Source organism: Larimichthys crocea, chromosome XV, assembly GCF_000972845.2.
Source record: "Larimichthys crocea isolate SSNF chromosome XV, L_crocea_2.0, whole genome shotgun sequence".
Lineage (NCBI taxonomy): Eukaryota > Metazoa > Chordata > Actinopteri > Sciaenidae > Larimichthys > Larimichthys crocea.
Window position 1 is genome coordinate 11,770,743 of NC_040025.1, and position 140,688 is coordinate 11,911,430.

At 42.1% G+C, this 140,688-nt stretch overlaps 16 protein-coding genes across 26 annotated transcripts in view; 4 read left to right on the forward strand and 12 right to left on the reverse strand.

Annotated features, from left to right (window-relative positions):
- Positions 1–634, reverse strand: part of LOC104923868 (V-type proton ATPase subunit S1) — a 6,598-nt gene extending 5,964 nt beyond the window's left edge. Inside the window, exon 1 of the mRNA XM_010737059.3 lies at positions 441–634. Coding sequence (XP_010735361.3) covers positions 441–562 — 122 coding nt within the window. The 5' untranslated portion in view covers positions 563–634. The remainder of the gene's footprint in view (positions 1–440) is intronic.
- An 828-nt stretch (positions 635–1,462) lies between these two features.
- Positions 1,463–8,191, forward strand: gdi1 (GDP dissociation inhibitor 1). The gene is made up of 11 exons (XM_010737061.3): positions 1,463–1,842; positions 2,656–2,763; positions 2,987–3,086; positions 3,253–3,387; positions 3,474–3,672; positions 3,934–4,065; positions 4,173–4,272; positions 4,389–4,560; positions 4,850–4,994; positions 5,107–5,161; positions 5,849–8,191. Exons 1-11 carry the CDS (start codon positions 1,798–1,800, stop codon positions 5,999–6,001), a joined length of 1,344 nt encoding a protein of 447 aa, XP_010735363.1. The 5' UTR covers positions 1,463–1,797; the 3' UTR covers positions 6,002–8,191.
- A 205-nt stretch (positions 8,192–8,396) lies between these two features.
- itih6 (inter-alpha-trypsin inhibitor heavy chain family member 6) lies at positions 8,397–18,949 on the reverse strand. Its single transcript, XM_019268796.2, has 17 exons — positions 18,290–18,949; positions 17,280–17,315; positions 16,426–16,580; positions 14,816–14,926; positions 14,468–14,715; positions 14,147–14,316; positions 13,955–14,071; positions 13,658–13,829; positions 11,937–13,565; positions 11,783–11,809; positions 11,647–11,664; positions 11,491–11,538; positions 11,356–11,385; positions 11,176–11,220; positions 10,972–11,085; positions 10,508–10,891; positions 8,397–9,699 (listed from the first exon to the last, which is right to left on the reverse strand). Exons 1-17 carry the CDS (start codon positions 18,401–18,403, stop codon positions 9,446–9,448), a joined length of 3,672 nt encoding a protein of 1,223 aa, XP_019124341.2. The 5' UTR covers positions 18,404–18,949; the 3' UTR covers positions 8,397–9,445.
- Positions 18,950–19,041: 92 nt separating this feature from the next.
- pfkfb1 (6-phosphofructo-2-kinase/fructose-2,6-biphosphatase 1) lies at positions 19,042–28,959 on the reverse strand. Of its 2 annotated transcripts, none has more exons than XM_019268798.2 (14): positions 28,821–28,959; positions 24,536–24,661; positions 24,361–24,457; positions 24,199–24,265; positions 23,859–23,933; positions 23,447–23,503; positions 23,234–23,355; positions 22,936–23,143; positions 22,706–22,852; positions 22,459–22,563; positions 21,150–21,279; positions 20,977–21,039; positions 20,818–20,882; positions 19,042–19,644 (listed from the first exon to the last, which is right to left on the reverse strand). In XM_019268798.2, the coding sequence occupies exons 1-14, from the start codon at positions 28,927–28,929 to the stop codon at positions 19,585–19,587; spliced, it is 1,431 nt and encodes a 476-aa protein (XP_019124343.1). In that variant the 5' UTR covers positions 28,930–28,959; the 3' UTR covers positions 19,042–19,584. The 2 variants fall into 2 exon arrangements, with proteins under 2 accessions (XP_019124343.1, XP_019124342.1); XM_019268797.2 differs by lacking the exon at positions 28,821–28,959 and adding an exon at positions 25,787–26,311.
- Positions 28,960–33,821: 4,862 nt separating this feature from the next.
- LOC104923871 (P2Y purinoceptor 1-like) lies at positions 33,822–36,007 on the reverse strand. The gene has a single exon (XM_019268785.2). The coding sequence runs from the start codon at positions 35,916–35,918 to the stop codon at positions 34,932–34,934; it is 987 nt and encodes a 328-aa protein (XP_019124330.2). The 5' UTR covers positions 35,919–36,007; the 3' UTR covers positions 33,822–34,931.
- Positions 36,008–37,291: 1,284 nt separating this feature from the next.
- On the reverse strand, positions 37,292–38,305 carry LOC104923884 (P2Y purinoceptor 1). The gene has a single exon (XM_019268788.2). The coding sequence runs from the start codon at positions 38,303–38,305 to the stop codon at positions 37,310–37,312; it is 996 nt and encodes a 331-aa protein (XP_019124333.1). The 3' UTR covers positions 37,292–37,309.
- A 3,712-nt stretch (positions 38,306–42,017) lies between these two features.
- Positions 42,018–45,913, forward strand: LOC109140825 (UDP-glucuronosyltransferase 2A1-like). Its single transcript, XM_027288853.1, has 2 exons — positions 42,018–42,189; positions 44,091–45,913. Exon 2 carries the CDS (start codon positions 44,093–44,095, stop codon positions 45,701–45,703), a length of 1,611 nt encoding a protein of 536 aa, XP_027144654.1. The 5' UTR covers positions 42,018–42,189; positions 44,091–44,092; the 3' UTR covers positions 45,704–45,913.
- Positions 45,914–48,244: 2,331 nt separating this feature from the next.
- On the forward strand, positions 48,245–55,090 carry LOC104923888 (UDP-glucuronosyltransferase 2B33-like). Of its 3 annotated transcripts, none has more exons than XM_027288852.1 (2): positions 48,245–48,373; positions 51,761–55,090. In XM_027288852.1, the coding sequence occupies exons 1-2, from the start codon at positions 48,356–48,358 to the stop codon at positions 53,237–53,239; spliced, it is 1,497 nt and encodes a 498-aa protein (XP_027144653.1). In that variant the 5' UTR covers positions 48,245–48,355; the 3' UTR covers positions 53,240–55,090. The 3 variants fall into 3 exon arrangements, with proteins under 3 accessions (XP_027144653.1, XP_027144650.1, XP_027144651.1); XM_027288849.1 differs by lacking the exon at positions 48,245–48,373 and adding an exon at positions 49,807–49,879 and having other exon boundaries at positions 51,627–55,090; XM_027288850.1 differs by lacking the exon at positions 48,245–48,373 and adding an exon at positions 49,918–50,046 and having other exon boundaries at positions 51,627–55,090.
- A 4,206-nt stretch (positions 55,091–59,296) lies between these two features.
- On the reverse strand, positions 59,297–60,563 carry LOC104923889 (P2Y purinoceptor 1). The gene has a single exon (XM_019268792.2). It carries the CDS (start codon positions 60,377–60,379, stop codon positions 59,411–59,413), a length of 969 nt encoding a protein of 322 aa, XP_019124337.2. The 5' UTR covers positions 60,380–60,563; the 3' UTR covers positions 59,297–59,410.
- Positions 60,564–61,266: 703 nt separating this feature from the next.
- On the reverse strand, positions 61,267–63,771 carry LOC113747767 (P2Y purinoceptor 1-like). Its single transcript, XM_027288856.1, has one exon. It carries the CDS (start codon positions 62,340–62,342, stop codon positions 61,374–61,376), a length of 969 nt encoding a protein of 322 aa, XP_027144657.1. The 5' UTR covers positions 62,343–63,771; the 3' UTR covers positions 61,267–61,373.
- Positions 63,772–65,608: 1,837 nt separating this feature from the next.
- Positions 65,609–67,942, reverse strand: LOC113747766 (P2Y purinoceptor 1-like). The gene has a single exon (XM_027288855.1). The coding sequence runs from the start codon at positions 66,705–66,707 to the stop codon at positions 65,739–65,741; it is 969 nt and encodes a 322-aa protein (XP_027144656.1). The 5' UTR covers positions 66,708–67,942; the 3' UTR covers positions 65,609–65,738.
- An 85-nt stretch (positions 67,943–68,027) lies between these two features.
- Positions 68,028–73,732, reverse strand: ccn5 (cellular communication network factor 5). Its single transcript, XM_010737066.3, has 5 exons — positions 73,431–73,732; positions 72,349–72,565; positions 71,614–71,862; positions 70,019–70,260; positions 68,028–69,442 (listed from the first exon to the last, which is right to left on the reverse strand). The coding sequence occupies exons 1-5, from the start codon at positions 73,491–73,493 to the stop codon at positions 69,155–69,157; spliced, it is 1,059 nt and encodes a 352-aa protein (XP_010735368.2). The 5' UTR covers positions 73,494–73,732; the 3' UTR covers positions 68,028–69,154.
- Positions 73,733–88,497: 14,765 nt separating this feature from the next.
- ada (adenosine deaminase) lies at positions 88,498–103,603 on the forward strand. Its single transcript, XM_010737067.3, has 11 exons — positions 88,498–88,642; positions 92,316–92,377; positions 92,981–93,103; positions 94,874–95,017; positions 95,104–95,219; positions 97,592–97,716; positions 100,038–100,109; positions 100,552–100,653; positions 100,858–100,925; positions 101,048–101,177; positions 102,798–103,603. Exons 1-11 carry the CDS (start codon positions 88,499–88,501, stop codon positions 102,900–102,902), a joined length of 1,191 nt encoding a protein of 396 aa, XP_010735369.2. The 5' UTR covers position 88,498; the 3' UTR covers positions 102,903–103,603.
- Positions 103,604–104,736: 1,133 nt separating this feature from the next.
- Positions 104,737–127,037, reverse strand: pkig (protein kinase (cAMP-dependent, catalytic) inhibitor gamma). 6 transcript variants are annotated; one of them, XR_003463876.1, is made up of 4 exons: positions 107,586–107,746; positions 107,310–107,491; positions 105,376–105,721; positions 104,737–104,962 (listed from the first exon to the last, which is right to left on the reverse strand). XR_003463876.1 is itself a non-coding variant. In XM_010737068.3 (3 exons), exons 2-3 carry the CDS (start codon positions 107,461–107,463, stop codon positions 105,639–105,641), a joined length of 237 nt encoding a protein of 78 aa, XP_010735370.1. In that variant the 5' UTR covers positions 107,464–107,491; positions 126,615–127,037; the 3' UTR covers positions 104,997–105,638. The 6 variants fall into 6 exon arrangements, 4 of the variants coding, with proteins under 4 accessions (XP_010735370.1, XP_019108531.1, XP_019108530.1 ...); XR_003463875.1 differs by having other exon boundaries at positions 104,737–104,966; XM_010737068.3 differs by lacking the exons at positions 104,737–104,962; positions 107,586–107,746 and adding an exon at positions 126,615–127,037 and having other exon boundaries at positions 104,997–105,721.
- A 2,638-nt stretch (positions 127,038–129,675) lies between these two features.
- On the reverse strand, positions 129,676–135,784 carry ttpal (tocopherol (alpha) transfer protein-like). Of its 3 annotated transcripts, none has more exons than XM_019252987.2 (6): positions 135,688–135,784; positions 134,722–134,960; positions 133,217–133,460; positions 132,815–133,008; positions 132,389–132,499; positions 129,676–131,307 (listed from the first exon to the last, which is right to left on the reverse strand). In XM_019252987.2, exons 1-6 carry the CDS (start codon positions 135,725–135,727, stop codon positions 131,029–131,031), a joined length of 1,107 nt encoding a protein of 368 aa, XP_019108532.1. In that variant the 5' UTR covers positions 135,728–135,784; the 3' UTR covers positions 129,676–131,028. The 3 variants fall into 3 exon arrangements, with proteins under 3 accessions (XP_019108532.1, XP_027144655.1, XP_019108533.1); XM_027288854.1 differs by lacking the exon at positions 135,688–135,784 and adding an exon at positions 135,559–135,681; XM_019252988.2 differs by lacking the exon at positions 135,688–135,784 and adding an exon at positions 135,539–135,681.
- Positions 135,785–138,584: 2,800 nt separating this feature from the next.
- Positions 138,585–140,688, reverse strand: part of hnf4a (hepatocyte nuclear factor 4, alpha) — a 4,743-nt gene continuing 2,639 nt past the window's right edge. Inside the window, exons 6-10 of the mRNA XM_010737072.3 lie at positions 140,160–140,247; positions 139,914–140,066; positions 139,587–139,823; positions 139,377–139,499; positions 138,585–138,989 (exon numbers count right to left, since the gene is read on the reverse strand). Of these exons, the coding sequence (XP_010735374.1) occupies positions 138,847–138,989; positions 139,377–139,499; positions 139,587–139,823; positions 139,914–140,066; positions 140,160–140,247 (744 nt within the window). The 3' untranslated portion in view covers positions 138,585–138,846. The remainder of the gene's footprint in view (positions 138,990–139,376; positions 139,500–139,586; positions 139,824–139,913; positions 140,067–140,159; positions 140,248–140,688) is intronic.

Here is a 140,688-nt window from a genome sequence, read left to right on the forward strand (position 1 = left end):
TTCCCATCTGTTTAACACCAGACATATGTTAAAGACCCTAGTGTTCCTGCTTTCTGTCTGTTTCACGGCCTGTGGCATAAATATGTCGGAGTAACGATAATACCTCATTAAAAAAAGGTGCAAATCAGTTAAATTATTATATTTAAGACACTAAAAGATGAGTATGACTGATCAAAAGAGGCAACGCGCGCAAACAAGATGAAAATACGCAAAGTTGGCGACTTTCACAGCGTCAGAAACAACGGAGCTTCTCCAAGTCTGAATAAACATTTATATATATTATATATTATTATAAATCTCTTCTTTTGTTTGTTTTTAGACCATTTAGAGCTGCGAGTTAGTGTTAGCCACGAGCTAAGCTAAGCTAGTGTTAGCATTAGCTGTCTGAGTGTTTTCCTGTCAAAAAATCAAAATAAATAATAACAAACAAAACATTTTACCCGTCGCTGGACCACATTACGAGTGGCACCTGAGCGGTGGAGCTCCCCGCGGCGAACAAAGCGGAGAAAAAGGCGACAAACGCCGAAAACCGGACTCGACTCGGGCACCTGGATCCAGCCATTTTCCGCAAAGAGACGAGCTGCTTCTGGCTCTGCGCGCGTCACGTGACTCCAATCAGCTGACAGTCATGTGCAAACACAAGGAAAGATAAAAAAAAAAAAAAGGGGCTTCCTGCTTCTTTCATTCCACCCACAGCTGCCCCTTTTTTTTTTTAAATACCCCGACACTGCCTCACCTTTGCCCCCCCAAACACAAACAACCCGTGCGTAATTATCTCCAGGTTTGGACACGAGCGCGGCACAACCCGTGCGTAATTATCTCCAGGTTTGGACACGAGCGCGGCCTTTCCTGTCCGCTGAAGTTTAAAGTGTGTGAGCGCAACGACAGCCGCTATAATAACACACCAGATCAACAATGCATGCGTTATAAGCACGTATAAGTGATAATACAGCTGTGCGTCATGCGTGGATGACAGGTACAGGTGCAGCTGTCCATGGTGCTGACGCACAGGTGCAGCTTTACGCGTCAGATCATGACGTTTATATCGAGTTTAATATAAAAACAAGCGAGTTTATTTGTTGTTTGTTTGTTTGTTTGTTTGTTTGTTGCGTGCAAGTGAAAGCAACTCCCCATCCACACACACACACACACACACACACACACACACACACACAGCTGTGGTGGCGGAGGGATACACCCTGCCTTGCCTTGCCTTGCCTGCATCCACGCAACGCTGCGCCTACAAACTGGAAACGAAGGATAGAAAAAACAAAATAAGACTTTTGGATGAATAAATGTTTTTAAAAAAATGTTAAAACTGCGAGACAAACTTTAAAACTCAGCGTGTGTGTGTGTGTAAAGCCAAGGGTTTCATATTACAGCTGGCTTTTCTGTTTGTGTCCATTGTGTGTGTGTCTGTGTGTGTGTGTGTGGCAGTATGATAGGAAGAGAGAGAGAGAGGGAAGGAGGATGCGCACTATTTGTCGACGCGCACTGACATTGTTCTAGAGTGCTCCACGATCAGGGCCATCTTTGGTCGTCCTCGCCGGTGACAGTGTGGACAGTGGATTGCATTTGGTCATTAAAGCCTAATGATTAATAAATAATATACTTTTTCTTTAAACGCGCCGGTTTGCAGCACTTTGAGAGACAAGGGGAGACCAGAGCAACCCGCGACCCGGTTTATTTTCTGTGGACTCACTGAGGCTGTTCTTCCCTTCAACACCCTTCATTTTCTTTAAAGCAAAAAAAAAAGAAAAAAAAAAGAGGGCGAGACGGGAGAGGCGGTGATACAACATGGATGAGGAATATGATGTGATCGTTTTGGGCACCGGACTCACAGTAAGTGTTTTTTATTCTGCACGGATATGATTATTCGGCTCCTGCAGGCCTGCGATCCTCTGATGGGAGGAAAGCCTCCCTGCATCCTTGTGACATTTGAGAATTGTCATAACAGACTCGCTTTGTTTAAAATAAAGAAAACACAGCCCAGTCGACCTCTTTGTGCGTCAAATCAAACTAACCATGCTTGAGAACGGAGTTTTTCTTGTTTTTAATTCCTTGGATATTCCACCACAGCCGGCTCAGTGTTGTGTTACACCCTGTAGCATCTTTTAGGCGTAACCCCAGTGTGTGTCATGGTCCTCTTTGCATAGACAGGCCTCCATCCTGAGGGTTGGCGCAGGCCTGAGCACGGGGTTTATTCAATGACATGAGCCGCAGTTTCCACTTCACTTATCACACCCCGATGCGGCAGAAAACACGCCGGGTGCGTTTTATTTGGCACTAATCGTGCGTAAAAGTCGACATTTTTGTAGTTTTATGAAAGGTATCAAATATCATGTCGTCACCGCATAGTCGGAATAAATCGGGTTTCATCATTGTGTGATGTTGTTGTGTGGATTTTACGTCATAATCATGCTAATTATCATGATTCTGATTATTATTATTATTACAGTAGGGTGAAACGAGGTAGTGCGCATGCGTGTGTCGATCCTTCTCTCCTCCCTGCAGCCTTCTCTCAACTTCCCTTTATTGTTTCTATGAAACCTCTCTTCCCTAACTCACTTTTATTTGGCGTGCATTCATTTCAGATTGATTTCAGATCGTTATTGAAATGCTCATGCCCGGTGTTCAATCTTATGTCTTATGCAGGAATGCATTCTGTCCGGGATCATGTCTGTGAATGGGAAAAAGGTCCTGCACATGGACAGGAACCCTTACTATGGAGGCGAGAGCTCTTCCATCACCCCTCTGGAGGAGGTAAAGTAAAGGGCTCCTGGGATCTATAAAAGCAATCAATATATTTTATGCCCCTCAGTACATCTCATTTTACGTCCAGTGCCATTGTGCATCAGCTGCCGGTTTTTATTGTCTTTATTCGCTCAGCGCCGTATCCTTCACAATGCTTCAGGTTCTGTCAGCTTCATAGATTTCGGGGCTCGCAAGATTGAGTTTCTGTTTCCTGTTCTCCTCCCCCCGACAGCTGTACAAGCGCTTCAATCTTCCAGACACTCCGCCCGAGTCCATGGGCAGAGGAAGGGACTGGAACGTTGACCTCATCCCCAAGTTTCTCATGGCCAATGGTCAGTTCATCGTCACTGAATTTTAATAAAAGAATATATCACCATGAAACTCTCTGGCACAGGAGATAATTGTGATGATAATTAGTATTCCTGATGAGGCCCAGGATTATATCAAGACAGAATTCTGATGGCAAATAGTAACAGACCTTTGTCTGCGGGATTGCAGGTCAGCTTGTGAAGATGCTGCTATACACAGAGGTGACACGATACCTGGACTTTAAGGTAGTGGAGGGAAGCTTTGTCTACAAAGGAGGAAAGATCTACAAGGTGCCGTCGACCGAGACTGAGGCGCTAGCTTCAAGTAAGTCGACCAAATGTGTCTAATCACAGTGAAACAGCTTATTAAATCAGCGTACTGCAACATGAAGCCTTTGTTTGAATGTCCAGATCTGATGGGAATGTTTGAGAAGCGAAGGTTTCGGAAGTTCTTAGTCTTTGTGGCCAACTTCGATGAGAATGACCCCAAGACCTTTGAGGGCGTGGACCCCAAAACCACAACGATGAGGGATGTTTACAAGAAGTTTGACCTCGGCCAGGATGTCATTGACTTCACCGGCCACGCCCTGGCCCTCTACAGGACAGATGAGTAAGGACAAGAGAGAAAGTCGGAAAAGTTTAGCTTGATTTCACTGCTGCATTTGTGAATTTGACTAAGGAATATATGCATTAATACAAGATTAATAATGATTTAATGTTAGCTACTGAGTCCCTGATGTCACATACTTTCAATTCTTCTGAAACTGTCCACCAGGTTTGACTTTGACCAGGTTTTATGTGGACTAAAGCTGTAAATCCACACAGACTTCTTATTTACTGTTGTCCTCTGCTGTTTCCGTCTCTCCTTCAGCTATCTTGATGTCCCCTGTTTGGAGACAGTCAATCGTATCAAGCTGTACAGCGAGTCTCTGGCTCGATATGGGAAGAGCCCCTACCTCTACCCCCTGTATGGTCTGGGAGAGCTGCCGCAGGGATTTGCCAGGTCTTTTTTTTAATACATTTGTATCTCTAGTTTCTAGATTACTTGTCTTTAATCGTAAAAAAACAGAAACCCACTCCATGATTTAACTCATATACTTGTCATTTTAGATTGAGTGCAATCTACGGAGGTACCTACATGCTGAACAAACCAGTGGATGAGATTGTGATGGAAGGTGGCCATGTGGTTGGAGTGAAGTCTGAGGGCGAGGTACAGCCAAGCTGATTTATCGCCCGTCATTATACAAATTCAACAAACTCATTTAGTCTATCGTTCACACACTCACTCATTCATTCGTTCGTTCGTTCTCGTTCTTCGCGCTACAGGTGGCTCGTTGTAAGCAGCTCATCTGCGACCCCAGCTACATCCCAGACCGCGTCCGTAAGGCCGGTCAGGTGATCCGCGTGATCTGCGTCCTCAGCCACCCCATCAAAAACACCAACGACGCCAACTCCTGCCAGATCATCATTCCTCAGAATCAGGTTAACCGCAACTCAGGTGAGCATCGTTTGTAGATTTAATAGATCAGCTGAATGTTAAAAAGTAAAAGTGAGATCAATTGTGAAGATTCTGCTAAATGGTTTGATTTGAAGTGCAGGAGATAACAAGCAGAGCTCGTAGGTTACAAATGAAGTTGAAGGTCTATAACTAGGAATATGTCAGTGTTGTGTTAACAGCTTGTTTCTGCTGCCCCCAAGTGGCCAAAAAAGAAAAATCATTGGATGCAGATTCCAGGTGACTCGACTTGACTCAACCTCCTCTTAAACCCTTCTATCAATTTTTCCAGACATCTACGTGTGCATGATCTCCTATGCTCACAACGTGGCAGCCCAGGGGAAGTACATTGCCATCGTCAGCACCACAGTGGAAACCAGCGAGCCCGAGGCTGAGATCGAGCCGGCTCTGGAGCTGCTCGAGCCCATCGACCAAAAGTCAGCATTTTCAATATGTCATGCTTTTATGGCTTCACAAATCAGCACGCCATGAAGCTAAAACCTTTTTAGGAACTTTGTTTATTGAGCTGTTTGTTTGTTTTTTTGACAGGTTTGTGGCTATTAGTGACCTTTATGAGCCCACGGATGACGGTACTGAGAGCCAGGTGAGAAATCTCTTTCCCTCAACAACATTTCAACTATAAAAAGATTCTTCCTGGGGAAAACTTTTGTATTTTGTATGATCCTCAGAGCAAGTTTGCTCAGTCCAGTGTGGTCCAGACTAGAAATATCTCAACTATTACATGAGTTCTTTGAGCAGACGTTCATGGTCCCAACAGGATGTACCCCGACCTTTCCTGTAGCACCACCACAAGTTTGTCAAGTGTGGTTCAGAGGGAAATATCTTGACCATCAATGGACATATTTACAGGAATTTTTCTGTACACATGCACAGGTCCTAGAGGATGAATTATCATTACTTTAGTGATCCTCTGACTTTTCTTCTAGCGCCACCAACTGTTCAAAGTTTTCACTTTTTCAATGAAATAGTTTGACTTTTACTGGATTGTTCCAGACGAATCCAGACTTTGAAGATCTCTTGATTTTTTTAAATCTTGCACCACCATGGTGTTAACAAGTTGAGTTAAATAGCTCGACATTTTTCAAAACAATGACATCTCCACCAGCCTCAGCTTTGCTTTAAGAGTTATTTGCTTGCAGTAGTATGCTTAAGTGACACAATGAGCATGGTAAACATTACCTGTCGTACATCAGCAGGTTAGCGTTGTCACTGTGAACGTTTCACGCACCTGGCTGTCGATCCTCAGTCCTGTTATTTCATGTCTCCCCAGGTCTTCGCCTCAAGGTCCTACGATGCCACCACTCACTTCGAGACCACTTGCAACGACATCAAGGACATCTACAAACGTATGACCGGGAGCGACTTTGACTTTGAGAACATGAAGCGCAAACAGAACGATGTGTTTGGGGAGGATGAGCAGTGAGCGGGTTAGAGAGGGGGCTTCCGAGAGAGGGCGGGGCTGGGAGAGGAGGCGGGGGTGAAAAAGGGGCAAAAGAGGCGGCGGCGGCGGCAGAGCCTGCGGTAGAGGTCAACGGGCTGTCCTGAGCAGTCCTTTAAAAAAACTAAACAACACAAGCAGGTGGGGGAGTGTGTGTGCCGTGGCGGAGAGAGGCCTGCCTGCCCCTCGGCCGTTTGCCTCCTTTTCCTTACGTCCCTCTCTCTCTTGACACGTTAAAAAAAAAACACATAAACGCTCACAAAACACACAAATACACACACACACACACTGTTCAAATACTCACACTCCTTCTCTCTGTCACCGAAAAGCAGGGTTGATACGGCCTCTCATTCCATTGTAGAAATTTACAGTATAATCATGTCTTAACTATTATCATTAGAGGTGAATTTATTACTTGTCGTCGGCGATTTTCAAAGCATCTCATCCTTTTCTGTGACGTCTCGTATCAGAGGTCGGGTGGACGGAAGATCGATGAGCTCTGACATGAGAGATCTGTAATGGCTTAGTGTAGAATCCTCTGGATGGGTCGCCTCCAGTTGACATGCATGCATCTTTTACACACAGTAGTATTGTACATAGACTTCAAAAAGACACTGCTGTATGAAGGCTGGACCATTCCCACGTATCGCTCCTGTCAACCCTGCTTTCACTTTTCTCTTACTTGGTCTTTTACCTGTGTTAACTTCAACAACAACAAAAAAAAACAAAGAAAAAAAAAAAAAAAAAAAAAAAAACCCCGCCCTGTTTTTTTTTTTTTTTTTTTTGGCAAAAATCTGTTGGTCGGGCAAAACAATGTGATGACAAATTACATATAAATGGGCTGTTCTGTCACTTTGCAATGCTGTTGTGTTCCCTGGCAAAGCTAACCAGTGGCTATTAACTGTCTCCTCCCTCCCTCCCTCCTTCACCCCCCCCACACATCCGAAAAAAAAAAAAAATCTTCGTTTATCTCTGTTGTGTGATGTCGATTTTTTTTTTTTTGAATTTGAGTAGTTTACTTTCTAACATTTTAAATTATTGAAGAGTTTTATTTCTATATACTCGGTGCACATTTCACTGGCTGAAGTTATGAAGTTTACAGATCTGTGGTTTGAAAAAAACAAAAACAAACTGTGGTCTTCAAAAGTTTGAACATTGAATTTAAAAAGGGAATGTCAAGGAGAGGACTTTTCTAGTGTCAGGGCGAGGTTTTCTAAGGCGAAGTGTTCGGGAACGATTGATGAGATGATGATGGAAGACGGAGCTGATAATCGTTGAGATGCGAGGAAGTGTGCCACGGGGGTAAACGAATGTATGCAGGGGAGGAATGTTTTGAGATTGGACGTTTTGGAAAGTTTCACTTTTGAGTGAAGACGAGTGAAGACTGAAATTTCGGCTCATAGTGAAAAGCACCAGGTTGTGTCTCGGTTGTTTCAACCCTTGTGTATGTCGTTTAGATAAGTCACTCCCTTAGGGACTAAACCCTATGAAAAAATAGTTGTTAATAGAGGGGAAAGCTGGATACACTCCCATAACTTTAAATGACTTTGTAGCATAGTGAAAGGTATGAAGCCACAGTTCTAGGTGCCGCCCCACGAGAAAGAACCAAGAAGCTTTTTCATTTTTGTTTTTGGTTTTAGCCTTAATTTGGGGTTAAATATTCGGGCCCTTTAAGAAAAATCAGCTTCGTTTAAACTAACCGTTAGTGGAAGGTCAGTCTTGTGCCAAAAATGGTGTTGCTGTTATTGGCAAAAACTCGCTGACGACGTTTGGTAGCTCGTATGTTGCTCTGCAGATCTGACTTGAATACTATAGAGAAGGGATATTGTTTTCTCCCACGGCGGGGGCTGTCATTGTACACCTGAGGCAGTTCCTCATATCTCTGCAGTGCACACACTCGACTCTTTCACAGCCAGATTTGATCTGCGGCTCGGCGACGACAGGCGGATGAGCCGCTCTCATCGTTTTCACTTTATCCACCAGGACAAATCCCTTAACAACTCTAAACAAAGTCATCGCGTGTTTGGGGTGTTGACGTGTCTTCTTGTTATGCTCTTTATTTATTTGAATTTCACTGACGTATATTGTGGAACGGTTTATGTCAAATGCTGAATATGCTATGCTATTAGTTTATGCTCTGATGATAAAATGGGTTTCGTTTTTCTTTCGTTCTTTTTTTTTAAAGTGATGCACACCCAAATTCTTAGTTTTTTGTTTGTTATTTGCTGTGTCATGTGTTCTGATCATTCCAGTGCTGCATCATGATTTAATATGATTATTAGCATTCCTAAGAAACAGGTTTTGACGGAAGGATAACTAGACAGCTAGTGTATTCACGACAGTTTTCACACTGTGCATCATTCGACGTTGTGTGTGGTTCTTCATCCTGGAAACATGTTACCTGATTAAAACTGGAATACTGTCTACTCTTTGAACATAGATATATTTACTCTCCTGCCCTTCCCCAACATCAAATACTGTTCTCTCTCTCTCTCTCTCTTATCTTTTTTTTTTATTTATTGAAAACAAAAAGCCTCATGTGTGGTTGTACTGTTTTAATTTCCATACAGTTTGGCCTTCGGTAAAACCACTATTGACAATATCCCTTTTGAAATTGACAAAAAGAAATAGGCTGAGTAGTAGAAAACTTACTGTCCTTGTTTGATCACTAGTACGTGAACAATGCCTAATGTCTTGTGTAACAAATAAAATGAATTAAACTATGAATGAAATGATAGAAAAATAAAAAGCACATGGCAAACCTGGAAAGACCCTGATTTTGTTTTTCTTTTTGAAGCTGTAGATTATCTATACATACATACAATAATATTTTATATACACTTGTACTAAAAAAATACAACTTACAGAGTGATACAGTTTTAATAATTACAGATGATTCTGAAGTAGAAGAATCTATAATTTCACGACGAAATACATACGAATAATCTGATAAATATCTTCGAACTTCTGAACAGATTTCGTTTTTTGTTTTTTTTTGCGAGACATTTTCGGAGCGAGCGTTTAACTGCTGCAGCACAAAATGGACATGTTGTTGCGGTTGCCATGCGAACAGGAGAACATTGCGTCTCTGTCACAGATAAAGAGCACAGAGCTTGAATCCAATTCAGTTTCATTAATGGAGAGAACAGCAGCATCATTCAGCCCGTCACTGTATCTGTCAAACTGTACGTCTTCATTGCTCCTTTACATGCAGCTTTCTCTTTCTGTCTGTCTGTCACTGCCTCTTCCCCCCTCCCTGTAATCGACCCTGAATATTAGACACATTCACAGACTGTAACCAACATGTCATTTTAGCCTCACGGAGTCCCAGTTCTTGCTCATCCTTTGTCCAATAACCACATAATTGCCTGTGACCTGAGCTGTGCGGCAGAGAGGGCAACAAGGTGGAGCTGGCTGACTCGGCTAGAATTACACACGATCCACCACGTAGCTCTCGTATGGATGACCCAGTAGTCTCTCTATCTCTGCCTTGGGCACCACCCAGCACTTGCCTGTGTGGCGTTTACGCACCGTGTCTTTCAGCGTCTTGTCTTGCAAGGTGACTGGCATGTGCTCTGATCCCCACCTCAGGATCCCTCTGGCTGAAACAGCCTCCCTGTGAGCGCCTCCGTCCACATAATCCTTCACCGCAGTTACGCTCATGTCGACATGCTGAAACTGGCCTGTAGACAAACAGAAGACAGCAAAAACAACTTTATATTTCTTGTTACTAGTCATAGAGTGCTGAGGATTTAGTGGCATCTAGTGGTGTATTTAGTGCAACCACCCTCCCATAACTGTCATGAAGGAAACTACAGTGGCAGCAAACATAAACAAAACGACAAAAACATATCGATTCTTACTTTCCCATGACTATACACATAGTTATGCAAGCTATATTCCATTCCATAGTCCATGTTGTGCAAATACAACCCACTAAATCCAACATACTGGACCTTTAAATTTAAGATTTTACACATAAAAGCTCACCCCGAAGAAATTCTCCAGAGTGGGGCCACTGAAAATGATGATGTGATGGTGAAAAGCAGCAGGCTAGTTATGTAAAATATACATTAACAGTACCTAATGTGAAATATTACGCATAGAGTACTGATTTCCTAGAAGCACATTATGAATGTCCACGCTGGGAACCACTGTACTGTCTGTCACTGCTGCTTTACTATATATGAAGTAGTTAAAATCAACAACTACAACTCTACAACCTAATAATGTCACAGTCATCAGTCACAGGCAACATCTTTCTGCAGAATGAGTCGTTCAGTACATTTGGCTGATGACTCAGGCTTTTATATCTACAGACACTGCAGATCTGCCGTGTTTCTGGAGGAGGCAAAGAACAGATAAACTAAACATTGGCCTCAATGAAGGACAGTGTGTTTTACTGTATTGGTACTTTTACTTATATAAAGGATGTTAGTACTTCCTTCACCACTGAAGGACAGTGAGCTGGCACAGTGAGCGTCGACGTACCCAGTAGTCCTTGAGTTGAAGCAGACAACCCCCGTCCGTCTGTGATGTAGAACCCCAGGTGAGCCAGCTGCAGGTAACTGGGATGTTTGTAGTGGTGGAACAGGACCAGGAACCGCACATCCTTGGCCAGCTCGATCCAGCAGCTCCGATGGTTGTCCACGGTAACCGTCACACCCTGCCTCCTCACAGATCCCTGCTGATTGATGGGGAGGATATCCCGACCTTCCCCTTCCACCACTACAGCGTCCAACGTGAGGGTGATCGTGATGTCACCAGAGCCGCCCGTGGCTGAAGAAACGGTGAGCTGGTCGAAGTAGGTTCGGGGTCGATCTTCTGCACCGTGCTTGGAAGGAGCCCCCATCAGATGGCCATCGACAATGATCCCTTGAGGAGGAAGGGAACACACATTTAGTACTACACTTAAATTTATAACCGTGTATTAGATAGTTTCAAAACATGCGTACCTCTCTCTGGGTCCTCTAAAAGTCTAAGAACATCATTAGCCCTGCCGTCGACTGTGAAACACAAGTTCTGATGCAGCTTTGGCAGCTGGACCAAAAAATGAGGATCTCCATCAACTACAACAGACAACAGTGAACATTAATACAACATGAAAACACTAAACGAATGGCGTCATTAGAAACAACTAAATAAAAAGTCATCTTGACCTGATGAGGAGAAGACCCGGACGGTGCTCAGTCTGGACAGAGGTTCTAAAAGCACAAGACATTCAACTAAAGGACAGCCCCCTTCACTTGCAATCACTAAAACCAATGACAGGACTGTGCTGGTATTGCAAGAAGTGTCTCTACAATGATTTAAGACATGCAAACCCTCTAAATACTTACCAAATGACTCTGTGTCTGCAGTGTCATCCCCTAAAATTAAATCAGGAAACGTATTTGACGTGAAACTTTTAAAAGCCTTGAAAAGGAGGTGCAAAAAAGTACAAAACTTCCCCTGAATGAGCATTTTAAACTTACAGGCATCATAGCTGAGATCGTAGTCATAGTCATAGGTTGCGTCATAGTCTGGGTAATGAGAGCAAACACTGAAATCAGAATGTGTTCTGTTGTTCGTGAAGGAATTTTAATTTTTCAGGCAACGGCAGGATAAGAAGGATTAATGGTGATATTTACCTTTCACAAGGTCGATATCTATAAGAGGAAGAACATAAAACAGATTTAAATTCACTTCCGATGCTGATTGACATGATATATCATAATTTAACATCTGTCATTCATTTTTACCAGATAAAATGTAATTCAGTTTTACCTTTTCTCTGAATGAAAGTAGAGACATCTAGTGGAGAGATGAGGAACAGTCAGTTAGGCATAAAAATATAAAATCATGCACCCTCAGCTTGGAACTCCTCGGGGCACAGGAAGGCTATGATTTCAGATTAGACTCATCACAGGGTGCGACCTACCCAGAAGGCCTGCTGCTTCCCAAAGCCGTGGCCCATCTGTTACGCCAGGCATGGGAGCAAAAGTCGCCGACAAAAAGGTGGCGATGCTCAGATCCGTCTCCGAGTTTGTGTTGTTGTCTTCGGCAGTAGGAGCCGGCGCCGGGGTGGGAGAGGTGAGCGGAGACGGCAGCTCGTGCGGAGTGGTGGTGACTTCAGGTGGAGGAACATCTGGAGCAGATGTGGTGCCGTTTTCTGCCTCTGTAGAGGCGGTCGCTTTGGCAGAAGGGAGGGTTGTCTTCACCGTGCTGGGCTGAGGGGTATGGGGTCTTACAGGCAGGGGTGCAGGGTCAGTTTTTACTGAGCTCAGTGGAAGTGGAGTGCTGGTGGTAAATGTTAACACTGTGGTGTTTGTTGAGGGAGTGGTTGTTTTCAAGGTGTTTGGCTGCGGGGTGGAGACTTTTCCAGGTGCAGGGGGAGATGCTGTTTTCAGAGCATTGAGCAGAGATGTGGGTATCTTACCAGCAGGAGGAGGAGAGGCAGTTTTGGATTCATTCTGGGAAGGAGTGGGCTTTTTACCAAGGAATGGTGCTGGAGCAGTTTTGACAGAGCTGGGACTTATTGTGGTTGATGTGGTTTTCTTGGACGATGAAACTGTTTTTACTGTGGACGTTTTTTTCGTCTGCGGTGTAACCTGAGGTGGCTGAGGAGGGCCTGGTTTTGTTTTGCTAGGCTTGCTGTTAGAAGGAGAACTGGGCTTCTTTGCAGCACCAATAGGTGATATTTTGGTGGTGGTGGTGGTGGTGGTGGTCGTGGCTGTCGTGGTTATAGTGGCTGCGGCGGTGGGTTGTGTAGTGGTTGGAGTATGAGCGGCTTCATCTGCATCTGGCTTAACTACAACTAAAGAAGTGACTGGTGTTACAAAGTTATATTTCAGGGATAGGTTGGTGGCCTTGTCTGCCAGTAACCTTTGCGTCGCAGCGTCAGTAGCGTTCAGTTTGGCCAGTAGCAGCTCTTTGATGGTGAAATACGCCCAGAGACGGTGCACAAAGCTGGAGATTCCTTCTAAGCCTGCCGAACAGCCAAGTGAATCGTCACTCTTGTTCCCCTCTGCTTGGGAAATCAGCACATCGTTCTCCAACTTGACGCGTTGCTTTGAATCAGTGGCGGACACTGACACCTTTAAATCCTTGATCCCTGGTTTGACCTTCCCAGCAACCACCAACTCAGAGCCTTGGAAGTAGTTTGGGAACAGGGAGCGGGTGATGTCAAACGCCTGATCATCCAGGTACGACAGCTGGATGTCTGATAGCAAAGGGCTGGCAACTTCATCATAAAAGCCCTTCAGCTGCAAAGCTGCATCTGCGTCCTCATACACCATCCTGGCCACACCTCGGTTATCCAGTGCCAGACGTTTCAACAGGGGGAAGTCTGCATCATCTCCAAAGGCAAGGCCAAACAGAGAGGCAGAGCCCAGAGACTTCTTGGCATTGCTAAGGATGGTGTCGCCTGCTGTTACACCGATGGTTGCCTCCCCATCAGTAAGGAAGATTACCAGGGGAACGCGACGGGATGAGACGACATTGGAAGAGGCAGAGGTTGACGGGTTGACGAGCTGGGCAGCTGAGAGCAGAGCTGCATTGATGTTGGTCCCTGAGTGGAACAATTGGGACAATCAACGCTGATGGAAGGAAGTTAATACAATACCAACTTCACAGTTCAAACAATGCCACGTTTCAACTCACATCCTTCGGCAATAATCCTTTTCACAAAGTCTTTGGCGTCTCGTACATTCTGCCGAGTTGCTCTCACAGTTCGTCCTTTCTTCCAAGTGTGAACCTTGTCGGAGAAGGTGATGATATTGAAGTGGTCTCCCTCTCTGAGGTCCCCAAGAATGGTGCCCATCGCCTGCTTGGTCTACTGACAGAAATGATTCAAATTATCGACCGAAATTCCACATAATCTTTGAAGAACATTGCAAGTTTTCCAATCCTAAAGCTGTAGCTCTAGGGGAGGTAGTCCGTGAAGTTTGTCCACTTTACCTGTTTTATCTTGGTGCCTATCATTGAGCCACTGACATCAATGACAAATATAACATCCTTAGGAACCACTGGAAGTCCTCTGGGTGCAAAGTAATGCACAAAGTAGCCATCATACACCTGAAAATACAAAATAAAAGTATCATTGTGACGAACTCATGTATGTTTGACCAGCCAGAGACGAGTTCTCCTGACCTGGATTTCGCCCATGAGGTCTCTCAGATCCACGTCATACTGAATAATGAAGTCTGCGTCGAGACCTTTGGAGGAGATGCTGTTCTGCTGCTGTAAAGTGGGACTGTAGCGAACTCGGGCACAGCTAGCGCCCCGCTCAACATGAGTGGAGGCAGGGGCGTCTGTATCACCTGGAATATAATGGTCATACGCATGTTTTCATAAGAATTGTTGTGTTTTTGTGACCTCGGTCATGTTTCCGGAGTAGCCCAGAAGGGACAAACCAAAGCCTAAAATAGGGTCCGTCATTCTTTCATTGTTCCACAGCCATAACTAACTAACCTTGAGCAGTGTTGGAGAGCAGTCTGCTTGTCCTGAGAGGAAGAACTTTGATGAAACTGATGCCGGTGCGCTCTGTTATACTGACATCTAATGTGAGGTTCTGCACAGGCTGTCCGGGCCTCAGACCCAGACTGAGCTCATAGCGACCGAGTCGACGAGGTAACAGCTCCTCGTAGGACAGGGAGAAGAACACCCGTGCTCCCGACGGTACGCTGACCGCCACCCGAAACTTCTCGATCTCCCTCTCTCTGGATCACCGCAGAGCAAAACAAGAGGAGAAAATATAAATGCATAAGTGTTAGAAATCATGCAGAATGACATTGAAAATGATTGTTTTGTGGAACTGACTTGGTAGCAACAAGCCCGGCTGTTTTTCCTTGCTTCTTAGCGGCATCATAAATTTTCCGTGCAGCAGCTCTTTCCTTCACCTGGGCCACATACACCTTGCCATTGGAGGTTCTGATGGGACAGAGAAAAGAGGAAGAAACAGCTCTCTGTGTGACTCACAGTAGCCAGATTATATTTCTGATTCACGCCTGGCTTGCATTGAGTTGCTGAGCATGATTTACTTTGAATTTGCTCCCCCGTATTTCCAGAGGGATCACAAAGCTGCTTCACAAACACGCATCATGCTTGTTTACAAATGGAGTTCATACCATGTAAAGAGGGGGAGGCGGGGTCATAAACAGGCTGAGTGGAAAAGAGTAATTTCCCTTTAAAAACAGCATTAATGAAGAGAGATCTTGCAAGGCCGACGGTCGCTCCGAGGGAGCGCTACACACACACACACCCAGCAAAATCCCAAACCAAAACCGCCGCTCGAAAAATGTGGGATCCAATTCACACAGTGCACTTCGTAGACTTTCGGTGACCACTTATGTCACGAGGTGCTAAATTAAGGTCAAGTCCTTTGAACAAATATATCCAAAGAGAGAAAAAACATCAAGGGCAAACTAAAATAAACCCGCAGGCTTGAAACGGGTCTTGTTTGAGGAACAGAGCAGAATGGCTGTGAGAGAGCAGGAGTGGAAAATGGAGGCGCTTGTATTTATATGTGTGGCTGGCTGAGTGTATTTGGGGGGGGGGTGAGTTCAGGAATGACTGTACATCAGTGACCTGCACACAGAACATAGAGTTCTTAGTTTCAGACACAGAAATGCCAAAGAAGTAACGCAACACACTTGCCACAGCTTTTTTTCCCCCTCTGGGTATTTGGCGGTGTGTGAACATATGTATGTACGTGTCTGTGAAGGAGCAATGTGCTTATAAAAGGCTGCAGACTCACACATACTTACCATGTAGGCACGCATACATACAGTAGATGTAGTCGTGTGTGTGTGTGTGTGTGTGTGTACGTAGCGTATCTAAACTGGCAGGCTGCCTCTGTAAACTGCGTGGGGGAGAAAAAAGGGGGACTGGGCAAGCTCCTGTCATTTTCTCTATTAACTTTCTGACTTCCAGTTACAAAGCCCGGTATTCATCTGCCCTCAGGTTCCCCCTCCTCCTGACCTGCTTCCGCTCCCGAGTCCAGCTTCAGGGCTCGGTGTTTGGCCTGCAATGTTGACTTATTTGTTTTGTTTATATTTAGCATTTTTTGAAGGAGAGCGGTCAGCAAACCCCTTTTAGTAATCAAATTATGTGTCTCCTGCAGACCGGAATTCTAGTTCCTTACTTAATTCCTCTGAAGTTTTATTTCTGGATCTGCCCATTAATGAGAATATAACTTTATTTATTACAGTTTCTCAGGGAAATATTATTTCTACCGAGAAGAAATGTGATTTCCCTGCCAACTTCAATACTTTTGACCCAGTAGGTGTCATTTCAAAAAGATTACTGGCTGCTTTTCTTGACTTTCAAAGTAATGTTAGATTAGAAGTGAGGGAAATTGAAAATCAGGCGCTACAAATGATCAAATGTGACGTGAAAGGTAACAGTGAGGCAGTGAAAGGCTGACTTACATGGTGAAGTTGGAGATGAAAGCAGAGGAGGGCAGGTCCACCTCAAAGGCGGCCTCCTTGGTGATGGGGAGCTGGTTCCATACTGAGCTCTGGACTGTTGTAACAGCATAGCGGGACACCACCGAACACCTCACATGGTAGTCTGTCACCTTCAGCTAGTGACAGGCACAAATGCAGGTGTGAATCACAAGAGTTCAGAGGAGACATCTGCAGTCTTATCACACAGGAGTACAGCTCGGTGTTACAGTGGTCCCGGCTTCGTGCCACATTCATACAAAGCTGTGACACCATAAATCAGATCAGCAGCAAAGAAGTTTACTGTCTTATTCCTGACATGCACGGAAAACAAATCCAAAGCCTCCCACACAACTTTTTCTTTCTCCCTTTTTTTACCCACATCACACTTTGGCCCTGCATCGCTCTGACGAGTCACCGAAACAACACAAAGCAGTTCTCTGCATGGCGTCTCTGTCCTCCTCTTGTTTACTCGGGAAACGCCGGCGCCTGCTGAGACCAATCTGGTCAGCACATTATTGCAGGATGAGGCGACGACAGGCAGGAGGAAGAGAGAGCCACATCAGCCCCTCCGGCTCTCTGGTATTTAGGAGAGCTGTGGTTTGTGCTATACAAACTGAATTGCTGTATGTTTTCACGGTGGGTTGCTTTACGGCTAAAACTGAAGCAAACTGCAGGGAAACCACAGCGTAGCTGCTGATCATAGGGGTGTCGTTCTATAGTTCACTTTGTACAACAAGGAGGACAAAACCAGAGATTACAGCTGTTATTTAGTTCTCCACATGAGTAGCTCCTTCCATATTTCTGCTATGACATGTGGATGAAATTCAAAAACTTACCACTGGTTTTGTTGGTTTGCTTTGACGTTTTACTCTCTGGAAAAGAAACAGCAAGTTAATCGAGTCAGACACCGATACGGTGGATAATTCCATCCATCAGTACCATATTTGTTCAAGATCTCTCCCCTTTTTTGAAGTAATCTCCACAATCTGCCCCATGTGAGGGTTGGGTCAAGATTTTGTGTCAAAATATCCTGAATCAAAGCCATTCATGAATGGAGGGGAAGTGGAACTGGAAATAAATGCTTTCACTGTACACAGGGCCAGTGAGGGTTTGCATGGTTTGGTCGCAAATGTTAATTCTGCACACAAGTCATTGCTGTGTCAATACATTACCACATATCCTGGGAACTTAACATAAACAAATAACTTAAAGAGTGGAAAACCCTTTACAGGAAAACATAAAAATCATATAGGTTATATAGAAAACAGGATTGTATATGTTCTCCATAAGTAAGCCACTGTTAGAGCTGCAAAAGCTCACTGGATATTGTTATAAAAATTCGGATTATACTGGAGTCCAGGTGTTTTTAATTCATGCAATGTGTGTATCCTGTTTTCTTTTTGCACGTCTCGTATGAATTCCCCTTTTTCTCTTTGTTTTGCTGAAGCTGGCAGGGAGAGATTAAGTTCAACTATGAATGAAGTCACAGTGGTTCAAGGGTTGGACACAGGTTAGGGAGGCATTATTTGGACATCCTGTTGGTTACTGATCAGAGAACTAAAAAAGACGTTATGACATTACCTGTCAAGGCTCTTCGGGGAGCCCCTTTTGTGTGTACAAGAATAATAAAATCCAGTCTTTCTTATTGAAGGGTCACTCTTGAAATATTCCCATAACAGATTTGATCACAAGCAGACCAAATATATTTTTTTAAAATGTATACAGTTCTGTCATATTTCTGTTAGACATTCATCTTGTTGCTTTGATTCAGGCTGGTTTCACAGAGGGGTGTGTTTCAAATGACACAAAACTGCAAATAAAATAAATAAATAAAAGGAAAATATACCTGTAAAAGTAAATTTGCTCCAAGGTTTGCTTCATAATCTCTTGATAATCCCTCTTGCACATAAAAAGTGAAGAAAACTAAAATGCACTGAACTTTGAGGTTCATCATGTCCATTAATAATTCAGTTTTTTTTTTTTTTTTTTTAGGCTCCAATGTGGTGAAGTATTTCAGCCACCAGTTGGTCTCACGTTGTCACGGACTGACGCTGTGCACATACCTCACATTTTACACGCAGGTTCTTCCCCCTCCCTCACCTCAGCTAAACGTCTCCAATAAGAAAAAAGCACAAAATAATTTAAAAATAAAATAAAAATAAAAATAAAAAGTTCTCGAAAGAGTTAAACATCCGTCAGGTGCGTGCAACAAAAAGATGGCAGCAACGACAACAAACAGCGTGGAGTGAAGTGGAGTCAGAGAGTCCTGCTGAGGTTTCTGGAGAAAGCAGCTCCTGACTTGTGTTCGTGCATAACTGGAAACTTCGCGGAGTGCTGCCACCGAGGTTGCACGAGAAATGAGGGATTATTAACCCCTGCTCGGCTACACCCACTACCAAAACACCTCCTCTTCCTCCTCCTGCTCCTTAAAAAAGAAAAGAAAAAAACACAACAACTCCAGTCTGAGTTTTATTCCTTAAATTACTCCCAAATGTGAGTTTTCACTTCTCTTCCACAAAGACCCATTATTGCCTGGAGGAGCAGCACATTGCTGTGTTTGGGAAAAACCATTTAGCTCTAATTAAGAAAGCTGCCAAGTCTGCCTCTGAATTTATTTTCAGCACAGTGACACTTTATTTACATTGATTTCAGTCAAACATCTGAGTTACAAACGTGAACAGGCGGATTCTTCAATCTACACAATGTGTTGTTTGTTTGGGCGCTGTCCATGGTGCTGATTCCCACCTTTATAATTAGATTATCAACAACACATTGTGTTATCTGTACAACAGTTATTAGTGCTCGAGTTACAATGACAACCACCTCCTCCACCGTCTTTTTACATGTTCCCCTCTCGGCCTCAGGACACAGTGCATTGTTTTATCTCTTGTAAACGACGTGAGACTCTAGTCAGACTAGAAACAGGAACATTTCACATACATGTCGAGAGAACCAGCTTCATGTTTCATGTAATATACAGGCTGGCTCACTTAATGCCATTTCTTCTCCTCCTCTGTCTTTTTTGTTTTTCACACAATCAACCTCGAACCGGAGTGCATCTCTGTTATTAAGTGAGGCTAATAAGTAGTAGTAGCACATCCAGTTTCGTATGATTGTAGTCCTCGTGTCACCAAACAGCGTTTATACGTGGTCGGGAACAGTCTGCAGAGCTTCCTCTGGGTTTCTGTTGATGTCAACATTCTGCAATGACAGGAACAAAACTACTGAGTCAGACTATCATTGTGTCCTAAACACTTTCTACAGTACATCATAAATATAAGCACTTTTTTAAAATTTATGCTATATACTGTGTTCTCACTGGAGACAAGACAAAATGAAGTATACTAAAAGCAGGCACCGTACATCCTAAATACAGTCAACAAAAAAACAAAATAAAATTAAATGTGTGAAACAAGTCCAGAAATATATTTCAAAAACAAAAATAAGAAATCAAAAAGGTTACGTTCAACTTGGTGATGATCCAAAGTCATTTCCTGTCCAACTAAGTCTAAGTCCAACCAACAACTACTTCACTGATTTCGGTGAAAGTGGATCGAATTTTATGGAGAAAATGTTTTCTAGTTTTTCCCTCGGATGATGATTTACAGATTTTTCCCTAATGGACAGTAAAAGTAAACAGCTGCAAACTGTAGCTGCTGTTAGCTAGTTAGTTCAGTTAATGGCAGAGGAGAAGAGACAGAAGAGAAAAGGAGAGAGTGAGCGAGCAAAAAAAAAAACAAGAGGAGGTTTTACAGGGAATGCAGATGGAGAACAGAGCTGGTGTTGTGCCAGAACCTGAGCCATAATGGGCAACATAAGCAGCTTCTATGGACGTAATGACAGAGGCAAAAAAGACTAAAGAGGACATTGAAGGAGAGGACGCTAAGAAGAGAATAAAGAAGGCAAGAAGACAAAAGTAAATGTGGGACTGACTTTTAGTGGTTGGTGAAATAAAAGGCTGAAAGACAGACGCCGAGCTGGGCTGACTGCTGCTGGACTAGTCAGTGATATCAGCTGCTGCTGTTGTTGAACTTGAATTTTACTATTATATGTTGTTTTAAAAATGTCTTCATGGTAATCTGTGACATGCTGATAGAATATAAAGTCTAAGAGCAACATAAACAAAGTACATTCACTCAGTGATGTCAGACAAAGCATCAACATAGACAACATAACACAGCAGACTAAAGAGGCTGAGTATGGACATAGTCTTGTTTAAAAGCTTAAACTGTTTCTCATTCCTCATCACCGTTCATGCAATTTATAAAACATCACTGCCTGCCATCAGACGTATGTAATGCACCACAGACCCGACAGTTGGCAACAACAAGCATCTATTATGACAAATGTGATGTTGCGCTGGTGGAAACTCACCACTGGCCTCTCTCTGTGTGTGTTGACTGCTTCGATGTTGAGGAAAAACGGCTCAACTTTACACCCTACAATTGAAGAGAAAGCCAAGACTGTCAGGGGAAGAGATTTACATCTAGAGAGTGAATGTCTCACACGCTCACTGAGGCGCTTACTACCCACCGTAGGCTATTGGTGTGAGTTTGAGCACTGTGTGAAGGGGGCATCGTAGATAAGGCAGCTCATCTTCAGAAGGGGGATGGGAATAAGATTATTAAGTGTTTGTGGTATTAAAACAACAACATATACTATTATATAAGGTACTATAAGTAGATCAGAAGCCTGGTTTTCTGTACCTGCAGGTTTGTCTAGAAAGTAGGCCAGCAGGCAGCGCATTATAGCTTGGTGGCAGACAACCAGAACATTTTCCTGCCTCTCCAGCTCCATGATCACTGGCTCCAGACGGTGGACGAGATCCTCATAGGACTGGACGAGAGACAAAAATAATTGAAGAGCTCATCAATAATTCAGCCAGACTCGTTCGGTCTTATCGTCTCATTCCATCTGACAAGCATGTACACTGTACGGCGTATCGAGTGACCCTACCTGACTCACAAGGAAAGTGTCTGCCAGGAAAGTGCCCTTAAAGGGACAGTTCAACATTTTAGGAAATGCTCTTATTTGCTTTTTCAGTGGGAGTCGGATGAGAAGATCGATACCACTCTGAAGCTACAGCCAAAAAATGCTTAATACATAAACTTGTATTGTAATTAATTAAAATTAAATACAAATTTTGAGGTACTTCTTCATTTTACTTCACATTTTTCATTTTATGCTACTTTATACTCCACTAATTAAGTCAAATATTGTACTTATGCTACTTTATACTCCACTAATTAAGTCAAATATTGTACTTACTTACACTTATTATTATAATAATTTGACATCTTTAGTTACTTTGCAGAGTCAGATTATTTAAACAAAATATAATTAACAAATAATTTATAATGTATCAAGTTGGGTTAGTTAAAGATGACATGCATCAGTGCATTAATAATTATATATCCAAATCGGTCCATTCTGCAATCAGTATTTTTTACTTTTGCTACTTTAATTATATTTTTTTAATCTATTTATACAATATATTTTATTTGTATTTGAGTATTTCTACACTGCTGTATTGCTAAAAAATCTGACAGTACATTAATACATTTAAAAACACAGTGACTTTCTGGACTGATGCCATCATTGTGAAGTAATAATCCAAAAGTGCTGGACTGATGCCATCATTGTGAAGTAATAATCCAAAAGTGGCATAACCCTTTATAAAACCACAACTTTGTTATCTCTGTTGTTCGTACAGAGCCAGGCTGGTTATATAACCTTTACTCTATTGATGAGCTACTGGCACGCCGCCAAAGTTTCATATCTAAACATATATCAGACTGGTGTCAATATTCTGATCTAACTCATCAGCATTAAAGCAAAATGTTCAACTATTCCTGCTGCAGTGGAGCTGCTCACTGGCCAACAGACCAGACTGTGGTTGTACTGTGAAGCCTTAATGTGTGACTGTGTGGACGGTATATTCCTGGAAGCTCCTGATGAAGCTTCAGTGGTTAAATAAAAAAGGTACACGAAAGAAAAAGCCAGCGGATCACGTACCTCGCCCTTGGGGTAACGATAGCGATACTTGTCCTGGTCTCTCAGTGCAAACTCTTCTGGGAAATTCTCCTGAATCTCCTCGTAGGTTAACTCCTCACATACACCCTTATGGAGAAAAAGTACAGATGAAGCTTTGCCTTCACAGCTCTGAAACACTCTTGGCATAACAATCCCAGAAATAAACAACCTCGGATGCATTCAGCCTTATGTGCACCTTCATGTGAAGGACTGTACTTAATAAACTCACAGCGTCTATCTCATTCAGGGCCTTCCACTGTTCGTACTGGACTCCCAGAGCTTCTGCAGTCTGGATGGTCCTCTTCATGTGGCTCGTCCACACCTTCAGGTCACTGATATTCTGACCTTTTATGAAGGTCGCCAAAGCATTGGCATACTGAAAACAATAAGTACGATTTGTATATTTAAAAAAAAACGTGTTAATTGTGTGTCTAATGTTCGGCTCTGTAATCCACTCACCCTCTGTCCTCTAGGCGAGAGGCCTGAATCTCCACCGATGCGACCTAGCAGGTTGAGCTCGCTCTCTCCGTGGCGGCTCAGGTAGATGGATCTCGGCGTGACATGGATGTTCATGAGATAGTAGACTATCCTGCTTTGGATGTGGTCCTGGACGCGGTTCACGAGGTATCTACTGCCCACGTCGAAGATCTTGATGTAGGAGAGCTTCCTGTTTGAAGTCAGAGGTCGTCAGAAAAAGATGAGAGTATGCTGTCTGCCGTCTACTTCCTACAAGGAGAAAGGCATCATGGGTCCGTACCTGTCCTTCTCATCATCTATCGGCATGTAGCTGGCCCTGTAACACTCAATGCGCTGGATGAAATCTTCCTTGGCCTCGTCTATGTCTCGATCCACGTAGTCTGGACTCCCAAATTTGACTTGCTGGAAAGAAAAGGCACTAGATCCAACACCACATCGTGCAACAACGTTTACATTTCAAAATATCATACCCTCATGTGAAGGTGCTTCTCACCTTAATGTTCTCTGCAATGATTTCCGGGTCATCGCAGATTGATTCCACAAAGAACACCTGCATGCAAGAAATCATTGAAAAACTGGGAACTGTGTCCTTTATTTCCCTCTTGTAATCATGTGATTGTGTTTTTAATCTGATCCCTAAAGCAATAAGCAAGCCTGGCTCTGTCCAAAGGCAACAAAATAAATCTGAGTATGCCGGGAAACCGGCAGAGACTCCAGGAAGTCACCGCAACCAGCCAAGAAATAACCCAACCCCTGAAACTTTTGGATTTACTGACTGCTAAGTGCCTTCTGACTGCAGCTTCAGGCTGAATGGACAGATATCGAGTAATAATCAATCTTTTCATCCACCTAATAACAAGAATGTTTGATGAGCATGTTTCCCTCAATGTCAAACTTGTACTCACCTTGTAGCCTCTCTCCTTTGCAAAGCTGATAATGATTGCCCTCCTGTCCCTGGTGGTGTTGGTAGCATCAAATACCTGGATGGGAAAGGACCCAGGTGTTATGAACACATCCATGTAATGCTAACGATGGTACCACACAGTGTGTAAACCTGACACACTGGACCTTCAAGGAAGCAGAGACATTATACAACTGGCTGACGTGCTTTATTACTAGTAAGAAGATCTTCACGTGTAATCTCAGTGAGACTCAGATGGTAAAAGACGCACCAAACACAACACAATAAATAATTCATCACTGTGTTTTGATTCGAGGGACAGTTTCAGTTGTCCTCTTACTCACGGCTACTTGTCCGTGTTCCTTTGTGAAGTAGGCAGCGACGTCTTTGAGGGCAGCAGCTGCACAGGCCCTGAGCGAGAGGTCAGAAAGGAGTGCATGCCTGTTAGATATCACGAGAGTGAAGTGAAATAGTTTGTGCTTTGTGTCGTGCATCCTCCGTCTTACTTGCGGATCCTCATGGCCTCCTCGTTATCAGGTTTGAAGAACTCAAAGTTCTTATAGATCCTGACAGCCTCCCTGCGGTACTGACCCACGTTAAACACTGAGAAGAAGGTTGGATAAAATGTTAACGCTTAATCCTAATCATGATGGATTTTCATGTTTAATTTGCAAAACTGACTTTTTGTTGGCACTCCGATCCAGTTCAGGTACCGAGTGAGCTTCTTGGAGATGTACGTCTTCCCTCTGGCTGGCAACCCCACCATCACAATCATTGTGGGCGAGTTACAGAACTGAGGCACTGAGGCTGAGATGAAGACAAACACACAAGAGCATAAAGCAACAGACTGCTTCCGATGTTGAAATGTACATGCACGAGTGTGTCAGCAAAAGAGCTTTAGCCATGACTTCAAATGCAATCCAGAGTCCCACACGCAGCCTTCTGCAGGACATGTGTTGCTTTTGTTTCCCTGCTAAGGTAATCTTCATTAAGAGAGAGAATAAGAACTCCAAGGTGCAGCTCAAATGTCAGCAAACTAGTGTAGGGGGTCACATGGCGTATCTGTCTTGTCTCATGACACAGAAAACCACAAACAAACATGTGAAGAGAGAGGAAGACAAATGGGTGGCAAATACACCCATAAAGAAACGAAGAACAACTTTTACTAACTCGATGCTTCCCATCCTCCTCAATCACAATCACAAGAACACAACACGTCTGATCTCCAGGTGTGTCAATACGTCCGTCTCTTCCCCTGCAGATTGTTACAAATCGGCATCGCTCCAAAGATAACACCATTATTCTCCTACAAATGTAGTTTAGCAAGAGGAATTCATAGAGAGTTGTCGCACTATCGTGTGAGTCATAAATCAGAATCCCCTGCTCAGAGGATTTCCACACGAGCCTGAGATGTTCTGAAAATAATTGTGTTGTGTTTCTTACCCAGCCTTGACCCCGTTGCTGCATGCTTGGCTGTCTCCTGGGTCAGGAAATGACAGAATTTAATTTATAAGGCAGACTTCAGGGTTGCTTGCCTGTTACTGTAACCTCCCCACCACCACCTAAAGCACCCGGATGACCTGTGTGTGTCTATACAAGGACAGGGAGAGAGTGTCAGCCTCCAGGCTGTTCGATTATGAATGGAGTATGCTGCATCAGCGAAATGCTCAAAGGACCGCGTCAGACCCTGAACACAGAGCCAGCTCGGACCTCGCTTGGTCTAGCCTGGCTGTCATCCATGGCTGACTCCTCTGTCTCTCAGGCCTACCTGCATCCAAGCTCCGTCCTGAAGTGACAGGAGGAGAGAGGACTCAGCACAGGCAGTATGAAACACACCTATGACTATGCTGGAAGAGTTAAACACACAGCTTCATCTGCTGAAACAAAGGATAAGTTAAAGTAGAAGACGAAAACAACTTCAACTGCACTTACATCCTCTCCTGCGGTTCAAGTTGCAGCCCATCCATGGCACCCAGATCTTGAGCAGAGGAGCCTGCGTGAGTTTCTTCTGCTCTGTGGACGTGTTAATGGTGAGAGCCATGAGGCCCGAGTGAGTGGCAGGTGGAGGAGGAGTGTGAGCGACTGAGCCCTGTGATCTGTGATGCATGTGTGGTGTGTGCTTCACTGCACATTACCTACTGCAGGTCAGCTGACTGTTGCTAAGGAGAAGCACTTGGTAGTCAGGAGGGAGAGGGGGGGAGGACCTGAGCTGACCATGCTGCTTGTCTGACTCTCCGTCTGTTTCATGATTTAAAAAAGAGGGGAGCTGCCAAAATCTCTGTGGTGATGTCAGACAACAGACAAACATCCGAATCCACCGTTTCATACGTGTGTTGTGGTGACACCACTGGTTTCTAGAGCAGGAGAGTCACATGGAAGAAGGATAACAAAGGTGGGAACACTCTGATGAATTTAGATGAGGACTGAAGCTGTTTGTTTACCAAAGTGCATAATGAGGCTTCTCTTTGTTTTCACCACCAGGGGGCAGCTTAACCTTAAATCTGGGAGAACAGTGTTTCTCAAAACTTTTCCACTTTCTGCACCACCTCAGAAAATATCAGGCTCTCCATGCACCACCCTGACGACAGATGTAAATAAATACAGTAGCACAGGTCGATCCAGTTCATACATGATGCAGTTCACTGTTGTTCAGTCCTGAGGGGTATCTCTGTCTTTCTGAGCGTTCTAGGTCTGTTATTGCTGTTATAAATAAGAGACAATTGTTATGGATGCAATTCTGGTCATAAACTCTCAATGAAAACCATTTTTAAATTAACAAAATCATTTTAAAACTAAGTAGCAGTGTAATAATCCGGATAATGTACAGCGAGCTGGTCGTTATCACAAAATAAACACTGACAAGGTGACGCCGGGCTTCATTTCATCAAGTATAATGTTTTTAAATTGATTTATTTAATTAAAATATATATATTTCAGAGATTCCTTCATATCACTACAGGGAGGTCATGTACCACTAGTGGTACACATACCATAGTTTGAGAACCAGAGCTCTAGAAAATGACAAAGTAACAGTTATTGTAACAGGCTATTAAATTGTCTCTGCACTAATATAAGTAACAAGTTAGTCACCTCCACAGACTCTATAAAAATAGCATGATAAAAAAATGTTGTTGAATTCCCCTCATTAAAGATGCCAGAGAATAGTATAGATAGTAATAGAGAGAAACTGTCAGACTGCTCATTTTAAGGTGGAAAGTGAATACATGTCTCTAAAATTATGATGGACACTTTTTCCAATTCCGCAGTTGTCATTATTCTCATTTAACACAATGTGCAGGTCCATAGTGTGCAGCCATTATGCAGGAAACTTTGTTAAAATTGTAACAATGAAGAAGTAAAGAAGGAATTAGCTGCTTTCAGTGTGTTTATTGTTCTATCTTATTATCACGACTGTGACTGGACTGTGAGCTCAGAGCACCGGGGGGAGTGTTAGTGTTTGTACCACAGGCGTTTTGGACCAACATGAAGAGGAAGAGGAGGTTTACAGGCCCGGCGGCAGGGGAATGCAGATGGAGAGAACAGAGCTGGTGTTGTGCCAGAACCTGAGCCAGAGCGGTAAGCAGCTTCTACGGACGTAATGACAGAGGCGAAAAGTCCAAAGAGGACATTGATGGAGAGGACGCTAAGAAGAGAATAAAGAAGGAACTGGCTTTTAGTGGTTGGTGAGAGCTTTGTGGAATAAAAGGCTGAAAGACAAACGGCGAGCTGGGCTGACTGCTGCTGGACTAGAAAGTAATCAGAACAAACACACATGTACAGCATATTCATGTTGCTTTAATCTATCTTTATGCTAAGATAAGATAACTGGCTGCTGACTGACACTTCATATTTAACAGACCAATGTGAGTCAGTCTTCTTATGTAACTCTCAGGCAGATAGGGAGTAAGCGCATTTCCTCGAAATGTCGAACTTTCAGCGCTTGGTCACTCGGGCCACCCCTGCGTATAATTTGGTACTTTTGTAACACCAGATGTGTCCAGAGATATCAGCTCACGGATCGGACAAACAACCAGTGTTTTCATTCAAACTTATCTCGCCTGATCCCAAAAGAAAGCTCCATTTATGAAATTCCAGTACTCGTGAAAAACAGTGACCATTAACCTCAAACAGGGGATAACATTAACTGGGTTTTAATGTTCAAAGTTCAACTAAACAGTTTCTCTTGGGCAATGATTATCCAGGCAGTGATGGCCACTAATGGCCAACGTTTCCTGTTTTGGGAACAGCCTCGCCATTAAAAGAAGGTACAGTGCATGCTATTTTAGTGGGCGTTTATCCTGGCGAGGGTTCAGCATGTCCTCCCAAACAACAGCCATTTGGGATCCTTCCTCTCATTACTTCTCTAACTATCGCTCGTTAACTGTAATCCACACGTAATCACACTAGAGGAGAAGAAATATGGAAGTACAAGTGGGGTCCACCAAAACAAACCCTCAAAAGTGACCTTTCTCATCTTTCTCAAGTCAACAGCTTGCAGAGTAGTGTGTCTGCTCACATGGATTCCACATGTATCCACACATGGACAAATGGGTTTCACACACAAAAAAAGGTCCCAAAACCACGTGATTCTGCACATGCATGTGTTCTTTCTGTTGGGGTTTAGGCTTTGTGGCATGTTTGCTGCCTCATTACGTCATTCCCGATCCTTATCACTCATGCACGCGTTTATTACCTGTAAACAAAGCAAGTGAAAGGAATATAGGAACGCAACAATTAAACCTAACAGCAGGCAAACCGGGCGACTCTGTTTACTTCCTCATCTCTTTTCTATGCGTGCTACATGTGCAGTTGCCACACAGCTGCAAGCACACAGCATTACAACACAACACAACACACAGGTCTATTTTTACTCTTGCACACAGTCAGTTTGAAATGATCTTACACCCTGTATGTGTCACATATTAGTAGAAAGCTACCTGCAGAGGCAGTTCATCTGTGATCTCACCTGCGCTGTCACACCTCCTCCGGCGCCTCATATGTTCCAGCTGGGGAAGCTCCATTCTGTGCCGCTCCAACACTCCAATATAGCAAGCAGCAGAGTGGCTTAAGACCATCGACACAATCGACTCACTGGATTATATGGCCAGTGGCAACAGAACCGATATCTTTTTAAAGAAACTGAACCCCCTCTGCCAAAGTATTCTCAACCCACCCCAACCCCCAACATCCCGGGGCCCTCTCTATTCACGACACATGGACATATGATAGCAGCAGACTGGGCTTGTCCTTTAGTGTTTGCCAAGGCCAGAGTTCACAACGTACACACATGGAAGGGAGTAGCAGCACTCGGAGGGCGTAAGTGCAAAGGTCGCCGAGGAGGTGATTGTTGTTGCGAAGAGAGTGCATGGCACTATTCCTGCTGACAGGCCGCAATCCCTCATCGTACATTAACTCAAGTGCGTTGATGTCAGCTGTGCCCCTGTCACTGAAGCACGTATGCGAATCTTTGTAGTAAAGTTCAGAACAGTTGTGGTGGTTTAAATATACACAGTTACACATGTGGGAGACATATGGCACATCCCAAATCCATACTACGTGCTCTCTTTAGCAGTACATGGTCATTGTTGTTGGTATACCAAAAAAAAAAATCAACATAATAGTATGGTGACAACATAAAATCAGTGAGCATACATATTAAATACGGTCTATTTTTAAGGGTTTGACATTTGGGATTCAAAGCTCAGCAGCTGATTTGGAGTCAGTCAATATGCCCTGCCAGCAAAATGAGACTGATAGTCCAGTCTTCAACGCTGAGACTGTTTACTCCCACTAAAAATGTGAGTCACGATGATGTAATTATCCCAGGAAGCACTTGGTAAAGTCTTACATAACACAACATGTGAGAGAATCAGCGCTCTGCCCGTTCACAGACGCTCGTGCCAGAAAAAAAACCTCATATACCGCTCATAAAAACTCTCTCTTTCCAGTTATATATGACTGTAATAAGATTTGGTTTATGTGAAACCTAATGTTTGTACCATTGATTGAACCTGTGTAACTGCTCCCATGTTGCTAAGGCCACTAAACAGGCTGAGGATTACAGGATATTAAATGTTATTAATTTGATGCTCTGGCAGGGAACACCACGTCATCCTCGCTCCAATTTGAAGAAGATTTTTATCTCTGATCTTCTTACTCATTCTGATATTCGTGATTTTGATATTTACTTGACATAAAGCTTGTTGGACACTCTCGGTTTCACTCGGTTTGTGCACGAGTTCCCCCCGTGGGATGGACGTATCTGGCCTGAATCTTTCCTTTTCTGTCTCATCAGCAGTGTCAGGCTGCACTTTTTAATGAAATCCCCTTGTAATGTTGGCACAACACTGACTCAGCTTGTTGAGAAATTGTACTAGTGACAAAAAGTCGGCTCCTTTCTTCCCTTCTGGATTTTTATTGCATTTCTTGGCAAATGACACAAAAAAAAAATCATATCTGGAAGTCTGCATGCCAAGAGAGTGTTTTGAATTACAGCATGCTCTGTCTGCTGCAAAAAAAAAACGTATTTTTCTCTCACTCAATCAGACACAACGACCCCAATCGTTGATCTTAGTCATTTCGGGATGATATCTCTCTGAGACATCGTCTAAAAAAAAATGTTTGCCTTGAAATGAACTCTCTGCCTCCTTGACCCTGTCCATCTCTGGGACATCTCGTGCTGAATGTCGATAGTTTATCACTTAAATCTGGCTTTGTCTCCACAAGACTGCTGGAATTAAACCTTTGCTGGAGAAAGTACACCTTGATCCATGATCTCTGAATAATTACCGGTCTCCTACCTGTCCAAAAGAACACATTGTGTTTCCTATGATAATATTATGTTTCCTGAAGTTGGAATATGATGTACCTCAGGGCTCTTGGCACCCTATTCCACCTTTTGGCCAGATTAGATGCAGTTTTTGGAGCAAATTTCCACGGCTGCTTTGTGTTCTCCACTTCAGCCTCCTTCTCCTCCCTTTTCACTCAGCCTCGAGAGAGACTGATTGCAAAGCCCCTTGAAGGAAATTATGATTTGTAATATTGGGTTGTATAAATAAAACTGACTGGGACTGACATAAAAAGTTTGTGAAAAGATTTAATTCTTAATTTTCAACCTCTGAATCTTTTTCATTGATGCACTTTATTCCCCCACAATGCAACGTATCAACGTTATCAGATATATTCATCAAACCACACATCCTGTTGTTCTTTTGCTCTATTTATGTCACTCGCAGCTGTCTGGATTGGATAGACAGATAAACAATGAATAAAAACAAAATGAAACCTCTTTCCTCTCACAAATACTATACTATAATACTGCTAATATATACAGTATATGTTGGTAAGATGAAGGTTAAAAGCCTTTCTTGTGTTATTTTTTGACAAAGACTGACTGTAGGAAATTGTATTTTTATTCAGAAACTTGTTGTTTTGACCCACTGCAATGACATTTTTCTAGCTCACATGTGTAAACAACAGAGATGTATAAAGTACTGGAGTAAAGGAGTGGAGTAGAAGTACAAGTGCTATATCAAAAAACTGACTTGAGTAGAAGTTGAAGTGTTCTTTAAACACCATACTTAAGTAAAAGTACTAAAGTATTCAAAATGTTTTGTACTTAAGTATTGCAAGTAGAAGTATGTAAAAAATTGCTACTCAAGTACTGAAAGTAAAAGTACAAGTAAAAGTACAAGTACAAGTACTGTTGTTTATATTATTTCAAATATTTATTAAGGCACAACTTCTAATGTTACAGTGTTACAATGTTCATGGTAGAGTTCTGTGATTTCCCATGGTCTGTGAATGCGTCTGAATGAATGCGAGAGCGAGGGGGCGGGGGAGCAGGTGAGAGCGCGCGCACCTGGGTGAGTCAGGTGTATGACGTACGGCGCACGAGCGAGTTATGTTGTTGTGTTTTTTGCCGTGGTTCCGGCCGACAGTCACCGAGTCCTGTAACCAAACCGTTCAGCAATAAATGCAGGTTTGTTCAATATCGCCTCGTCATTCATCACGTGTCCGGCTGGACGCTACAATAGTAACGAGTAACGATTCAGCACATGAAAAATGTATCGGAGTAAAAGTATCAAATTCATCAAAAATATGTAGTGCAGTAAAAGTAGAAGTTGGGGAAAAAAATAATACTCCAAAAAAGTACAGATACTGCATTTTAGTACTTAAGTACAGTACTTAAGTAGTTCCACTTCGTTACTATACATCTCTGATAAACAATGAGGTGACAGCCATATAAGAAAAAGTTTTCTGGTTTTCTCTCTGACGTCCTCCGGCTGCTCCGCCTCAACTCCTCTTTTTTCCTGATGGACAGTAGATGCCAACTGTAGCTGCTGTTAGCTAATGAGCAGAGCACCCGGGGAAGTGTTAGTGTTTGTATGACGGGTGTCTTGGACCACCGGGAAGAAGTTTACAGTCTTGGGATGTGGGAGAATGCTGACAGGGAGCGGAGCCAGTGTCGTGCCAGAACCAGAGCTGGACAAGCATGTGAGGTGTCTGCACATAGATGCATAGTTACCTACTAACATTAGTATTTTGACTACATATGGTTTACATGAAGATACTTGTTTTGTCACTGTAGCTGTTATCTTAAGGCCATCTGGACTTTGAGGTAATTTAGATAGAAAGGTATTTCGGGTCCCAAATGGTGTTTTTTTCCTGTGTCTATCTCCTTTTACGAGGTTGAGGAAGAGATCAGGTCAAAAGATCACAGGGCCATTTGTTGGGGTATCCTGGGAGAGGAGTCTCTCCCTCTTTCTCTGGCCTTTTATGACACAAGAGTTATAAACATTGTTTATTTGGAATGCATGTTCTGGAAGTTCCTCCATGGTATATAAGAGGTTGCCCTGTATAGTTCAAGAGAGTCTCTCATCATCCGGCCAGGAGCTCTCCAAGTAACGTTTTACTTGTTTGACACTGTGCTTGTTGTAATAAACTTGTTATACGACTAAGACGGTGTCGGCCGAGTTTCTCTTCAAACATCTTCATCAGCATCACCACCGAAAATACACTACACGTGCAATGTAAATGGGCTCAGCAGTTTCTTTGGGCATAATGACAGACCCCAAAAGACCAAAGAGGACGTTGACGGAAGAAGCTAAGAAGAGTATAAAGGCTGAAAGACAGACGCCGAGCTGGGCTGGCTGCTATGTCTGCTGTTGTTGACCTTGTTGATGTTTGTCGACTCTAGTTCATAAGTCAGATAATCATAACAAATACACGTCGCAAAAATAACATTTTCTACGGCACTAATGTACTGACGTGGAAATGTTAGATGGCCTCACCTGCATCCCATTCCCCTTATCAGTCCACCAGATATCACACCAAGACCGTTTCCACACATGATTTTGATTTCTAGACTCTGTACCTTGAGACGATGTTTATGCACATAAATCATTTGTCTGTGTTTGGGTCCCATCCCAGTCTCCTGTATTCACAGACTGTGACAAAATATTGGCTGGAGTGAAAATGCCTTATCAGTCTGCATTATGTGCATTGTATTCCAACTCATATTTCATCCACAGACATTACATTTGATTGTTTACCAGACCAACTCAGTGCTCTTCTCTTTGATAAGGAAACACAAATCATCTCTATATGTTTGGATCGTCTTCCTTTTTCCTCATTCTTGTGTATATGTGTGAAAATAAAATACGGTTTGGTTTGCAGTGGTAGAAAGCAGAGGCTGCAGTGGTAGTTTGGTTTAAATGCAGAAGAATCACACTTTAATTATTATTATTATTATTATTTCTGTGAACAGCAGAAAAATCTGGATGGAGAATTGAGAACAGTTATTTTACAAGAATTTGCATCTTTAACGTGACAAAACTATTGCTGCTCGGAAAAAACATGAATATTTTCAAACCTTTCTTATTTTCACCCTTTTCATGTGACAGCTGATATCTGTGCCATCATCACAACTTAGTCAGTGAAGCCATGCGTTGGTTTTGCTATATCCTGTGTGCTGTGGCAGGGTGTGGTTGTCACCTAATAATGGTCATTATTTGCCAAGAGAACAAAACATTCAGAGCACACGAATATTTGTCATGTAACATCTGTTTGCTTAGATTTCAGTCTAATTTTAACCTGTGACAGTACACACTGCAAAAGTACAAAGAACAAAATGTAACAGATCGTGGCAAAGAATCAACTTGAGAAGGCAGCGAGGCCGAGCATGAAATACAAGTTGCTCATCAGAAATCCAACTCCATACGTCATCCATCAAAATCTTCAGCTTTAGATCTTAACCATTTCACTGCCAGACCAACACCACCACAGTATATAGGGGAGTATTTCTGCACAGTGCACGGCTACACTACCCTCTTAAAATATGACAGTGTCAGAGGTTCACGCCAAACTGTGTCTATCTGGTTGAAATTCCAATAATGTTATTGCAGTTTGGGAATGATGACAATTACAATTACATTTACAATGTTAATTCATGCTCATTCAGGTTTCAGCAAAGCTGCAGCATAGCCACAATCATTTAAAAGTGAAAACAGGGGTGAGGTACAAAATCAGTAATGCACGGTCTGCAAAGCCCACATCCTGTTCTAGTTACAGTAAAAAAAGAAACCCCTACTGACATTTCGATTGCGTTTCAAAATGATTTGACCTCAATATTACAATAAGTGGTTTAAACTCAGCTTTTGCAGCCTGTCTGCAGCCTGAGCTATGAGATCTCAGCAAGAACCAAATTCATCATAAATCATAATTATACTTTAATATACCATGACATGATTATCACTGTACTTTCTGTTTATACTGTACTAGTATCACACACAAAATACAGGTGATACCAAAGACTCACCGAGGCAAGAAAGACAAGATATAATGTAGAATGAGAACTGTATGATAAAGAAACATATCCTGCTTACGGTGTGTTTATACCAGTTCCTGTTCTGAACAAATAGATACCAGCCAGGCATGACACAGCCCTGTCAGATAAACATCATAACAAGCACAGACCAAAAAATTATGCATACAAAAGAAAAAGAATAAAATATAGACAGCTGCAGCTCACAAGAGCTGCTGAATTACACAATTCATGTTGAAACTGTAACTCTTGTTAATGTGGATCTGTGGTTTGTGACACTGGCACACGCCCTGAGTGTGCCAGAGACAACCGGCTGCACATCTGACCGGCTCGCTGGAGCATCTGCCTGAGCTGAGCCAGAATGTTTTCATTTCCATGGAGGTAAACCAGAGGGTTGAGAGCGCTGTTCATACACACAAGGCCACGACTTATCTGATGAGCGATGTAGACTCCATTAAACCATCCACGACAGTCCTTCTGATTAGACAGAACTCTTGACCAGAGGTTGAGGTTCTTTAATACTTGATGTGGGATGTAACAAACAGAGAAGAGAAGAATCAAAATGAACAACAACTTCAAACTTCTCTGTTTCAGTACCTTGTCACTTCTCTTCATTGTCAATAAAACCACAGCCGTGTGTCCATAGCAGCCCAGTGTGATGAGGAATGGGATACAAAATCCAGTGAGCGTCCATCCGAGGCTGTATTCCAGGTAACGCTCAACATTTCTCTTGTCTGTGGTATCGTAACATTTCCCGGTGACGTTTGCATATGTTTTGGTGAAGAACACGTCCGGAAGACTTTGGACGCCCACCAAGAGCCAAACCATGACTGAGATAGCCACAGAATGGGTGACAGTTATTCTTCCCATCACCCTCATTGGATGAACGATGGCCAGGTATCTGTACACGCTTATACAGGTGAGGAACCCAATGCTGCCATATAAATTCAGGTTGAAGCAGAATCTTGTTATCTTGCACAACGCATCTCCAAAGATCCATTTACTCCTCATACAGTAGTAGACCACCAAAAACGGGAGTGTGAGCAGGTACAAAATGTCTGTAAGTCCAAGGTTGAGAACAAACACGTTCACGTTACCTAGTTTTTTCCAGTTGTGCCGCAAAGACTTCAATCCCCATCCATTAGCTACCAGACCGATGATGAACACTAAGATGTAGACAGGAGGCAGAAATTTGTGTTCAAAGTTGTAACTAACACGAGAACAGGAGGTTTTATTCATTCTGTCTTTTTTAAAAAGGTAAACGTGACAAATGCTTCTTCTGTGGTTGATCTGTCTTATGAGAGGAGAAGTAAAGAATGCAGCACTATTTATTCTTAGAATACTTCCTGTTTCAAACCTCACCGTCTCAGCTGAACGTTCAGCCAACACATGTGGTTTATGTGCCATCGCCTCTGCACACGCCCAACAGAATTAGTAAAATGATTCTTCGATTGATGAAAAATATATTTTTCCATCTAAAAGCACAATTTTCTAGATACACAACAAACATACTTAGATGCATGCTTGATTCTTTTTCATTGTTACTTATTGACAATGCAAACTTTTAAAAAAATGCATATATAAGACCTGTGCAAGAGAGTAGGGGAAGTGAAGACCCTGATGTTTCCGTTGTATAGATGTGCAGCATACAAACACCCACTTACTTAATACCAACGTGCTTTATTTACCACAGCTTGCACACACGCAGTTATTTCCACCTCGCTGATCACCAGGTAGTGTAGTTCTTCTGTGAACCATAGACTCTATTTAAAAAATAAACAGACGTAAACTTTGTGACATCACCCTTTTTTTTTTAATTATTCATGTTTATTGTGCAATAAGGTTACAAAATGTTACAAAAGTATGGGAATGCATAAACTGTCAGAACACATTATACATAGTAAGACAATGAAAACAAAGCTGACATGAAAAAAATATGTTGGGTAAAATAAGCTCTTACTGTAACACTGCAGCAATCAGAAACGGCTAATGTCAATGTGTTGCAGCTACAAGCTTCAGTAGGATTCAACACAGTGTGTGTGAGACGGCCAATGTCCTGATTAGTACTGCAGACTGTTCATTATGTTTCTTAGTGCAATACAGGTTAAAAATGGATCATCAGTCATCTCCAGCATTTTGCAGAAGTGGAATGAGCGCATCACTGTCAATAACAAAAGATAGAAATAACAGATAAAGCATCATAAGGTGACTCATCCTTTTCTCTGTAACAGATAAATGACTATATTTGAATTTCCTGTAAATGCACCTTTTAAAATTGCAGCAAAATAAAGTGAGTAACAACAGAAGCCCCAACCCGAGGCAGAAAGTTGAATAAAACACTGAAATTTTAACCAGTGTTTGGCCATATTTCATACTTTTAACTGTTTGTTCAAGTTCTAGAAGAGACATCGAAGCTGGGTACATGAAAATAAACCAAGCCATAGTACAGCTGGGAGTCTATCATATAGTTTATAATGGACTAGACTTGATTTCATGAACATTTCAGGCTGACTGTGGAGTATTCTATATAATCTATCATCTGTTTTAATTATTTGACTGATTCAACTTTATCTATATAGACACACAGCACATATATCTACAGAAGTGTTCAGACAGAATTACCAACATCTTTAGTTGTTTCCAACTTCATCTGTAGTTTCTGCCACGGACACACTGCCGGAGTTTGACAGAAACATACGGTTGAACATCTGACGAACTTGTTGGAGCATCTGCCTGAGCTGAGCCACAATGTTTTCATTTCCATGGAGGTAAACCAGAGGGTTGAGAGCGCTGTTCAGACACACAAGGCCACGACTTATCTGACAAGCAATGTAGACTCCATTAAACCATCCACGACAGTCCTTCTGTTTAGACAGAATTCTTCCCCAGAGGTTGAGGTTCTTGAACACGTGATGTGGGATGTAACAGACGGAGAAGAGAAGAATCACGATGAACAACAACCTCAAACTTCTCTGTTTCAGTACCTTGTCAGTTCTCTTCATTGTCAATAAAACCACAGCCATGTGTCCATAGCAGCCCAGTGTGATGAGGAATGGGATACAAAATCCAGTGAACGTCCATCCGAGGCTGTATTCCAGGTAATCCCCAACATTTCTCTTGTTTGTGGTATCGTAACATTTCCCAGTGAAGTTTGGATGTGTTTTGGGGAAGAACACATCCGGAAGACTTTGAACGCTCACCAAGAGCCAAACCATGACTGAGATAGCCACAGAATGGGTGACAGTTATTCTTCCCATGACCCTCACTGGATGAACGATGGCCAGGTATCTGTACACGCTTATACAGGTGAGGAACCCAATGCTGCCATATAAATTCAGGTTGAAGCAGAATCTTGTTATCTTGCACAACGCATCTCCAAAGATCCATTTACTCCTCATACAATAGTAGACCACCAAAAACGGGAGTGTGAGCAGGTACAAAATGTCTGTAAGTCCAAGGTTGAGAACAAAAACATTGATAATCTTTAGGTTGTTCCATTTCTTCAGTAAAGCCTTCAATCCCCATCCATTAGCTACCAGACCGATGATGAACACAAGGATGTAGACAGGAGGCAGAAATTTGTGTTCAAAGCTGAAGCTGACGGGAGGACAGGAGGTTTTATTCATATTGTCTCCAAAAAATTGCTAAAAAGTGCTATTTCTCTTTCTCGTTAGTGCTCTGCTTTTTGCTCTGAGTGGGCTTCCTGTTAAAACACACTTTAAAGCTGTGGTGACCCAGATAAGCTTGTATAGATGTATAAACAGATAAGGTTCACAGTGGGGAGGCACAAACCCTGCGTTGAAATAACGCAGGTCCTACTGAAAACGGTCTTGCCTTTGTCTCGCGAGACTCTGATTGATCTGAAATAGCCTTTGTATTCAGAGCTTAATAGTAGTTGAGTGTGCCTGAAAGTGCACACTATATGTTATCCACCACGCTTATTCTTCTTATTGAGTGTGCCTGAAAGCGCACACTCTTTAACACCTCTCTTGTTTATTCGTCTTCCGTTTCTTCCGTGGTTTTTTCGGTTCACTACTCCTCCCACACTGTAAAAATTAATAAGTTGACTTTACTTAAGAAAAATATGCAAAGTCGTTGCCTTAAAAAAAGTAATTTCTTTTGATTGAGATAAATTAGATTACGGTAATTTATTTATTTTGAGTTTGCAGTACTCAAATTAACTTATATAAATTGGATTACAGTAACTCAAATCAAGGGATTTCACAACGATGCTTTTAACAGAGCTCCGGTTTACCGAGGACTTCCCTGAACTTGTGAACTGAAAAGAGCGCGCGATTCGGTGCCAAGGTTTGTGTCAGCCAGGTCTGCGCATGTCTGAAAGAACGCCCATCTGCGCATGTCTGAAAGAACGCCCAAAGGACCCTGGGACATTAAATAATTTTTTCTAATTTAACTGAAGTGGAGTACATAAAGTTAAGCATGTTCTCCAACCCCAAATTACTAGTTACCTATTTAAGATTAGTCTTCATAACAGGTTGATGATTTATGAGTTTGGTTCACTAATCATTTCTAATTAATTTGAATGTTAGTATTTACAGTGCAGAGTTTTTGTCGCACATACACAAAACGGGTATCAAAATGACCGGCTCGGCCGGGAATCGATGGCTTTGACTTTTTTTAAGAGTTTCGCCAAAAAATGAATGGGTGTGTATTGCGAGAACTTTCGAGAGCTAGAGTGTGTGATGTCATCGCTAGAGTGGAGAGGGGAGAGAAAAACGAAAATAAATTTGTAACTGCACTGGTGCCTGCAATGTGAAGCTACAGAAATCATTTATAGGCTAGAAAACGTAGGAAATTTGCGCTCTCACTACATTCGCCTGCTAAGCGTGTCAGATATATATGTTTGTGCGTTGACATGCAAAGATGCGGCAGCAAATCCCCTTCCACAGCCTCAAGACCCATGTTATTTAGAAGAGATTTTCCCTGACACACAGACAGGAGGAGAGGGGGGAGGGCTATTTTCAAAATAAGGCACTTAATTTGAACTTGTCTGTCTAGAATGACAGACAGAGACAAAAACTCTGGGAGGAGACATGCTAATTGGTAACATTGGCGGCAACACTAAAATTAGTGCTAATTAGCATTAGCCACTAGGAATTATATACATGGTAATTGCTAACATGCTAATGCTAACATGCTAATGTTAAAGCTGCTCCTGGGAATCGATTGCTATGACTTTTCTCAGAGTTTTGCCAAAAATTGCCAAAAAATGAATGGGTGTGTATTGCGAGAATTTTCGAGAGCTTATCTGCTTATCAAATAAGATTAGGGAATAAAATAGAACAAATGAGCAAATTAGTGTTAAATGTTTAAAACACAACTTTATTCTCCTCGACTGATGTGTGTGTGTTCCCAAACCTCACCGGCCATGTCTCTGTCACGACTCTGTTTTGGTCCGTCCTACTTCAAACCCCACCGGGAGCGTTTCGGAAGCGTTTAGCCTGCCAGACTTTGTTTACCTGCTCAGAATTTTACTGGTTTATGTGCTTCTAAATATGCTTCTACCAGTGTAAATATGTCACATAGTTAATTTGTTTCACTTTTGTTTATTTTTACCACCGGCAGTTTGCAAGGGGTATTTTATTTTGAAAATCCACCGGATTCCCTGTGCTCTTTCTGTGTCTGGCTGTGTCGCCTCATCCAGGATTTTCTGGTCGGTCAAAACAACCTGCAATGAACACACCCCAAACTGTGGAGATGACAGTGGAGCAGCATGTAAAGAACTTGAGTGAAAAAGAGAATTTCTCCTCGAGGGATAAATAAAGTTTCTATTCTTCACAGTCAGTTTGACACATCTGATCCAGACATGAACCACTGAGGCATCAGATCAGAAAACACTCATATGTGTTGTTTTGGAGGACACTGACAAAGAAGACATGTTTGCACAGCTCTCATCAACACCAAGTGTAAACTGTAAAGTGAATGTTTGATCACTGAAATCCTCATAAAGAAACTCCATGCATGTAAAGTCCAGGTGGGTCGTAATTGTTGGTCTCTGGGTTCAATTCCACTTTGTGTTGGTGGAGGGCTCAATGTAAAAAAAGCCCTACAGACAGCAAGAGAAGAAAAGAAATACAGAGAGGAAGAGGAGTTGATGAGCGTGTACAGCTGCAGATATTAATCTGTTCTCAGTGGTTATTAGGACTCATAAACACTTCCTTTCCTGCTGCTGTGTGGGTTCCTGCTCTGCACCCTCCTGTGTCTAAATAAACATGTTAAAAATGACTATTTGACATGTGCTGTTTGAATACAGACCCCCGGCAACAGCCCACTCGTCACTCTCAAAATTTCTGCGGGAATTTTCCAGTACTAAATTTGCTGAGCAGTGTCAGTAATAATTTATGGGGGCGACAGGGCCAGAGTCAGGCACACTCAAAATTTTCTTTAGAAATTTTCTAGTTAAGTTTCATTGTCTCAGTTCTATTTAAGTACAACTTAAATATTTCCATGCTGCTTTCTGGAAGTGTAAAATGATATCCGGATACTTAGATCCGCTACTTCTTCATCTTCCTCTCATATTGGACTGAGGTGAGGCCAGAAACTGCAGTTCCTTAAACGTCCACTTGAGGCTGGCTCCAGAAGTGAGTCAGTCTCGAAATGGAAAAATATGATGGAGCAGTCATTCAGGTTGAAATTCCAAGTCACTGTGACACTAGTAGCACCTAATGCTTTTAGTATCATGCAAAGATGAGAAGCAACAGAGGTCTCATGAGCTCATTTCTTTCTATTACACATCCATTTTTCTTTTCAATTTCAATCATACTCAGCCCCAACCGACACTGACTCAAGTGTCACTCAAAGCTATGTCGGATTTAGCACCTATCGCTGGAGCCACAAAAGGCTTTAAGGAACTCTTTTCACAATTGTTACTCCCCAACACCTTTAAACAGACTTTGATGTGGATGATGGACGACTGGAGTTCCCCTTGAAAAACAATTTTACTGACAGCATTTCCTCTTTTGGTCACTGGTCTCACACACACACACACACACCCACGCACACACACATACTTCAAGTAAATATTCAAGTAAATTAAAAAAATATATATATACATTAAGTACAAAAAGACCATGCACAAATATCTCACCCACTCTTTTCCACAACTTTAACAATAACCATCCAGAAATCTGTATAACAGATCAGGGTCACAGCGGGGAGACGCAAACCCTCGCGAGACACTGAAGATCTGAGATAGCCTTTGCATTCAGAGCTTCATAGTAGTTAAGTTTTATTGTCTCAGTTCTATTTAAGTACAACTTTTGCTGCTTTCTGGAAGTGTAAAATGATATCCAGATGATGTTTGGGCACAGAGGCGAAACAGCTGTTACAGGGAAAAAATTGGGCGGAGGGTTTAGATGGGATCTCTGTGTGGTTACATCGGTTCGGACAAACAGAATGGACCCGTTCAGACAGGGACATGTCGAGTTATATATTGACTTAAACTGCTGCATTATAATCTTGGACGGTAGAAGAAGTCACAGACTCTAAGGTGAGTGTTGCGCTGTTCTACTAACAAACTATGTGCTGCTGCCTGTGTGCTTTTAAACTCATGTACGGTTTCTCTTCTAAGATTGTTCAGAGGCATTTCATCACCGTTAATCTCTTTGCATAAACATGCTTGCAGCCAGCAGCCTGTTGTTCCATGATACAAGACTTTGCATCTTTTTTTTCTTGATCTCAGAGTCTGTACTGAAGCTCAGTCAGTCAGTGCATCCGGGCTACGTGTTGCATTTCACAATGTTGTGTTTTTATGTCCTTAATTACAGTTTAAGATGCAGGGGTACTTTCCCACACAGACAAAACCTTCAGAACACTGCACTGTTTGTTTGTGTTACACCTGTCTGCTTTAATAACATTCTATGCACATTGTAAGGTTTGTAAGATAGTAAAGAACTAATGCAGTACAGTTCAAATCAAAACAATTGATTGAGCTGCTGGACAAAGAGTTAAGACATACCGTGTGGCAGAAGACCACACATAGATTCAAAGTTCAAATAATAAGATGCTGCAGATGTAGAGCAGTTTTGGAATAAAGTCTCAACTTGAGAATGCCATGAGGCATTGGCAGAGCATGAAAAATACATGGACCTCATTAGGTATTTAAACAGGCGTACACACACACACACACACACAGGCATTCATTTTTTTTATTTTTAAGTTTCCCATGTCAGGTTCAAAAAGACACATGTTGTTCATGATCTTCAAACGTTTATTTTGTGGGAAAAAGCACTAGTCCTGTCGTACATACTCACATTAAAAGAAATGTTTTAATTACATTCATTTAGTTTTTATAACCTGCACATGTACCGAATTGTTTCCAACTGCAGCATGCAGAAAAAAAAGACACTGCAGTCTACCTACCCAATGCCATATTGCAGACAGTTAGCAACTAGCTATAACATGAAGAACTGTAGTTTACAATCACAACTCCAGCTCCAGCTACCAAACTCACCATTGCTTCATTCATAAGACAAAAACAGTTAATTACATTTTGACTTTAATTTACTGTTTTTGCATGAAAAACCATCTTAACACTCAACAGTCGACATGTCTGCTTTAGGCCATGAAGAATACTAACGTGTTGAACATCCTTCATGTTGCTTGGCATAAAATGTTATTTTTATTTTATTCTCCACAACCCAATGGGGTGACCTCCCTAGAAATATTCTGCTCAGACTGAGAATCTAGAAATCTAAAAATTTGTTTTCTAGACCAGTGGTTCATGGAAAGCACAAACACAACATAAACAAATCATCATCCTAGAAAGTTGATTGTATTTTTGCACAACCTCCAGATATGGAGCAACACTGTTATTCAGTTTTGGAGTTTTGTATCACTCCCTTCTTATCTGACCTGCTCTCCAACAAATCCCTAGGAAAATATTTGGTTTATGAATGTTCCTCTCCGTTCACTAACTAGTCACTAATTTTCTCAGTCTGCTGTTTGGTGGTGGGCCAGTAGTGCAGCATGGGTTTATCAGAGCTCAGTTACAGCTTCCTAAAGCTCAGTTACAGCTTCCTAAAGTTCAGTGAGAATGTTTTCATCCAATTATATCACTACAATGTGTTATCTAAATTTCAAGTAAGTGCCAAATTGCCACAACCTGATGATCCCTTTACCTGTGCCCCCATGATACCTTGAACAAACTATAAGGATGATTCGGTTATTCCTCGAGCAAGCAAGAGTTAGCAGTTGTTCTCCCCTTTCTTAGAGATATATGGGATATAGATGATGTACAACACAGCTTGACAGACCTTCAACAGGATGTCTACTAGATGTGTAAATGGGCAGATGTTTGTTACGGCATGTGATAACTTTAAAGATGATATTATGAGAGACAATGTGTGGAGTTCTTCTGCTTGACCACTGTATGAACTGTCTCTTCCACAGTGATGGGGTCTTATCCAGCTGTGGCGTTCGTCCTGCTGTTTTCAGCAACTCTGTCCATTACTTGTGATGGTGGAAAGATCCTTGTCTACCCTATAGATGGGAGCCATTGGCTTAACATGAAAATCCTGGTGGAGGTGCTTCATTCTCAGGGCCATCAAATAACCGTGCTACGTTCCTCCACCAGCTGGTATGTTTCCGAATTCTCACCCCATTACACCTCCATCACCATCGCCCAGGAACAGTCCCAAAACATTGAGAGCCAAGACTTCATGACCTCTTTCTTAAGGAGGTCAATAGAGATCCGGCGGAATAAAGGCTCACTCTGGGCTTTTGTGGAGTTTTATAGGAATATTTTCAACATGATTGAGGAAAACAACAAAGTTGTGGCAAAACTGGTCATCAGCATCTTTGAGAATAAGACACTAACTAAGGAGCTGAAGGAAACTGGATTTGACCTTTGCCTTACTGACCCTGTATTTCCAGGTGGAGTCCTGTTGGCACATTATTTCAACCTTCCCATGGTTTTCAATGTTCGCTGGCTCTTCAATGGAGAGGGGCACTTTGCCATCGCTCCTTCTCCTCTGTCCTACGTCCCACAAACATTCACTGATTACTCTGATAAGATGGACTTTTTCCAAAGAATCGAAAATGTAATTCGTCATGTCATATTAATTTACATGTACCATTATGTCTCAAACCCACCTTACCAGGCTGTGTGTGATCATTATTTTGGACCTGATGTCAACGTCATGTCTCTGATGCAGGGAGCTGATCTCTGGCTAATGCGGATTGACTTTACAGTTGAGTTCCCTCGTCCCACCATGCCCAATGTCGTCTACATTGGAGGGTTCCAAGGCAAGCCGCCCAATCCTCTTCCATCAGATTTAGAGGAATTTATGCAAAGTTCTGGTGAACATGGGGTGATCATCATGACTCTGGGGACCCTGCTGAGTGACCTCGGCCCTGAGCCATCGGAGATCATCGCTACAGCATTTGCCAGCCTCCCTCAGAAGGTCGTGTGGAGACATATCGGGAAAAGACCCAACACTCTGGGAAACAACACCAAGCTGGTTGAGTGGATGCCTCAAAACGATATACTAGGTCACCCAAAAACCAAAGTGTTTATCATGCACGGGGGTACCAATGGAATTTATGAGGCCATCTACCATGGTGTACCAGTTCTTGGCATTCCTCTCATCTTTGACCAGTACGATAACATGATACGTCTGAAGGCCCGTGGGGTGGCTGAGATTGTTGAAGTGACAACCTTGGATGGCGAGTCCCTGACAAGCGCTCTGAAGAATATTCTAGACCCAGAAAAGCCATACAGACAGAATATGCTCAAGCTGTCACAGCTTCATCGTGACAAACCAATAAAACCAATAGACAGTGCCATTTTCTGGATCGAGTATGTCATGAGGCACAAGGGTGCAGCACATCTACGCACCGAGTCATTTAAGTTGCCATGGTATGCCTATCACTGTCTAGATGTGATGGCAGTCTTTGTAGCATTTGGTTTGTTGATCATCGCATTCATTTGGATTTCCTGTAGAACTCTCATCAGATGTTTGATAGGAAGGAAGAAGTCTACATACAAGTCCAAGAAGGAATAGACGAACTCACGATAAAACAAGGAGGAGTGTTGATTTGAGTGACATGAAATGGATCAGTAATTTACCGTGGATGTTACACAAACTATGTTAATGTCACATTGTTGGTCATTCTCATCCCATCTGTTTAAAATCATCAGATTAATAACACTGTTCTTTCTCCTGAACTGTTTTTTCTTTCCAAAGGATCTTTGCAGATTTCACATGTGGTGATTAAAGTGCATCATGAATTAGTTTTACAGTGTTGTGTTTTTTTTTTTCCTCTTTCCAGTAGGGATGTTCCTCAGGACTATATTTCACTGTTGATTAAACAGAAATTAAACACTTAAATATTTCTGTACCTCCTTTCTACAGTTGTTAAGCTTGTTAAGCTGAGGTGAGATTCACTGTTAGTTTAAAATTATTTTAGTTTCTAGTGACTCATTCAGGTCGTCACACCATAGCAACGTAAATGAGTCATGGTGACATTTTGGTACTGTTTACTAAAATAATATGCATGAGTGATAAGTCTCTTCTGATTGAATAGTCTCTTCTGTTTAGGTTGGCCTTTGTATCTTGGGACATGGAATTTGAAACTATGAAGCTCTTCCTTTGTATCCTGCAGGCAAAATTAATTGACATTCAGTAGGTAGAAAATGCAACTATATGAATGCCGAGTGTTAACCATTATCTGGAGTGAAGATGCCTGGTCATGCTGGCTAATGTACACCAACTTGGAATTTGGTATTCTTTTATAAGGAACTATGTTAATTATGTTTTGTTTTTCTCTCTTCTGGTTAATATATTATAGTATATTATATTATATAGGATAAAGCAACCCATAAGCCCCAGAATTTAAGGTGAGGAGTTATTTTACTAACAAACTGCGTTGCTGCTTGTGTGCTTTTAAACTTATTATGGACAAGTTTCTATTCTAAGATTATAGATTCTAAGCATTTTATCACTGTTGCTCTCATAAACAAGCCTGCAGCCTGACTCTGTGTCTTTCCTGTAACTGCTGCAAATAAATATCTTTCATACGGAAAGATTTAAAACAGTAAATCTGAATTTCTTTTCTAAGCTCTCTTGTTCCTTTTCACTTGACATTTTCATTTCACATTTTGACATTTTGGCAACACTGTAGGTCAAGTCTGAACACTTCATTCTTTGTTACGTTACATCTGTTTGCTTTAAGGGAACAATATATAAGATACCGCCTGTATTAAATCATTAAATGACCATGCTTTGTAACTGAAATACGAGCTTCTTGGGAACAATTCTGCAGCCAGTATGTTTCTTCTTTCTTCTTTGCCTTACGGACAGGATTGTCTGTATTTTGTTCCATGTGATCTGGTTTGATCTCGCACACCACCTGTGTCGATTCTCTGGGTTGCCAGATATGAAATGTAGCACAGCCATGGAAGCAAGCAAACAAAATGGATCGACAGATTTAACATCAGATTCTGTGTTTCCACCCGGTTTCTTCTTGTAATTCAAAAAATACCTCAACCATCAATGTCCCTGTCTTTTAAATCGTACGTGAGCTGCAAGATTCTGTTATGAGAGCGAACCTGAACAACAGTGCATCAAAGTGACAAAGACGTTGTGAAAGTTACAGTTCCTACCCGGCCCTCACCACGGGAGGCGGAGGCTCTTTTCCGGGATCTAATGCTCCGTAATGTCAGAAGACTGATTTGCTCATAGTAACTTTCCCCCTTATGTAAATACACTGATTGCTTTCCTCAGAAATATTCCAAAAATACTACTTACCACACTGTTGTGGGAAGCTACAAAGACATTGTGTCCAAGTATTAAAATCATGTCACGTGATCATCATACATACTTGGCTCTTACTGACAGAGACAGAGGCTGCTTTTGACTGGGTAACTGGTGCTGAACATTACCTAACAGTCAAGGAAAAACAGTTGACACAGCCACTGTGCAAAGAGCAAAATGTGGCAGAACATCAGTTATAATGCAGTTAACTGAATTGTTTCTATCTGCAGCAGGCAGTAGTTGTGCGTAAGCATACAGGCACTGAAAAACCCACCGTAGTCTACCTACCCAACAACATACAGGATAGAAGACATAGTTAGGAATTAGCTATAGTTTAATATGTAGAACTGTGGTTCTTAACCTCTTACAATCACACCACGCGCCCTCTTTCGCTTGTCTGCCCAAGACTCTTGAGGGACATGTTTGATTTGGTTTCCTTTTAAGGAATTTAAAGTAATTCGGCAAAAGAAAATGCAATTAAATTGCTTGTTTCCATGCACGATGGTTGTGTAAATATTTGGAGTTGGCTCACGAGATAAGCAATCAGAAAACCAGATTGAGAAAAGAGTTGACAGCAGCAAACACATGGCCACAACATGATGATACCTTACCCCTGCCCCCTTTGATACCTTGAGTGAATTATGATGTAGAAACCTGGCATGTGACAACACAATGTGACAACTTTTTGAGATGATAATGAGGGAGGTAATGTTTAAAGTTGTTTTGTTTGACCAATGTATGAACTGTGACTATTTGTTCAGAAAGTTCTGTGTCTCTTCCACAGTGATGGGGTCTTATCCAGCTGTGGCGTTCGTCCTGCTGTTTTCAGCAACTCTGTCCGTCAGTTGTGATGGTGGAAAAATCCTTGTCTATCCTCTTGATGGGAGCCATTGGCTTAACATGAAAATCCTGGTGGAGGTGCTTCATTCTCAGGGCTGGGTGACCTCGACCCTGAGCCATTGGAGATCATCGCTTTAGCATTTGCCAACCTCCCTCAGAAGGTTGTGTGGAGACATATCGGGAAAAGACCCAACACTCTGGGAAACAACACCATGTTGGTTGAGTGGATGCCTCAAAACGATATACTAGGTCACCCAAAAACCAAAGTGTTTATCACGCATGTGGGTACGAATGGAATTTCTGAGGCCATCTACCATGGTGTACCAGTTCTTGGCATTCCTCTCATCTTTGACCAGTACGACAACATGGTGCGCTTGAAGGCCCGTGGCGTGGCTGATTGTTGAAGTGACAACCTTGGATGGTGAGTCTATGACAAGTGCTCAAACCCAGAAAAGCCATACAAACAGAATATGCTCAAGCTGTCACAGCTCCATCGTGACAAACCAATAAAACCAATAGACAATGCCATTTTCTGGATCGAGTATGTCATGAGGCACAAGGGTGCAGCACATCTACGCACCGAGTCATTTAAGTTCACCATGGTATGCCTATCACTGTCTAGATGTGATGGCAGTCTTTATAGCTTTTGGTTCGTTGATCATCGCATTCATTTGGATTTCCTGTAGAACTCTCATCAGATGTCTGATAGGAAGGAAGAAGTCTACATCCAAGTCCAAGAAGGAATAGATGAACTCACGATAAAACAAGGAGGAGACTGTTGATTTGAGTGACATGAAATGGACCAGTAATTTACAGTGGTACAAAAAACAGAATGAATGAATAATGTTAATGGGACAGTGTTGGACATTCTAATCCCATATCTTTAAGATTGTCACTTTAATAACACTATTCTCTCTGCTGGACTGTTTTTTTTTCCAGTATCCAGTTCCCAGAGAGCAGTATTTTGATCTTTGTAAATTTCTTGTGGTGATTAAAGTGCATTATAAATTAGTTTTACACTGTTGTGTTTTCTTCTCTCGCTCTCTTTCTTGTAGGGATTTTCCTCAGGACTATTTTTTTTGCTGCCGATTAAACAGACATTTAAATGTAAACTGGTCTTAAAGTAAGATTACCCACACACACACACACACACACACACACACAGTTTAATCTGAGTTTACACACAGCATTTCTGCTTTTTTGCTTTTGTGCACATTGGTCAGAAAAAGAGTAAAGAACTCTCAGTTAAGAACGCTGGTGGTGTGGTTGTGGTGAATGTGTGTATAAATGGACCACGCTCTGATATATCACTGTGTCATCTGTATAACGTGATTCAGAGCAAAGAGTCGCAAAACCTCCTGCATTGAAATAAAAGATCACATCAAAAATAATCTCCTCTGTTTGAGTTTACCTTTGTCTTGTGGGACTTGGCATTTGATACTATCAAGATTAGAGGTAGCATTTGTATCCTGCAGGCACACATTTGGGAGAGAAGGAAGCTGTAAGGGTGCCAAATGTTAACCATTGGCTGGTGTGTAGATGCCTTTTCATGCTTGCTAAACACATCCAGATGATGCTTGCGGAGTAAGTAAAACAAGAAACAATCTGGGGGGAGGGTTCAGAGGGGCTTGGACAAACAGAATAGACCGGAGCTCAGTCGGACACATGTAGAGTTATACATTAACTTGAAGTGTTGATAACCTGCGACAGTAGATTCTTTTTGTCCTGAGGGAGAAGACACAGAGTCCAAGGTGAGGAGCTGTACTTAAACTTATACTTAAACTTATTATGGCTTATATGGTTTCTGTTCTAAGACTGTTTAGCATTTCAACAGTTACTCTCATTGCATAAACAGGCCTGCAGCTGATAGACTGTTGGTTAATGATACAAGATTTTTTTTTGTCTTTTCTGTAACAGCTGCCAATAAATATCTTGCATATAAAAAGATGATTTAAAACAGCACATCTGAATTTCTTTTCAGAGCTTTCTTGTTCCTTTTCACTTGACATTTGATTTCAGACTGAGTCAACCAGTCAGTGCATCACTCTGTGGTTTTTCTATATCCCGGGTGCTGCTTTTCACAATGTTGTGTGGTTGTGCCCTAAATTACAGTTCAGGATGTGGTGATACTTTGCCATGCAGACAAAATTTTTAGAGCAGATGAATCATAGATTTGATTCTGAACACTGCATTGTTTGTTATGTTTGATGTCTTTGCCCTAATTTTACTCTGTAGTTTTTTTTAGTTGTTATATGTTTTTTTGTTTTTATAACAGTCTGTGCACATCGTAATGTCTATACACCAAGATGTGGATAGCATAGAACTGATGCACTGCTCTTTCATGCATCAAGTGCACAAGAACTTTGACTGGGTAATTGGGGCTTAACATTACCGAACAGTTCAAGGAAAAACTGTGTGCAAAGAGCAAAATGTAGGAGATGGTCTGTTGTAGAAAAGACAAGACATAGTGTGGTAGAAGAAGACTGAACATAAACACACCGTGCATACATTCAAAGTAAAAAATAAAAAGTAGTTGGAAACATCTGGGACAAAAATAGGGTGAAAAAAAACAACTTGAGAATGCCACAAGGCTTTAGCAGGACATGAAATACAATACAGGGAGCCCATGAGGTATTTAAAGAAGTGTGCACACACACACACACACACACACACACACACACACACACACACACACACACACACGCACGCACACACACACACAGTAAAATGATTTTCACTGACAAGTCAAAGAGACAGGCATTTTTCAAATGTTTATTCTGAGGCAAAAGCCATAAGTATTGTCATATGTAAAAGCAAAGCAAAAAAAAACCTTCATAAATTACATAACTCCATAAATTTTTTACACTGAATCGTTTCCAGCTGCACCAGACAGCTGTTTAAAGCATACAGGCTCTGATAAACCGATGGCAGTCTACCTACCCAGCAGCAATAGCTGTAGTTTAACATGTAGAACTGTGATTCTCAACCTTTCACAATCGCACCATCCTCCTCGTCTGTCTGAGACTGTTCAGGGATCATTGTAACATAACACCACATGAAAGCAAACCACCTCACACAGGAGGAAGTTTGTGTAAACTAAAACAGATTTACGGCTTTTTCTTTGTCCAATTGTGGCAGCAGAACAAGCACAAACACAACATGAACAAATAATCATGCTCCAAAGGTGTTTGCTTCTAGATTGGTCTCCTGTGGGGAATGCTCTTTGGCTAAAACAGCTGCTTGCTGTAAACATCCATATATATTACAATTTACAAGTAATTCGGATTGAACTGTGACTATTTGTTGATGAAGTTTTCTGTCTCTTCCACAGTGATGGGGTCTTATCCAGCTGTGGCGTTCGCCCTGCTGTTTTCAGCAACTCTGTCCATCAGTTGTGATGGTGGAAAGATCCTTATCTATCCTCTTGATGGGAGCCATTGGCTTAACATGAAAATCCTGGTGGAGGTGCTTCATTCTCAGGGCCATCAAATAACCGTGCTACGTTCCTCCACCAGCTGGTATGTCTCCGAATTCTCACCCCATTACACCTCCATCACCATCGCCCAGGAACAGTCCCAAAACATTGAGAGCCAAGACTTCATGACCTCTTTCTTAAGGAGGTCAATAGAGATCCGGCGGAATAAAGGCTCACTCTGGGCTTTTGTGGAGTTTTATAGGAATATTTTCAACATGATTGGGGAGAACCAGGTAGATGTGGCAAAACTGGTCATCAGCATCTTTGAGAATAAGACACTAATTAAGGAGCTGAAGGAAACTGGATTTGACCTTTGCCTTACTGACCCTGCATTTCCAGGTGGAGTCCTGCTGGCACATTATCTAAAGCTGCCCATGGTTTTCAATGTTCGCTGGCTCTTCAATGGAGAGGCACACTTTGCCATCGCTCCTTCTCCTCTGTCCTACGTCCCACAATTGTTCACTGAGTTCTCTGATAAGATGGACTTTTTCCAAAGAATCGAAAATGTAATCCGTCATATCATATTAGTTTACATGTATCACTATGTCTCAAACCCACCTTACCAGGCTGTGTGTGATCATTATTTTGGACCTGATGTCAACGTCATGTCTCTGATGCAGGGAGCTGATCTCTGGCTAATGCGGATTGACTTTACAGTTGAGTTCCCTCGTCCCACCATGCCCAATGTCGTCTACATTGGAGGGTTCCAAGGCAAGCCGCCCAATCCTCTTCCATCAGATTTAGAGGAATTTATGCAAAGTTCTGGTGAACATGGGGTGATCATCATGACTCTGGGGACCCTGCTGGGTGACCTCGGCCCTGAGACATCAGAGATCATCGCTTCGGCATTTGCCAGCCTCCCTCAGAAGGTTGTGTGGAGACATATCGGGAAAAGACCCAACACTCTGGGAAACAACACCAAGCTGGTTGAGTGGATGCCTCAAAACGATATACTAGGTCACCCAAAAACCAAAGTTTTTGTCACACACGGGGGTACCAATGGAATTTATGAGGCCATCTACCATGGTGTACCAGTTCTGGGCATTCCTCTCATCTTTGACCAGTACGACAACATGGTGCGCTTGAAGGCCCGAGGGGTGGCTGAGTTTCTTGAAGTGACAACCTTGGATGTTGAGTCTATGACAAGCGCTCTGAAGAATATTCTAGACCCAGAAAAGCCATACAAACAGAATATGCTCAAGCTGTCACAGCTCCATCGTGACAAACCAATAAAACCAATAGACAGTGCCATTTTCTGGATCGAATATGTCATGAGGCACAAGGGTGCAGCACATCTACGCACCGAGTCATTTAAGTTGCCATGGTATGCCTATCACTGTCTAGATGTGATGGCAGTCTTTGTAGCTTTTGGTTTGTTGATCATCGCATTCATTTGGATTTCCTGTAGAACTCTCATCAGATGTTTGATAGAAAGGAAGAAGTCCACATCCAAGTCCAAGAAGGAATAGATGGCTTTCTTCTGAACTGTCTTTGTAAATTAAACAACCAGAGGAACAATCTATTGATGACATGTGATGTTTAAAGTGCATCATGAATTAGTTTCACCGTGTTATGTTGCGTTTCTTTCCCCCAATCTCTAATATGGATGTTTCAGTAATTTTGTCATCAATTAAATGGAAATTTGAATGTAGTCAACTAGTCCAAAGGTATGGAAATGCTCTGCTCAGTTAGTCAAAATATAACAGGGGCCATTTGTTGCATTATCAGCATTTGAATTTCAGTAAACTCATTGGGATCAAATATATATATTTCTGCTTGATAATGCCATGAATAGTTATGAAGAAAGTAAAGATAAACTAAATAAGTTTATAACTTCGTACCTTTTGACTTTTTATTGTTATCATTTATTTTTTCACGTTGTGATGTCAATGACAGGATAGATAACATGGCATCAGTGATGAAGTGAAGTTACAGAGGATAGGAGTAGATAAGATAAGAGCAGGTACGGCGTGGTCTCAAACTGATTTAGTGTGTGAGGTTTGATGGGTAGAGAGTGAAATCAACTGGTTTGAGATTGTATTTGATTCTTCACGGTGAAGTGGATGTAAAAATATGCCAGAGGGTGATGTCAAACCTTTATTTTACAGTTCATCGTGATGATACATACAAGATATTTGCCTATTTGTCAAATGTTTTGGTGTAGAACACGCCTCATAAAGTAGAACACCAATAAAAAGGGGATGTGAGCAGGTTCGAGTCTGAGGTTGTCAACTACAGAACACCTCAGAGGACTCGGGTGTGAACCATAAACTGTCCCATACTGTAAGTACGAGAAAGCAGAAGTGAAAAATGAAAAAATGTGAAATGTATCTATTAATATCATCATATAACATAGCTCAACCAACTCCTGTACTCTCATTTTCACACATAAACACTGCACGCCCTGTCGCCGTCAGGCGCTCCATAGAGAACAAACAGGAATGACTTCGATCCCCATCCATACCAAGGGCCAGTGATGAATACTAAGATGTAAACAGGAGAGAGGAATCTGAGCTCACAGTTGAAACTGGCGTGTGGACAGGATGTTTTATTCACTGTCTTCTGAAGATAAGAAAACCATGCATGCAAAAAAACCATCTCCTCTTGCAGGTGATCTGTGTTGTGATAGGTGAAAGAAAAGAAGCCATCCCATGTGAAGTCCTGCAGGCTCAGCTTTTTTATTTAAAACCACAGATTAATCTACGTGCTGCATCTCCAGATTTGTGTTTAAGCTTTGTCGATTTGCTTACTTGTGCAAAACCGCCGCACACTTTCACGTAGGAGTGAACATCCACACATTTGACGGATGAACATAAACATTTGAATGCACATGTCCAACTGTCCAATGTTTTGTACTTATTGCATAACATGCTGTTCTCTACCAAGGTGACCGACCGCAAAAATGACAACAAGTGTCTAATCCATGAATGAATCAACCACAAGATGTTCTGGTTTTGTATTTGCTGGTCACATTTTGACATCATGAGACCACGACCAGCCTCAAATGGGATGTAGAGCGTCACAGAGCGTCATCAGCAGGTTGCAATAAGTCGATCTGTGAACAGTGTGAGACGTCTAGTCGAGCTGTAATCAATGACAACGATCCTGAGTCATTCAAATTTAAATAGTTTCAATAAAAAGTTTGAGATACAGAGATCCCCATAGTATGCTTCTAATTAAACACCATACTTTCATGATATAATATCACAGTAGCATGAACCCTTTTTGTGAGCAGTGTATTTCACATCATTCATGACACGAGTTACTGTATTACAGTTAGAGTGATACAAGAGTGCGTCATCATTCACACGTATATGAAGGTAAGAGTCTCCCTCTGCTGGTAAAATGGTAAAAATGTATGATGATGATTCATTATAAACATATTGACACATATTTAGAAAACGACTGATGAGTTTGCTTTACACAGTCAAGCACAATTTTCTTTATGCATAAATTTATACTTGTATGCATACGTTCTTCTTTATATACTCATTCACAAAAGAAATAAACACCATTTAATAAACCTTAGAACTGTTTTAGTCCCAAGAGTCTGCAGCGACGCTGTCAGCTCTGCGAGGATGAAATGTTTTACAATTTTAAAGAAAAACCCTTGAATAAGGAGGATCGGATTCAAAGCATCAAAGTTTAAGTTGAATTTATTGTTCTTGTACAAGAGGAGCGTTTCACAGTGCAACACACTAAAGGGGTTACAGAGAAAAAGGCTCCCTGAGGAGCTCTGACAGTTGGTTCTTATACATTTTCCTGAAGATGGGCTGTCTCAACCCCTGTAAATTGTTAACAGTCAATTTGCATATAATGCATTTAAACAGTTTTCTTCAACATATCACCTGAGTGAGTAGCCAGTATGTCCCCAATCTTGATATCACCTCTCTGACCTGTCCCTGGGCCTCATTCTGTTCTGAAATGCCTTTATTCATACATTAACCTGAACCTTCCCTTCCCCTGCCAGTCTCAGTAAAACAGCAATAAAGGGAAGCGCCCTAAGGACATGTAATAAATAGGAACAAACATTGTATAAGTTAAAACATCTAACTAGCTGTGTAACCCTAATTTTTATAACAAACGGACAGATACATGCTTTGATTTGATGCTTCATTCAGCTGAATGGCCAGAAGGTGGTGTCGTGGTTTTAGTTAACACAAAAGTGGAAGTGATGTGTGTGTCGGTGCAGCATAGATTCTCTTGATGCAAAAGTCATCTTTGTTGCTTTGGTTGACAAAGTGCGAGTAACGTGTTGACAGTTAGGGGATTTCCTAACCCCCCCATTCTGCAAAATGTACGTTCTACGTACGTGGTGTTGAAAGGTGTGATAAGCACTGAAATGACGCCTACGGTGCATGCATCAGTGCATTCATGCATGAATATGCAGTGCAATCACGTGTCACAACTGGGAGGGCTTGAAAGTATGAGTATGAGTATATTACAGTTCAGTCTCTTTTAACCTGCAGTGACAACCTGCTGGTGGTACAAGAGGAAAAGTCACCCAACGAAATATTTTATAAAGCATTTTGGTAGATATCTGAGTAGCCGGTCTACTCTCTATATGTTGATGACTTACACATTCATTTTGGTAATGTTCTGATTGGGAACCTCCCAGATATAAGTACCATTAGACCACAGTGTTTAACTTCAGTAATCAGTAATATGTTAGTCACGTGTATTTACAACTGCACTACTACTGTTAATACTGTTTCACTAACAAGGACCACGCCCGTACAGATGGAGTTTAAACATTTTTTTCACGTTTATTACAAGTGACGTTCGGGAAGCATGGGTGATATGCTGCGGGGAGGGTTTAGGGAAAGAGAGGGTTAGAGGGTTGAGGGATGGAGGGATGGTGGGATGAGGGTGGGAGGATGAGGGATGTTAGGATGAGGGATGGAGGGAGGGAGGAAGGGATGAGGGGAGGAAAGGTGGGAGGGACGAGGCGGGACCATCGGCCGAGTGGTCCTGAGGTTGACCGGAGGCATCCTGGAAGGAACCTGAGGGGGATGGAGACTCTGAGTGGGGGAACCGTCTCTCTGCGACTCTACGGATTAGAGCCCCTGGTTCCTGTGTGAGAATGAGATGAGAAAAGGGAAGACAAAGCGAGAAAGAGGGTTTAGGGGGGGTGGGATGTGACAGCAGCGTTTAAGAAGGAGTGAAAGGAAAAGGAGTGCTTAAGTACGCGGAGAATGGAAATTGAACGAGTACGAGGCGTGGCCCTTATAAACTCAGTTTATAAAAAACTCCATTAATACTGTTCATACTCTAATATACTGCAGTGCCACCACCCAATGTAAAGTTTATGCCACAGCTGCCCTAAATTAACAGTTTCTGGTAATGGTTAGTATACCAGTATGTGGAAGCTCTTCTGTTTTTAATGCTAAAATATGATTATATCCAGAGGCGGGGTACATCCTGTGTCTTGTACTGTATATTATATTTCATACTGACACAACGTATCACAGCTTAATTGACCCATAATTTCTTTTTTTTGCTAGGCAAGCTGTAATATAGTAGTTTATTCACTTCAATCTATCCATACTGTTAATGCTGTCTATTTCTATAACATAATTCATATTTATATGTTCAACAGAGATGCTGTCAGTCTTTAGGCCTCTGTCCAGGTAGCTCAGTGAGAATCTGGCTGCAGGTGGAGCACGAAGATGAATGCTTAGATGTAAACAGAAGGCAGTCGTTCAAACTAAAAGCTGTGGTGCGTAGAATGGTAGAAACAACTGAGGCAATGTGCCTTTAAAGATTCCTTCCTGCTGAAATTCTTAGAACCTTATCGCTGCAAGACCAAACTCAACATTTAAGATATCATCATCGCCCAATGATAGAGCTTGACGTGTGAAATGTGACTTCATTACACGCTGCTACTGCAGCAAGGTAAGAGACTGAGACAAAGTGAGTGAATCCCTACAGACTGTCATCACCAAACATTAATAATTAGTCTGTTCTGATAACACGATTATTAAATTAAATATATCCATTGTCAAATATCGTTTCAGATCAAACCTACATGCTTCCAGAATTATTTTTTTTACTGTATTCGACTGTTTTGTTGATCCAACTCTTAGAAATCATAGTTTACTTGTGCCATTTACTCTATTTGTAATTGCATGAGTGACGAGGTCCTTATCAACAGTGATCCAGCTCTGACAAACATCCACACTCTTGCAGCAGTAAGTAATGTGTCTGTGTCAGCAAACAGAAATATGTCACACAAGCAGTTTGACGACTTACAAGATACAGATTAGACTTGTTTTGACAGGCGACAGTACATCACTTCCCTGCATTGGCTATTTGTGTATTTTAGATCTGATGATCTGATCACTTTCACAGCCTGTCAGGGTCTGGCTCCTGACTATATTAAAAAAAAAAAAAAAGCAATCATTAGCTGTTGGCACCAACATTCCTGCTGGCCGTCCGTTTATTAACTAGCTCTGACAGTTAATAAGTAACAAATACATGAAGAATGCAGCAACTGGCAACTCAGATCTGGCTCCACAATCAATGCTATCTCGAACAGGATAAAATGCGTCATTGCTGTCAATCTGCATTAAGACAAACTATGACTCATACTTGTATATTAAACCTAAACGGTCTGGACAACAGGTTGTTCAGAGGGCCTGTAATAAATAAATAAAAAGTACACATTTGAATATATATTTCTATCCAGGTGTGTGTGTGTGTGTCAGTGAGAGAGACAAAGGGGTGGAGTTTCAACTAGCTACTAGTGCAGAATGCAAGATTAAAACGGACAAAAAGTAAAAACAAAAATACACAATCATGAATATAACTTTGCAAGGACTAAAAACTGCAACACTAAAAACAATAACCGCCTTAGGGTCATTCCCAAGAGACCGACCCAGGAGGAGGACGTGGTCGAGAGTATCAAAGGCTACACTGAGATCTAGAAGAACTACGACTGAAAGCTTTTGAGTCAGTGTAAGTTCTTATATATCTTATATGCTTTAACCATTTGCCGCCTCTGTGCTGTGGTGTGCTCTGACACCGGACTGAAAAGTCTCAAAGATTTTGTTGTATTTAATAAAAGTAAATCTAAGAATCTAACAGAGGGAAGTTAGAAATAGGTCAATACATACTCTGGGCGCAACTGTGTGGCTGCATATCACTCCACCATCTCTCTCTCGTGTGTGTGCGTGTGTGTGTGTGTGTGTGTGTGTGTGTGTGTGTGGTGATGCGGTGTGGTTGTATTTCGGGTGAAAATGCATGTAAAAAGACTTCTGTTTGAGAAGTGGTTTAACTATGGTTAAAACATCCAGGAGAGTACATGTAAGAAGTAAATATTATAATTATTGTTATCTTATTAATTAAATATTACTTTTTATGCCATAAAAATTTCAAATTCAACCATTTCCAAGTAGCTTTGATGTACAGTTCATGCAAATGTGTTATTTCAACACACTGACACTATCAGTTTCCTGTTTACAGTGAAGCAATCTCACCACAAAACATGATCCAACGCCCTCACAAAGTCAAATGAACAGTGACGTTTTCAAATGAACTTTATTTTTTATTTATTTTGCATGTTAACAACAATATGACAGCCACATAGCTCAAACACAATAATCAATGATGCAATACAATTCTGCAATTTCATTCACATATCAGATAATCTGCACCACGGGAACATGACTACATCGGTTGAACAGCTGTATGACAGCTTGCCAGGCTCGCTGGAGGAGCTGCATGAGCTGAGCACCAATGTTTTCATTTCCATGGAGGTAAACTAGAGGGTTGAGAGCGCTGTTCATACACACAAGGCCACTACTTATCCGACGAGCAAACAGGACTCCATTAAACCATCCGCGACAGTCCCTCTGTTTAGTCAGAACTCTTGACCAGAGGTGGAGATTTCTGGTTACAAAATAGGGGATGTAACAAACAGAGAAAAGAAGCATCGTGATGAACAACAACTTCAAACTTCTCTGTTTCAGTACCTTGTCAATGCGATTTGTCTTGCAGATAACGACGATCATGTGTCCATAGCAGCCCAGCGTGATGAGGAATGGGATACAAAATCCAGTGAGTGCCCATCCAAGGTTGTATTCCAGGTAGCGCTCAACGTCCTTGTCAACGGTGTCAAGGCATTTTTCGGTGTTGTTTTCCAATGTTTTGGTGAAGAACATGTCCGGAAGACATTGAACGCTCACCAAGAGCCAAACCATGACTGAGATAGCCACAGTGTGGGTGACAGTTATTCTTCCCATCACCCTCATTGGATGAACGATGGCCAGGTATCTGTACACGCTTATACAGGTGAGGAACCCAATGCTGCCATATAAATTCAGGTTGAAGCAGAATCTTGTTATCTTGCACAACGCATCTCCAAAGATCCAATTACGGTCCATGGCATAGTACACGATCAAAAACGGGAGTGTGAGCAGGTGCAGAATGTCTGTAAGTCCAAGGTTGAGAACAAACACGTTCACGTTACCTAGTTTGTTCCAGTTCTGCAGCAAAGACTTCAATCCCCATCCATTAGCCAGCAGACCGATGATAAGGACTGAGCTGTAAACAGGAACCAGGAACCTTTTTATAAACTCACGGTTGACTGAACAATTTGAGTTATTCATCGTCTTCTGGACGGCAGTTAGTACGATTTCTTCTCTTGACGAAGGTGCTTGTCTTCTCTTCAGATAGAGACTGATTTACTCTCAGGGGAGACTTCCTATATTAAGTCCTTGCCACATTGCTTGTTTCCAGGAAGTTACATCGGTTTTTCTTGTTTGTTTTTTTTAACTGAAAAGATAACATCAAAGTAATCTAAAGTGAGTCTATGATGAACTAATAAATATGGTTAGTGGGTTTATATATATGCGCTGACTGTGAAATGGTTTCCACCTAATGAGTATTTCATATTTTAGAGAACTTAAATTGAGAGCAAGAGCTTGATCTTTAACAGTTTACCACATCCTTTACTTTGCATGCCAGTCATGTGTCCATATTTCAAAGCGGTGATGAAGGGCTTGATTTGTAGTCAGTGAAGCGTCATAGATCAGCGATAACCTGATCTATGACAGTGTTTGGCACAGATACACACCAGCCAAAAGCATTTTTCACAAACAGACAATTCCTCATTTACTTTTAGTTCTTATGAAGTGCTTTGAGTTAGTCATGCAGCACATAAACTCCATCCTCCCACCTTCCCTGGACCCCTAACAATTTGCATATCCGGCCAACCGGTCCCCTCCACATAGCACTCACTCACCTGGACACTACAGACTCATATGTGAGGATGCTGTTCTTAGACTTTAGTTTAGCTTTTAACGCAATCATCCCCCAGCAGCTGATACAGAAACTGGACTGTCTAGGACTGAACACTTCGCTCTGCAACTGGTTGTTGGACTAGTGTATGTTACACCATCAATTTCCTGTTCACACTGAAGCAATCTCACCACAAAACACGATCCAACGCCCTCACAAAGTCAAATAAACAATGACGTTTTCAAATGTGCTTGAAATAACTTTATTTTTTAGTTATTTTGCATGTTAACAACAATATGACAGCCACATAGCTCAAACACAATAATCAATAATGCAATACAATTCTGCAATTTCATTCACATATCAGATAATCTGCACCACGGGAACATGACTACGTCGGTTGAACAGCTGCATGACAGCTTGCCAGGCTCGCTGGAGGAGCTGCATGAGCTGAGCACCAATGTTTTCATTTCCATGGAGGTAAACCAGAGGGTTGAGAGCGCTGTTCATACACACAAGGCCACTACTTATCTGACGAGCAAACTGGACTCCATTAAACCATCCGCGACAATTATTCTGTTTAGTCAGAACTCTTGACCAGAGTTTGAGATTTCTGGTTACAAAATAGGGGATGTAACAAACAGAGAAGAGAAGAATCGTGATGAACAACAACTTCAAACTTCTCTGTTTCAGTACCTTGTCAATGCGATTTGTCTTGCATATAACGACGATCATGTGTCCATAGCAGCCCAGCATGATGAGCAATGGGATACAAAATCCAGTGAGTGCCCATCCAAGGTTGTATTTCAGGTAACGCTCAACGTCATTGTCACGGGTGTGAAGGCATTCTTTGGTGTTGTTTTCCAAAGTTTTGGTGAAGAACATGTTCGGAAGACTTTGAACGCTCACCAAGAGCCAAACCATGACTGAGATAGCCACAGAATGGGTGACAGTTATTCTTCCCATCACCCTCATTGGATGAACGATGGCCAGGTATCTGTACACGCTTATACAGGTGAGGAACCCAATGCTGCCATATAAATTCAGGTTGAAGCAGAATCTTGTTATCTTGCACAACGCATCTCCAAAGATCCAATTACGGTCCATGGCATAGTACACGATCAAAAACGGGAGTGTGAGCAGGTGCAGAATGTCTGTAAGTCCAAGGTTGAGAACAAACACGTTCACGTTACCTAGTTTGTTCCAGTTCTGCAGCAAAGACTTCAATCCCCATCCATTAGCCAGCAGACCGATGATAAGGACTGAGCTGTAAACAGGAACCAGGAACCTTTTTATAAACTCACGGTTGACTGAACAATTTGAGTTATTCATCGTCTTCTGGACGGCAGTTAGTACGATTTCTTCTCTTGACGAAGGTGCTTGTCTTCTCTTCAGATAGAGACTGATTTACTCTCAGGGGAGACTTCCTATATTAAGTCCTTGCCACATTGCTTGTTTCCAGGAAGTTACATCGGTTTTTCTTGTTTGTTTGTTTTTAACTGAAAAGATAACATCAAAGTAATCTAAAGTGAGTCTATGATGAACTAATAAATATGGTTAGTGAGTTTATATATATGCGCTGACTGTGAAATGGTTTCCACCTAATGAGTATTTCATATTTTAGAGAACTTAAATTGAGAGCAAGAGCTTGATCTTTAACAGTTTACCACATCCTTTACTTTGCATGCCAGTCATGTGTCCATATTTCAAAGCGGTGATGAAGGGCTTGATTTGTAGTCAGTGAAGCGTCATAGATCAGCGATAACCTGATCTATGACAGTGTTTGGCACAGATACACACCAGCCAAAAGCATTTTTCACAAACAGACAATTCCTCATTTACTTTTAGTTCTTATGAAGTGCTTTGAGTTAATCATGCAGCACATAAACTCCATCCTCCCACCTTGCCTGGACCCCTACCAATTTGCATATCGGGCCAACCGGTCCCCTCCACATAGCTCTCACTCACCTGGACACTACAGACTCATATGTGAGGATGTTGTTCTTAGACTTTAGTTCAGCTTTTAACACAATCATCCCCCAGCAGCTGATACAGAAACTGGACTGTCTAGGACTAAACACTTCACTCTGAAACTGGTTGTTGGACTTCCTGTCCGGAAGACCACAGGCAGTCCGGGTCGGCAACAACGCATCCTGCACCATCATGCTGAACACAGGGGCCACCCAAGGATGCGTGCTAAGCCCCTATACTCTTCACCCTGCTGACCCATGACTTCACACCAACGCACAACACCAACCTCTTCGCCAAGTTTGCGGATGACACTACTGTGTTGGAGCTCATCAACGATAACGATGAGTGAAACTACAGGGACGACGTGCTGAGACAACAATCTTTCTCTTAATGTGGAGAAGACGAAGGAGATTGTTGTCGACTTCCAAAAGGGCCTCCACCACTGACCATCAACGGTGCTGCTGTGAAGAGAGTGAGCAGCACCAGGTTCTTGGATGTGCAGCGCCGCATCACTGACCAGCAAAGCTCAGCGGCGCGTCTACTTACTCCGGCACGCTGAAAAGATCAATCCCCATCATGCACACCCTCTACCGTGGAACCACGAGAGCATCCTGACCAGCTGCAACACTGTGTGGTACGGCGGCTGCACTGCATCCTGCAAGGAAGACCATGCAGCGCATAATGAGAGCAGCTGAGAAGATCATTGGTGGCCTCCTCCCCTCCCTCCAGGACACTTACAAAACACGCCTGGCCCGCAAAGCTCTCAGCATTTATCCCACCCACTGACTGCCTCTTCAGCTTCCTGCCTTCCTGGAGGAGAATGAGGAGCCTCCGGGCGAGAACCAGCAGACTGAGAGACAGCTTCATCCAGCAGGCCGTCAGGATGCTGAACTCCCTCCCAGCTTTCCCCCTCCTTCCTTCTCTGCCCTCTGCCCCCACAAGCTCTGGACACTCATTCTTCAACTTTTTCTACAATCTTTTTTTTCAGCACTGTAATCTCAGGCCATTTTATTGAGTTTAGTAACGGTATAACAGGACTGTAACCACATGGCATCAACTATTTTATGTTTGAGGTTGACATTCTTACAGTTTGGTCAAAACTACAATAAAAGAGTAAGAGGTGTTACTTTGGGTTTTCCGGTGGTCTTCAGGAGACTCAAATGATTCTACTTTTTGTTGACCATGTGATGTGAAATATCCCAGTTTTTAGAGGGGTGATTGTCTCAGGGTGACATGACTAAAATGTGTAACATATTATAATTTTACAATGAGAGACTGTAATTTTCAGGTTTCATCTGAATTGTTTTGACAGTTGTAATTATAATAACTCGGCCTTGACTTTTGCTCTGACAAACCTTTTTATATAAATTCATTTTAAATGGTGTGTTGTTTTCATTTCAGTCGTCTCTGAGTGTGATGGTACTCAAGATTGGTCTTAAGACAACTTTTTAAAGCTCTCATCTCAGGGTCAATCTCACTTTTACTCAGTGTTGTTTCAGTCATAAACAAAGAGGGATCTACATACTGATGTATGCAACACGCTAACTGAGACAACTGGTAACACGCCTCACCCAAAGAGATTTGGCAAATGTAAGGAAGCAGGCCACACACTCTTGACTTTGTCTCAACCACTCAAAGTTTTGGTCTTGTCTCAGCTCTGATACAGTCCGGTCTTGGTCTTGACTTGATCTCGGTTTAGGGCGTCTTCATTACAACACTGCAGATTTTCACACACTCAACTTTAAACGGTTTGTTTTGTCCTCGAGCCGAAAGCTCAACCTGGTCTTCGTCTATTCTTTGATTTAAAGGATGCTGGTGATAATACTATTGCACTCTTCAGCCTCAGCAGTACATTATTCTGTCCACCAGATGTCAGGATGTCTAAAAAAGTCATCTGGCCTGACTGTTATAGAGATGCAGTACATGCTCAAATGCAGAAAGACAACAACAACAAAAAAGCCATCACAAGTCATACTCGTCACTGATTTGGCTTCATTTTTCATACGAAACACCAAAAATGTCTTCTGTGGTTTGTTGTGTACACAGCTCATCAGCAAGAGGAAAAAACAGATACCGTACAAAGATTATTGATGAATGATGAAGGGAAAGATCAGAAAAAGCCACATTATGTACAAAATGATGTTATAAATCTGAGATAATACTGTGGGTGGGCATCAGTGGCACAGCACTGGAATGGTTCACTGCTCCTCCCTGTCCCACAGGGCTCTGTGCTTGGCCCTCTTTTATTTTCTCTCTTTCTACTCCCAATTGGTTCCATTCTCAGAAAACATTTTACTGCTATGCAGATGATATTTAGATCTATGATTCCTACTCTCTTAACCCACTGATAAACTGCTTACATAACCTTAAAGCGTGGATGTCTGCATTTGCCGTTGCAGCTTCAAAACTTTGGAATGGATTGCTGCTGCACATTAGACAGGCCTCCTCTGTTCACATTTTTGAAACTCTTCTTAAAACCCACCTCTTTTCTTTGGCTTTTAACACCATGTTGATTGTATGTGTATACATGCATATTTTTATATTGTTACACCATCAATTTCCTGTTCACACTGAAGCAATCTCACCACAAAACACGATCCAACGCCGTCACAAAGTCAAATAAACAATGACGTTTTCAAATGTGCTTGAAATAACTTTATTTTTTAGTTATTTTGCATGTTAACAACAATATGACAGGCACATAGCTCAAACACAATAATCGATGATGCAATACAATTCTGCAATTTCATTCACATATCAGATAATCTGCACCACGGGAACATGACTACGTCGGTTGAACAGCTGCATGACAGCTTGCCAGGCTCGCTGGAGGAGCTGCATGAGCTGAGCACCAATGTTTTCATTTCCATGGAGGTAAACCAGAGGGTTGAGAGCGCTGTTCAGACACACAAGGCCACGACTTATCTGACGAGCGATGTAGACTCCATTAAACCATCCATAGTTTATATTATTCATAGACAGAACTCTTGACAAGAGGTTGAGGTTCTTGAATACGTGATGTGGGATGTAACAAACAGAGAAGAGAAGAATCGTGATGAACAACAACTTCAAACTTCTCTGTTTCAGCACCTTGTCAATGCTATTTGACTTGCAGATAATGACGATCACGTGTCCATAGCAGCCCAGTGTGATGAGGAATGGGATACAAAATCCAGTGAGTGTCCATCCAAGGCTGTATTTCAGGTAACGCTCAAGATGGTTTTTATCAGTGGTGTCAAGGCATTCTTTGGTGTTTTCCAATGTTTTGGTGAAGAACATGTCCGGAAGACTTTGAACGCCCACCAAGAGCCAAACCATGACTGAGATAGCCACAGAATGGGTGACAGTTATTCTTCCCATCACCCTCATTGGATGAACGATGGCCAGGTATCTGTACACGCTTATACAGGTGAGGAACCCAATGCTGCCATATAAATTCAGGCTGAAGCAGAATCTTGTTATCTTGCACAACGCATCTCCAAAGATCCATCTACGGTCCATGGCATAGTACACGATCAAAAACGGGAGTGTGAGCAGGTGCAGAATGTCTGTAAGTCCAAGGTTGAGAACAAACACGTTCACGTTACCTAGTTTGTTCCAGTTCTGCAGCAAAGACTTCAATCCCCATCCATTAGCCAGCAGACCAATGATGAAGACTGAGCTGTAAACGGGAACCAGGAACCTCGTTGTAAACTCACGGTTGACTGAACTATTTGAGTTATTCATCGTCTTCTGGACGGCAGTTAGTACGATTTCTTCTCTTGACGAAGGTGCTTGTCTTCTCTTCAGATAGAGACTGATTTACTCTCAGGGGAAACTTCCTGTTTTAAGCCCCTGCCACTTTGCTTGTTTCCAGGAAGTTACATCGGTTGACAGATTTATCTTGTTCGGGTTTTTTTTTTTTACTGAAAAGATAACATCAAAGTAATCTAAAGTGAGTCTATGATGAACCCAAGAATATGGCTTAGGATACACTGACAGGTTTATATATATATGCATTTCCTCACATGTTCTTTCTCTTTCTGACACCCCTGAGAATACCTGATGAGAAATAGAAACTGATTTTGGACCGGTTTGCTCTCGTGAGTATTTCATATTTTAGAGATCTTAAATTAAGAGCTTGATCTTTAACAGTTTCCGACATCCTCTACTTTGCACGCCAGTCATGGCACAGATACACACCAGCCAAAAGCATTTTTCACAAACAGACAATTCCTCATTCCCTTCATTTCTTATATTGAATCTAAAAATATGTGTGTTATATCTGTATCATGTTCTTCACAGACCTTTTGAGCTATTTAAAGTCTCGACTCACAGATGATTAATCTCCTGAATTTTCATTCAGAGTCACACTACTGAGTCACTTTTCATGCAGGACGTCTTTGTTGTCCAACAGGTCCAGTGTATTATTTCATCTGGTCAAAATGTTAATGTATGCCAAACCTTTTTATATAAATTCATTTTAAATGGTGTGTTGGTTTAATTTTAAGCAGCTCTGAGTCAGTGTTATAGTTTAGTACTAGTATAGTAGTATATATATATCTTAAGACTGGTCTTAAGACAACTTTTTATAGGTCTTGGGTCTCATCAACCTCACTATTACTCTGATCTACATACTGCTGTATGCAACACGCCTCACCCAAACATCTAACAAATCTTGGCTACATAAGCAGGCGACACACTCTTGACTTTGTCTCAACCACTCAAAGTTTTGGTCTTGTCTCAACCCTAATACAGTCCGGTCTTGGTCTTGACTTGATCTCGGTGTAGTGCGTCTCCATTACAACACTGCTGCAGATTTTCACGCACTCAACTTTAAACGGTTTGTTTTGTCCTTGAGCCGAAAGCTCAACCTGGTCTTCGTCTATTCTTTGATTTAAAGGATGCTGGTGATAATACTATTGCACTCTTCAGCCTCAGCAGTACATTATTCTGTCCACCAGATGTCAGGATGTCTAAAAAAGTCATCTGGCCTGACTGTTATAGAGATGCAGTACATGCTCAAATGCAGAAAGACAACAACAACAAAAAAGCCATCACAAGTCATACTCGTCACTGATTTGGCTTCATTTTTCATACGAAACACCAAAAATGTCTTCTGTGGTTTGTTGTGTACACAGCTCATCAGCAAGAGGAAAAAACAGATACCGTACAAAGATTATTGATGAATGATGAAGGGAAAGATCAGAAAAAGCCACATTATGTACAAAATGATGTTATAAATCTGAGATAATACGAAAAAATACAAATCAAAAAAACACTTCAGAGTACAAATGCATGATGTGTAAAATATGGAAACATTCACTATACATAAGAAACATCTGTCCAGAATTATTTACAGCAAAAACAGAAGAAATAAGTGCAACGTCATCTGACTACAAACACACAAACGAAACTGTACAAGATAAAAGTTGCATTGCTCTGCATCTGTCAACTCAAAGGTTGGTGTCATTCCGTGGCTAAAATCAAACAAAGACACTAAAATCTGCTCTTACTGGTTAGCAGTGTAAACACTGTACGTCTTTAAAACTCTTTATGACCAAATCAACATCATGGCCAACTGTCTTCAATTCATAGTTTAGTTCATAGATGTTTGAATTAGATGTATTTCTTTATCTTGGCCCGATATGGTGATGCAGAATTACCAAAAAAAAATGTTTAACCCAGTGTAAAATCTTATTATTCTAACCTATCCCAGCCTTTGAGATCCATATGACTAGTTCATACTTCTCCAACTAAGGAACATTACAAGAATCAGATCCCAGAAAAGTGGAAAAATTCAGTCAAACTCTGAAGAGAAAAAGACAAATCAGTGCACGATTATCTGAAAACCCAACTTTTACTTTGCCTCTTTCCCCGTTCTTCTTCCTTCCTTTGTAACTTCAGAGTTAAAAAGTGCTAAATACTGTAAATTAAATGCTTGCTCTCTCTCTTGATTTACCAAATACGTTTGATTCTTGGACAAAAATCCCAAGGTGGAGCAGTATAAAGTTGTGAATAAGTGCATCTTGAGATTGTACATGTGTGGACATCCAACTAAATCACAGTTTTTTATCTACAGTTATCAAAAAGGTCCATTGATTAGAGGATGCCGATGTGGATCCACATGAGATTTCAGAATCAGTCAGCGAGTCAGTTCCTGTTCTGAATGAATCAGTGCTCATGCAGGCCGATCAGGGCCTGAAGCCCCACAGAGCAGGGTTACTGTAAGGTGAGTAGGGGCAGTTGTTATGACAAACGCACGAGTGGATCATCATCACCGCTCGCTGTAGCAGTCTGCCGGTGGGGCAGTGGAAGGTCACCTCGGCGGTGGTGGTGTGAAAAGGCGTGCAGCAGCGGGAGTCGGTGCACTGGCCGCAGTACCGGAGATTGTAGGCGTGGGTGCTGTAGCAGCCCTGGTGAACGAGCCGGATGGGACCCGGTGACGTGTAGCTGGCCTTGCAGTGACCCTGCTGTCCCCACTGCAGACACGTACAGACAACACAAAGGCAAGTCAGGAGAGAAAGATACAGCAAGCGATGCATGCATAGATGTGTAGGTCAAAGCTCGACTGAATCCAGGTTGGATATAATGTCATAATATCATTACTGAGAGTACAGATTTAGTTAATTAACGACAGCAGAGCTGCAGAAATTCAAAAAAAATACAGAAATACTAAAGCCAAGCATGAAAAAAAACAAATTTAAATTGTGCATTGTTTACATCCTTTCTGAGCAAACTGTTCAGAATGTGACAGCAGGAATGTGCATCATGTTTTCTGTATGCTAAAGCCTGTTTTCGCTCAAGGCCAACTCATCAACGCGACTTAGCACTCCTAGTGGTCAAAAACTGAACAGCGTACCTTTATTTCTTCAGTTTGGGTTTCACAGTTCACCCTAACGACCCCTTGTTGTCGCCATGCAGACAGTTGATCAGGTTTTTATACATTTAGGTATTTAAATCTCAAAATTTTGGATGATTAAAGCCTTCAAAAGGATGATGACCGGTGGAATACATAAGGAGTAAAAACCAGTCAGTGTGATGTGTTGACAGCTCACCATGGGTTTCCTTGGAGCGGGCTGAACTGCACTGCAAGGCCGCACTTTACAAAGTCGAGATTCCATTTGCAGCTTGCATGCCGGGTTCTGGTTAGAAACCCGCGTGGAGATCCCGGCGCCGCAACTCTGCGAACAGGCGCTCCACTTGGTGCTCTGCTCTATACAGGTGGAGGCAGGTGCGACTAGTTTGTTGAGAGGGTGATCCATCGGGAGAGCTGGCCACATCCTGGCGGGTCTCATGGCTACAGGAACCAAATAAAACAACGATGATTAGAGCGAGAAGCAAAATCAGATCCACGGTTTACGTCGCAGCATCCAAGTTTCAGCCTCAGGGTTTGAGAATGTCTAAACTAGAAGCTGATTGAAGTCATTCCACTCAGTGACTCACGTCTGTCTGATCTGATAGCTCATAAAAAACCTCCAATTTAACTCTAATCCATCAGTAAAATAATAAAAGTTTGCTCCTCTCAACACTAACTTGTTAGAAGTTATAATAATCAGCTGATTCTCAGGAATGACATGCAGGTTTTGTCTTCGGGAACAAAATGTTCCATCTCTGTTCTCATCTCGTTGTTTGACTCTGACAGTGTTTGGAATTCCAGATGTTTTTCGTGTGGCTTCATTTCCTGAACACCCACTCTCACTTACGAACACACACACACACACACACACACACACACACACACACACACTTTCCTTTTAATTAAGTCATATTCTCTACATGCCTTCGTGCGTTTAATTGTTGCACAACTCTTGTTATGAAACTTGGTAACTGGGGAGAGAAAAAAAAAATGTTTTGACTCGACCAGAGAAATGTGGGTTAAATTTGGACTTTGTGAGTTTTCCTTTGGCCGGGCACACCCCAGTTTAATGCACAAATGCTCCAGTAAAAACTTCCAGACATGACCGCCAATGACAAACCTTATATGAATGAAGGAAGGGTCATGCTGCCATATGGACTAATCATCAATGTAGCTGTGAAATCCAGTCATACTATATGTGGAGATGCATCTGGCACCAACAGCCTGACACTGGAAAATATGCGTCACCATGCAGCTCTGATGTCAGGATACAGTTTAGAAGGAAAGAGTTTGAATTTTGGGGAAATATCCTCATTTGTTTTCCTGCAGAGAGTTTAAAAATCAGTCTGTTCATTATCCAGGTTAGCTTAGCATTAAGCCTGAAAACAAACAGCCAGTCAATGGTAAAAACACAAATCAACTGACGATCATCTGATAAAGATATTTACGGATCCCTTATGAGTGTCAGCAGTGAAACACAGTAAAATATGGAGCTACGACCTGCAGCAGATTAGATTAGTTTAGCATAAAGACGCCACCTAGTGGTGAAGTTGCAGATTGCAACCGAGTGAATACTCTCCCACGTCTTCCAAGCATGTAAGAAAAACTCAAAAGGAAAAAAGCAAAAGGGCCAAATTTAGATCAGTGTTTGGTTTGTCTGTCACTGTAGATATAAAGGTCTCATTTAAAAACCAAAAACATGATAATGAACATTGTATTCCATTCCTGCCAATCAATGCTCCTAAATCTTACACACTGGACCTTTAAGGGCTCATTTAACCCCGTAGAGTTTACCTGTGATGGCATCCTGAATGACCGTGTTCTCCAGGTTTTCACACACCCATTCCTTGCAGCATTTCCCCGGCAGCCGGATGAGTTGCGGTCTGGGACAGTCCGGAGTGGGAAGTCGACCGAGCAGAGGGCAAGCCGGCACACAGGTCACCCCTCCGCCTCTGCAGTGGCAGTAAGTGTCGCAGGAGGGCTGGAACGATTGGCCCTCGTGATAAGTGATGCCGTTGACTTCGCAGCCCAGATCCTCCTGACCTGTAGGGAGGAACACGCAGCACAGACAGCCGTCTTAACTTTCTCAGCCACGCCAGCGTCTTGTATTGATGTGGGGAACTTAATCAGGAAGTGAAGGGATTAGATTAGGCGGAGAGAGTCGATGCAAGGGGACACGGTAGAAGAAAGTTAGGGAGAGCGGTGAGGACACAGGAGCTGCTGTCCTGGCCAATGGTTATGTAGTTTTATGGAAACTAGGCCTCTATACTGAGAAACTGAGGAGTGTGTTTTTCAATCCACGAGTGTTGTCTCTGCAATCTGTCATGCTCAAAGGGCAGTCATTAGAGGAAATGTGTCAACAGCAGTCCTAGAAATAGAGGTTGAGACGTTTTGGAGTTCTGGTAGAGCACCGCCGCCCAGCACGCCGTCCTGCTCTGCTGGGCAGACTCTAAACATTAACTGTGTGTTTGTCCCACTCGTCCTCCACCCTGTCTCACCCACACAGACAAAAAAAAAAGATACACTCACTGACACACTCTCCGGGGGCTCCGGGGAAGCTTGCGCTGTAGTCGCACTCTAGTCCTCTCTGGCTGTCGCAGGGAAGCATCTTAGTGCAGGGATCACCTCGCTGGCGGGCGCACACCTGGCAGCACCGGCAGCCGTCCAAGACCAGAGGGACTCCTGAGGGGCATTGAGGAGGAGGACCGGGGCAAAGGCAGGGCCTGTCACACAGCTGGCACAACACCTGCAGGGGCAACACATGAGAACCAGGTTAGAGGATAACACAGCGAAGATTATCAGTGTTATTCTTCACCACTAACACAAATATGGGAATCGTGAGAACATATTTTTAGCATTCTCAGAAACTGCATGCAGGTATCCGACGCTGTCGTGCCAAAGCAACTGCTTTCAATTACATGTATCTGGTGGATATCCACCCGACTGCCAAACATGACAGTGCTACTTATTTCACACACGATTTCTTCACTGTTAATCAACTTTGAACCAGAGAAGATATGAATGCAGACAAACTTTAGTGTATTTGCTTATTCTTTGGTCAATTAGTCACCTAATTGCTGAAAATCTGAACAATTTCTTACAAAATTGATTAATTTTTTTAAGCACAAACATCTAAAATGTGAAGATTTGTTGTTTTTCTTTGTCTTATTTCACCATAAACTGAATATTTTGGGGCCGAATTGAGCAAATGTATCATATCAGCTTGGTCATTAAAGTAAATTATGACATATGACCAATAACTAACTAAGCAGTTAATCAAGAAAATAACAGATATTAAAAAATTACAGTTAAAAAGTTCAAATAGTCTTACTATATTTGCATATTCTTCATAATTACATCACAAAACTGTACGTGAGCTTATTTCTGTCCATACAGGATGTATATAATAATTTTAAAATCAGGGTAGACAAGATGTAAAATAATTAATGAATAGACAGTCACACTGAAAACCCATTTAGCAATCTACTGATAAGCAAGCCAAATAAATAAATAAATAAACCCACGTCATTGTTTAAACTTCCACGCCTTCTCACACACACACACACACACACACACCTCATTCACAATAAGTAAGCAGGAACAGGCCTCACCTGTGTGGCCACACACAGCAGTACAGCCAGCGCTATCACACAGTCACACAGCAGTCGGTCCATGAGGGCTGGTGTTGCTGATGGAGCTCAGTCTGTCTCACTATAAAACCTGTGTGACGGTGTGGTGTGGTGCGACCAGTGCAGCTGTGTGCTAACTGCTCATTCTTCCGCCTGCTGACATTTATAAAGTCTGGACTCTGATGTCACAGGCTGACTACCGTGTAAACAGTCGCTGGACCAGCATCAGAAATGTTTCACATTCCTCCTCCCTGCTGCCCATTTCCACTTCCAGACACACACACACCTCCACCCCCGAAGTCTTTCCCCTCTTCTTTTTTTTTTTCCTCTCCTCCCTCTCTTTCCAGTCTTGTGGCGTTTCTAAGTTTACACAGCTTAACACGAGCTGAGGGGAGAAAAATACATTAGCCCAGTTGTCTACAAGTCAAACAACCTCCAGGGCTTTTGTGGTGACGAGTCCGTTTTAAGTCGGCGAGATTTTTATCTCGCTGATGTTTTTCCAGGCTGCTGTTTCACTTGCATGGTCAGTTACATATAGCAGCTGATCTTTTGAAAAGGACAGATATAGAGCAGATATTCCCACAGTTTAATTTTCCCCCTCCCCGAAACTTAAAATACATCTGAGACAGTGATGTGTAACTTCAGCCAGACTTTAAAGAGATTAAATCCTTCTCTTCCCTCTGGTTTCCATGGTGTAAAAGGCAGCACGTCTGAGGTCGGCATGAACTTGAATCATCGCGATCTCTTCTATTGTGAGAGAAGTTTATTTGCCCCTGAGGAGAATTCAAACAGGAGCCTGGAGGCAAACAGTGTCAAAGGACGCCTCAGAGGCCACAAGGACACGTCGCGTAATATTCAGAGCTGAGCTGCTTCATTAGTAAATAGTTACTGCAGACACAGCAGTGCTAACAATGGGACTGATTCAGTTCTGGATACACAGTGGAAGTTATAAACAGCCATGTTCGTTAACCCGCCCAGCATGGGTGTTGTGTCTGCGGCTATCCCAGACTGAGAGTCTACAGCCAGGCTAGCAGATCTGCGAGGCTGTCCTTGAGCTAAATGAATGCCAATGTTTAGTTTTACAAAAATTTTGTCATCAACCAAAGAAGTTTGACCCAATGATAGCGCGTAAAGAAATGTCAAAGGATCCCTGGACTCACAAGTCACTCTCTAAAAGCGTTCCTCAGTTGAGACTTGAGACTTTCCCCTCGCTTCCGTTGCTAAAACTGGGTAGAAACAATTAAAATCTGCATTGCAGAAGCAATCCAAGGTCTTTGGGGGGGCGTTGGTAGGGTGGTGACATGGCATAGACGTGCGGAAGTCTTGAGCTATATCTTCGGACTGAACTAAGATGAGTTCTTGAAGTGAGAGGTCCTCGCCGCTGTTCAAGCAACCACTTGGCATGAAACCCCCAGATTGGTTGGTGCTGAGATCTCAGATTGTCCACAGGTAGGCGGCTCAGTAGGTTAGTCTGTAGGGACTTGGACCATGTTGGGAACCGGAGGCCTGTTCAAGTCAAGAATGGACAGCAGTATGGTGCATGGACTGGTAGTTGGAGAAGCACCAGTTCACCTTTCTGGACACTACCAAGTTAAGTGTTCTTGAACAAGGTACCCCTACCTGCTCCCAGGGCACCAGAGATGAAGAACGGGCTACATGGCTGCCCGTTCTTCATCTCATTACCATCTCGCCACATTTGCAGCCCTTTGTGTGTGTGTGTATATAAAAACCGGCAAAAGAATTTTCCCTCTGAAGGATCATTTAAGTTATCTTCACTGGTTAAAATCATCCTGAGAGCGGAGAATGTGAACGTGTACCTATGTCATGGCAACACATCAAGTACAGATTGAGACATTTCACTCAAAACCACAAATGTCAACCTCATGGTAACGCTCGAGGAAAAGTCACCAAAGTCACCATCTGGGAAGCATCAATGTCTGTACCAACTGTACCAACAATCCATCAAACAAGTCTTGAGATATTTCACTGGACAAGTGAAATTTATCACCTGCTGGCACTAGATAAGGGAAATTGGAGGATTACTCAAGTCAGCAGGAATATTCCTTGTTTCTCCTCAGTGGACATCTGTAACAAATTTCATGGTAGTTCATCAAATAGTCATCAAAACATTTAGCTAAAACCCAAAAATGTCAACCTCATGGTAGCGCTGGAGAAATCTTTGTACTGATTTACAGAGTATATGAAGTGGAAATTCTGACCCGTTGGTGTTAGACAAAAAGTCAGAGGATCATAAAGTCATTAAGATTTATTCTGTAGGGATCATGAATGTACGTATTACATTTCATGGCAATCCATTCAATAGTTGATGATATATTTCAGGCTGAATCAAAGTGGTGGACCAGCCAACCCACTGACATTGGTAACCCCAGAGCGGCTGGTGTGGCCTAAATACATAAAAATAGAAATAAACATGTATTTCTATAGCACAGTTATGTACACACAGCATGTTACAAGCTACATCATGCCTAAATCTAAACATTTCAACCAAAAGTAAGCCATTCATGGTAAAAGTAAGACTACATTCCTGAATTTCAACATCAGACATTTGTCACACAGCTGGGTGGGCAGTACAGACATCCAGTGATGAGTTATAAATAGAAAGGAGACAGACAGAAAAGATAGAAGAGGAAAGAATGTTTGTCTGGGCAGGTGGGCTCCAGGTGGCCAGCCAGTATAGATGTACTGTAAGGCCTCAAATTCAGCTTTCTCTGAAAAACGATGCTTTCCTGGCCACCGCTCCACATGTTTTCCACGCTCTCCAAGAATGACAGAGGCTGGAAGGATCGCACTGTAATGGACAATAGCTCTACTATAACATACTCTACGCTGGTAGAAGATCTAAAGCTCATCAAAATCTTGTGTGAAAAGCCTTTTTGTGCACAATTCTGAATGCACCTAAGTAGGACACTGTTTAAAATCTACTGTAGCTTCATTATGCTTGATCTATCAACATCTACTGTGTAAACGGAAATCGTACAGCGTCGGCCAATTCAAACCAAGAGAGGCAGAGGAAGCTTGACAGTTTTCCAGAGCTCAGAGATGTTGGAGAGCTCCCAGACAGTGAAGTATCACTCTCACAGACACTGGACACCTCTGAAGAAACCCTCCAAAAAAAAAAAAATCCAGTACAATGACCCTCATTCAGTTTTGGGTGAATATTGTTTTGGTATGTAGGAAAACCCCGCCGGATTCCTTGTTGATTCAAGAATGCTAAAACTGCATGGCAAAGTAACGAAAATATTATTTGTCCTGTAAATGTTAGAAAAGAATGCAGTGATCTAAGTGCAGAGGGAAAGGAAAAATCACTCTACCAAAATCTGTCACTGTGGAGCAAAAATGTCTAACACATGTTGAGAAAAGGTCCAAAAATACCTCACGTACATTCAGACGGTTGTAATGATAATTTAAATGTGCTTTAATCACATTTATAGATGCGAAAACTTGTAGTTCAGTGTTGTCAATATCTAATTTGTAATGGTAGTTTCACAGTTAAAATCAGACAGTAACATGCTGACTGAATATCTAGTGATTGGATTTCTGTCTGTCTAGACACTGTCTGGTCCAGACTGAAATATCTAGTATAGTATTTAATGAATTTCCATGAAATCTTCAAGAATTTTTGGTTCCCTGAGGATGTATCATACTATACAGTACGTTGGTGATCCCCTGAGTATGTCTGGCGCCATCAACAGGTTCACATTTGTGGGTTTGTGTTTCAAGTATTGGACGGGGTTACGTTTCCCTTTATAAGCAGAAACAATAACGCTGACAACCAACAAAGAAAGAACTCAGAGAAGACAAGAGGCAGTCAAAAAAGAGGTTTATTTACCATATTTAAAGGAAAAGGTAAACAACAAATGTAGGTTTGAAAAATGTGGGGGCAAAGAGAGAACTGTGTCAAACAAAATAACCAAAGTACAAATATATAGGGCCTAGCTCAACCTTTCTCTGTGAGGAAAGGAAAAAGCAAACAAAAGGCCGAACTATGTTATCTACAAAAATATCTGAAAGATTAAAAAAAAATACACCAGAGGCAACAACCCATAACCTAGTGTGATAACAATTACCTTCTAAGTCCACGGATGTATAGGGTACCCCAGTCTCTTTTCTATCCCCCACCACAAACAAAGAGCAAAGACAAAAAGCCAGAGCAACACGAGAGAGAGGCTTTTTAAAAAAGGTGTCCTCCATCTCTGATTGGCTGACTGATTGGAGGGTGAGCCAATCCCCAGCTCTTCTGGAGCCCACAGGTGGCAGCCAATCCTCCCATGTCACCTGAAGGACAAAGGGAGGAAGGATCTACACACTGTAACAGATGGACTGCCAGGAAATCATGTGCAATGGTTCCCAGAGAATGTCTCATACTGACGTTGGTGATCCCCTGAGTTTTCGTCTAGTGCCACCACAAGAGTTCACATTTGTGTGTTTTGGTGAACTATTGGATGGATTGCCAGGAAATTTGGTTCGGTCATTCATGACTCCTTCGGGAGAAAGTGTAATAACTTTTGTGATGTCTTCACTTTTTCCAGTGATGATATCATCAGGTCAAAATTCTTACAATACTTTGGTCAAAGTACCTCTAAAACTAATGACATTCCCATCAGCTGTGCTTTGTGTTCACCAGCACTAGGCTTAGACTATTTACTGTGTATTCATATGAAAAACATGGATGTAGTATCCATGACGTCACCCACCACCAGGCCATCGCCGGCTTGGCAGTCCTGCCTCCTCTTGCTCAAACAAGCCACCTCACCAAAACTGTCTTTTTGTACCAGGCTGTAAACATGTTTATTTCTTCTGTGAAGTTGGACATTTTAACATGGGGACTTATGGAGACTGACTCACTTCTGCTTTGGCTTCACCTCACAGTCACGGAGGTTGACGCTCGCAAAGAATCTTAAAATTGCAGGGAACAATCCAAGTAGATGCAGATTTCTCCAAACTGATGCAAAGACACAATTGTTTGTGAGTTCCTGTTGGTGTTGTTGTTGTTGTTGTTTGGGGCAGATAAATACAAACTGAAGAAATTAAAATTTGCTTGGCTTTAAGTCTGAACACACCTTTAGTCTTGTTGAAATGGCTGAACATCTGAAATAACCAGGAACCAGATGTTTGAAAACTGGTTTCAAGTATTATTTTTTTAAATCTATAAAACCAGATTATTAACTCCATGTTTTTGGATTTTGGACATTGTGGTTTGACAAACAAAGGACACCTAATACCCTACACGTTTTCTCTTCTTCTGAAAAGTATATTTTCATACTCCCAACATTTGTGGCCACAGTGAATCCAGACAATATAAAAGTGCCAGTTCCTGGGCTTTGGGTGGTACCAATAAGCTGTGATGACTGATTCTGAGTGTGACTCAGAATAAACAGGCTGTGGGCGGTAACGGCCACGAATACTCAAATCATATCCCAGGACAATATTTGACACATACATAACATGGAGAGCAGCTCCAAGACTACTTGGTAATTGGTGTCTGAGGTTTTTGGCACAGAGGGAACGTTTAAAAGTTTTCCAGTCATTGGCTTTACCAGATCTGCAGGTATTCTTTCAGTGAAGAGGGCAGATTAACCGTGACTGCTGGAGCAGGCCAAAAAAGTGAGTGGTCCAGCTTTGCAGCCTTGAGTCAGGAAACACGTGTGAGTTGTAGTCTATTCATAATAATGTTGATGTACTGAGTTATACTGACTCATTATTCCAGTAAGGATTTTGGAGAGGTAATGTAATGTCACTGGATCACCGCCACCACGCCCTGCGAGAGGTCACAGACAGAGCCGTGCTAATCCATTCAAAACACGATAAATTCTCAAACACAGCACTGTGTCTGCTTCTCTTCCGTCTCTTAACACACCTCAGCTCAAACAGCTTCCTGTTACAAGGACGTTTATTTGAAGTTTCAGCACTGTAATATAGAGTCATCTGTCAGCTGTGGAATCAAATGGAAGAGCTAAACGACTTCTGGATGGACTTCTTATTTTTGTACCTTATGAATCTTGGCAGTAGCTTGAAGTGGAATAAGTGCAGGTTTAAACAACTCGGTCATAAAAAGGTTTAATAGGTAAGAAGAAAAAAAAGACAAGAGGAAGGGGTGAATATTTAAGCAGATGGAAAATGTGTCTAACATTTACATAACATAATGAACAGCAGCAAAAAGAGCTTTGACCACTAAGATGGACAGGCGTTTCCTCTGAGATCGCTCTTGTGAAACTGCAGAGGAAATACTACAGGTGCACGGCTCTTATATGATGTAATGCACAACTTAAATTGCAATGAGTGGTCTAAATATATCCAAGAAAACAAACTCAGACGTGATTTAATTCCACCTCGCCACTCAGCCAGAGACTAAATACGATAATTACCTACATTCCACACCGAAAGTCTAAAAAACGTCTAGACTTTTACAAAACTAGAACCGAAACGAAAACCACAAAGTGGAAACTACCCATAAAAGGCAGTTTTCTTTTTCGAGAACTGGTTGTGTCCTTTGTCCATGTGCATATTACTGCCATTTCTGTGATTAATGTGTCAAGATGTGGTCCAGATGTAAGCACCAGTAGGAAACAGACACACACCGCGCATAGCGAGGGCTTCTCCAACATGGATAACTCGAGCCACGGCCAAAATGTTTTCCCCTAATACTACACCTAAAATTCCGGGCATTCCAGCTCGATGTGTGAAAATCCCACAGTGTTGCCACAGGAACACCCAGAGCCGACGATAAGGACATCGTCCCGACCAAAGGTCACCTCCTGACGTACGTACACGGGGTTGAGGTCACCGCCGTGTCTACAGCGACAAAAGAAGAGCACAGATCGTCCAGACGTTCATTTGCACTTAGTCATCATGACATCTGGACAGACGGATGCTATCAGCAAAGGTAGAAACAAATGTCTGCACGACATCACACGCTGTATCAAAACCCAAAGAATGTTGCTCTAATGACGGTTGACAACTTCCTGTGCAGTTTCACATCACACCTCAAATTATGGTGCTGACAAATGGGGCTTTTGACAGGCACAATATGTACAGCAATAATGTGGTCTGGACTGAAATACAGACATTTATGGCCCCCAGAGGATGAACCCCACTGCTGTTGGTGATCTTCTTACTTCTCTTCTAATGCCTCTGTGTTATAATGAGCAGCAAAATGCAAACACAAACTCGAGGCAAGTATTTGTAAAAAAACAGTTTAATGAAAACCAACATTGCAAAACTCAGGAGGAGAACAGACAGGATGAATTCTGTGGTGAAGGTGATCTAGATCCGTGCAGGGCTGGTGGTGGCAAAAACCAAAAAACAGGTGAGGTGACAGCATAGTTGGATGTTCTAGAAGAATGGCTGGCAAAGCCTGAAGAGATCAAGGTGACACAAGAGTCGCAAAACAGGTTTTTAGCAGAGAGCTGAGGGATTTGGAAACACCTGGAAGGTTAAACTGGTCTTATATCCTCTGCAGGTTGATTGGATGATGGAAGGCAGGTGTGGTAGTGATTAGGCAGGTGAGAGAGAAACTTGTGACCACGCTCAGCAGCACACACAAACAGAGAGACAGATTGGAACACACTGAAAAGGAGTAACACCACGTGTGGTTGACATTCATGGTACCCAGAGGATGAATCCATATGATCTTATTATCTGGTGCCACCAACAGGTTAAAGTTTTTCTATATTCAGCAAAATCTATGAACATCTTCTACGTGTATCGTCAACTTTTGTAATGATTCATGGTTCCCAGATGATAAATCCTGATAGGTTTGTCCCTGACTTTTTTTTTCCAGTGGCACCATGAGGTTGACATTCATGGTACCCAGAGGATGAGTCAATATGGACTTTAGCGAGCTCCCAACTTTTCAACTAGTGAAATATATCAACATGAATTGTCAATATATCAACATGGATTGTCAACTTTTTTTAATGACTCATGGTTCCCAGATGATAAATCCTGATGACTTTGCTGAGCCTCTGACTTTTATCTAGCGCCACCATGAGGTTTGTAGTTTTAAGTCAAATGTGTAGACAGCTATTGGATAGATTACCATAAATATCAACGTCCTCACATTCATGTTCCCCTCAGGATGAACTTTAGTCATCCAGTAGTAGCTTTTTATCTAGCGCCTTTTTGCACATTGCTATCTCATCGTCTTCTCACTCGTGTAAACTTTTTTTTTTTTTGTGTCCAAGGTCGGGCTCAGGAGGTGTTTGTGGAGAGCTGCTTGCAGCAACAGTCGAGTCGAAATAACCTTGTGCATTCGTTGACACACCTAAACCAACAACACATCCATTTCGAGCTTCAGTTACTAAAAATAAACGAGAACAAATAAATAAGCAACAAGGACGCGATTCATGAAGGCGACCACTTCCTAGCATGGTACCCAGGGTCAATATTTTTAGCTGAGATTGTACGCTAACTTCAGGTGGAGGAAAGATATATTCTGCAAACAGCTTCAGACATCTCAAACATAGGAACCCCACTCAGGATTTTTTAAAATCACGCTAGACCCTGCAGGTGAACTTAAACAGACACACTGACTCTGGACTGGAAACCATAATTTGAGCTGTGGATACATGATGGAGAGTAGAAGCACTACAGACATAATATCAGAGGGTGTTAATTATTGTTATATACTTGGTAATAAACCAATTTCTGTCTGAACAGGTTTTCTTTCTGGGAGTTAGAGGAAGTACCACAGAGCTAATGATTCTCACGTTACAAGGTTAATTATTTCAGTCCGTTTCCAAAGACAACACCAACAATATTTTGAGTACAGCTCAGAACCCAGAGTGTAAAATATAGACCACAGTGCTGAGATAAACAGAGATTCCTGGACACACTGCGGCGCTCTATAACTAAATTATAGGTGAAATGGTCCAGTGATGGTGGGAGTAGTCAGAATAGTATCAGCTGACAAACATTTCTTCATCTTTATCACTCTGACATTTCCTCTGCCTCCTCCTCAATCCAAACTATTTGTGGAAGACTCTGCTACAAGTAAATGTCCTGGATTCAAAACTTGTATAAAAGGTACAAAGTAGTAAGCATTAGCAACAGATTATTATAAATGATGCTTCAACATGTAATGAGCATGTTAATGTCGTAGCTGGTCAAGGTAGAGATCATTTTAGGTATTTCATGTACTGTTGGATAGTTTATCTACAGCAATGCCTCATATTTTATGAGACAATCACACGTATACTTCCCTCTGAGTGGAGTAGAAATATTAAGTAGCAGAAGTATTGAAAAGTATAATGTGATTCATATCCTCTGTGTATATTCAGATACACAGAGGGACACAAAAACTAAATTTCCACGTGTTAACACGTCACAGTGGGTGGAAAACACAGGTGAACGTAAATGAATGATGGCTGAATTCCATTTAGCTGCTTTGGTTTCCAGGTTTTGTGCATGCTCCCTCCCTGCCACACCCAGTCACCATATTAATCTATATTTAAAAATTAATTAAAATATATTAACTTGTAGGGAACGGTTTCTGGGTGATGAGCAGGTGTGTTTGAGTTATATAGTATATAAATACATATAGATACTTCACCTGGAAGACTGATGGATGGGCTACAGTTGGTCTGAATGTGCAGTCGTCCTTTATTTTGGTGACTAAAATCACGTTTTAGTTCCCAAAATAAGTTAGTCATTAAAATCAGCTTTTGGTTCCCAAAAGATTTTAGTCACCATACCCAATCACTGTGGCCAAAATCCTTTAGGGTGACTAAAATCTTTTTGGAAGCCAAACCAGGTATCCATTTGGGGATATTGACTTTGTTTTGCTGAACTAATATTTTTATATTTAAGGACTTTTCTTTTCTCCTGTTAGACAGCGAGGACGGTTCATACATCAGTTTATACACAGTCTGTTTTTTCATATGGTCGAGGAGACCTCTAGTGGCTAAGTCAGGATAGTTCAAAGTTTTAGTGAGTTTACATATTATCACAGCTGCTTTGAACTCAGCTCATGTTCACTGACATGATTATCACACTGACATACTCTCACTAAAGTCATCATCACACCTGATAAATGCCGTAAACTGAGGCCAAACAAAAACAAAATGAAGGTCTGAAAACACGGTACAATTAAAGATAAGGACAGTGAGAGATTAAGAAACAAGACAATATAAAAATACAAGATAATAAAAGCAATTGATTAATAATTATTGATTAAATAAGACTTCAATCAAAAATAAAACATCTCAGGCATCTTTAGGCTTAAACTTCTGCCTCTTCGATCTAAGGCTGCAGACTGGCTCGTAAGAGATTGACATCTGACCCAGACGTGCTTTAAAGGTCATCAGTAAAATCTTAAAATCTATTCTAAAAACAAACAGGAAGCCGGTGGAAAGAAGCCAGGATTGAAGTGATGTGACGTCGTCTTTTAAAACCAGCAAGAAGTCGAGCTGCTGCGTTCTGATCAGAAATCTGTGAGACTGGATTTATGTATTGACACGGTCCTATCCTCTGTATTTGTTGCTATTTTTGTAGGAACCTGATTTAGTCAATAGATTTTGTAGAACTGAAACTTGCACATCATGAGAACTTTGATGATTTCAGTATTTTTCATGTATTTAAAGCTGCACTTAACAAGATTTTTGGGCCTCCCGCCCAATGCCAGGTAGGATCGGCTCCGGCACAGTGCGACCCTGATGAAGGATGAGCGGTTACAGAACTGACTGTGACTGTGGAAGTGACTCAACGAAGAAAAATTAACAGAACCTACAACGAAGAAACTGAACTGAATAAATCACATGTGATCTTTATGGTGTCTTCTTCTTCTGAGGCAGGTAGCACCTGGAGGACTTGGACGTCTTTCTAAAAAAGCCTAATGGGACAGAGCCATTGAGGCCTGTTGAACTGGACAGAATATGAAGACGCTTATTTGGATGTTAACTGAACAATTTGAATATTATAAGCACGCCCTGTGATTCGAAGGGTATTGTGTGAAAATAAATGTGAACTGTGAATGTGGTGGGACGAATTGTGATGCAAATCCGAAAGGGCAGATGGGAAGTCCTGCAGCCTCCTCCTCCTCCTCCTCCTCCTCCGGCACACAGACCTACTTTACGCTGCTCAGATGTGACAGAGGTCGAGGAGCTCCGTGCTGCAAATCAAAGGACATGGAGACAAATACTGCTTTGATTTGATGGAGGATGAAATAAATATGTGAACATAGAAACATGGACGTTGTTTCAGTGCCACCTGCTGGACACACTAACAATCCCTGGCCTTTCTAACAGCTGTCCCCAGACACTGTATGTCTGGACAGATTTGTCTCTAATTGGGGCGGCTCAGAGTCCTCTGGGGAGGGCAGAGAGTTTTGTCCTTGACCAGAATCTCTGCCGCCTTCCACGCACGTCCAAGCACGACAGCTTTGACAGACTGAACAAGCCCGAGTGCTCTTAGAGATTCACTAACATTACGACTGACTGACCCGACTGTCATGTCTGCAGCGTTTTCTTGACACTTGTAATGAGTCCAAAGGCCAAGTCGTCAAAGTCTTTCGTCTGAAGTTTCCGGGACTGATCGCTGAGAATCTGACAGCACCGTCACAACTTTGTGCTCAGGAAGTTTGACTCTGGTTATATGGCAGTTTTTTTTGGACACCAATTAAGGGAAATCTTAAAGCAAGAGTTTGGGGAATATGCTCGTTTGCTTAATATAAAGGCTGGTAATGTCGGGAATCAGCAAGCCTGGCTCTACCAGCATCTCTTAAGCTCACAAAGTAGTATGACAAGACTGTGAGAAGTCACTGCACTCAGCCAAGATATAGTCCAACACAAAGCCACAAGTTGCTTTTACACTTTTTATGGATTAAATAAGATAAAACACGTTAATCATTGAGCTTTAGCAGACCTGACAGGTGGAATTCAGTTTAACAACTGCACCGTCTCCTATTGGGAGGACAGCCGGGAAGATCATCCGGGTCTCTCTCCCCTCTGTCACGGACATTTACAACAGCAAAGCATTGCAGATGATCCATCTCACGCCTCCCACAGACTCTTTTCCCTGCTGCCTTCTGCAAGAAGTTTGAGGACCAACGCTTCCAGGATGGGAAACAGTTTCTTCTCACAGGCTTCTCAGATTGTAAATGTAAACTTGCACATTATGTCCATGCACATCGCACCTTTTTTACCTGCTGCTACTCAACTGTTTAATCCAATATCTACCTCTCTACTGTACATATATGTAATGTCAAAGTATTTCTTGAATACTGCAGCATGTGACGCTTTACAGCCGTTTGGGGTAAAGCCATTTCCTGTTTCAACATGATAACGAACCTCTGCAGAAAGCAAAGTTAATAAAGGAAATGTTTGTGTAAGAATCCAGACCTCAGTCCCCCACTGAGCCCCTTTGGGATGAACAAACTGTGAGCCAGACCTCTACCTCCTAACATCGAGTGTTTGAATGAGATGTCGAACAGTTCACAGACGGGTGTAAATGACGCCTTTGGGTAGATGGTGGAGACTTAGAAGCTCAAAAGCTGCAAATCAGGAACAGAAGTATAACTGTTTACACACTAATGAGCATGTAACGGAAAAGAAAGGAGAGTCAAAAACTGTTATGATGAGGCTGATTTTTACCTGCCCGAACACTTCACCGCCTGCTGCTCATCATCCAATACAACCTATGAAAAAAACGTCTCTACCGCCCAGATGCCTCCACATCATTCGCTCTCCTCCTGCTCTGTGTATTTTTGGCTTTGCGTCAAGATATCCACCTACCACGTCCGGCCCTGTGTCGTGTTTGTTCCTGTTTTAGGTCCAGCCCTGCACCTGCACCTGCACCTGGGTCTGTTGATAAAACACTGCACGTTTCATTTGAACCACAACCACAAGGTGTTGCTAACTGGCAAAGACACCACATGTTGTTTCAGTTCAGTAGTTGACAGTTGACAGCAAAAGCAATAGATTATTCTATTCTGTTATATTATTAGTGAGTAATAACTCAAAAGCCGTTTGAATCTAATTTCCCAAGAGATATAAAGGATTTCTTTTAGCCCCCTGGGACTCGATATGGAGCTCAAAACATCTGTAAAGATCTCCTGGAGGAGCCACGAACACATGACTGAAGCACTGCAGCTGTTTCTGTGTTTCAAAGTCAAAGAGAAATATGCCAAAGCTCCTTTTTTTTTAGTCAGTAAGCAACAGATCTGGGCAATGGAAGAGGACACAGAAGAGCAAGTCACACACACACAAGGCAATGATGCTGATGAGGTTTCAGAGGAAGGCGTTGCTATTATTCATGTTTTGATTACTCTGGCACTGTGAACAGGAATCCATCCATCATCTGTCGCTGTAACTGTATCCTCATCAGGGTCACAGCGGGGCTGGCGCCGTGGTACACCCTGAATAAGTCACCAGGTCATCACAGGGTGGAAACAATAATTCTTTAAATATGTATATCAACACCAAATATGTAGAAAACTATTAAACTAGCACCTTCTTTGTAGGCTCGAACTTCAGAATTACTAGAAAACATTTTTATTACATCAAATAGTTTTATGTTGTTGTGCATGATCAAATAAATATTTCTGTTGAAGTCATAAACTCATGTGTGTGTTCACATACAAGTCATTTGTATTTTCCGGCTTCACTTTGCTCTCAGTGTACAGACATAGAGACATATATGCAGCTAAAAACAAGGCACAGCAGACAATAGAGTGAGACAACAGTGCAAAGGATGATAAAGTAAATACTTTATGTAGCTGGTAGCTTTATGGATGTTTACATGTTTAAAGAACAAAAACTGAATTTAAACAGAGAGAATAAATAATTTACAGGTACAGTGAACGTCTGAGACATCTTGACACTGTGTCTGTTAACTGTTAATCATTCCCTGTGAGACCCAGTGACGGTATAAAGAATGGACACCTCCAGGCTCATCTAAAAAACTTGATCATAGATCATTGGTGGACATTGGCCACCTGTCAATCAAAGCGTCCACGCTCTTAATCCTGCATAACTTTAAACTTTTAGTCACTTTTTATTTCATTTATTAACCTATTTATATGCTGGGTTATTAGTTTATTTCATTTATTAACCTATTTATATGCTGGGTTATTAGTTTATATGTGTTTATGATTGATAGAACATTCAGGAATAATGGAATAATTTATAAATAATGTATAAATAGTAATAGTTTTTGTCAAAAGTAGCTTTTTTTATTGCATCATTCTTGCAGTTTACTCATTATCTCCTCTGTTATTTCTTAATTCTCGCAAATTTTTGTGGGGTGAAAATGATCTATTACACAATTATTGTGAGAAAAATTGGCAGACCCGCCTGGTTGAAGCCTTAATATAATGTGAACAGGTGAGTTGTATATAAATTCACCCTCAGTACAGTTGTCATGAACGGGGAAATTAGCTACAGAGACCAAAACTGTTTTTTGTACCAGGCTGTAAACATGTTTATTTCTGCTGTCTAACATGGGGACTTATGGAGACTGACTCACTTCTGGAGCCAGCCTCAAGTGGACGTTTGAGGAACTGCAGTTACTTGGTTAGAGCTCTGACAAACAAACAAATACAATATATAACTTATGGATGTCTGTATTTAACCATGCTTTACAGCTGTGGTCCAAACAAACTGAACAATCATGTTAATGAGCTTTAGGAGGCAAATCTCCATGAACAACAATGAGAGTTATTATTCCTTCATAACAGCATCACTCTGTAATAAACGAACTCTCCTCCCTGTCACCAAGTCAGCACATTCCTCAGGGGCCATTCAAAGAATGTTGCATCTTCTGCAGCCACACTTTGCTTCACTGTGTAACGGTTTGACATAATTAGCCCCGGCGGTAAAGCTCTCATCACATGGGTGCAAAGCTGCTGCCATCCAGGGCCGATAATCCTTCTACATACTCTTAGCGCACAGGTGATAATGCATACACTGTCTGCTGGTGCTGCTCCGTGCTGGGGCCGTCCAGCCTCTCACTTTGCTGAACGGTCATCGAGCACTTGACGGTGCTTTTTTGTGGTGGGTGTATGAAAGAAGAAAAAAAAGGCGTGTCCCGGAGCCATGCATATAATAGCCAGACGAGCCGCGGTAGGGTTTGGCTCCCCAGTCCTCAGCTCTCTGTGCACCAGCAGACTCACCGGCAGCCGCAGGCTCTTTACGATGGCCGAGCTCTCATCTGAACAAGTGGTATTCAACAAGCCAAAGGTACGTTATCGTTTCAATAGAAAGGTGATGAATTATAGCCTCGGGCACGTTTTCCTGGATTTTTACGCACGTTGTTTGTGCGTAAAAAATAAAAACACCCCGAGTCCCTGTGGCAAGAAGAAGCGCACTGGATGAACATGTAAATAAAGAAATTAAAAATATATAATCAGGACACTTTGATTTAGTCCTACCGCTGCCACAGTGTGTGTGTCTGTGTGTGTTTGATACACAGTAAACACAAGGAAGAGCTTTTCTGTTGCTGGCATGTGAGGACCCGGCTTTAAACCGAACACCGCGGTAAAAACACAAGTTCACCAGCCGCTCTCTTGTTTTTTTGTTTTTTTGTTTTTTTTTGTAGGAGTAATTCAAGCTGCCATGCAACAAAAGAAATGAAACTGATTCCTACACTTCAAATCTGCTTTTTAATTATTTAATTATTTATTCTGCATGAATGCATGCTCGTGGATTCACCTTCTTTAATCCATGCCTCTGAGCTTCACGCATCACCATGTTTCTCTGTGTGGACTTCCTATATTTGCTACTAGAGGCACCTGACTTGCATCACAAAGCCTTAAAGTGAAATGCACACAGCCATGACATGCACACTATAGACTTTGGAGTCTCTGAAATGAGTGACAGTGGAGTGGAAAGAGATATATACTGTACAGCACTCATATAAAGGCTCTGTTGCAACACAGCGTGTGACAGGAGAGACTTCTGGGAGTGCTGGCTGCCTGCAGAGATAATATCATTAAATATTAATTTGCTGTTGTAGAATTGATACGACTCCTGGGCTCACTGTCGCAGCAACCTTCACCAGCTCACTATCCCTGCTTCATATATGCTGTTTGTGTCACTTGTGCCTGTATCTGGCAACATCAACAGATTTCAGGTTTTATAATTTCCTGGTAAATGATTAAAAAGTTGTTTGTATACTAATTTTGCAGCTTGATACAGTCTTTAAGTGACAAGGCTGATACGATTGTACAAAAAAAAACACAACTTCATAACTTTATCCAGTGGAACTGGATCATATTTTACATGTAATATATTCTCAAAGGCTTCCTGAACAACAAACAGCTTTAGCCTAAAGACTTGCTGAAGTATTTAACTGCTTATTAACTCCTGAAACTGCATCTGGCTGCTAACTGTGTCTGCAGATAGCAGGGGACCATTTTACAGGAAACACCTAAATTTACCAAGTTAAACATGGTTCAAACATGTTTAACTAAGAATGTTTAACTTGCAGAAAATTTGAATGTTGCATTAAACAGTTGCGTCACCTTCAGTGACGTGCTTCTCATTCACAAGATATGAACTTCCTGCATGTCATGGTTTCTCAGAATTGCCTAACGTCGCCTATTTGGGGAGTTGATCGCTGATTCCTTTCTTGCGAAACAGATTTGTGCATATGATGCTGCATATAGTACATTCAGTCACAATAACAGAGCGCTGAAATGCAGATATACATCCATCTAACATCCGCTCTATGAGTTACCACAATGCACACGAAGCTCTGCGTGTACTGAGAGAGCAGCCACAGGATATCCTGAACTTGAAGATGCATTAACCAGCTGTCTGCTGTCTGTGAGCAGCTCTGATGCTTCACTGAAGAGATGTAAATAAAAGGGGGACGCTCAAAGTTCACATTATGTCTGGTTGTAAACATTACGTAGAACCAGGCGGCTTCTTGCTCGCTCACTCTTTCCTTTTTCTTGGCTTCTTCTGACAACGTCCTCTTCGCTCTCTTCACCTCTGTCATTATGTCCATAGAGGAGTTACATTGCCCGCTTGCCCAGCTCCGATTCTGGCACGACACCGGCTCTGCATTTACCCACATCTGGGCCTGTAGACCTCCTCTTCTTCGTCTTCAAACACTAACGCTCCCTGAAGTTTACTTCACTGTCCATCAGGAAACTCAGAGAGAGTTGAGGCATCAGAGCGAAAACCAGAAAACATTTCCTCCATCCATTTTCCATTTCTCTATAAATACGATACAAACGTTACATAATGAGGCTTTATTGTAGATGATAAAGGAGCAGGAGGTTATAGGTTAACAGTTATTTTATTGATTAATCAACTATTTAAATCATCAGAAAGTTACCCTCCGAGTCTGCTGAACATTCTGTTTTTATTATGCAATAAAATCCAAAATAACACAGTACACAGGAAGTGGAATGGGAAGTTGAGCGTTACAGAGGGTCATGAGTTCACTTCAGGTTTGACGTGAAACCTCCTGACGCCTGCTCACGTTGAAGCTGCAGTTGCTTTCAGGACATTTGAGAAAAAATAAGGTCAATACAAACACTGAGCTGAAGTGGAACATTACTCACTCGCAGTAAATACATAAATAAACGTTTCACTCAAATATGTGTTCCTTCTCTTGTCCAGTCAGATGGACGACAAGCAGCATTCAGCATCTGTAATCATTCCAGCTTCATGTCCAAGAAGAAGAAATATACTTATTTTATTACATCCCACCCTGATCGCTCCTGTGAGGCTCTGACTGGGAATCATTTTTCTCCAGGAGATCCTTTCAGCTCGACCCGTGTTTCCAAATTTAACTGAACATTTCAACAAAATCAACAGATGTTGACGATATTAGACCCTCACTGTGGTCATGAGTAAAACACTGTTGAGAAACAGTGTGAACGAATCTGTTTAAAATGTGTTCCAGACGAATATGTACAAATTGGTCTTTTTGTGATTTAGCCTCCCCTGTTTCAGAGCGCTGTGGTAAATATGGACAGCTGTACAAGTGTTAACAGCCAAACATCAATCATGATCAACAACACCCGACATAGCAGCCAGATAATATTTCTTACTAGTCCAACAACTTAAAAGTCAGTCCCAGAGTTACTCTTCACTCTTCGGCTTCTTGCTCTTTTCTACTTTTCTCTTCTTAATCTCCTTCGTCCTCTTATTATGCCCATCGAGGCTGCTGAGCTGCTGGCAGCTCCTGTTCTGGCACGACACCAGCTCCACACATTATTTGCTTGACCAGAACAGTCCAAAGCCCCATTCCTGGAAAAAAAAAAAATCAATTGAAAGCAGCAGAAAAAAAGCGAATCATCATCATTAGAGAACCGGAGATCCAGAGCATAGTTGGTGGTTTTGCTTGATGGATTTCTCTCCGACTAATCTTTGAGCTCTACTGTCCTGACACAGGCAGAAAACACTGTATTCATGTCATAAACTGAAGATTTTAGAGCATTTAACATATTTTACAACGCACAGACAAACTTAGATGATCGAGAATGAACTGAGAGGTGAGAAAAGATTCAACTGGAAACACGCCAGTGCTCCCAGCTGAGCTTTAATTTCATTTTCTTCTTCACCTTTCAGAGGAGCGTAGTTTAAGCCTCGGTTGTTTAAAGGAGGGGCGTGATTTATCCGTGTCATCTGCCGGAATAAATCACGCCTGGAAGGAGAGATGACTCCTCTGTGGCACCCGCGGCCTTTTCACCATTCCTCGCCGAGTCATGCGTTCTGCATTCATGATGGGCTGCAGCCAAAACGTTCAACTTTTTCACTTCCACCGCCACCACGACTCTCTCTCTATGCTGCTCTCTTTTTAAACACACATATATTTATATACGGCCATCTGTTTGAAAAGAATTTGCTTTAATTGACTTGATTCATTATTTATCATCGTGTGCTTTCTCATGCGCAGGTCGAGCTACACGTCCACCTCGATGGAGCCATCAGGGTGCAGACTATTCTTGACGTTGCCAAGTAAGTTAGTTCACTCTGATATTAACACACTATTATCACTGTTTGTGTTCTTTCCAGTCAATGTTTCTTCCCACATGATGAATGTCCAATGTCAAATATCGACTCACCTTCTAGCTCCTGAAGGAGATATCTGCCTCTTTAATGCTAGACTATGTCACTGATAGAAGTTTTTGTGAGTCTGCTCCATCTAGAAATGAGACAGGTGACATCATAAAATCAAAACAATGCGCTTAAAGACGCTAAAATGCTCCATAGAGCCGAGGAGAACAGCAAAGTCAGGTGATAATTCTCAGTTGGTTCGTCGCTATGAGTGACTCCCTCCAAGTTACCCATTGTCATTGGTATTATTTGGCGGCTTTAACTGCTCGAATCTCTGTGGGGCTCTGAGGTAAAATACTCGGCTAACTAAATCCTGGCTCAGTTCCAAGAGCTCCTTTTATTTATTTTTCAAGTCAACATCTCAGGCTGCAATACATCACACAAACAAAAGCTCTCTGTTGAGCAAATCAGGTTTGCTTTGGCTTCTGGCTAGAAAATGAAACATTTCAATTTCAACACTTGTCCTTGAAACCGTTTCTGTTTCCTCTCCTCTCCTTCTTCCAGGAGACGAGGCATCCGTCTGCAAGCGGACACGGTGGAGGAGATGACACGGAATATTATTCTCAAAGAGCCCGCGACCCTCACCAAGTTCCTGGGCAAGTTCGCAGAGTACATGCACGTGGTTGCGTAAGTGCTGACACGTCGCCGTAAAAAAACGGTTTCATAATTACCGGAGGTGTTTTCTTGCTGAGCAGGTGACAGGAGTGCAAAGAGCGAGATCTGAGCAATTAACAGTCAGGGTCCACCTCGTTAGTGTCACAGGAATGCTCTGCAACGAGGGTCAGAGTCCAGCTGCGCAGTCTGTTATCACACGTGCAGTTATATTATGCTATTAAGATGCATTCAGGGCCTTTTAAAAAGCAGAGTGTGTGACTTCAGGATTATGCAATGTGATTCTGTAACATGACGGCGGGGCGGGGGTGATTTCAGATTCCACACACGCAGAACGGGAACACATCACCGCTGAGATCGAGTGTCACCTCGGGCAGTCAAACCAAAAAGGAGAGTAAAGCCGCTCTTTCCGGTGTCACTCTGTCTTATTTTAGTCCTCCAGTGACAGGGCTGAGACCAAATACGGCCTTTCAGATACTCAACAGCCGTGAAAGCTTCCCAACAATGAGGGTCTGTAGTGGACCGGGCCGCAGCGCGCAGCAGTGCTGAATGGACCCTTCTGTATCGAGGCTCTTGAAAGCTGTGTGTGCAGTATGGCTTCAACAACATGAGGGAACCTGCTAGCTGAGTTCAGTTAATGCAGAATTGTTGTGTGTGTGTGTGTGTGTGTGTGTGTGTGTGTGTGTGTGTGTGTGTGTGTGTGAGGGCAGGAGAACAACAACAGGCATTCACTTTGAGTGTAAATGCTGGAAGCCGTGTTGTTGTTGTCCGTTGCTGCTGAGTCTAAAGGAAGCGACAGACTGGGATAATATTTTCACAACGCTGCTCTGTATTGTCATGCGGGCCGGGCATTTTATAAATAAATAAGGCCGCTTCCCGACATTATTAATATTTAACTCCTGAGCTGCAACTAAAGATCATTTTCGTTATCTATCTGCAGATTAGTCTCTCGATTTTATGTCTGAAAATAGTAAGAAATGTTTTTCAAACTTCAGATTTACTGTCTGAAGCTAGAAATCTTCACATTTTTATAGAACGACGATCCATTTTCAATTCATTGACTTTGTTTTTTTACACACATGGTTATGCAAAGATTTATCAGAGGAAGAAACAACCATGTGTGTTCAGATCTCGTACGGATTAATGACTCCAAACTAGGCTGAGCATAAAACAGTCGATATGTTTTATTTAAATTCACACTGACACTTCTGTAACTATAAAAACATCTTTTCTGTTTCTCTACAAGTTGATGATGAGAGAAATAAAGCCCTGCATTCGTACATCGCTGCTGTACTTGAGCAGTTTTTTTACACAAATATCTAGACTTTATACTCCCTGCATTTTGATTGGAGGGTTATTATTATACTCAAGAGCAATTCATATCACACATGACAGACATAACATGACAGAAGCAGAGTACAAGACGAGACAAGATGAAGCAGACAGAAGCAGAAATGCAGTTTAGAGAGACAAAGACTGTTTTTTACTTTCATACTTTGAGCCTGGGTAAAGGATGTGTGTCACCTCCGATGACCCATGGCACACACAGACGTCATTTATGATATTTCCATGATTCATTTTATGATACGTCATCAATTGCTGTTAATATATACCTCGAGATGCAGATGTGTGTTTAAAGCAATAAGCTGTATCGCGTCTGTAAAACTGTAAAAGCTCATTACTCATCCTGGTTCAGATGATGAATTAGCGGTGGCTAATGGTTTTATTTGTCCTGCTGAGATAAGAATGACGGGGCTCATCTTGTTTTTCTTTCTTCTCTTTCAGTGGCGACAGAGACGCCATAAAGAGGATAGCCTACGAGTTCGTTGAGGACAAAGCCAAGGAGGGAGTGATTTATGTGGAGGTCAGATACAGCCCGCATTTCCTGGCTAACGCCAAAGTGGATCCCATACCATGGGACCAGGAAGAGTGAGTGTTTATCTGAGTGGCTGCAGGCCGACGGTGAATCCTGCGTCGTGTTATATCATCGCATGTTTTTCTTGCTTTTCCCTCAGAGGTGACCTGACCCCGGATGAGGTGGTGCACCTTGTTAACGAGGGCCTCAGCGAGGGGGAGAGGGCCTTCAATATCAAAGCCAGGTCCATTCTATGCTGCATGCGCCACATGCCAAGTAATGAACTGTTCATGCTCCCGTCTGCCAAAACAACCTTGTGAGATAAGGTTCCTCACTGTACTGTCCTCTGTCCTCAATGCTCTGCCTCAGTTATTCTTATTAGATAATGCACTCAGATTTAAGAGTCGCTTCACCTCCTGAAACTTTGTGGAGGATCTGCTGCAGCACAGGGCCCCGTAAAACATATGAAAACACATAAACGCTGACCTCAGTGGCCTCCGTGATTACTTCTGTACGACAGCGAGCTGTGTGTGACGCACGATTGTTTTATTATTGTTTTTAGTTTCAGGACCAGTTCATATCAGCCACGTTTAAAGAATAATGTGATGTTACGACCATAAAAGGGTATGAAAGAAGTAACATAAGAACCAGGTTTTAAAGGTCATTAAATAAAAGTATTTTATTAAATGAAAGTTTTTAGATTGTTTTACAAACGGAGGTGAGGCAAAAGGGAACTAAGGGCGAGCGAGTGCTGTTACGAACAAACAAATATAACAAAAGAAGAACTCTAACAGAGCTTATTTCTAACTAGAAACTCAAAACGAGAAAGAAAAAACCTCACTAACGTAGTCCAACTCTAAATAACAAAAACACATCAAAACAGCACCCAAACTATGGGCTAATAGAAATACACTCTAGTGTGATCAGGATATTAATCTAAACTAATCCCTGCCCAGTCCCAACAATTCAATACACTATCCTCCACAGTTAGAATACTAACAAACGAGGCAAGCTCACAAACACCAGCCACACAAGTGAAGCCGCCACGATGCTCGGGCGGCGCGATTTAAATCCCGGTGATGCTGCTGCGGGGGCCCTCTCATTGGTGGCGCGGAAATCATGCCGCACCAATCCTGGCCTGCTCAGCTGCCGAACGTGTTGTCCCCGCCTACTCCAGTTTGGGGCCACCAGGGACCGGGAACGCCACACCTGAATTTACCTATAGTGGGAAAACAAACACTACACACACACATATATGCGCAGGGCGAAACGGCGACGGCCGTAACAGTGAACAGACTGGAACATAAATATGAATTTCGCAGTCTGAGAAAAGTCAGGGCATCACCAACATCACCAGCATTCATCCTCTGATGCTTAAAACCAGCACTGTCAAACTGATGTTATGTGCTATAATAGTACTATTAGAAGTAGTTGCAGTAATACCAACAACAGCAGGTGTATAAAGTCTGTAACCGTGGTAACACGAGATATTTCTACGAGCAGCAACACGAGATAAGTCTGTTGCTCGATTCATGCAGCTGCTTCCTGTGTAACCACGCAGCCGAGTGCATATTCATATCTGCCGTTACACATACTTCCTGAACTTACAGAGGATATCTGATTTTGTCATTAGAGATCATGAGCCGCTATTTTAGGAAAACGACGAATCCCACAAGCTGCAGCAGCGTAACACAGTTAACATGCAGTCTGATACTTCAGTGCAGTGTTTTATACCTGTATGCAAATTAATCTAGATAAAATCACGCATGAGTGCTATGTAGAAGTAGGCGATGTTTAATAAGAGTCAGGAAACGATGCAGCAAATTACAGAAGAAGTTGGATAGAAGAAATATGCTCTAAGAGTTAGATAAGAACACTGATGCCGCGCATGCCAAGCATAACTAACATAACACAACTAGTAGCTCCATATTTACAGACTTAAGAGTGGTATCAAACTCTTGGCCCTGGTTACTGTCAGTCAGACAAAGACAGCTACTGCCACATTTTGTTTAAACAGCAAGAAGCCCAGCTTTCAGCCTTTTATTCCACCAAGCTCTGCCAACAGCTAAAAGTCCCAGATTTACTCTTGTCCAGCTCCGGTTCTGGCACGAAATCGGTTCCCACCGCATCCTATTGCTGAAAATCTCGTCTTCCCGTCTTGATCCAAAACATCTGTGGTACAAACACTAACATCCCCTCGGTGCTCTGAGCTCACAGTCCAGCTAACAAACTGAGCTAACAGCAGCTACAGTTTACTTCACTCTCCATCAGGAAACATGTTCTCCATAAAATATGATCCAGTTTCACCAGAATCAGTGAAAAATAATAAACTTTGGGCTCCCGACCCAGAGCCCAAAGTTACACAGTGTGAGAACAGACGTACGAATGACAGATTAAAGGTCAGTGTAGCATCAACAGGATTTAAAGTCTGTTAGTTCATGAGAGAATTGTTGCTTTAATGTCGTCTTGTGCTTCTCGTAGCTGTAGATTGATGCAGAGTGATGAAGCATGATGCTCAAACTGCATCATCACGTTTCATAGATTCATCATCTGCATGTGTGTGTTTGAATGTGTGTGTGTGTGTGTGTGTGTGTGTGTGAATGGGCAGGACCATGGTGATAAGTGTGTGTTTTTAAACTCTCTCTCAGGCTGGTCCATGGACATCGTGGAGCTGTGTAAGAAATATCGCCACGAAGGAGTGGTCGCCATCGACCTGGCGGGTGACGAGTTGCTCAACTGTGAAGCCAATCCAGAACACAAGAGCGCCTACGAGGTGAGCGTGTTGGAACTTAAAACGCCGACGGACAATGAACGCTGAAGGCGTGTGGGAGATTAGAAAGGCGTGGGCTGTGATGCATCTCGATACTGCTTTGTTTTATTTAATTACAGCCCCACATGCCACGCAGCAATAACCTGTACTGCAACCTCAGCAATAATGGAAATAATAATAAGCGAGGTCAGCTGAATGACGGCTTGTTTTGCAGCTGAGTGTCCCTGACACACAGTGTAAAAACAGTACTGCTTATCTTGACACTGAAGCAAAGCAAAGCATGTTTTCTATTTATTTATTAATAACACATATTGTGTCAGTTTTATGCTGTTTATTGTCCAGCTCATGTTCCCACAGGCTGCACGCTCATCGAAATATGAACACGATTAGACGCTCCAGCAACTTTCAGGAATCCTTAGAAAGAATTTGAAGCTCTTGTCTTGTAGCCACAGAGAGGACGGATTAACCGTGAGATGTTCTTTGAATGGCCTCAAACTGGAGTCAGGACTTTAAAAAAATCTTGTGTAACAACTTAAAACTAATTTCCTCTGAAGCTCTGAAGTCTAATTTGGTTCTCAGCCAGCGTTTATTGATGAATTCAGAGAACGTCGCAGTAAGTAATCACTCTCGCCTGTCAGACCGTAATGAATGTGGTAGATTAATCAGTTAATACACTACAGCGCTGGACGTGGACCAAGTCTTACATGAAATTAATTACTTGCACGGATAAAGGAAGGGTAGAGGTGACAGCGCGGGTATAGTTCATAATATTTAAGCTCAATTCTTCACGCTGAATTAACCGTCTGCACCTGACTCTGTCTGTTTTGGCTTTTCTGTTTTTTGTTTTTTTTAATATCTTGTCTTCATGTCAGACAATCTCGGTTTGCCACAACCACAATAAACAAGCCAAACAGAGGTTTGTCACCGTGGCAACAATAACCACCAACCGACACACACACTGTGAAATATCAAGGGGAATACTCGGAGCTGTTGTTTGAGTGTTAACCTCCCAAAGCAGGTAACGGTGCAAAGGTGAGCAATAATAAAAGTCATTCAAGGCACACAGCTTTGTCAATGATTCATAAACTGACCATAAAATCCAAATAGTTCTTCAGAGCTGCTGGAAGTATAGTATTTGTAGATGTTTCACATCTTTTGTTGACCGGCTCCGTATCCGTCAAAAGCAATTAAACACCAATAATGCTGTAAAATGATTTTTCATGCAGTGCGTTTCCCGCATCACGTGGCAACTTGCACGAGCTCAGTCAGGACGGGAAACAGAAATGATTCAGTCACGACTCAACTATGCGTCCTCCAGTTTCAGTCTCTCTTTCATTTGTCACTGTAGACACTGTTGTCCTAACAGTGGCAGAGAGGATCCAGGACACACGTTACTTTTGTGGTGTGTCTTTGCTTTCCTTGGTTTTCAAATGGGTTGAATCGTTTCTGCCTTCAGTGTTTGAGAACGCCGATCTTTTCTTTTACGTCGTCCACCAGTTCAAATTAATGAAATGAACCAAATTACTTAAATTTTAGTGTAAGTGATCCGAGTCAGTAAAAAGACTCGAACTTCCCAACACTAGTGTGAACGGATGTTTGCCTCTGTGTGTCAGCTCTGTGATGAACTGGTGATTTTGGGCGTACGGAAGATTTTTGTCTCAAATTGTCTCTGAGATCCAGTTTTAATTGAAAGCCTTTCTTTATAAACTTATTTAATTAAGATAATTTTATCTGCTTGTGTGTATGAAATACAATTTCATGTTTGTTTGTATGATTTGAGCAAAAATGTATAGTTTACTTTCTCGCATGTTTTCCTCCTTCCTCGAGTGATGTCTGGTTTTGATAGCCACATGAATACACTTTATTATTCCTATTGTGCAGCTACAATATTATGCAGAGGTGTAATTTCGCCGTGGTGTGAGGAGGTTTTTGTAAATCCTGTCGAGCTGAATCGATATTGATGGAAGAAACAGGGACGTGCTTCAATTATTAACAAGAACACGGAGCAGAGTCCACGCTAAGATTGAGAGTTATCTTCTTAACTGCATGACCTCGAGATACACACTAGATTAAGCAAGCCACGGTCGGTGCGTCCAAGGTGAAAAACACTGAAATAAAAACAGATGATTAAAGCAGTGTGATGACAAAGTACAAAATAACGTGTATCCAGGGGAAGAGTGAAGTGTTTTCTTCCACAGCAGAGCAACATCTTTCCCCCCTGCCCTGATGAGAAAATGCTCCTTGTTTAGATGCTGCAGCGCTGCAGATGTGAAATCCAGATGTTTGGCTGTGCTGATGTGTTGCATGATTGATTCTGTCGCTAGGAAGCGGTGCGTTCTGGCGTCCACAGGACGGTCCACGCTGGAGAGGTGGGGCCGCCGTCTGCGGTGAAGGAGGTGAGCTGCTACAACAATAACATGGGACATTTCTGAACAGGGTGGTAGAGTCACCGGAGAGTCTTAATCTGTCCTCAGAGAACAATCAAGTCACGCACTAACAACGAGAAAACAGGGAGACGAGAACAACAAGACGTGAAGGAGTACATGAACAAATACATGCGTGTGGATGCGAGTCTGTGTCCGTCTCTGCCGCTGTGTCTTTGTGTAAAACTAGAGTACGTCTCAATGGACGGCCACTGTCGTAATAAGAGGCCGCTCTCTAAAGAGGCCATCCTTCAAAGTGACAGTTCAGCTATGCCACAACAGTTGTGTGTGTGTGTGTCTCTAGAAATAGCCTGCAGATTCTGCTGACATGTACAACAGAGGATTTTTTTTGGTGTGTGTGTGGTTTTCCAACCTTTTTGCGTGACCCCCACCGTGTGTTTATTTGATATTTTAGGCTGTAGAAGTGCTGAAAGCTGAGCGGGTTGGACACGGTTACAGAACCCTTGAAGACCAAGTCCTGTACAAGAAGCTGCTGGCTCAGAACATGCACTTCGAGGTGAGGAGCTCAACATTTTCATCCAAAAAACTGAATCTCAACAAAGGTTATACACTTCTACAGGAATCTGACACTGATCCTTTAAGAAAGTAGGATTGTTTCATCAGGTAATTAGTGATACGCTGACCCCTAGTGGAGCCTGAAAGAAGAAAACACTGCAGTGAGGAGGTTTTGTCAGTGCTGCCTGTGCTCTTCTGATTGCAGGTGTGTCCTATTTCCAGCAAGCTGACAGGTGCCTGCGACCCAGACTTCACCAAGCATCCCGTCGTCACGTGAGCTGCATTTTGTTTTAAGTGATAGTCGGGGTAATTAACCTGCATTAAAAAAAAAAGGTAGATTTGCGGGCCACCTTTTATTCATTTTTATTTTGGGTTTCATCACTTCCTTTGTGCAGGTTCAGGAAGGACAAGGCTAATTACTCCCTGAATACAGACGACCCTCTGATCTTCAACTCGAACCTGCACCTCGACTACAGCATGGCGCACAAATACATGGGATTCACTGAGGAGGAATTCAAACGACTGGTGAGATCAAGTGCATGCATAATTATAGCGGCGCCTCACAGGATGAATGTGGTTTTGAAATGATAGCACGGGGTGTAGATGCCCCGTGCATGGCAGTGCCTTTCTCAGTTATTAATTAAAGCATAAAAGAAGCTCTGCACACAAAAGGCCTCAGCTCTTATTTTAACTTGAAGGATTGTGCTTCATTGTTCATCCTCCATCAGGTCTGTGTATGGATTTCACAGTGCATCATTAAAGGTGTTTTGAAAACAGTACATGGTTTAATGGTGGGTTAACTGTCAGTGACTCTTTTGCTGTTTTGTCACTACCGCGTGGCGACGGTGAGCTCAGTAGGTGGAGCGTCCGTCCCAATGTTTAAGGGGCTCGGTCCTTTCTGCAGCGGCCCAGGGCTCGAGTCCGACCTCCGTCTTTCACTCCTGTCAATCTTCAAGCTTGAAAAAGCCACAAAAAAAAAGGCAATTTCTTGTCTGCTGATTTAAATCTTTTCTTTCTGGTTAGCTCAAAGTTTCGTAGTCATTTCAAGATAAGCAAACCAGGGAGGGACGGGGCCAAAGTTGGCCCACCCTAACGTTCGATTTGGCTTTAAAAAATAACAAAAATCTCAGGTTATGCTGTTTCTGTGGGGTAAAATGCTCTTTAAATATTAAGGACCCCTAATTCTGAATTATTCTTCATAATCTGAGCACGGAGGGTCGAGTGACACTTTGCATCTTTTGCTTTTGGCCCATGGCCTCCCCCATTAAGTTTGTGCACCCCTGCATTAAACACACTGATGGTATTGAGTTCATTAGTACATTCAGACTGTTGCCAGTCCAAAGCTGTCTCATTTAGTTAAGTAGCACTCATTCAATTTCAACTCAAGTTTTATTTATGTAGCACCAAATTATATCAGAAGTTATCTCATACAGCAGGTCTAGACCAAAAAATGATTAATAGCTCAGCAGACGCTTATCTGTAAAAGTTATCACGCCGTGAATATTTCTGTGGATTTTAATATGCCTTTAACCCAGAAGTAACTTCCTGTGAATCAGCAGTTTCTGATTCTGTCAGTGACAATGGTGATTCAGTAAAGTCAGTTTATTTTAGAGATTCATTGATTGGTAGAACGTGCACCTACTGCATCACAGCTGAAAGTCCCGGGTTATACACAGTTCCCTTATTTCAGGGGCTCAAAAGTAACTAGACGAATCAACATATTCATAAATAAAATGTTGTTAACACTTTGTCGAGAATCCTTTGTAGACAACAGTTTCTTGAAGTCTAGAGTACATGGACATCACCAAATAACGCTGGGTTTCCTGCTTTGTGTTGCTTTGCCAGGCCCTTTATTACAGCTGTCTTCAGTTGTTACGTGTTCGTGGGTCGTTCAACCTTAAGTTTTGTAGAACGTGTTCCCCCTGTATCAAGGCTAAAAGTCCTGGGGTCTCCTTGTCTTTTTATCCAACAAACCAGAAGATTCCACAAAATATCTCTTAAAATATTTGTTGTCTAAAGGTTGAGGTGAATCCGGCAAAGCTAAGCTGACCGGCTGTATAGTGACATCAATCTTCTCATCTCTGCACCTTTTTAAAAGTCATGAATTATTTGGATGTACCTTCATTGACTTCTTGTGCTTTACAGAACATCAGTTCTGCAGAGTCGTGCTTCCTGCCTGAGACGGAGAAGAAGGAGCTCCTCTACAAACTCTACGAGGCCTACGGGATGATACAGAGAACTGCCTTTTAACCCTGACGAGGAACTCCGAGGAGGCAACTAACCCCAGGGACGAACCCGCTCTGAATCTCCCAACCAAGACACAAAGGAATGTCTCATTCGTAACCAGACACGAAGCCTTTAGAATAAATATATATATATCAAATATGATGTCTCTCATATGGCTGCTGCCTTCACATCACACGAGTCTGATCAGTATTCCATCAATGTTTTTATTTTTTTTTAGATAGCTTTTAATACTTTAAGGTTACGGCGAGGATCCGGAGGATGGGCATGCTGTAAGTGTTTCTGTTCCATGAAAAACTCGTGTTTACATCAGGGAAGTTTCTGTCGGCCTGTTCGGGAAGGACTAAGGGAAGTTGTTTACTCCGTTTACTGAACATCCATTCTTTGGTTGAAGGGTTTAAGTGAAGGACTCCACGGTGTCAGTGTCCGTTTCTTTATTCTCTACATGTAAAAGCTGCATGAAACCTCAGGAAACAGCTCAATACCAAAATTGTAGTCTTACATTCAAACACTAGGTGTCACTATATTGCCACCTCCATGGACAAACCACAGCTGATTTTAAAAATGTGGTTTTACGTTTGGGGATTTACTCTTAATTCTTTTCATGTGTATATTTATTTAAAAAGAACAAACTTTCATTTATAACAGACACATTTATGACACTTATGACAAGCATCTTTAAACGTAATAAAAGCTGAATGAAACCATCCTGCGTGTCCAGCTTTTTCTTTACGACGATCAAACTGTGGCACATGACCTTCTTGTGCTGGTAACCTAAATCATCTGTTTAATGGTCTGAATGACATTAAACTAAAGATATGGATGGAATGTTACTGAAAATACGCATACATCCATGATTAGTTATGAATTAAATAAATGGAAGAGAAGTGCAGATCAGGAGTAATACTTTTCCACCAAAGGAGCTCTGGTTCTTGATTCAAAAGTCAATCTTCTTAAAAGGTCCAGTGTGTTAAATTAAGCGGCCTTTATTTTCAGAATAGAATATGTTTTCACGCACGTGCAATCACCTGAAAATAAGAACCTTTTAATTTTACATGTTACTTTTGTTACTGGTCTTGAGGGTGATGTGATTGTCAGCGATCACACCACTAGATGCAACTAAATTCCAGGGTTATGCCTAGTCAGGCACGGTATTGGTTGAAGATGCAGTCACATCTCCCTTTACTTAAATCTCTCTCTCTCTGGATGCTGCTGTGATCCTGCACGACATCCACTACACATATTACTACTGTCATTATTGCTGCCATATCTCCATTACAGTTTATAGTTAATGATTTGCTGCCGCTGTGCATCTGTGTCTCTTTATCTCTATCACAGGTTCCACTGCTACTGTAATCATTTTTACATTTATTGTAATTGTACAATATGTTTGTGTTGATTTGTCTTGTACACGTGACATCTATTGCACGTCTGTCCATCCTGGAAGAGGGATCCCTCCTCTGTGGCTCTTCCTGAGGTTTCTTCCACATTTTCTCCCTGTTAAAAGGGTTTTTGTGGGCAAGTTTTTCCTCACTCGAACCGAGGGTCTAAGGACAGAGGGTGTCACTCCCTGTACAGATTGTAAAGCCCTCAGAGGAAAATGTACTTTGTCACTTTGGGCTATAGTACAAATAAAATCTGATTTGATAAATTCTACACACTGGACCTTTAATGGGAATAAACCTGCGTCCGGCGTAAGCTGTCCGTTTGAGAAGCATTGAATCTACAGCTTTAGTATGAGTAGTAGTTTTATATAAAGTCACCTTACAGTGATATTAAAGAGGACACTAACAGAGACTGCTGAAATAAAAAAATAAAAGTCACAGCTTTACGGGTAAACTGCTGCGTCATCCTGTTTCTTTATTGTATAAAGAGATAAATGGGAACACTGGGGCCATGCTAGGTGGAAATGTAAGCACTGGCTTCCTGTAGCCGCGCTAATGTACACAAAAGCTGCATTCAATAATATTTATGGCTCTGGAACAGCTCAGCGCTGAACTCGTTAATCTTGGTCGGGCTGGGACTCGCCGCCGCCACCACCGCCACCTCTACGGCTCCTCTACCTGCTGCCTCGTGTGAGAAAAACAAAAATGCAGAATGTTACAGTAATTCATAAGTATTTTATTACACAAAGAAAAATTGCTATCACAAAGTTATCACTGAACATTTAGCAATAAATATGAAGTCCGTACACGACAGTATAATGGCGACTATGTTTGTTACTAAAAAAAAAAAAAGAAAAAGACTGGACGATGAAATCGGACACGCGGGTCACTAACACACACACGGACATAAGATAGAAAGAAAATGACAAACAGATGATTATGAATACGCCCTCCATGACACGGTCCCATATTAAGCTGGAACGATGTTTCGAGTGTTGTGAGTGGATTCTGCTCAGCTCGGTCCATCTCTACAGGCAAATCACTTCAAAGTTTCTGTGCTTTCTCGTCTTGTCGGGGGAATATCGATGACTAACCGGAGGATGAAGCAGAAGAGCGGCACTGCAGTCAGTCAGTTCTACTCGGTTCTGCTCCACAAAGAAAAAGCCTCTACATTTGGGGCCACCGAAGCTCCAAACAGGCCGGCAGTGAGCGAAGGTGTCCTCATGAACACTCTCCCTTTCCTCTTTTCTCCACATCTCTCCACTTTCACTCGCTTCCTTCTCAACATTTCACTGTTGCCCCCCACCTCTCCTCCTCTTCCTCCTCCTCCACCTCCTCCTTTGGTCTCTGGCTGAGTTTAGGACGGACCTCCGCCTCCCTGGGCATCTTGGCTGGTGGAGCCCTCTGCCTCAGGGGCTGGGGAGGCCCCCGGGTCTCCTTCTGGAAGAAGGACACAGGAAACAAATGAGCAAAAAAATAAAATATGTAAAATTATCAAGCTCATTCCTAACAGAAGGCAATAAATCAGGCTGATGAGAATCCTCGAGGAAGGAACTACAACTTCCTGTAGCAACGCGGTGTCAAGCATGATACGAGATTATTTCCGAATCTGAAGCTTCCCACCAGACCAGAGTTATTTATTTTGATTTATAGCAGTCAAAGTGGCCGTCATGTCATGGGAAACACGTCCTTGTGTCTGACTGAAAAGGAAGTCGGCGAGCGCGATGATACGATGCACAATGGTGAGACCGTGAACCTCTGCGTCATACTCCAGAGGAAGCGAGCGGCTATCTGTCAACGACTCTTTCAACGGCGAGGCAACAAAGCACGACAATCGAGTCCGACTGTGACCGCGAGTTGAGAAACGCCATCTGTTTGTGTTTTGAAGTGATGCGATGAAGAGCCGGATTCACAAAGACAGACTCTGACTTTAGATCAAACCAACAGTGAGGGGCCCGGTCTAGTTGTTGACATCAAGAGGATGAATTAAACATGAATTCTGTGTAAATTAAAACTTTTTTTTAAACTAGAAAACACGTCTGATCGAGCAACAGGGTCCAACCGATCAGACGTTGTAATGATGTTTTACTGTGTCGGCGTTTGCTCGCTCCTCTTCTTTTTTTTGTCCGTTGTTGCCACTGGTGAGCAGATGTCCGTGAGTATTACCATGGAGACAAGGGTCTCAGTTTTGAGTTGAGCCTTGGGGGTACGGTTGTTAATTTAAGACAAGCTCAGGCTAAAAAAAAATAAAAAAATCAGGTGCTTGTACATAAAAAAGAAACTTCATGGATCTGAAAATAACAGCTGCATCACAAACACACACTGAGATTATCGTGCCGGAGGCGGCGATGCGCCACCTCATGTGATCTCACGGGGAGGCAGATGTAAACAAAATGAAGATCTGTCCTCCTGATGCTGCAGGTGAGACGAGTCCGGATGAGGAAATGTTTTGGGGAGACGCGGCCGTCACGGGTTGTCTGGCTTTTAAACTGTGTTAACATCTGTCAGCGGTATGCTACCTGATGTTACCCTTAAAGGCTTGAATGTTTACTGTTGCTCTGTCTCTAAAGAGAAACTAAAAGTACTGACAAAGACTTTAGGTCCTAAATATCAAACATGGTTTATATTCCGAGGTCAGGACCTCACGGTACCGGATAATCTGGGATGAACGCTGGTCCTAGATCAGATTTATCTCCCACTGAAGCTGCACAAACTCCTGAAGTCTGAGCCCAGCTGTAGTTAGGCTTGATTTAACTTAAATTTTTTAATATTTCAGGGTTAGAGAGTAGTCATGGTGGTAATCGTCTGTCACCTGTATACCTGATTCATCTGACTGGAGCTCCACAGTTCAGCAGGTTTAAACATCTCGACTTTAGTAAACTGTCCAACTTGCATCAGACTAAAAGCAACATTAAGACACCAGACCAGTCTAAAACATATTTGTGTAGCCAGTCCCAGGTCCCAGGAAGTGTTGACATACTCACAAACATACACACATGCACTCTCGCTGTGATGTGGGTTCACTGACCTGCAGCCTTCAGGTCCATCTCCGCCAGGTCTTTGGTGAGCTCACTGGTGCTGGCCGCTCCTTCCCCCTCCCCTGTGATGTCGGGCACTGCGTTCCTGCGGCCTGTGCGATCACAGTTGATGAAGTCTGAGTACGACGTCTCCACGTCCATCATCTGTCCATGACCAGCGCTCTCATTACACCTGCCAGAGGGAGGGAGGGAGGAAGGAAAGCGGGAAGTCAGACTGGGCTGCGGGGGTGTCGCGAGACGTAAAAAATAAATCACCCCTTGCTGACCCGTGGGAGGACGCAGCACTTCCTACAGCGTGACACACAGGAACTGGATGGAGATCAAGAAATAAAGAAATATCACAGTGCTGAGCTGCTGAAGAAGAAACCGAGGATGACCAACGCAGAGTGGGCTGAAAGAGGGAGCACTCCAGAAGCACTTCCACAACCTGAGCGGCCGACAGCGACGGGAGATTCAATAAAGACAGGAAGAATGAAGGTGTTAATCATTTCTAAACTATTTCTGCACACCGATTAATGGCACTGCTGACATCTGTGCTAATTGCCTGCCCTAATTACGTCAGGAAAAACAAAAAGCTGCTCGAAAACTTCTCATAGCCTTCTTCTGGAGTCCTTCTTCTGGAGGCCCTAAAGGTACTCACAGCAGGAGGGGGGAGGCCTGGAAGGCTGTTCATCAATACACAGAGCAAGAAAACAGCTAGAAACCATTCAAAGCATGAGCAGAGGTGAGGCCACAGAGAGACAGAGAGGCAGAAAAGTAAGCAGAGCTCCCATTAGCCATTCATTCCTCTTCTGTTTCCTGTTCTCAGTCCATATTTAAACTAGGTCATGGATCCTGCCAACCTCTAAAAAAAAAAAATACAGCTGGTAAATCCTCCGAGAGGAGAGGACACAAAAAAAAATAAGACTGCTCCAGAAAAAGAAAAAGAATAGAAAGCAGTAGTGGGAAGTCGTCCTGTGAAGCAAAGAAAAGGAGAAGGAAACCTAAAGAAAGCGCATCACTGTCGGTGTCATCACAGCTGTTCCTCTCCCCCGCACGGATAGATTAGACCTGACGACATTACAGCGACTCTCTAATAAAGCGTTCGACGCTTCTTCTTCTGCTCCGACAGAACAGCTGAGCAGCTAAGCTGTTGAGAAACGTGGAGGGGGGTCGGAGTCTCGAGGGAGAAAGAAGAGAGAGAGGAATAGAAAACGAGCTGGCAGACACAGCTACGACACGCTGACCCGAGGCCAGTCTGTTCCCAAACTCTTTCGCTCGCATTCTTTTTAGGTCCCACAATTGTTTTCTTTCTCTTTACGTACAGTCTCGTGTGCTCCGTGCCAAAAAGGAAGCACCCGGGGTCATTCCCTGAGAGGGCCACCAGCCACACAGGGCGTGGGCGGAGCTTTTTAGGGTTGGTGTAATTTGCAGTAAAGGGCAATCTTTAAGCTCCTGTAGGTACGAGCGTTACCTCAGAGAAATGTCAGCGAGTTTCGCGCTGCTGGCATTTTCCTGAGTGCTTCCACCAAACACAAGAGCCACTCTGTATTCCCCACTGCAGATGGTGGTGTGATCCTCCGCTAGATTGGCATCTAGATAGCCGAGGTTGTGCAGTCATCAGTGAGCCACATCGCCGTGGGAGGCCGGCGTCTCACAGGTTCATAATTACACAGACAGTACTACCTTCTCCACAACCTCGAGTTCAAACAACCCAGGATTTTACTCACTGCTAATCAGTGCTGAGCAGTCTGAGGACGGCGACTCACTGCTGACACAAAAACCACTCCACACAAATTTAGACTTTTTTTTCTGAAGCGGTTAATCAGAGAGGAAATGTTTTTGCCCGCCTTGTTTCTACAGAAGACGTCACTTAGAGACACGACAATATAACAATAAATATAACATTCAACAGTGTTGTTCCGTTACAGGGCTCAACGCTAGATTTTAAAAGTGGTTGCCAGGCATCAGCTTTTGGAAATATGGTTTAGTAACCCGATTTATTTTAATAGGAAAATGTTTAAAAGCTTTTTTTTTTTTTACTAAGCTTTTTAAATAATAATTTGTAGTTTATGTTTTTAAGTCACCCAACAAATAACTTTTTGCTTGGCTGTTGACATCTGAGCATGTTTGAGTAAACATAGGTGCCGGCATATTAATGAATCAATACTTATCATATGTACGATTTATTAAAACTGCATTTATTTTGGGATTCATGTTTTGCTGTCTCCATTCTTCGTTACCGTGGACGCCTGGTTTAGTGACAACAGCTTGGTTGCATAATTGTATAGTTGCGTAGTTATGGTACTAATGACCAACTGTCTGTAAAATCTGTCAGTGTTTTGATTTCTGATTGATGACCCATTTGGAAACTGTGATCGAACAGAATTAGTCTATGGAAAAATAATCTGGAAAACAACAGCAACTATTGTGACATTCTCTGGTTTCCTTTCTGTTTTACATCTTAAGCTGAAGATATTTTAGACGTTACTTTGGGCCGAGGGGAAAATATGATGGGAACTTTTCACTATTTTCTAACAATATATAGACCAAACAATTCATGTACTGCACCAACAAGTTACACAGCTCTGACAGATGTGTAAACTTTACAGTTTTCGAGTTGACGGGTCGAGGTGTTGCACAGCTCTGAACCCTGGAGGTCTAAATCCAGTTTCAAGGCTTAAAGTTATGATGTGATGACACCTCTGTCTTCCAGCTGTCTGACGAGGTGATAGATCCTTTGTAGGAGACTCGCCACTTTAAAACAGACCGTCAAGAGATGTTCACGACGCTTTAACAAGAGACACTGAATAAACTTAATTAGCTGCAACATTTTAACAAACAAAATCAGCAACCTGCAGCCGCGCGAGACACTGTTCATTATGTCAGTGAAAAGAAAAGTGCCTCAGACACACGAGAAGGCCGATCCGGCTCACATATCTGCTCACCACTGAGGCTACCACCCAGCCTGGCTTTGCATAAAGACTGGGCAACAGCTCGCCTGGCTCTGCTTACCAGTAATCCCTTTAAAGTGTAGCTCTTGCTGAAATTTGCATAAATTTCAATCTAAAAACGAGTCTTTGACTATCAGTCCATGCACTTTCTACACATACTTAAAGATTTCATGAGCTGATCTCTCTTTGACTATTAAAGCAAACACACGGCACTTACTGTGTATCAAGTGCGGCAATGACTTTGCCTGTCTGCCGTGTTATGTTTGCCTTTTTCTACTCCATCGGCCTGGTCGTTATGTGGCTTAAGGGAGCCCCGTCTAATTGCCATTTGTTTGTTTAATTAGTCGGCTTGCCTGCGCATGTGGATCAAATCCTGCCATGAGATCATTAACAGGTTTCCATGGAGGGATGATGATGATGATGATGGTGTGCCTCCTGCTCTCCGGCACGTGTTTACTCTCGTCTCCTGGTCTGCCTGGTCTCAGCTGTGCTGGAAGCAGTTTAATGGTGCTGCATTTAAAAATAATAATAAATCACTTTATCCCTGCAAAGCGCGCCGTGATGATGACCCTGTTTGTGTTGCGCCGGCTGACTGACTGACTGACTGAGGCAGAGGAGGTTGCTGCTGTTGTTGTTGCTGCTGCTCACCTGCTGTGATTTGTATAATGCAAACGAGCATGTAAAGTGTGTCGGGGGCAGATGATCAGGCAAAGACACTGACGACCTTCTGTGTGACTGAAGTGATTGCAGCGCTTTGTTTGTGGAGTTGAATAAAAAGAATGAGCATGCAGGGTCGCAGAGAACAACAACGATTAATTAAGAGAATCCGATGAATGATTCATTCATCGTTTGTCTATACAGTAAAATGTCAGGGAGGAACGAAGAAAGTCACATTTCCCCAGAGCCTGAGGGGATGTTTCCAGTCTGAAACTAGAATTTATTCATGTTACGGCGATTTAAAAACAGAAAGCAGCAAACCCTCGTATTTGTGAAGCTCGAGTCTGCAAGTGTTTCGACATATTTGCTTGATAAACGGTCAATTTTGTTGCCTTTTTTTCCTCTTAACAAAAGGTCCAGCATGTAAGATTTGGTGGCATGACTTGCAATTGGCAACCAACTGAATACCCCTCACCTCACACGTCCCCCATCCAAGCTAGTGGGAGAACCTTAAGTGGGTATAAAAGTTGGCCCTATGTATAGCTACCATAAAAACATGACTGTATATATAAAAAGGCTATTTCTACAACAACATAATTCTTATTTTGAGGTGACGCTACACATAAAAACACAGTTATGACTAATATAATTCATATTTAGCCAATAAATCCCCGTAAATCCTACACACTGGACCTTTAAAGCCAATGTATGTGCAATATTTCTGAGCCATCGCACACATATGATGCCAGTCTTGCATCGTTCACAGATTTCTCACAGTATCTCATGACCACATTCCAGAAATTATGACTTATGGGTGTCCTAAAGAGCGCTGGGTGTCCCAGTTAAATAAAAAGGCCGTCTTTATGTGAAAGGTCGCTCTGTGTGTACGCGGAGGCGGTGTTGGGGGGGGGAACTCGACACAGCTGCAGCTGGAAACACTACCACACGAGACAAAATGTCACAGGTGTGTATTTTCACTCAAGACAATAACAACTCAATCCTCAAAGGGAAATCGCTGCCGCTCGGCTCCACGAGCTGAACTCGGCTCGGCCTCGCTCTTTTTTCCCCCCTCTCTCCTTCCTGCTTCACGCCGTCTGCGTGGATCATTTCCAATGTGGGAATGTCTTTCAACAACAAAAAAAAGAAAAAGTTGTTTGACGTCCCGGTTCGAATTCTGGTAATTCCTTTATTATGAGAGAAGGGCTTGCATTGTCATGTGTCCACAAAGAGCGGCAGAGCTTCATTGTGAATGAAAGCAAAAAGGCAGAACAAAGACTGCGCACGCAGTGGAGTTTTCCTCCACGACAAGTTTGAGCATGAGCGGTGACCACGCTGGGCGAGGTGGCATGTAACAGGAGAGCTTTCTGGCATGGAGATATTAGGAACAAAAGCCTTTTGAGATCACTGGGGGAATATGAGTCAGCATAGCCACTTACACCGGGGCCCATTAGAGAGGCAGCCTCACTACTATCCTGCTGGAGCCTTTTAAGCCTGATTTGTGTGTAATAAACTCACATTATCTGCAATAACCCCACACAAAGACCGGCTTCGTTGCTGATTTTGACATCCATTAGCGCCGTCTACGCAACCAGTTTCCAAGTCTGTCAACTGGCTCTGCTGCGTTTATTGACGAGGCAAAAAGCCTACGCGAGAGCGAGTTCATCTGCTTCTTGTGGAAACTTTTCAGCCATGAATACTTAATGTTTTAAAAAGTTTAAAGATGTAACGAGCAAACATCAAAAAGGTAAGCGAGAGGCGATTATTTTTATTATTCATCCATCCGTCGATTCATTTTCTATCGAAGACGGTACACCGGGCAGAGCTGCAACGCAAACTACTCTGCAACTAACTTTAGTTCATTTTAAAGCAGAAAGATGAATACTATACTTAATATATTTAATACTTTTATGTGTCATATGACAGTAAACAGATTTGGGACTGTTGGTCAGACGATAAGACATCTGAAGATATCGCCTGGAGCTTTTTTAAAATTCATTTTCTGGCATTTTCTAGACAAAAGAAGGAAAATAATCAGCAGATTAAATCGATAATGAAAGCAGTGTGTCCAGGGGATGTGTTCAAATGTCTTGTTTTGTCTGTCCAACAGCACAAAACGCAAATATATTGAATTCATAACGATCTAAGACACAGATACTGTAAGCAGAGAGTTTGTTTGGCATTTCTGCTTTAAAAATGTCTCAAGCAATTCATCAAACTAATCTTTATGGCTCTATTAAAGTCCTGGAAACATTGCCTTTGCCTTTTAAGTCAAAAAGATATCGCTGTTCTCTGTACACTCTTCATTCATCAAAAACATAAAAGTTTAAAGAAGCTCTCACCAAAGTAATCAGATTTGCTTCATCTGCTGCCTGTGAGCAAACCCAGACTTGCTTCAGACGAACTCATCCGAATCCATCCAACCCCGCAGCGCTCGGTGTCACACAGCAGCAGAAGCACCATAACACTGGTGCGCCTCAGCTCTTTCCTGCTCGCTCGCTGCCTCTCAGCCCCCGTCGAATGTGGTCTGGGCACTGTCTGTTCACATGATGTCAGCAGCTGCTTGGCTGACAACGAGCCCACTTCAAACACAAGGGAGCTGTATTTCCTCGTCGGGATTAACATTGTTGTTCCTCGCCGGCTTTCCTCTCATAAATAAATAAAAAGCCCCTGTCCCATTCAGCTCTGCTGTATTTGCCCTCTCATATCCTTCCTTCTTCTTATGGGACCCGGGGCAGGGTGTGAGGGCCTGATTTCCCCTGGTGAAGGGAATATTGCACTTAGCTTTGGCTCTTGAACAGTCAGCCATTTACACAGACGCTGTGAAAACTTTCCCTGCTGAGGAGACGAGCAGACACAAATCTCCACCACTCCAAAGAGTCAGTCTTTCTCTCTCTCTTTTTTTGTTTCAAGCATCCTATTAAGTGGCAGCAGAACTCTCCATCTTCTCTGTCAGACATGCAGAATTATCACTGATAACAATGGATACTCCACGCACAATTTTCAATCTCCTTTCCACCGAGCGGAGATACCGAGAATGATCACTGCCACTCTCGCATAATTTCCATCTTAAATGAGCGAGCTGAGCTCCGACGCGCCCGGAGGCATTATGAATCAGCCCAAAGAACAGGAGATAAGAAGCCTGACCGGGACTATTAGCATCAGCTGCTGTGGAAGAAGTCTTGAGCGAACTAATGAATAAAACAAAAAGGTCCGGGCGAGGCTCGCTTCTTCGGAGAGCTACAGCCAAATCAAAAATCAATCTCGTTCGGACAGATTATCTCAGCAGGCATGCAGAGGAGCAACTACAGTCGAGGTTCCCTCAATTCACAAGTCGGGAGCACTTCGGAGATCAATTCCCAGCATTCATCTCTGATCAGATCAGAGCCGGATAAAGAAAACAAACGTGAATGACTTTTCCTCAACACGATGTTGACTGCTGGCATGTTGAGCAGGGCTGAGAATAACCAATATTGTCATCATTGATTCATCTGTGGATGAAACACACAACTGTTATTGGATTATAATCGACGAGTTGAGTTGTCAGGACCTTAACTGCTGCCGCCGCCACTTCCACTTCTGCTTCTAGCTTTATTCTACAGTGTGCTTTACAGCACATACAGTCGAGGAAAAGAAAAAGAAAACTCTCAATTACTGATATCAATTGATCTATAAAATGTCCCGTTACAAGTTCCCTGAGTTCATAGAGAATGTCACATGGGAATAATTTGTGTTTATGGCCATGACATCACATGTTTATTTACATACGAATGACATGATGCCAGAATAAACAGCTGTTATAACCCCGTTTTAAGGCTCTATCCCACCGGGCACGGCTGTGACTCGACCATCGAAGGGGTTTGAGCTGGCCGAAAGTCAAACACAGAAACATCAGAGAGAACCTGGTAAATTTTCCAACTTCTAAAAAAAATTAAAAAAATTAAAACAGACAAAAGTCAAAACTAACTAACTACAAAGCCAACTCATGGTAGAAGGAAACCAATAAAGTTGTCATGATACAAAACCACGATACTATACTAGACAAAGTATCACGGTTCCGGATTATTATCGCGATACGGTGCCCTTTTTTATTATTATTATTATTATAATTAACTGCAATGTATTTGTACAAGTTATAAATACTTATTAATTACTTTTGTTTGGTGCATAATAAACATAATACTGGTGAAGTAAGAATTAGACTGAAACAAGTACGAAACAAGTTTGGTTTTTTGAGCAAAATTAGTGTTGCCACTGACGCCGACGCCGGGCCCGGTGCTTCTGCTGTGGTGAGTGTGTTGTCTCGTGTTTGTGACTGTAAGCCGTGCTTTGGCTTGTTGTTTGTTTTGAAGCGAGTTTCTATCGAAGCGGAGCTGTCTTCATGGAGTTTGTTCTTGGAGGCAGAAACTGAACAGCCAATCAGCTAACAGACGGGCGAAAACAGCCAATCATTCAGCAGCTGTGTAGTTCGGTTGCAGTAGTTGCCACGTTGGTTTGTTTACAAGGGAGTAGCATGCAGTGAGAAGCCGGGAGGAGAGTAGAGGCGGCTGCTATGTAGCGGAAATTGGCACCGGTAGTATAGTAATCCACGGTAGTACCATCGTGTAGAATTTCTAGTATAGTAGGAACCGTACGATTACGATTTGGCACCGTGGGGTACCGTGGGTATCTATGTGGGATATGAAGACATGTGAGAACAGAGCGATACAGAGCCATGCCTGGTGCAACTGAGGGGTAAGACCACGCCTAAACATTTTTTAACAGCACCTAAGCTGAATGAACATGACACGTCTTGCTGTCACTTCTGGTCGCAGTGTTGGTCTTCTTTTCTTCTGTACAACAAAACGAAAGCTGTCTCCTTTAACTCTTCCACTACAGAGCTCAAATATGACCCCATACATTATTCTGCTATAATTATGATAAATGATGATGCCATTTTACGACGGACACTGATATGATTTCTGGGATAATATATCATCATAAATATGACATGACAGACCTACAGAAAACCCAACGATAATCAGTTTACTGTCATTTAAGACCAAGAAAAACAGAAAATATTCACATTTGAGAAGTTGGAACCAGGAAAAAGCAGGTTTTCCTCAGTGTTGATGACTCAACAAAAACAGGCCTGATCATTCTTGTTTTGGTAAAACTAAAGATCGACTACCTGCTCCCAGCTCGAGAAACTTCAGGCTGCAGGCGGCTCGTAGGGGATTAGAAGGTCAGAGATGCAGAGAGGTTCTGAAGCAACATGAGCCTCGGTGGTCAGAAAAATCAATTCTAAACTTTACACACAACCTGTGTGGTTAAGTGTCTCCGTACAGAAGGTCTTCTTGACTTTGTTCGGCAGGTTTTACGGTATCAATGTGGCAGGTGAGCTGCTGCTGCTAAACAATGATTCACGTCTCATCCTCTGAACGACCATCAGCATCACTGTGGAGGTCGACAGCAAATCCATTACATGTCACGGGCTAATAACAACAAACGGACATGGACTGAAGCAGGAATAAAAAGAGAAAGAACATCACATGAACACATGTTGTTGGACATCCAACACTTGGGCGTCAGTAACAAACAGAGAGGGATTTCAGGCTTTCATCGCATCATATAGCTGTGTTGTGCAACACATATTCAATGTTGTGCCTGTGAATGATGAGGCCTAGAGGAGGCATTACAATAGCAAGCGGTAATACAGGGAATGGGACCTCTGGGAAAAGGAGATGAAGCTGTGATCCCTGCGCACGCTGAAAGGCCAGGAAAATCTGAAATAAGGCACTTGACAATATGCTGCAAACTAATCTTTAAATTCATTTTGAAATCGGAGTAAAGAGTGCACAACGTTTTCCAGGTTTAAAAGCAATGCCTCAGAAATTTGAAATGCTGCAATACATCTTTGCAAAATGGATTCATGTTGGAAAATAGAGCTCTACATGAAGGAACAAGGCAAAGCAAGACCAGAGGAGCTGTCAATGATCAATATGGACCATTGACAGCTAGCCTGGATCTATCCAAAGCTTCTGCGCAGGTTGTGGTTTGAAGTAGTTTTATGAGCTGGTGTAACACTGCATACTGTGTGATTCCACAGTCGTGTAGTCGGTTTATTGGCTCACAGGTGCCCTCTGTGAGGAAACCTGCCCCCATTCAAAAGTTTCTAAACCCCTGAACGCAGCTTGGTGCGTGGTGTCTGACCGAGACTAACCTCAGTTACATCATGTCACACTGAACTATTTCTTGTTTGGGTGCAAGTGACTTCCTGGAATCACCACAGGTTGCAAACCGTTGATCAAATCCAGTCAGCAAGAACTTCACGAAATGTCAAACTATTCCTTGAATATGAAATGATTCACCGAATGGCTCCAACAAGATGACCACATCACATTCACATGACCGGCTGCTGCACAGGAAGTTCTTTGTATAACTTCCAGTTATTAACCCCCCCACCCAAACACGACCCACGCTGATTACAGCAGCTGAAAAGAAACGCTGACAGATGCTGAAAAATATTCAGAACATGTTCATTTGATATGTGTAATAAAAGACACGTCTCCTCTCGGTAACAGTAGCTGAGTGCAAACGAGGAACCCAAAACGATACCGACAGCACTTACATTAATTTAGTTAATCAACTAAGTTGCCTCACCTGTTCAACAGACGGCACGGCAGTGTAATAAACAGCGCTGCAGAGACAGACAATACTTCTACTACACACCGAGCTTCCTTTTGTTAGCACGGCACGCTTAGCAGCAGCTGGGGGTCAATCAATACCAGTTCTTGAGCTGATGAGGACCAGCGCATCATAATATTGCGATGTCTTCACACAACATAAAACCACAGCAAAGTAACAGGATCGCATACAGCATTGGATATCCACGTTTGGAGGTAAGTGAAGGTTACATTACCGGAGGCGTGTACGACACAGTGTCCTCTGTGGGCCCCAAAAGAACCCGGCAAATAAGCTGCGATCGATCAACGTGTTCCAGACAGTGGAAACGAGCGGCCAGACATATGAGTCTACTGTAACAGCGTGCCCTGCTTCAAGCTATAGGGAATCCCCTGGTTTGTTTATTTGTGGGTTTGTGGTGTGTGTGTGTGGAAAAGGATGGGTGTGACTGAGTCTCATCAACCACCAATGATTCACAGCTGAGTCAGGAGCAGGTGCTTCAACTGGACTCCAAAATGAGGCCGTGATTACAACCCCCCGAAAAGAAAGAAAACACACACTCACATTTCCCATTTCTGAAATGGCAACTGTTCGCCCGGAGTCTCGTCATTCGAGAATCTTCACAGGCAGTGTTGTTACCAAAACAAATGCGTGGAGAGGAACAGATTTTATTATGACTGGACATACGACGCACGTCGTATGGAAGCTTCCCTGGCTCTCACGATAAAAAAAAACAAGCAACAGAGATGAATGTTCTTCAAGACAAACATCTCTGGACAGCTTTTCTCCTGTTTACGTAAAAAGCCAGACTGATTCATGACTGTGTAAAGTTAAGGATGTTAGGATGGTATACGTCTTTTAAAAAGGTGGAAATATTTAGATCTGGGTGACTCTGCCGAGTCTGGAGAAGTACTGCGTTTTTGAATTAGCACTAAATGTCCTGAGAGATGTTTACATTTTACATTCATGTCCATAAAGTTTACTTTGAAATGTCACTGTTTTAATACTGTAGCATTTGCAACGAACTAAATACCCTTCGCCTCACTCTCTTCTTCCCAATATGAATGAGAAACTACAATGTCAACAACAAGAGGCTAATGTTTGGTTTGTCCGTTCTGGGTACTGTAGAAAGACTACATGGATAAGGACCCACTCCCTTTGTAGATATAGAGTTAAGGCTCATAACTCAAGATTGATTCCAAAGACTGGACCTTTAACATCTTCGACACTGCTTGGACACACACACGTCTCATTGTCTTTAGGTAAAGAGTACTGGTATGACATGGTTAGGCTACAATTTGATGGTGGAAAAACTGCCTTGACTCATTTGACACACTCACTTTGATAATCCCATGCAGGTTTTTTGCCTCCATAAACAGTTTTGAAATTGGGCAAGTTGGGTTTGACCGGACAGCTGGATTCAATTAAGTCAATAGAATTCATGTGTGATGATGTTGGTTTCCATAGAAATCATTTCATTGAGGTGAGTTTTGTTGTTTTAAACATGACCTCACTGTATTAAATGACCTATTGTGACCTCTAAGACAATCACCGCCTGCAAAAACTGCAATTCTTACAGAAATCTCAAAATGTCAAACCAGGGATTTTTCTCGAGGTCTTGGTGTCTTCATGTGGTATTTTTATCTAGTTTTGAATGGTCAAAAATGGTTTTGCACCAAATCTGTGTGGTATGGTATCAACCCCAAAACTGCTACTGAACTATTTATAAGACCTAATAGAGTATGGGAATGGCCACCAAATCCTTCAGTCATAATGTGCTAAGCTCTTATACACACTAAACTTTCTAAGTTTAAATAGATGCCACAAATGATGTATATCACTTCTGTGTGGCATATACTGTTGTTCCACTAATTTATTATATGGAGGAGTGGAAGAGTTTAATCATTCTAATTAGAGCTAAAAGAACTAGCTGATTGATAGAAGTCTTGTTCCAGGTCCTCAGATGTGTTTTATCATTGTAAATTAAACCCAAAGGTAGTTGTGGTTAGTTATTCAGTTTCTTAATCACACAAGACAAGAAAAAACAATCAAATGCAAATTTTGGGCACTTTTGTCCAAATAAATTACTTTTAAATCGATTTATTTTTCGTCAATCGACAGATCAACTACCAATCGCCTCCCCAATCCCATTGGTCCCCAGGTGTCACTCAGCTCTACATCAGAGCTTGACGTGCTGTGGATAACTGCTGCGCTGGTCGCTGTCCCTTCTATCTATTCTAATTCTACTGCAAGGTTGCCCGGTTCTATTTCTGTCCACACATTTAACAACACGAGACCTCGACAGGAAGCAGGTGGTTTGTTTGCTGTGTTGTTTATGCCCTATCTTTTCCCAGGCTTTTTGCGAACACGCACACACACACACACACACACAGACACACTGGAGGCTGAACAAGACCCTGGGGCTGATGAGGAGGAGGACGAAGAAGGACAAGAGGGAGATGAGGGAATAGGAGCAGAGATGGTATGATGGTAAGAGGAGAGAATTGAAGAGAGGACGATGAGGAGAGGATGGAAAGCAGCTGAAAAGGAGGAGGAAAAAGAGGGAGGACGAGAGGTGCAGGGAAGGAATGCATGCATGTTTATTGTGCTTTCTAAAAAAGGAAATATCCCCCACTGGCTCCAGTGTTTTCAGTACTTTTTTTTTTTGAGAACTTGAGAAACATAATACATCCTCCTCAGCTCGGCTGCAGCACACAACCATTTAAACCAGTCTGTAACAGAATATATGATTTGGTTGCGGGCCTATCTGCACCACCTGTTCCTGATCCTCTCTCCAATAAAACACAAAGACGGCTCACTTACAGTGCTAAAGATCCGATTACTCCGATCACAACCGCTGTTTATGCTTTTAAAATAATTCAAAGAACATGAGACGCTCCCCTCACCTGTACCGACGGCCACAGCGTGTCGGAGGTTTGCCAAGTAATTCCACTCGGCTGCATCATCACACTTTTCTCCCTCTACAAATCTGGGAGGATGTGGGCGTCATGTGATTCGATTTGCTGAGTTGACAGAGATAAAAAAAAGGGACACACACAACCCTCTTCATGAGCAAACACACGCAAAAAAAAAAACACAACAGTACAGGCTAGCGCTGCACTTTCCTCCAGACCTAGATAACAAAAACCATCGTTCATGCTGCCGTGCAGGACAAACACAGTCAGACTGTCTAAAGCGCAGCAGGCCAAACATGAGACTAATGCATCAGCAGTGGTGGGGGAAGTATTCAGGTCCTTTACTCAAGTAAAAGTACCAGTTCAACCGTGGTAAAGTAATTCATCTAAAACTCAGAAACATCAGCAAAATGCACTTAAAGTATCAAAGTAAGAGTACTTGCACTACCCGATCTGTGTTTTTATTCATTCAAATATTAGACCGTTAACACCGCACATCTGTTAGAGCTGGTGGAGCTACAGCTAACAATTATTTCCATTTATCTGCTGATTATCATCTGATTCATCTTTTAGCCTCTACTAGAACCTGTAACCTGTCAATCAAAACATCCACGCTCTTAATTCTGAATAACTTTAAGCCAATATCATTGGAACAGGTGAGTGTACAGTTGAGACCAAAACTGTTTTTTGTACCAGGCTGTAAACATGTTATGTTGTGACATTTTAAACATGGGGACTTATGGAGACTGACTCAAGTGGAGGAACTGCAGTTTTTGTATTAATGTTTTAGACTTTTCTCAAATCTTTTAAATCTTGGATAATTTTACCTCATCTGTCGTTTGATTTTGTTGCAGGGATCACAGCTCTAAACCTGGTTTCATCATCAACATTTTATTTAAGGTTATGCGATGTTTTGCATGTGGAATCTAAAAAGTAACTATGGCTGTTAAAACAGTAGAGTTAAAGTACAACGCTTCCTTCTGGAACGTAGTGCAGCAGAAGTATAAAGTGGTCATCCTGTAGAGCTAACCTACAGGCCATGAAACAATAACAATTTGTTTGTCCTATTAGAAGCAATTAACACATTTCATTTCCTCTAATAGCACAATGGGAAATGGGATACACTTTTAATCTATCGCCGTCAAGTGAATTTTAATGACAGTCAATGATTTGCTCTCTGGTTGCAGTGAGCCGGCCTCCTATCAGCGGAGCTTATCGTTTCTCCTCCTCTGGGATTTGGATGAAAACCTTTTCAGAACAACAAAAACAAGCAAATATTTGAAAGCGGAGCGAGCCGGAGGATTCCCAAACGGATCAAATCAAAGCGGAAAGCAGATCACACGAGTGATTCCCTGTCAGACACTGAAGGTCGCTCTAACGTTTGCATCTCGCGTCACTTTTAAAGCTCAATGACTTCGGCACGTTTATCACATCACATGGCCGCTCCATCTAAAATAATTAAACCACCACGGAGATTCTCATCTAATCCGGAAAAAAAAAGGACATGTCAGTTTTACTTCCAAACCAATTCACACGGATGAGAATCCATTTACATAATAAGGCTTGATTAAAAATCCGCTCACCGAATAGATTCAAAAACTGTTTATTCAACACCTCGACCTTGTCTGTGACGTGATGCCGTGGATCCAGCTGAAGTAAGAGGGTGTAGAGGGTGTAGCCTGCTGCATTAAATCAACTGGCTTAATGCTGGGAAACAGACGTGTTGCCACTTTGAAGAGCAACGCCGGCAAACAATGTCAATTATGAGGAAGAGAGCATACATCAGGAAATAGATTGGGCCTCATAAGTGTGTATGTGATATCCATCCACTTACTACAGACACTTAGTGTGGGCAGGGTTGCAGCCTATCTTATGACACTGGTCTATAACCGCCATTTCAACTGGCTGGATACCATTTCCTCTGCCAGTTGGAATAAACCTTAGCAAACATTTAAGTGACACTCCACCCAGAATCCATCTTCTGTGTATGACACACTCGTTCCCTGAGGGTGTATTGAGTTTGCAGTGTGGTCACTGTGTTTCATAGTGGTTAAGAGTATATTTCAATGGTGACCCAGTTTCACGCCGTACAAAAAAAAGGTTTGAGCTTTATGTGCTGTCTGTCGGTGAGTTCAGTTCGTCCCAAACACTCTCACTTAAAAACACTGCGTCCTACCCCCGTTGACCCTGCATCTGCCTCCTGTGCTTTCATTGGTCCGATTGGTCCACCGGTTTGTCCCAGAGTGTTTCCATCTCCAGTAGAGCCTGACCGATGCTGATATAGATAAAACTCAAATATTCTTCATGAGGTCGCTGACTTTTTCCTTTATATGAAATGTGCTTATTATCTTCCATCTATAGCCAGCATTAAGACCCTTATTGACCAATGAAAAGATGTTTTCTTACATCATGTAGGATAAAGTAGGACAGAAGGAGGAGAGCTTTGGATAAAGAACATTTTGAGTTTAGATTCGAGGATAGACGACGAGCTCTGTGATCTCTCTGAACAGGCTAATCCAGCACGACAGCGTAAGATGGCCATTAACCTGGATTATACTGATTCCAATCTAAAACAGTAAAATAGCTTTGATTAGGCTTAGCCTTGATATTGATGGCTTAGATAGATCGGAGGACATGAACAGGAGACCTGAGGCTCAGAACTACCTGCACATTGTTCGAATTCACTTCCATCACAATCAATCCATTTATCAAATATCGTTTATCATTTCCGGTGCTGAATGCGTTTCATTAACGTGTTTTTAGGTTCATATTAAGAACTAGTTTTTGGACATCACACTGCAACAATGACAAACTTTACTTTACTAATCTGTGCGTACCTGCTTGCAAACTTGACGGCCTCTTTAAGACAAACATTTACGACCACCTTGCATAGCGAATACAATTAATTCTGATTCTGATTTTGAGTCTACAGGCACCAAATGTTTCATACATTTAAAAAGGATCTGCGTGCAGGATTTCATGGCATCTAGCAGTCCACTTGACCTCCGGTTCCAAGCATGAAAGATAAACTACAGTTGGTGTATTTAGAGCCAGTGTTTGGGTTGTCCATTCTGGGTTACTGTGGAAACATGGCAGTTCAACATGGTGGACACTGTCCACGTACAGATGAAACAATTAATAGAAAAACCCTTAGCTGCAGCCCTGGATTAGATAAAGCATCACTTCATATGTTTAATTAACCTCTTCACTTATCTGTAGATTTGAACTCCAGCCACATAAATATTAGTAGACCGGTACACCTGTAGGCACAAAAAAGGTGTAGCCTTAAAACTACACGTTTTCATATCTGTACTTCAGCCTCCTTCTCCACTCGTTAGACCAATTAAAAAAAACAGTCCTCATCCAACAATGCCAGAGCAGCTAAAATTACATGAGACCATTACCCACGGCCGTGGCTATTTATAGCGCCTGTATCATTATTTCATTAAATGTACCTGTAAATCATCAGAGGTGGTGATACTTTCGTTATTAAACGTCAGAGAGATGATCACTGATGTGGTTCATAGCAGCATTATTAAAACGGTCTTTACAAAAAATGCTTCACAATAAGAGGATAAAATGAAAGGGACTTCTTTGTGTGTCAGAAAAGCGTTTTCCCGTCTGAGAGGCTAAAGGTCCGGCAATGGCACTCGATTTCTCCTCATTGGGAGCTAAAAACAGAGGAGCTTAAGTCCTCCGCGCACAGGGCAAAGAATGTAGTTGGAGGTCAGCGCAGTTGAACTGACAAATCCCCCGTCCACAAAATATACACATTAAAACCGATGATTACACAGAGGGACACATACAAAAATAGATCCTGAGTTCACATTGTACCCAAAAAAAAAAAAAAAGAAGCCTGCTGCACTGCCAGCTACAGACGGACGTTTTCTGATCCTCTGTTGTCTTTAACATGGGAAGGTCTGATTGTGGACATAATCTGAAAAGAAATCTCGGAGGCGCTTGAACCAATTCTGAGAATAGATTTCTATTTTTATCTTAAGCATGTAATGTCTCGCCCCCCTTGGTTGCAGAAAAAGTTTAAAATCCAGCTGCCTCGGATTCCCATTAAAGGACACTTTTCTCCAAGTGGGAATGAAATAATCTAAAAGGACATTTAACCTTTAAGATGGACTACAAGTGGAGTGGAGAAAAAAAACAACAATCTGATGACCATTTACGGAAAAACAACCACACCATAACCGGTCCACGCCTGGCGTGTATACTTAATGCAGGCTCTAAGCTCAGGGATATAGGGGTCCAAATGTTCTCAGGGTAATCATGTTATTGTTGGCAGCCCTCACTGGGAGCAGATATGGCTTCTGTTTACTAAAGGAGTTAGGTGGAGAATGGTGGCGGTCATGCAGCACTGCAGATAATCATACCTTTACTAGCATGACCCGATTACTCACGATGGAGCCGCTTTCTAAATAACCGGCGTCACAGATTAGACAAAGACACAAAGACCTCCCAGAGGACGAGCCTTGGTCCGTGTCCGTCTTCTCCTCTCCTCCTCTCTGCAGACTTGTTTGGGCTCAGTAAATATGACTGAAACACAAGAGGGACGGTTCTGTACAAGGTCAGCAGGGCATGGGTGTCTCTCTCTCTCTCTAGTAGCTGGGGTTTTCTTGCATCAATGCACGCTCTCTGTTCTGGCTTCTTTCCACCACCACCACCCCCTTGGCCATTTTGAAGGATAACAGACCATGTTTGGTTAGCTGGTTGCAAAGATAGGAGACGAGGCAGTGGAGAGCCAGTCCAAAGAAGGCCATGTCAGTGTGTGCACATCGTGCAAAAATGTAATCTTGAATCTCCATCAGGTGGCTTAACCTGCTTACGACACCAACATGAAAAGAATGATGCAGGAATATGGGAAAACGTGCAAACACCACATGCATTTGTTGTTGTCTAACAGATTAACTGAGCCGAAATTATGAGTCCAAATAATCTGCAACGATTTTCATAACTGTTGCAAGCAAAAAACAAAAAACACCAAATATTCCAGCGTTGCAGCGTCGAAATTGTGACGATTTCCCGTTGAATATTAACTGAATATTTTAAAAAGGTTTTGGAGTGTTGGTCAAGACAAAACAAGCAATTTGATTAATCGAGAATATAAATCAGCAGATAGAGATTACCCTGGCTATACTTCATGTGCAGCTACACAACTGCCTGCTTTCTTTTAGAAAATGTGCAGATGTGCAACAGCTTCCCTGACATACCACCACCACCAAAAATCACCCTGCTGAGACAAAAACAGAGCAACATTTCCACTTCAATACAATGCATCTTAATGTCCAGAGTACATGTTAACCACCGGCTGAGCTCGGGGGAAATTTTCGGTTACAGTCAGCCAGTGAAGTCGACAGTGATGCAAACAACCACAGGCAGAGGGCATGAAGCCAGTATTTATCCTCACCAGTGCCCATGCCCAGTAACGGCTGGCTCTTGCCCAGCAACACTCATGCAAAGTGGGGGGTCCCACAGTCTGTTGCTCCCCCACCAGCCCTGCTTTTACTGCTGCTGAATCTCCATCTCCACATCCAGCACTGTCATCTCACAAGAAAGAAAAACTGCATTGACATTTTTCCTCTTCATCTCCCCAAGCAGATAGACAGATTGCTGCACGCTGTCATGGCTGCACTTGGTATCTCATCGAGTTGGGGGTGGTAAATAGATAGTTGATTTGTGTCTTTGATAGAGAATATATAAAATAAAATAAAGGAGGAGATGGGAGCTTTGCTGTCATTAGCTGCCCTGAATGCAGCAGCAGCAGCAGCTAATGTGTGGGAAGGACGTGCATGCCAGTCCTTTAAACTGTACAGACGACAGGAACAATGGTTGAACACATTTTTCGAACAAAGGAAAAAAAAAATATCATTAACATTCATCGTTCATTTTAACCGTTTGTCTTCTTCTTGTCTCGTCTCTGCGTAGAAACATTGTGAAAAATGCATCATTTAAAAAAAAAAAAAATCACATAGTCGGCTGGTGAGCTCGTGCAGCTGCCTGCCCGACGGTTTTTTTTTTTTTTTTTTTTTTTTCAAACTGAACCCGACCGTTATTTTAAAAAATAACCGTCCTCGTCGCGTGCGAAACAAATAAAATAGAAAATAAAATAACCGCCACTAACCTTGGTCGGGTCGCCTCCTGTTATCCACTTGTTACAATGGAAATTTAACACCATGGATGCCTCCTGGTTAAGTTTCCTGGCACACGAACAAACCCAAAAACAAAAAAACAGCAACAAAAAAAAAAGGGCACCTAGAGTAGAAACTGCTGGTGTGTGTGTGTGTGGAGAGAAAAAGGCTCCTCACTGACTACACAAGTGTGGTGGATGTTTCCTCCTCTCTCTCTCTCTCGCTCTCTCAGGATAACCGTCGGAAAACAACTAGAGAGAGAAGGAGAGAGAGAAAAAAATAGAAAAGAGAGAGGAGGAGAGAAAAAAAAGAAAAAAAAGAGAGAGAGAAAAAAAGGTTGTGTCTTCAAACAGCTGTTTTTTCCAAAATGGAGTTAGCCGTGTCTGAGCCAATCAGAGCGAGCCAGTGGAGGCTCCCACTCCTCTGTGGGCTGGAGCCAGAAGCAAAGCAAAGCAAAGCAAAGAGGCACAGTGAAGATCAAACACTTACACATTATGCATCATCTTTTTTCTTTTTTTTTTATTATTATGATTCATTGTAGGTTTCATGTCACTGCAGCTTTATTTAGTTTTGGACATCAAACCCAACAGAAACAGCTGAGATTGCCTCCTCACAGGGCAGGGAACCCCCCCACCCAGATGTTTGGATTTGCTTTAGCTGCACATGGGAGGGATTATATCCTGTGATGCAGAGGGTAAAACAAAAAACACAAAATGTTAGCACATTATCCATTTGCACAAAACATTAAAAAAAAAAAGTACTGCACTTAAATTAAAGTTGAGACAGATTAGTCAAAAATAAAAAGCAGTAGAGGCCACAATATCCTGGGTCAAGCCTACAAAAGGCTGGATACTACAATTCCCATAATGCAACTTGATCTTCTCATTACACCCCAACAAGCTGTGTGTTACCACCTAGTGGTAATTTGTGGCTAAATAGAGTGGCATAGACTGTATAAAACAGTTTTTTGTACCAGGCTGTAAACCGGTGGACATTTTAAACATAGGGACTTATGGAAAGTGAGTTATTTTGTTGCCTGCCTCAAGTGGCCGTTCAAAAGCACTGCAGTTTTTTGGTTCTTCTTCTTCACAGCCACAGAGATTGCTGCTTGGTTTATACCTCAGAAAATGCTGGATCCTACATTTACCATAATGCAACTTGATCTTTTCATTATACCCCTTGTTAGGGCAATTTTAGCAAGGTATTGTCATTTTCTATGTAGTTTAAATTATTTAAGTAAATAATTAAAGTGCACAGCATCACCTGACCTTTAAATGAAGGCAGATGTGCTGAAATTATGATGAGGACTATGGAAGACATCATGGGGATACGGTCTTCAACCACCGCATTGTCCTTGCTTATATTTGTTTTATTTGATCAATTTGTTTTTTCCCCTCTGATTTTCTTTATTTTGGAGAATGGTTGTTTTGGCTTTGATTGATGACATGACAATCAGCCAAGCAGTTTGGCCCAGGCAGAACCCCCGTAGCTGTGAAATGAAGCCAACAGAGAAGTGCCAAAAACTGCAGTCACTTTAGGCTGGCTCCAGAACAAGCCAGTCTCCATAAGTCCCCATGTTAAAATGTCCAACTTCACAGCAGAAATAAACATGTTTACAGCCTGGTTTCCTAAACAGCATTTCTTTTAAACTCCATCTAACATATGACTGAAGTCATCAGGGTTATTTATTATCACACTTTGGACTGCCCCTTTAATTTTCCCTTTGAACTCATATTCAACGAGTGTACAGCATAACACATAGTGTTGTTCACTAAATGAATGTCATGGAAACAGAAGACTAACAATATCTAACAGTGTAGGCCGTGTGGAGTTGAAATAAATTCAAAATCTCATGAAAGAAACAGAACAAATTAATGAGTTCTGTGTAAATCTTCCAGATGGAAATGATCCAATATCAAACCGGCACACTCTCATTCCAAACCTATTTTTATCTCGACTGTAAGATAGAGATTCTCATTGTTTCAAACACATATTTACAGCCTTGCAATTCAGGGAACCACTTGATCCCTGACCCCCGCGTTAAGCACTACTGACCTAAAGAGAGATTTCTGCAGAGGTGCAAAGAAACAAAGTGTATCATGTACTGTGCAGTATCATTTTGAGTACAGCCATTTACTTTGTACTTTTGCTCCTCTACATTTTTGAATATTTTCATGATATTATGCACTGCAAAGAAACATTATTCTTATATTGTTGCGCTAGTCTCCAGCGCCGTCTTTTACAGAGCGATGAACCCATCCCCATCTTTACCTAACAAAGGCTCTCGGCCTCGTTGGGACGCTCTTTTTATACCCAGTCATTTTCCTCACCTGTTGTCAGTTAACCTCATTAAGTGTGAGATGTTCCACCAGGTGTTTTTTTTTTTACTTTTCATCACCTCTTTTGTTGCCAATGTTCAGACTTTTTTTTAATATGTTGCTGATATCAAATTCAAAATGGGCTTATCATTTTACAAAAATAATAAAAATGTCTTAGTTTTCAACATTTGATAAGTTGCCTTTGTGTTATTTTCAATTAAAGGCTCATTGTATTCAGATTTAGTGTGCTCTAGTTACAGAATATGGTTAAAATGGACATAAACTAAATACTGGCCAAAAAATGATGTTGTGTACACATAACATATTGAAAATGGTGTTATTTGTAAGTTGTCTTGTGAGAATAACTGTGTATTCTGTACTACAAGTTGGATTGGAAGGGACATTTTGGCATCAGTAACCTCCAGACTTTGTATTGTACATTTGCAATATTTTATATTTCGTTGCGTTTTTACATGTGTTTCGTGACCACCATAGTTTCTAAGAAGGAGAGAAATGAGGCTTTTACTTCTACTGAAGTAAAAGATCTGAACAGTTTTTCCACTGATGTATTTCTGATGTCTTTGGAGACCCATAAGCCAAATTTAGGAAACGCTGCTCAAGTCAGTTGCAGTAATGTTGTGAAAATACCCACAACCTCCCCAGAGCCTGCGGCATACCAATACTCTCTGCCAACAACAGCATCCCGACCACAAACAAGACACAAATAGAACTTTTCTCCGTTTTGAGTTTTTACTTTACTGTCTTCACTACCGACGATAAATATCCTGCAACACAATACAGTTTATATTCACACACACATGCTTAAAATCAAAAAATATAAAAGACGAACAATGAAAATGTTTCAAGTTAGCTTTGGGTTACTAACAGATCCAACATTATTGCACATTTCTGTACATGGCCTGGTAAAAATTTGGCAAACCAGATGTCTATAAAGTCAAGGACTGAATGTTCTTTTCCCCATGTGACTCTTGTGATCAGTAATGGCCCTGGGTTAAGACTGAGCAATGAAACAAAAAATATATATAAGGCAGATTATCTTAACTTAGAAAAATAATCCTCTCATAAGATTCAAGCTGGAGAAAACTAAAGCATCGACTAAACAAAAGGCCCTGAAATATGGTGCATGACATAGATATTCAGCAAAACCTTTTCCCAGTAAATCCATTACATTACTCTCTCGCAAAGCCGCAGCAGCCATCTATTTCCACTTACTGACAATGAAGTATATCCATTCTTATGAAATACAAGCCCTGATGAAAATACACATGAATATTGCTTTGGTACACGCAGATCTAACTTCATGATACATAGGAAAATCTACTGATCAATAACTGTTTAAGGCAATGTATAAGACGGTTACATACACTAAACTTTTTTTGAGTTGAGTTGTGTTGGATGTAACCATGCACACAGAGCACTATTGGCCACACTTCACATTTTTCCGTGTCCCGTCTTAAAACAATACTGTCATGTCCATATGTAGGTTGAAACAGTTTCTGCTTGCTGTAATCTTTCCTTCTGTTCGTACCAGCCATTTAAAAAGATCCCTTCCTAACGTGCTTCCAGAAAATCTGCAGTCCTCATTCCGGGCGAAAATGTGTTTCAAAGTTTGGCAGAAGCTAATATCAGGCTTCTCACTTGATTTGTCTTAGTGAGACGACTTTTGGCTTTTGTCCCCCATCTCTTACATCATGGTGGGCATCTTTTAATGCTCAGTATGGACAGAAGAAAAGATTACAAGCAAAACCTGTTCCAATCTTCCTAAACACAGCCTGACTGTAAAAAAATAATAAGTAATATATAACAATAAGTTCATTCATTGGCTAAACATGCATCTGCTCATGTCAAAAGCCTCTTCGTCTGAGCCTGCAGCTGCCTTGGAACCATGGTTAGATGCTGGGCTACGTGTAAACTACAAAAGACTATCCAATTATAGTAGTGCTGCTTAGTTAGTAAAATAAATCATGTTTAATATTGGCAACTTGCCCTGTAAAAGTCTACACACATGTTTCAAATGAAACAGAAGATGTCCTCTCAGCGACGCGAGTGTATGCGCCTACGCTGTGCATCAGTAACAGTAGTAAAGTTGAGAGCGGAGCCCCCTGAAGGTGTCGTCGTCCTGCCCGCTTGCCTGCTCTCCTTCAAACAGCATGGAGTCTGGGAGCACCACGCCCTCTAGTGGATCCGGCTGGCAGAACTCCACTATGAATTCCTCCTCACAGTCCAGCAGCAGTCTCGACCAGGCGCACATGTCCAGCTGGCCCGCGGTGCCGCCGTACTCCTCCGGCAGGACCGACCTGGGGATGTTCCGGTGCAGAGAGCGCAAGTCTGAGCCGTGGAGGATGTACTGTATGAGGAGACAGCACAGGGAGCATGTCAGTGACGTCACCTGCCACCTGAACCCACAAAGAACCATCAAACATCTCTGCAGTTCCCTTTTATAGCCTTTAATCACTGTTTTGGTTATAAAACCCACAAGTTTTGACGAAAGACGACGAAAAACATGGTAATACTGGAGCCAGTACTGTAGTTAAGACCAACTAAACTGAGACCAAGACATGACCAAGACCAGAGTGTATCGAGACTGAGACAAGACCAAGACTTTGAAGGGTTGAGACCAAGGCATTGCAAGACTGAATCAAGACCAAGACTGGACCAACATTCACCAAACTCTTTGGGTGAAGCACGGTTGCTACATTGAGTCACCTCATTAAGCGCCACCTTGACGTATTTACTGACCGCTGTGTGCTCCTTCGGACTTTTGGTTTTGGCTGATTTCTCCTTCCAGACAGTTAAATAAATCAGACATCGCACAGACTATTAAGCGATATCCCCGAAGTTGTGGTCCTGACCGATCTTCAACTAAAATCCAGAGTCCTCATTGTTGGAAATCGAGATGAAATTAAAGTAAGTAAGAAGAAGTAAAACTGTGGTCGACTCTGAGACCTGAGGCCTTTTAAAAAGTAATCTTGAGACTTGTCTAAAGACCAAGAATGATCTCGAGTACTACAACGACTAGCAGCTTAAGAGTCAGATATGTAAATGCAAACGCAATGCAAAGCAGAGCTAAAGCGAACACTGGATCAGGTGACACATGAGTCTAAATGCTAATGTTGCTCTAAATCTGCTGATTGTGTAAATAAACGTCTGTATGCTAACAGGTTCCTATATTAACTTAAAAAGGTGATAACATGTCCGCCTGTTTCTGCTGCCTCTAAATGAATAACAATCAATTACTGCAGCTTTCAGTGAACCTGCGGTGTCTGAGTTCATTCTTCTGAAAAGAAAATGCTTGGCCTTCCATTTTCAGAGATTAAAATAGACTATTAATTTGGAGCACAGGCTGCGAATAAAAGGGAGGCACGGGATTCAAAATAGTCCTTTGTTCCAAACAAAAGAGTCAGAGGCAATTCAAGGACAATAGTTACCCTCTCTGCCATCTTCTCCTTCAGAAAAGGCTTAATTATAGCGAAGATGCCTTTGAAAATCCTGGGCTCGTTAATTATGTTAACAGCCTTGATTCTGATTGGAAACCCATCCTGTGAATTAAAAAGAGAAACAGAACAGTCACAGCTGGTCCTTGTCAAACGCTTCACTTGTGTTTTCTGTGTTTATGTAAATATTAAAAACACTCACGACGACACACACAAACAAGGCAGCGCTCAAGAGTCGCTGTTAGAAACGAGGTTTTCTCGTCATGTATGTTAGCACAGTTACTCGTATTAACTGCCGTGTCATTACAAAAATAAAAGAATTTTGAGTAAATGCTGCATTCCAGGAAAAAACTATATAATATTTCTCTTCAGATTTCATTTTAAATCTGTCATCAGATCATCAGATAGTCGATTTCTCACCTGGAGGATGCTCACAACCTTTTTGGCGAGGAATGGGCCTGGATTCGATGCCTGTGACATGCCCACTCCGGTGTAATCGGCCAAGATGACAATACCATTGACCTGCGTTTCCTCCGGCTGGATCAGTTTCTCCAGAGTCAGATAAATGGCCCTCACGTTGTCAACAAACGGATAATCATTTGGCTTCCATTTTCCTGTAAAAGGAGGTTGAGTAATCGTACATAATGAGTAAAACCCATCCTGATAGAATAATCAGTAAGTGGCTATTAGTCATCCAGTATGTACGAAGAGAGCTTGATGTCTGCTGAATAATGTGACAGCTAAATGGAAAACAGTAATTATACAATGGTTAATATATTATATAAAACTGCTGAATTCTCCAGTGAAGCAGACACCACCGACCTGGCCGCAGACAGAGGATGTATCTTCCGTTGGGGTCCGGCTGAGGCAGGACCGTGAGAAAGCCCAGGTCCAGGACGTGTTTCACCGTGGATGGCTTCAGGTCCTGGAACACCTCTGGCCAGGCCTTACGACCCGCGTGGTAATTAAGCAGCAGCTGCATGGCACGGTCGTAGTCGAACTTCCTGGCCCGCAGGAAGCGCAGGAGGAAGGTGTCATCCAGCCTCGTCCTGAGGTTGGGCTGTTCCTGCGAAGTTAGGGACAAAAAGAGGAAGTCAACAGATAAAAATGCTGCAAACAAAAAGAGTCAAATTCTGGCCATAGTCTATATTTTCTTATTGTCACTCAAGAACAAGACCAAAACCAAGAATAAACTCATCCAACTAAATGTTGTGTGATCCCCGACACACACACACACACCATCCTTCTCCAATAACCACCGCTAGAAATAAATAAGCTGTTATATAAAGTTTTTTATTTGTTTGACAGACCCAGAACCCGCTGGAGGGACTATATAGCCCATCTAGCCTGGGAACGCCTCAGGATCCCCCAGGAGGAGCTGGAATGTGCCCTGCTAAACCTGCTGCCACCGCGACCCGACACCGGATAAGCGGAAGAGAACTAATGGATGGATGGATCAACAATCATCACAATACTAATTTAGTTCACGGCCACACTTTTTGAACAGGTTAGACAGAAAGTTTAACAGCTTGTCTTTTATCTTTAGGAAGACCAGGCTCTGCAGGTGAGCCTGCATACCTTCAGGGAGGGAGTGCTCAGGACTTGGACTAAAGTTATTTAGTCTCTGAGACTAAATGACCTGACGTCATCGTCTAGGTCCAGGTCCTTGCAGAGCATCCTGATCTTCTCCTTCATCTTAGCACTGAACTGAGCGGTGGAGTCTGTTTTGCATGTCTATATTTTATCTATATTTCTGTTCATTTCGTAGGTGTATACAGTATGTAATTACTTATCTTGTACTTGTCATGCTGTCTGAGTATTTTGAGTCATTCATTACTTGACAGTTTTTTTGAGGCTATAGAAATTCTTCTATTCTTCTTTAAGGATGTTTTCTACTAAACTAGCATGTTTTAAATATTCAAGAGTACAATCTGGGTCTGTTATGATTTGGTGTTTTTTTGTATGTTATTATTACTATTTTTATTAGTATTATAATTCATTACTGTAGATGTCTCGGTCTTCAGACTAAGCCATAATTCATTACTGTAGATGTCTCGGTCTTCAGACTAAGCCAAAAAGCCTGGTTGTATTGTCATGTTTACTTCTTCATTCCTTGGGGAACTGTGACTACAGCATTTATGCCAAGGTAGGATCGCAGGCGCTCGATAGCCATCAAGTCCATCAGTTTGTCATGTTGCTCCACAGAGCAAGTCTTCGCCTTTCCTCAACTATTTTCCTCTCTGTGTGTGCAAGAAAATAAGAAAGGGATGGAAACTTAAAAATCAGTCCTGCTTTAAATATCACCGATATATAAAACATCCAAAAACCTTCAGTATCATATCTCTCAGTGCTTGGACATCCCGGAGACGCCACTCTGGTTTCTCCTGGAGCTCCTCCCGCGCCTTGGCCACCAGCTCAGGGGTCAGGGTGCAGGTGTAGATGGGTGGAGGCGGTCCAGGGAACCAGCTGTGTCCTGCAGCTGCAGCAGCCGGTGACGGTTCCACCGCTGGAGGAGACCTGAGATCGATGGACTCATGCTGATCATCCATGGACTGACTGGGCGAAGCTGTTTGAACACATGGACACAGACAGAGGTTCTAACATCTGGATATAAAACATAATGCTCATTACTGAGCAGAAAACCAACTAAAGGAATGTTATGATGTTATCTGTATCAGTGGGGAGGTGTCTGAGACAGCCCATTTTTAAAAAATGTATAAAAACCAACAGTTAGAGCTCCTCGAGGAGCCTTTTCTCTGTTAGAGCTCCTCGAGGAGCCTTTTCTCTGTAACAACTCGGTGTGTTGCACTGTTAAACGCTCCTTCTTGTACGAGAATAATACATTCAACTTAAACTTTGATACTCTGAATCCAGTCCTCCTTATTCAAGAGTTTTTCTTAAAAAATGTATAAGAACCGATTGTTAGAGCTCCTCGAGGAGCCTTTTCTCTGTGTGTTGCACTGTTAGACGCTCCTTCTTGTACAAGAACAATAAATTCAACTTAAACTTTGATATTTTGAATCCAGTCCTCTTTATTCAAGGGTTTTTTTCTTTAGAAATTCCCACCACCAGCACCAACATGCTCCTGTGAGTGCAGCTATGAGTCAGTGAATGATATAACCGATGCGACAGAGCTAAACTCACAATAACGACCGAGCACCGACCCGAGAACACGTTCAGCAGCCGCAGACTAACACACACACGGCTGCCTTTTCCGAGCATCCATCGCTAAGAGGTGAAAAATCACGAAAAAACACAGAAACGAACCGGATAAATAAAGATTCACAACCGACCTGCCAGGAAAATCCGGGAACAGAAACGGCGCCTTCTCATTGGTCCATATGCAGCACGTGACGTGACGCAGCCAGCTGCGTGGCGTTTACGTCCCGGTGTTTGTTTTGGGTGGCCGTGCTGCGTTCAGGTGCCACTCGGAAACTAGCAACACGCGTTTTAAACTTAAAAACAAACGTTGTTTAAAATAACAAAAAATTGTTTTTGTGCGTCTTTTTTTTAAAATAAAAGTCATATTCACAAACTGACACTTTACTTGCTAAAACGAACGCTATAGTCCAGGGGTGTCGTTATTTCGTTCTTTTTTTTTTTTTAAAGAGGGACAGATTAATAATCATAATAATATTAATAATGTAATTAAACTAAATTTATATTTTTAAAAAATAATAAAAAATTATATATATATATTTCCAACATTTCCCAGATAGCAAATATTCAAATATTTTGGCTGTATTATGGCATACATTTGGCATTTTTGGTTTTCTTTTGGCATTAAGAAAGCCTTTTGGCTTAACTGTGGTATGATTAGGGTTATCCATAATAGATAAGGAGGCGCCAGCAATATATGGCTGAGTTAATGGCATGTTTATGGCAAGCCAGAAGACTGGGCAAAGAGCAGTATTAAGTATAGGGATGGTATGGCATGTTTATGGCATGCCAGAAGATTGGGCGTGAGCAGGAACAGCTGATTTGGGGCTCTTCTGGGACATTTATGGCTATATTTTGGAAGTCCACAATTTGTTTTGGGTGAATTTTGGCTCCCTTTTGGTATGATTTTGGCTTTCCTAATTTTGGCCATTTATGGCCCAGACATCCACCCATAACCTTGCCAAAATGACAAGCCAGATTTGGGCCAAAGCGAAGCCAATAGAGTTTTGCTATCTGGATTTAAGATGGGTCTAAGTTTAACGTGTCACTCTTGCTCCTCTCTTTAACAAATCAATCAATATTTAGTGTCACATCTACAGATATATAACACCAGCAGTTATGTCCTTAAAGATGAAGCTTCGGGCCGGATGAAAACTAAACCGCGGGCCGTGATTGGCCCCCGGGCCGCACTTTGGACATCACTGCTATAGTCTATAATCCAATAGGTTTTTCAGCTTCAGTGCACCTGAACGTCACATCTTGCAAACTGACATACTTGTTAAATTTTCACGCTTCTAAATTACGGTTATTAGTTTAATTAGGCATATATTTACGACAACGCACGATAGTATTAAAAATATATATAGTTTATATTTATTTATATAGTAATAGGGAGTATTTCATGCTCGTCCATTAGACACATATCCATCTTTCTTTCTCGAAAACTGTCTAGTTTTGCTAGTTAATTAATTAAACTATGAACCAGAGGGTTGCTGTGCCTGAAATATAATTTTCACACATTTTCTGTGGACATGCATCAGATGTATCAATCACACTTGAGTGCGGTAGATGGCGGAGTTTGCCTGCATATCGCTCAGCCTGCATCCCCCTGCATCACCATAGGAGTCGTCAAGGTCTGTTCTCTACTTCAAAAAATATAAATGAATATTTAAAATAATGCATCTAACTTATGTATTCACATTTATGCATTATATATGTGCATAAATAAGTTGGCTGCTTTGTGTTTTGGTAAGGAAAGAAGTGCTCGGTTATCTTTGAGGATGACCTTCATGTCTGAAGCTACTTGTTTTCTAAGTCACGCCTCTGTTATGCAGCACGTTGGTATTAGCTGGCTTGAATTGGTGCTATCTATAATGATTTTATGACATTTTATCTGAATGTTACATGAGGTCAGTGAACAAGCACTGCCACGTTGGACAAAACTTTCCAACATGTCTGGTTTCTTTATTAAAGGACCAGTGTGTGGAATTTAGTGGCATCTTGCTGATTGCAACAACTTCACCTCACCTTCACCTTCCTATTGTGATGGAGAAACTTTATGGTGTCCGTAAAATGTGCGAAAGAACCAGTGTGGAGTGTGTCTGGTCTGGGTGGCTGTAGAAACACGGTGGTATCCTCATGCTCCTCATACAAGATTAAAAACATTACAATTCTTATTATCAGGTGATTATACACTAATAAAAACATATTTATGCATATTAAATTCAATTTCTGCCATGTTCTAATAGAGCCCCCTAAATTTTACAGACTGGACCTTTAAGTTGCACTGTTTGTTTGTTATTCAGACCCACTAATTCTCAATAAAAACTCTTATCTCATAGCGATAAGATAATATAAAATATGATCTGCAGAATAATAAAAATAGACCTTGAGATTTATTAATTCATCTTCACATTGTAAGGCGAAACATTGCCTGTTTTTGTAAGGCAGTACAGGTTACAAGGCACAATTTATTCCATCAGTTAAACCACAACAAAGTACTAAACAAAAAATATAATATATATATTTTTAAAAACCAATGCAACATATTATTGGGGAGGGGGGGGGCTTCCTCAGCGTGTCTGCCTGTGACTTTTACAAAGCGGCACCACAGACTTCACCGTAAATAAATTTGAATTTTGTAAATATGCATTTTTCCAGTACATAAAACAAAAACACAGATATTTGAATGCTGTCACAGAATATATTTAAAAATGAGACCCGAACAAAACTAATTCAAGGGATTTTCTTTTACTTTTGATAAAAAATGAAATTTTTCTGAATTCCTACTGACACCGTTTTATCACTAAAGAACAAAAAATAAAAAAATACTGTGCAACACTAAACACATGACAATGTAAGGCCTGTTGTAACATTCATAAAAATACTTGACATGATCGCGTCACCATGTCTAACATAAGCCTTGTTGCACACACTGAGGCCATGCTAAAGGAAGTGATGTTGCCCAATAATAAACTAACCGTATATACATTAATATTTCTACGCGTCGATCTCACAGAACGACCGGATATTTCCGATGCTCGTAGTTTTATTGTCTGGCCTTCGCCGAGCTGTGGAGCTCAACTGCAGCTGCATGTGTGAACAAATAGATCCCTGAAGAAAAACAAGCAATCTGCAAGGGTCATAATTACATTCTACATATTTAGCTACTTTATTTTTTATAGTCAAGTTAACAGCTTCAATGCTGATTGTGTATAAAGTTACATATAAACACCCTGGTTTAACACAATAATAATAATAAAAAACTGAAGGAATAAGGATTCAGAGGGTTGTTAGATGGCCTCTTGCTTTGTAATAGTAGGCTGAGGGATGGATGTAGGCTGCTTGGGCACGGTGGCTATGACCCCCTGAGCCATTTTGTAATGTTCTGAGCTGGAGGCAGTAGGCGGAGACGGGATCGGGGTTTCAGGAGTGGCTGAAAAAGTAGAACACAAAAAGAGCGAGTTAGAGAAACTGCAGCATAAGCAGGTGTATATTTACCGTTCTGTGGTATAACATGTCTTGGAGGGGAAACACAATTTTCAGATAAGGAATAAGCACTTTTGTGAAATTTCTCAGAGCATTAAACATGTTAAGAAAGAATAACAGAAGTTCTCTTTGACAAAAAATAAGCCAGATTAGTTTCCATAAAGAATTTAGAGGATTATTCTGCCAAGCTTGTTTGTCCTTCCAGCTACCTGACCAGGCTGCACATGGAGCCCAGGGAGGTGAAATTTGACAGCTTTGGATGGACAAAAACTTCACAGTTCTTCTGCGATACGAGAGAATGAAAACACTTTGTGCTGATGTGTCTTGTACTTACAGATTTGACCGTTATGGATCGGCGTCGGCATGTTGCTGGTCACTATAACATTGCTGCTGAGGTGCTCCTGAACCAGGTGAGGGTGCAGAGAGTGAGGTGCATGTGGAGCCTCATTGGCAGAACCTGAGAAACAAAGAACACAAACATTCACTACAACAGGTCTGACTCCAAAACAAAGAGTCCGAGTCAAAGAGGTTACAAAGGGCTCACCTCCGAGAAGCATTTCTTGGAGCAGGTTGTCGATCTTGGCCATGCCGAAGAGTTTGACAAACTGGATCTGCTCAATCATCTGCCAGGTGATGCTCTGTAGCGTCGGCAGCAGCAGGAGCAGCTCTCCGAAGCGGCCTCGTGAGTCGTACTGCCTGTCGTTGATGTAGTCTTCCAGGCTGACCTGGACCTGGTATCGCATCCGCTTGATCTTACCTGGGTCACTCAGACCTTTAGCATCTGTGGGCAAACAAAAGCAGAGGAGTGTGTTTACAGAGAGAAGTTACCGAGAGCACTATTGCTTTCTGAAAGCTCAGTCAGTACTCGTACCTGGGTCAAAGAAAACTATGGCTTTCAAGCAGGCATATTCATTGTCGTCTATCTGAAGCTCCTGGAAGGGGAGCACCAGCTCATCCAGGATTCTCACCGCTACCCTGCCCACCTCCAACTCTGGGCAGTTTCTGGGAATTATGTAGTCATTTCCTGCAGAGGAATCACATCTTCAGAACACTGCATCCGTGCTTTTCTTTAAACAGATTCGGGCCAATGAATTACGGCAATATAAGCGCGGTTTACCTAATAAGAGGATGTCTTTGTACAGCATGGACCTCTTTGCAGCACCGAGCAAGAGGTGTTCTCCTGCATGAGCTCGCAGCAACGCCACCTGAAATACAGTGAATTCATGTCACTTATTAGCCGTGCGGTGATAAATCAGCAATATCTATGCATCTGAAGCTCGCTGTGTTAACTGAAGAGGGAGGAAAACTCTGTCCTGACACTGATGTAACATCAGCAAATCAGTTACCGCGGCCTGGCGATCACACTGTTAATGATTCTGCACTTTTTTTTTTCAAGGGGGGGGAGGGATATAACTTTAAAACCAGCTCATCATATTCTAACTCAGGATAAAAATATATTAACCACACCGGTTGAAGAGTTTGAGGTTTGGAGTGATGAGAAACACCCTTGTAGTCCAGAATCAGCTTTATTAGCCGAGTATGTGAACACATACGGTGAGTTTGACAGTTTTCCGTCAGTCTCAGTGTGCCCACACAGCTGAACAAACACAAACAAATTGTGTACAGACATTTATCACTTTTCTACC

Coding starts and splice junctions, on each gene's coding strand:
- gdi1 (XM_010737061.3), top strand. CDS start 1,798: ATGGATGAGGAATATGATGTGATCGTTTTGGGCACCGGACTCACA. Junction 2,764..2,986: donor CCATCACCCCTCTGGAGGAG/GTAAAGTAAAGG, acceptor TCCCCCCGACAG/CTGTACAAGCGCTTCAATCT. Junction 3,673..3,933: donor GCCCTCTACAGGACAGATGA/GTAAGGACAAGA, acceptor TCTCTCCTTCAG/CTATCTTGATGTCCCCTGTT.
- itih6 (XM_019268796.2), bottom strand. CDS start 18,403: ATGGACATGATGAACCTCAAAGTTCAGTGCATTTTAGTTTTCTTCACT. Junction 14,716..14,815: donor GCCGGGCTTGTTGCTACCAA/GTCAGTTCCACA, acceptor GCGGTGATCCAG/AGAGAGGGAGATCGAGAAGT. Junction 14,072..14,146: donor ACCTCATGGGCGAAATCCAG/GTCAGGAGAACT, acceptor TTGTATTTTCAG/GTGTATGATGGCTACTTTGT.
- pfkfb1 (XM_019268797.2), bottom strand. CDS start 25,961: ATGCATCACAGATCACAGGGCTCAGTCGCTCACACTCCTCCTCCACCT. Junction 23,144..23,233: donor ATAGATGATGAGAAGGACAG/GTACGGACCCAT, acceptor GACTTCAAACAG/GAAGCTCTCCTACATCAAGA. Junction 21,280..22,458: donor ATCGTTACCCCAAGGGCGAG/GTACGTGATCCG, acceptor TCTCTCGTCCAG/TCCTATGAGGATCTCGTCCA.
- LOC104923871 (XM_019268785.2), bottom strand. CDS start 35,918: ATGAATAAAACCTCCTGTTCTCGTGTTAGTTACAACTTTGAACACAAA.
- LOC104923884 (XM_019268788.2), bottom strand. CDS start 38,305: ATGAATAAAACCTCCTGTCCTCCCGTCAGCTTCAGCTTTGAACACAAA.
- LOC109140825 (XM_027288853.1), top strand. CDS start 44,093: ATGGGGTCTTATCCAGCTGTGGCGTTCGTCCTGCTGTTTTCAGCAACT.
- LOC104923889 (XM_019268792.2), bottom strand. CDS start 60,379: ATGAATAACTCAAATTGTTCAGTCAACCGTGAGTTTATAAAAAGGTTC.
- LOC113747767 (XM_027288856.1), bottom strand. CDS start 62,342: ATGAATAACTCAAATTGTTCAGTCAACCGTGAGTTTATAAAAAGGTTC.
- LOC113747766 (XM_027288855.1), bottom strand. CDS start 66,707: ATGAATAACTCAAATAGTTCAGTCAACCGTGAGTTTACAACGAGGTTC.
- ccn5 (XM_010737066.3), bottom strand. CDS start 73,493: ATGGACCGACTGCTGTGTGACTGTGTGATAGCGCTGGCTGTACTGCTG. Junction 71,863..72,348: donor AGCCCCCGGAGAGTGTGTCA/GTGAGTGTATCT, acceptor TCCTCCCTACAG/GTCAGGAGGATCTGGGCTGC. Junction 70,261..71,613: donor CATTCAGGATGCCATCACAG/GTAAACTCTACG, acceptor TGGTTCCTGTAG/CCATGAGACCCGCCAGGATG.
- ada (XM_010737067.3), top strand. CDS start 88,499: ATGCATATAATAGCCAGACGAGCCGCGGTAGGGTTTGGCTCCCCAGTC. Junction 93,104..94,873: donor GAGTACATGCACGTGGTTGC/GTAAGTGCTGAC, acceptor CTTCTCTTTCAG/TGGCGACAGAGACGCCATAA. Junction 100,926..101,047: donor ACCAAGCATCCCGTCGTCAC/GTGAGCTGCATT, acceptor TCCTTTGTGCAG/GTTCAGGAAGGACAAGGCTA.
- pkig (XM_010737068.3), bottom strand. CDS start 107,463: ATGATGGACGTGGAGACGTCGTACTCAGACTTCATCAACTGTGATCGC. Junction 105,722..107,309: donor GATGGACCTGAAGGCTGCAG/GTCAGTGAACCC, acceptor TCCTTCTTCCAG/AAGGAGACCCGGGGGCCTCC.
- ttpal (XM_027288854.1), bottom strand. CDS start 135,616: ATGCTCGGAAAAGGCAGCCGTGTGTGTGTTAGTCTGCGGCTGCTGAAC. Junction 132,500..132,814: donor AGGTTGTGAGCATCCTCCAG/GTGAGAAATCGA, acceptor TTTAATTCACAG/GATGGGTTTCCAATCAGAAT. Junction 131,308..132,388: donor AGGAGAAGATGGCAGAGAGG/GTAACTATTGTC, acceptor CTCCTCATACAG/TACATCCTCCACGGCTCAGA.